Source organism: Hyperolius riggenbachi, chromosome 8 (assembly GCF_040937935.1).
Source record: "Hyperolius riggenbachi isolate aHypRig1 chromosome 8, aHypRig1.pri, whole genome shotgun sequence".
In the NCBI taxonomy this organism is placed as follows: Eukaryota; Metazoa; Chordata; class Amphibia; order Anura; family Hyperoliidae; genus Hyperolius; species Hyperolius riggenbachi.
In genome coordinates this window covers 10,255,735-10,397,502 of record NC_090653.1, presented here as the reverse complement: position 1 = coordinate 10,397,502, position 141,768 = coordinate 10,255,735, and the positions used below count along the sequence as shown (strand labels likewise).

The following is a 141,768-nucleotide window of genomic DNA, read 5'->3' as shown; positions in this document are numbered from 1 at the left end:
CCAAAGCTCATAAACTTGGTCATTAAGTGACTGTATGTCAAAATTAGAAATAGTGGGCAGAGCCAAAAACAACTAACTTTTTACATGGGGAAATGTAAACTGCAGCTTTTCTTACACTGTTAATGGCAGGGTTCTCAAACTTCACACAGCTGATCACTGGGTGACTAGGATTAATATTCGGAAAAGTAGGTGGAGCCTACAAGAGCCAATCAAAATTCACCTATTGATTTTCAAGGGGAATATTGAAACTGCAGCCATTCTCACACTGTTAATAGCAGAGGCCTCAAACCTGCTACAGTCGGTCGTTAAGTGTTTGGGGTTCAAATTCAGTAAAGGGGCGGAGCCAAAAACAGCCAGATTTCTTTGCTGGATAAACTGCTTCCATTAGCACAATTTTGATGCCAGGAACCCAAAAGCTCACAAACTTGGTCATTGAGTAGTGCCTGTGTGTCAAGGTTACAAAAAGTGGGTGGAGTTAAAAACAGATTTTTTTTCTTGGAAATTGTAAACTGCAGCCCTTCTTCACTGTTAATGGCAGGGTTCTCAAACTTAGCATAGCTGGTTACTGGGTGACTGGGATTAATAATCAGAAAAGTGGGTGGAGCCCAAAAATCACATGTCGCTTTTCAAGGAAAATATTAAAATTGCTGCCATTCTTGCACTGTTAATGGCACAAGCCTCAAACCTGGTACAGTCGGTCATTGGGTCATTGAGGTTCAAATTCAGAAAAGGGGACAGAGCCACAAACAGTGAATCAGATTTGTTTCATTTCATGGGAAAATACAAATTATTGATGCCAAGGACCCCAAAAGTCACAAACTTGGGCATTGAGTAGTGACTTTGTGTCCAGGTTACAAAAAGTGGGCGGAGCCAAAAACAAATTTCACTGGGAAAGTGTAAACTGCAGCCCTTCTTACACTGTTTATTTTAGGGTTCCCAATCTTTGCCCAGATGGTCACTGAGTGACTGAGATATTCAGGGAAGTGGGTGGAGCCTATAATAGCCAATCAAAATTCACCTGTTGATTTTCAAGTGGAATATTTAAATTGCTGCCATTTTTACACTGTTAATAGCAGATGCCTCAAACCTGCTACAGTTGGTCATTGGGTGACTGGGGTTCAAGTGCTGGAGAGGGGTGGAGCCACAAACAGCCTATCTGATTTGTTTAATTTCTATGGGAATATACAAATTATTGATGCCAAGGACCCCAAAGCTCACAAACTTGGTCATTGAGTGTTTGTGTATTAGGGTTAGAAAGTGGGCAGAGCCAACACCAGTCAAATACATACCCGGGCAGGGCTGGGTCATCAGTGGGTGGAGACAAATACAAATTTCACTGGGAAAATGTACACTGCAGCCATTCTGTTAATGGCAGGGTTTTTAAACTTTGCACAGTTGGTCACTGGGTGACTGGGATTAATATTCAGAGAAGTGGGTGGAGCCTACAAAAGTGAATCAAACTTCACCTGTTGCTTTTCAAGGGGAATATTTAATTGCTACGATTCTTGAACTGTTAATGGCACAGGCCTCAAACCTGGTACAGTTGGTTATTGGGTGACCGGGGTTCAAATTCAGAAAAAGGGGTGGAGCCACACACACCCAATCAGATTTGTTTCATTTCAATGCAGATTATTGATACCAAAGACCGCAAAGCTCACAAACTCGGTCAGTGAGTAATTGTGTGTTAGGGTTAGAAAATGTAGGCGGAGCCAACACCAGCCAAATACATACCCGGGCAACACCGGGCAATCAGCTAGTTATATCTAAAGAGACAATCCCTGGAAAGGATTTAAATAAAGATGCAGACTACCCCCCCCCCCCCCCCCCCCCCACCACCACCACCACCACCACCTGTTTGCACACTTTTTGGGCAGTTAGGCAGAGCAACTGCCATTCACTAAGTTCTTTTAAAAATAAAGAAAACCCTGAGAATCCATCATAGGAAGTTGGGCTAGTCCAAAACCTGTCAGTTCTGTCAGATTTATTCTACTTACTGTAAGTGACAGTAACAGAGGAGAAAAGTCATTTATGTCTCATTTTACTCTGGAAGAAACGTGCTTCTTATTTTTGTGTGTTTATGTTATTTTAAATTTGTATGATTTTCGCAATAGTGATCCTTTAAAAGAAAAGATGTCAAGTCAAAACCACACCCCCCTCCAGTATTTTATACGTGGAAGATAGTTAGCTAGTTACCCCAACAGATGATTTACCAAACCAATCAATAAGAGTGAGGGCACTTTGTTATTAGATTTATAGTTGCAATCCTATATAATAATCCCTAAGTGTCCCTGTGTCCGTGTGTTTGCGCTACTGCGCATGTGCAGCATGGACAGCCGTTGGGACCACAGGGTCAGGGAGCTGGGCGGACAGGTGCGCACGCATGCGCACTGACTGGCGGCGGTGAAGAGACCTAGAGCTCATTTTTACACGGGCTTAGGTCAGCTAATATATGAACAATGTGAGTTGTATGCACCACTGAGTAACAGGAGAGGGAAAGTCATATGGGTGGATGGAGGGTAAGCTAAAGAGGGTAGGGGCAAACTGTGTATGGCGGAGGGGTGTAAGTGACTAAAGGGTTTTGTGTAAAGGAGGTGAATGGTGTTTACAAAAAACAAAAACATAATAATGCTGAAAACAGCTGACTTTACTGAGCACTTAGCAAATGTCAATTCACAAAAGCTGTTACCGCATGAAAAGCTCAAATTCCTGAGCAGTGAGGTAAATTACCGCCTTATGCGGTGATTATCTCAACATGCCAGTAAATGTCAATTCATAAATATTACAGCAGGCGGCATTCTCTGTGCCATTACCGTCTGCATCAAAGAGGTGATAAGGGTGCGGATAAGAGCAAAGTTAATGGAGACAGATCTCCCAGGCAGCAGCGGTGAGAACTTAACAAACAAGGCTTCCCGGAATACCACAGGCTATGATTTTTAACCTCTTGGGTACCTGTTTTCATATGTTTTTTTACATCAGAAAGCCTGCATGTGTAACATTTCCTGAAGTTCTTCTAAGCTGTGTCAATTAAATAGATTGTTTAGAAAGACTAATAGACAGATTCAAGGCAAGCAGAGGCAGTACAACAAAAAAATGCACATCTAAAGGGAAGTTGGGGATGCCTCTTATATTGTAATGCTGTTTCTGCACGGAGAAATGTAACAACTCAGGCAGCTTCTCATGTTACCGCCAGCCTAGAGCCAGCTTAGTTCGGGAAAATACCGCATTTCTATCGCAACTGTAAACATTTTTATGAATTAGCACACAGGAGTCTAAAATACCGAATGCGGTATTTTCCCGACAAGATTTTTTTTCCTGCACAGACTTTTATGAATTAACCCCTTAGAAGGGGGGAGAGTGGATGAATGCGTATCGGAGGGGAACATCAGAGTGGTGTAAGATTTTACGGAGCAGTGTAAGGGGGAGGTGTGTGTACATTAGTGGCCACTCCCACAGGGTGGGCGCTCTGAAGTGGGAAACTCCCAAAGGATGTGAACAGCTGAGGGAGGAGGATATGACATCATAAGCAGGCGACCTGCAGGTTCCCACTCTCAGATTCAACACTTGCTACTCGATTGGATTATGTACAGGAATAGAGACGATAATGACGCCATATTTTCCAGCGTATTAATCCCTCCCACTTCCTGCCAGGCATTACAATTTACATAAGATTTGCATGCAATTCAGAATATTTATCACCCCATCGGACATCTGTCTCTATATTTGGTGTAACATTTTACAAATGTCTTCTCATCCTACAACAACCAATCAGATTATTTTTTTCATCTCCTAAGATAAAATACACAATGGCTGCTGGGCGGACCGTACAAAAGCCGTATAACAAAGCACACGGCATTACCAACAAGTTCCTCGGTTAGCAGACCGCGATCACCTCGCCGGAGCAAACCAGGACTTTTGGAAAATATCATTTAAGGCCTGGAACCCACTACAATGCGCAAATCGCTATCGATACCGTTATGAGCGTTTTGTAAGCAATTTCATAAACGTTTTATGTCGATTTTTGGCAGCGATTTTAAAAAGTATAAGCGTTTTGCCAGCGATTGTGTAGCGATTTGCGTTTTTAATTCTGATTGGTCCCTTCAGTTTAAAATTTTTTTTTTTACAGTGTGCAGTAATTTATAAACACTAGCAAATCGCTCTGTATAACGATTCATGAGCGATTACGCCAGCATTTATATACTTTACATTGCAGAAACGCTAACGCTCAAAAATGCTGCATGTCCTGCGATAGCGATTTTGCTAACCGCAATCGCTCCAGTGGAATTTGGCCCATCCATTCACATTAGCTGAGCGTTTAGGGAAATCGCTAGCATTTTGAATCGCTCCCTAAACGCTCAAAAAAAAAAAAAAACACTCTAGTGGTTTGTAGCCCTCAGAAGAGTTTTCTACCCAATTGTAAATGGATTTTCCAGCAATATGCAGCAGAGCTCACCTCCTCCAGGCTCATGGCCTTCAGCGAGGCCTCCTCCACCGGCGTCAGCAGCGGGTCTGTGATTGGCTGCTTGTTCTTATTGAGGATGTTGAATACTTCCATCTCGAGCGGTGTGCGCGGCTGATGGGATAGAAGAGTGAGTAAGACACAGAGAGACTTTACTACCGCCATTACTCCATCCCTAACACATGCTGGTGTGGCGTTCAGAAGTCACATCTCGCCAGAAAATGTAGTGATACGTGTTCTCGCAGACCTGTATTCCTGCTCAGTGTGCTGCTACTTACCAAAGCTATGACCCGCCGCCAATCAGCAAACCACGTGTATGAAATAATCACCACCCCTCCCCTTGTTCCCTGTAAAGTTTCCTGTTTACAAAACTGATGAACGCCATTTGCCTTCAATACAGGGGTGATCAGCCCAGTAAATACGGCGAACAAATAATATTCTAATCGTCGAACAAAATATAATCTGACATTTATCATAGCGCAGGAATATCAAACCAATGCCAGGAATCATTTTAAAATTCTGGCTGTATTTCTGATTTTTTTTTTTATGGACTATCAGTTCCCTACATCTTCAGTGAACCGCACATTGTTTTATCTTATGTTAGGTACACACCATACCATTTTCTGTTAGAGTTACTTGCCAGATCGATTATTTCCAACATGTCCGATCTGAATTTCGATCGATTTTTCAATTATTTTTTTTTTGGAATCCTCTTCTTAATCGTTTTTTCTATCGATTTTCTATAAGTTCTATGAAAATCGATTAAAAAACCAAAAACAACTGTCGAAAACACTATTAAAAAACTATCGGAAAAAAGAAAAAAAAATCAATCGAAATTCAGATTGGACATATTGGGGGAAAAAAAAAAAAAAAAAAAAAAAAATCGATCTGGCAGGTAAATCTAACAGAAAATTGTATGGTGTGTATCTATCATAACATACAGCTTATAGAGTCCCATAAGGCCTCTATCACAGAGGAGGCTGAACAGTGTGCTTGCCAGGCACTTCATCCTCCTATATGCCAGCCATTAACACTGACCTTGATTTGGTTGGCTTGTTGACATTCACATCCTTGCACAATCTGTGCCCCGGATATCAGAAGGACTTGTTATAAGGTGCGCGCACAACAGAAGCCAACGACGGGTCCGTCAGACCCTCCCGCTGGGCGGACTTTCAGCAGACAGTAGTGCGTGTGTACTCACTGTCGGCGGACTGATAAAGTATGCGCCTATAACTACTGCATCACACCCTCCACAATCTTATGTTAGGTACACACCATACAATTTTCTGTTAGATTTACCTGCCAGATAGATAATTTCCAACATGTTGGAAATGATCTATCTAACCATCTATCTGCTGAGCAATTAGGCATTGTTCTACTCAGCAGGAGATAACCAGAAGACAATGCACCAGAGAAAATGACCAGTCTCTACAGAAAATAATGCAGAAAATCTAACTGAAAAAACGACCCAAAAAATAACTTGGTCACTCCCAACTTGAGTCCACCTCAAAACCTTTGGAGACAGAGCCTTCTGTCATGCTGCCCCTTACACTTTGGAACTCCCTGTCACACCCAATCAGGACAGCTCCATCCCTGGAAGCATTTAAGACCAAACTGAAGACACCTTTTATTCTGGCATTCATGAACATCTGACTATCTCCTCTGTAACTGTGTAACACAGTCCAGCCTGCAATCCTGTATTAATCTGAGACACAGCTATGTGCTTTGAGTCCTATGGGAGAAAAGCACTTTACAAATGTAATTGTATTATATGTTTTGGCATCACAGAGAAACAGTAAAGATGGAAATCAGCAGAAATATTACTTTTATTTTTTCCATATCACATTTCTTCTACATCTGACAATGAACAAAAAAACAAAAGGATAGGAAGGCTAAATAAGTCATTTCTTATTGGATGATTTTTTTTTATTTTATTCAGCTAATATGGCGTTTCATCACAAGAGAGCCTGAGGTGGGCTCATAAAATAAAAAAAAAAAACGTAGGCTACCTGATCCAGAGGGCTGAGCGGATCAGGTAGCCTCCAAAACCGCCGCTCCCGTGACCCGCACTGCGCCACTTTCATGACCTCTGGGTCACGACGCTGGATGGAGAGATTCTCTCCCAGAGTGCAGGGAGGCGGGGGAGTAGCAGGAGGCGTGGCCAGGGAGAGAGAGCTGCCCAATGGCAGCTCAGGAAACCCTGCAGGAATGCCCCTGGCGGGCGTTTTGAACAGGGAATCCCTCTCCCCTGTGTTTACCTCAGAGTTTGCGACAAATACTGTCACTGATCTCGGGGGAATACATCGCCGCGGTGGGGGGTGTGTGTGGGGGGGGGGGGGGACAGAGCGATGACATGTCCCACTAACCGCCTCAGGTTCTCTTTAATGCCGCTGACTGGCAGTGCGTATAACACCAAGCGTGTCATCGGTCATCACACGGTGAGGTCACCCGACAGCATCATGAGATGGAGATACTCACCATCCAGCCGGACACCTTGTCTTCAATGCGATTGGTTTTCAGAGGCTCGTCGGCGAGAGGGAAGACCAGCCGCTCGGCCCGGCGGTTCTCTCGCACGATCTGATCCCATTTGGCCACCTCCTCCGAGGCGTTCTGGTACGAAATCACCCTCTGGATCTGTGGAAGACAAAAATCCCACACGTTAGAACGCTAAAGAGAGCCTCCGAGGATCACAAGCTAGAGAAGTACGAGATGACAGTTCAGCACGGATCAGTGTGTTAAGCCTATTAAATATCTTCAATTTTGATTGGCCAATAATTGGCCAATTTTACCCCGTCCATGTAGTATGAGAGCGTACCTACACAATCTGCTCATAGTATTCAATATATGTTGCCTCTCATACGACATGGAGGTGGTACAATCGGTCACTCAAAATTGGATGTGTGTATGCACCAGGGCTGTGGAGTTGGAGTCGAGGAGTCAGAGCAATTTTGGGTACCCGGAGTCGGAGTCACTGATTTTATAAACTGAGGAGTCGGATGATTTGTGTACAAAGTCCACAGCCCTGGCAAGTATTAGACAAAGAAGTCGAGGAGTCAGAGTCTGAGCCATTTTGGATACCCGGAGTCAGAGTTGATTTCATAAACTGAGGAGTCGGATGATTTGTGTGTAAAATCCACAGCCCTGTAAGTATTAGACTAAGGAGTCAGGAGTTGAGGAGTCGCAGCCATTTTGGGTACCCGGAGTCGGAGTTAGTGGTTTCATAAACTGAGGAGTCGGAGTCGGAAGATTTTTGTACCGACTCCACAGCCCTGATATGCACCCTCACTAAAGGTGGCCTTACACAATTACATTTTTTAGAGTTTTTTTTTCGACCAGAGAAATGTGAAATATTCCTTCTTGATCGAATAATCAGGAAAAACTGGACAAATATACTATATACACTTATTCACTAGACAACAAATGATCACATAAATAACAGACAAAAAATGATTACATAAAACTTTGTTTTTATACTTTTCTATCTGATTTTTCCTACACATCCCACCAGACATTTAAAGAGAACCAGAGACGAAGCACCCTCTTGTATTTTACTTTAGAAATCAGTGGGAACATGACAGTAAACATCTAATCTGCTCTTTGTTTCATTGTTCTCTGTTTAATCTGACTGTTTTCACCTCTGATAAGAATCCCCGACTGAGCACTCAGTCTAGCTTTGCTACCGAAAGTTTATAGCGGAGTCTGTCTTCTCTGATGTCTTTTCAAGCCCAAGCCTGCCCCCTTGTGGCTCTGTTATAATGACTCAGCTATAATTATTCCCAGCAACGCCAGATTGAATGCTCAGTCCGGGATTCTTATCACAGCTGAGAACAGACACTTTTAGCAGTGAGGATGAAACAGAGAGCAGGGTAGGTGTTTTCTCTAATATTCCCACTGATATATATGGTAAAATACACAAGGGTGCTTCGTCTCTGGTTCACTTTAAGGAAAAAACAAACAAATAGAAAAATTGTTCATTTTTTTCTTGTTTGAAAAAAAGTTTTTGTTTTATTTCTTATACAATTTAACCTCCCTGGCGGTATGATTATTTCTGGACTTTAGGGTCTTTTCTGAACGTTTCAGACCCTAAAATCGTGTCGCCAGAATGCCAGCTGCAGCCCCTGCTCTCACTCACCTCCCTGGCTCCAGCGCTGCAATTTTACCTTCGTCCTCCAGGTGACGCTGTAACTGTGTAGTGAGATCACTGACGGCGATCTTGCCAGAATGAGTCAGAGCCTCCGTGGAGAGGAAGTAGAATGGCTGCCTGCGTCTGGGTCCCCCAGGGAGTGCGTGAAAACACCCGATGCGCTCCATTGCTCTGCACTGAGCTCCCGGCAGCTAGCCCGAGTGTAGCTCGGTGTTACCACAAGGGAGGTTAAAGAAAAAGAAATGGGAAAATATATTGATTTGATTGTACCATGTATGGCTAATTTAAAGAGACACTGAAGCGAAAAAAATATATATGATATAATGAATTGGTTGTGTACTATGAATAATTACTAGAAGATTAGCAGCAAAGAAAATATTCTCATATTTTTATTTTCAGGTATATAGTGTTTTTTCTAACATTGCATCATTCTATAATATGTGCAGATTACACAACACTCAGCATTCAAAATGATTCTTTCAGAGCAGTCTGTGAACTAATGACCTCTCCTCTGCCAGAGGAAAAGTAAATAGTTAACTAACAGTTGAGATAATAAATGTCAGAAAACAGCCCTCTCCATGACTTTTGAAAGTCGCAGAGATAATGGCTTTTTTGCATAGAGATAACAACTGGAGTTTCTTAACTCTTCCTGTACTGGAAACAATTAGACTGATGTATCTGATCTTAATGTTTTATTTCTTAGCTGTACTACACATATAAATCATAATATCATAGTTTTTTTTTCGCTTCAGTGTCTCTTTAAGGGAGATGGAGATTGAGTGATAGTAAATGGTACCTTATACCTGTTTATATCTCTGTTTATACCTCAGATATGAGTTTTTAGCCTCTAGCGTGGGACTTCAACAATATTTGAGAATCAATCCATGAACTTTACAACACTTTCTCTAATGCCTGGTACACATGGTGCAATTTCCCATCCGATTGACGGTCAAATCAATTTTTTCCGGCAGGTCCAATCTGTTCTCCGGTCATTTTTTAGGATTGATTTTCTGATCACTTCTATACAAAATTGATCATGAAAATGATCGGAGAGCAGATCGCACCTGTCAAAAACAATAGTTTCAACCGCCAATCGGACGGAAAATTGCATCGTGTGTACTACGCATAAAGCTAACGGATTTAAAGATGTGCACAGAAGCTGGATATTTGTGGTGCAGCTTCCAGGACGATAGTATTTTCTTCAAACATAATATCCTTATATGTCGGACAGGAGCTGGTTGTCAAAGTTAACTAAAGATGGTCAGTGGGATGCTGATAATTTTGAGTTGGAACAAATGTCATGTTAATTTAGTGCAACTTGATGGCATCAAAATCATAAGCTATTGCATTTGCTAAGAGATGGTCAATAAAATGCAAAAAGTCCCAGCGATTCTAATTGGTCCAAGTTGCATTTCTTTACCTACAGAATTTGCATAACCCCGCCTCATCAATTATTTGCATCTCAGCGACCATCCCTGGAGTGCAGCCGCTGTACAGTCTGTGTAATAACAAAGGGAAGTCAGAGAATCACATGACTGGCGGACCTTCTGTGTCTCCTCCTTGTTCAGTGGAAGCGCCACACTCTTCGTGTCCTTCAGCTTGTTCAGGTGCTTCTTCACCGTGGACAGACCTGTGGTCTTCTTAATGGGCTCAATGAGGTCTGAGAGGCTGATCTTCTCTCCGGACCCTGAAAAAAAAGAGAAAAATAGATGAGGCCCGAGCTCTGACTCGCTAAGGAATGGTGAGGGCCGAGGTCTGACTCACTAAAGGAAGGTGAAGCCCAAGGCCTGACACGCTAAGGAAAGGTGAGATTGAGGCCTGACTCACTAAAGGAAGGTGAAGCCCAAGGTCTGACTCGCTAAGGAATGGTAAGGCCTGAGGTCTGACTCGCTAAAGGAACGGTGAGACTGAGGTCTGACTCACTAAAGGAAGGTGAAGCCCAAGGCCTGACACGCTAAGGAAAGGTGAGATTGAGGCCTGACTCACTAAAGGAAGGTGAAGCCCAAGGTCTGACTCGCTAAGGAATGGTAAGGCCTGAGGTCTGACTCGCTAAAGGAACGGTGAGACTGAGGTCTGACTCACTAAAGGAAGGTGAAGCCCAAGGCCTGACACGCTAAGGAAAGTGAGATTGAGGTCTTACACACTAAGGAACAGTGAGACTGAGGTCTGACTCGCTAAGGAACGGTGAGACTGAGGTCTGACTCGCTATAGGATGGTGAGACTGAGGTCTGACTTGCTAAGGAAGGTGAGACTGAGGTCTGACTCGCTAAGGAACGGTGAGACTGAGGTCTGACTCGCTATTGGACGGTGAGACTGAGGTCTGACCCGCTATAGGATGGTGAGACTGAGGTCTGACCCGCTAAGGAACGGTGAGACTGAGGTCTGACTCGCTATTGGACGGTGAGACTGAGGTCCGACTCGCTAAAAGACGGTGAGACTGAGGTCTGACTCGCTAAGGAAGGTGAGACTGAGGTCTGACTCGCTAAGGAAGGTGAGACTGAGGCCTGACTCGCTAAAGGAAGGTGAGACTGAGGCCTGACCCGCTAAGGAACGGTGAGACTGAGGTCTGACTCGCTATTGGACGGTGAGACTGAGGTCCGACTCGCTAAAAGACGGTGAGACTGAGGTCTGACTCGCTAAGGAAGGTGAGACTGAGGTCTGACTCGCTAAGGAAGGTGAGACTGAGGCCTGACTCGCTAAAGGAAGGTGAGACTGAGGCCTGACTCGCTAAAGGAAGGGGAGACTGAGGTCTGACTCGCTAAGGAACGGTGAGACTGAGGTCTGACTCGCTATTGGACGGTGAGACTGAGGTCTGACCCGCTATAGGATGGTGAGACTGAGGTCTGACCCGCTAAGGAACGGTGAGACTGAGGTCTGACTCGCTATTGGACGGTGAGACTGAGGTCCGACTCGCTAAAAGACGGTGAGACTGAGGTCTGACTCGCTAAGGAAGGTGAGACTGAGGTCTGACTCGCTAAGGAAGGTGAGACTGAGGTCTGACTCGCTAAGGAAGGTGAGACTGAGGTCTGACTCGCTAAGGAAGGTGAGACTGAGGCCTGACTCGCTAAAGGAAGGTGAGACTGAGGCCTGACTCGCTAAGGAACGGTGAGACTGAGCTCTGACTCGCTAAGGAACGGTGAGACTGAGGCTTGACTCACTAAGGAACGGTTAGACTGAGGTCTGACTCGCTAAGGAACGGTGAGACTGAGGCTTGACTCGCTAAGGAACGGTGAGACTGAGCTCTGACTCGCTAAGGAACGGTGAGACTGAGGCTTGACTCACTAAGGAACGGTTAGACTGAGGTCTGACTCGCTAAGGAACGGTGAGACTGAGGCTTGACTCACTAAGGAACGGTTAGACTGAGGTCTGACTCGCTAAGGAAGGTGAGACTGAGCTCTGACTCGCTATAGGACGGTGAGATTTGGGAACAATAACAATGGGTACATTCTGATGCTCGCTTTGCACTGTCCTCTTGTAGTCTTGCATGTATAGTGAGGCTCCAAGGTGATTGGCTCACCATCTCCACACAACGCTGCATAATACACGGACGCCATTTAGCCAACATAAATTCTGAGAAATAACAGGAAATACCTTCTGAGCTAATGCCAAATTCAGACACCTGCAGACTGGCCTCTGTGCGCTCTGCCAGCTTCCGCCTGTAGGGGGAGACAGAGAGTACAATGTAACACTGAAGGGGAACACTGACATTACCTTAGAAAACAAGATTATTAAAGAGGAGCTGTCAGACATACTATCTCAGGAAAAAAGAAAACATATAAGTAGAGGAGTACTTGCTCTACTTACATAACATGTATTGCACTGTCCACGTTATGATTCCTGTGAATGTTATAAAGTAAAAGTAGGGAATCCTATTCTAGACAGTTTCCATATTTACTGTGACTATTTTGAAGCCAGTCGTGATGTAATTTCCTCCCTTACTCTCCTCTGCCTGATTTGCCCGCCCTTCACTATAGAAAGTGCATTGTCTCAGCCTGAGAAATTTTGGCCAATCAGAGAGGAACAGAGGTGTAGGTGGGGAAAACAGGAGGGAAAGAGGCCTCAGCCAATCAGGCTGCATTAGTTAAGTTTGAGGGGAAGTAGAGAAGCAAAAAAAGACAACCCAGCAACTTCTCTTTTGTGTACCAAATAAGAGTCATGTAAACTGGGGAATGATCATTTATCAACAAGAAAAGACAACTTTACTTACGGTAACGTCTTTTCCAGTAGTCAGAAGGACAGCACCCCTGGATGAGACCTGTCTCCCTCCCCACCGTGGACAGGAACTGCAAGATAAAAGATTTGCATAACAGATAGGCAGCAGTATAAGTAAGAGTAACCTACCCTAAAGCCTCAGTTAATACAATAGATGACACGGACCATAGCCCATTACTTACATGATAGTTACTCCACCCAAGAAAGGGCGGGTTGCAGGGGTGCTGTCCTTCTGACTACTGGAAAAGACGTTACCGTAAGTAAAGTTGTCTTTCCCAGAACGTCATTGGACAGCACCCCTGGATGAGACGATATACAAGATATTAGTCTTAGGGAGGGACCACTGCCTGCAACACCTTCCTTCCAAAAGAAAGGTCTGTTCCCGCCGATACATTCAGGCGATAGTGTTTTACAAAGGTATTCTGATTCGACCAGGTAGCAGCTCTGCAGATCTGATCTATAGAAGCCCCTGCCCTCTCTGCCCAGGAAGTTGATATTCCTCTTGTGGAATGTGCTCTGATGGGACATTTCAACTGTTTCCCCTGCGTCTGATATGCTGAAGCAATTGTCTGCTTTATCCATCGTGCCAATGTTGCCTTTGAAGCCTTGTTTCCTCTGAATTTTCCGGCAAATAGAGTAAACATAGTCTCTGTTTTCCTCCAGTGAGCTGTTCTATTCAGGTAATGTAACAGGCATCTCCTGACATCGAGACAATGCAATTTCTTCTCCTTATCATTGGTAGGATTCTCACAGAAGGAAGGTAAGAAAATTTCCTGATTCCTGTGGAAAGAAGAGACTACCTTTGGTAGAAAAGCCGCATCAGGGCGAAGCGTAATTCTATCTTCCGAGATGATACAGTAAGGTTCTTTAATTGATAATGACTGAAGCTCACTTATTCTTCTAGCTGACGTAATTGCCAATAGGAAGGCTGTCTTTAAAGTGAGGAATTTGTCTGAAATTTCCGTTAAAGGTTCAAAAGGGGACTCACATAACCCCTGTAATACAGTATTTAAGTCCCAAGCAGGAACTCTTCTTCTTATTATAGGTTTTAGTCTTTTTAAGGCTTGAAAAAAACGTATCACTAAATCTTCCTGAGCAAGACGTTTTTCTAGATAAACACTGATGGCGGACACCTGAACCTTAAGTGTACTTATACTTAGGCCTTTCTTATATCCGCATTGCAGGAATTCCAAAACTGATGTAAGCGAATCCCTGTCACAAGATCTTTCTAAACACCACTCACTAAATACCCTCCAGGCTTTTTGATATATTGTACGCGTAACTTTCTTCCTACTCTGTATCAAAGTCTCTGATAGGCCATCTGAGAACCCTTTTGCTTTCAGCATGCCCCATTCAAGTTCCAAGCTGAAAGGTGTAGTCTTGCCAGATCCGGATGCTGGACTGGACCCTGCGATATTAGGTGTGGAAGAAGAGGAAAAACAATTGGATCTGAAACTGCTAATTTTTTCAGATATGTGAACCATGGCCTCTTCGGCCAAAGTGGAGCTATTAGGATTACTCGGGCCTGATCCTGGACAATCTTCTTTATCACTCTTGATAAAAGTGGTATTGGCGGAAAGGCATACATCCTTGCAATCCCCCAATCCACCGTAAAGGCGTCCAACTTCCATGGGAGATCCTTTGGAAACAGAGCACAGAACTGATGACACTTTGCATTTCCCCTTCTTGCAAAAAGGTCTACTTCGGGATATCCCCACTGTAATGCCACCTGGTGGAATATCTCCTGATCCAGAGACCACTCGTTCGGATCCAGTTTTTCTCTGCTTAGGTAATCTGCCACCTGGTTCGATGTACCCTTCAAGTGTATTGCTGTTAGAGATCTGAGATTCTTTTCTGCCCAAAAAAGGATTCTCGCTGTCGTTTCCCATAAGCTTTGACTCCTCGTGCCTCCCTGCCTGTTTAAGAAGGCTACCACACTCCTGTTGTCTGTCTCTATTTTGACATGGCAGTCTGTGATCTGATGGTTGAAATGACACAATGCTTGCCATACTGCTTCCAGTTCTCTGCTGTTTGAAGATTGTGACCTCTCTGCAACACTCCATTTCCCCTGAGCTGGTTGAGAGTTGAAGTGGGCTCCCCAACCCCACAAGCTGGCATCGGTTGTAATTGTTAACTTGTTGTGGATAATTCCACAGACGACCTGGGGAAAGGTGTACTGCTTTCTGCCACCACAGAAGAGAGGCCTTTATATTCTGTGGAATGATGAGCTTTTTGTCTAGAGACGCTAGAGACCTGTTCCCTGACCTTAGAATCCACGACTGGAGAAATCTTGAGTGGAACTGGCCCCATTGTACTGCCGGGAGGGAGGAAGTCAGAATGCCTAGCACTGCCATAGCTTTCCTTAAAGATATGCTCCTTGATTTCTGAAAAGACAAAACATTATTAAAAATAGTATTGATCTTCCTATCAGGTAAAAACAATCTTTCTTCTCTGGTGTAAATACAGAAACCCAGGAATTCTAGTCGCTGAGAAGGGTTTAGGGAAGATTTATTCCAATTAATTATCCACCCTAGGTCCTGGAGAAGGCATATAGTTTTAGAAAGCTGAGAACTAACAGAGCTGGCGGAAGCACCCCATAATAGGAAATCGTCTAGGTAACCAACAATATTAACCCCCTCTAACCTAAGAAGGGCTAAAATTTCAGCTGTAACCTTAGTAAATAACCATGGAGCTGAAGATAATCCAAAAGGTAAGGCAATAAATTGAAAGTGTCTTACCTTCCCTTCCATCCACACGGCAAACCTCAGATACTGTTGAGAAGAGAGGTGGATTGGTAGATGTAGGTAAGCATCCTTTAGGTCTATGGTTGCTAAATAATCGTTGCTCTGTAAGAGATGAATCACAGATCGAATGTTGTCCATTCTGAACTTTCTGTATTTTACAATTAGATTCAGAGTCTTTAGATTTAGAATAAATCGATAATCCCCCTGAGGTTTTTTTACCAGAAAGACTGGGGAGTAAAACCCCTGTTCCCTTTGAACTCTTGGAACCTCTCGTATTACTCTTTTTTGAAGGAGTGACCTCACTTCTGCTTGGAGTGCAATTCTTATGGATTGATTTCTTGGGCAAGGAGTTAGGACAAAGTTGTGAGGGGGGGGGTTGAGTGAATTCTATCCTGTAACCTTCTAGCACGATATTTAGTAGCCACTGGTTCTGAAGAAGTTGTTGCCATTTTTCGAAAAAATGTGACACTCTCCCCCCCACCGGAATGATGGCGTCATTGTTTGGCCGTCTTTTTGGCACTAGTGGTGCCAAAACGCGGTTTTTGTTGTCTATAAGGGGCCCATCTCTTATTTCTGGAAGACTTGTTTTCCGGCTCATTTTTTGAGGGGGCCCGAAATGGCCGTCTATTCTGAAATGGCCGCTTCCTAGGAAAATTTTTCTTACTGTCTGCTGTACGATCTAGAGTGTCATCCAATCTAGACCCAAACAAAAGCTTTCCTTCACAAGGGATACCACAAAGTTTAGATTTGGACGAGATATCTCCGTTCCAGGTCTTAACCCATACACCTCTTCTAGCAGAGTTAACTAACGCTGTGGTCCTAGCAGTCAGCTTTACGGTATCATCCGACGCATCAACCATATAATTAGATGCATTCATAATTTTTGGGAAGTCCCCGAGCATTTCTTCTCTAGAGGCTCCATTAGCGATTTTAAATTGTAAGTCTGAAAGCCATGTTTTTAAGGATCTACTAACTGCTGTAGATGCTATTGCTGGTTTGAAGGTTAATGAGGAAGATTCCCAGGCTCGCCTCAAAACGTTATCCATCTTTTTATCTATCGGGTCTTTAAGATTCCCGAAATCCTCAAACAATAAGTCAGATCTTCTAGACACCCTAGAAAAAGATGGATCCAGCTTTGGCGGAGGACCCCAGCATTCCTGGTCTTCAGGAGAAAAGGGATAACGCCTGGATAAGGACTTAGGCCGAAAGGCCCGCTTCTCAGGATTATCCCATTCCTTCTTAATCATAGTTTTTAAAGTAGAATGGACCGGAATATAATGTGACTGGGGGTCTGCCAAACCTTCATACATCTGATCCAGGGGAGTTAATGGTTTCTGTTCAGATTTTATGCCCATAATTTCATGCATGGAGGACAAAAGGTCCTTCATTAAGTCAGGGGAAAAGGCAAACTTCTGAGGCCTATCTGTACCCTCTATTCCTTCCCCTTCAGGTATCTCCTCTAATTCAGAAATTTCTCCTTCTGAAAGTTCTGAACCTTCTGCATCACTATCTCTATTACCGCTTGCCCCTGCCGGCTCTGTATGCGGAGTTGGGACTAGAGGAGGTGCAGCATTGATATTGGGCACAATAGGAAGCATACTGCTGGGGCCAGGCATATCCGCAGAGCTAGGAGCTGTGGTTTGAGCCGAAATAGCAGAATCCTTAATTTCCTTAATGGCAGTAGACATTTCTGCCCTCATCCAGCCCATCAGATCCTTAAATATAACCGGGGATTCAGCCTTTACTAGCTTATTAGTACAGTCCTGACAAAGCTTCTTTGAAGATGAGGATGACAAACCACTAAAACAAATGGCACATTTCTTCCCAGATTTGCTAGACCCACTGGATCCATGACTAGATTGCCCAGTAGCTGCTTTATCCGTTTTGTCATGTTTTTCAGGCTATAAAAAACAAATAGACAAATACTTCCATTAGTATCCCCTCTATATATATATATATATATATATATATATATATATATATATGTATATGTCCAGCATGATAACATAAGTACTTGCCAGAGAGGGGTCTTGGGCAGGCCTGGCAGACTGCGCAGGAGCTGACCCAGCTGCGTCCTCCATGCTCACAAACAAACAGAGTGAGAAAGGGATCTTTTAGCATATATAACCCTGAGGGTTCTGACATCACCTGAGGGGCGGACCTGCTGCTTTACATGATTAATGATCCTTAGCGCTCAGCTGCGGCACCTGCCGACAACAAACATTGCCCCCAATAAAATACCTGAGTGAATCAGCTGCAGCTGATTCACCATCACCGCCGCAGCCCCTGCCGCGTCTTCTGAGTCACGCTGGACGCACTTGCGTGACTACTTCCGGGTTGACCCGGAACTTCCTCCTTCGCGCGCATGCGCGTATATGTCTGCTGCCTCCGTCGGAGAAGCCTCCCACACGCTGCAGGACTCTGGCTGTTTCACTGCACAGCTTGTTTCCTAGAGTCCTGCTAGCCGCTGCCCCCGAACGCCTGCCGTGGATAGCACCCTGGAGACCTCTCCCTCCGCATCCCGTCCGGGACAGGAAACTGAACTGAGGCTTTAGGGTAGGTTACTCTTACTTATACTGCTGCCTATCTGTTATGCAAATCTTTTATCTTGCAGTTCCTGTCCACGGTGGGGAGGGAGACAGGTCTCATCCAGGGGTGCTGTCCAATGACGTTCTGGGAAAGTAATAGTGATTTAACTTTTGGATTGCCTGGTTAGCATCCTTATTACTTGTTTACCAGATAAAAATAAAGAATTGATTTTTGATTTTATGCCCGACAGTTACACTTTAAAGGAACGTATTGTAAAAGAGAACAGAGGTGCCAAACGAATAAAATCAATACTTAAAATATTTAAAAATTCCTTAGGAGGCAGTGGTGGACTTACCTCCTACAAGCAGACACAATAGGCTGTGTATTCAAAACAAGGAATGTTTATGGGTACACTCTAGGGGTTATTCGCAACGCGTTTCGCAGGCTAAAACCCACTTCATCAGGCAAATAAAAGATAGGAGTACACGACAGCAGTATGTCCGGGTAACACCTGGCGCCTCTGTTCTCTTTTACAATACATTTAATATCCAGCCTTGGTGGAGGGGGATACCCCTTTCTTTCTTCACGTCTACAGAGGGCGACTTCTTAATCCTGAGTGAGGACAGGCTAATCTCCTCACCTGCCTATACAGTGGTTGCCTGGAGGTAACCCTGGTTTGTGAGAATCACCCTATACTTGTTTCATTTAATCAGTTGCCTTGACTTACTACACTATATTGGGCTCTCAGTTCTCTTTTTACATACACTTTAAAGGAAACCAAAGATGGCCCCTCACAAAGATTTTTTTTTACTTACCCGGGGTTTCCTCCAGTCCCATAAGCATGTGCGAGTCCCTCACCGTCCTCCCGTGGTCTGTGGTTCAGCCCCGGGAACGGGTTAGTTGCGTCCCCCGGGGTCTTCTGTGCTTGCGCAGGAGGTCAATGCATGGGCTGTAGACCCAAACTGGATCCGACTGAGCCAGTTACCACAGCTGATTGCAGCTAAACGGCAGACCGCGGGAGAAAGGCGAAACATGCTTATGGGGCTGGGGGAAGCCGCAGGTAAGTAAAAAAAAAAAAAAATTATCTTTGTGAGGGGCCGTCTCTGGTACACTTTACAACAAACTTCACTGATCAAAAGAACACATCCGTGGCAACAGGAAAGGAGGTTTCTCATCTCTCCACAAAAGTGGAGTGACCATCAGGTACTTGGTCTCCTCCCTGGACTGAGGCCCTTTTCCCCGGATCTCTCAGTTTAGATGGCCGGCCAGCTCAAGGAAGAGCCCTGGTGGTTTAGAACGTCTTCCATTTTCAGATGATGGAGGCCACTCTGCTTATTGGGACATTAAAAGCAGCAGAAATTTTTCTGTAAGATTCCCCAGATTTGTGTCTTGAAACAATCCTGTCTCGGAGGTCTACAGACAATTCCTTTGACTTCATGCCTGGTTTGTGCTCCGACATGAACTGTCATCTGTGGGACCTTATACAGGCGTGTGCCTTTCCAAATCAAGTCTAATCAATTGAATTTACCACATGTGGACTTCAATTAAGCTGCAGAAACATCTCAAGGATAGTCAGGAAAACAGGAAGCACCTGAGCTCAACTTTGAGCTTCATGGCAAAGGTTGTGAATACTTATGTACATGTGCTTTCATTTTTCATTTTAATAATTTGCCAAAATCTCAAGTAAACTTTTTTCCTATTGTCATTATGGGGTGTTGTGTGTAGAATTCTGAGGAAAAAAATCAATTTAATCAGTTTTGGAATACGGCTGTAACATAACAACGTGGAAAAAGTCAACTGCTATGAATTACTTCCCGGATGCATTGCATATACATACAATATGCGCACGCATGAACTCAACATACACATTCCATACATGCGCACTACACACACTCATGTATACTGGCATACTCATACACACAAGGCATACACAAGACACACACACACATACACACTGTACACATACACACACACACACCACACACACACCACACACCAAACTCCTCAACATGCACAGATACACGCACACAGCTACATAAACACAACACACATTCATGCATACAGGCACAAGACATACACTCACCTAAAGGATTATTAGGAACACCTGTTCAATTTCTCATTAATGCAGTTATCTAATCAGCCAATCACATGGCAGTTGCTTCAATGCATTTAGGGGTGTGGTCCTGGTCAAGACAATCTCCTGAACTCCAAACTGAATGTAAGAATGGGAAAGAAAGGCGATTTAAACAATTTTGAGCGTTGCATGGTTGTTGGTGCAAGATGGGTTGGTCTGAGTATTTCACAATTTGCTCAGTTACTGGGATTTTCACGCACAACCATTTCTAGGGTTTACAAAGAATGGGGTGAAAAGGGAAAAATATCCAGTATGTTGCAGTCCTGTGTGCGAAAATGCCTTGTTGATGTTAGAGGTCAGATTAGAATGGGCCGACTGGTTCAAGCTGATAGACGAGCAACGTTGACTGAAATAACCACTCGTTACAACCGAGGTATGCAGCAAAGCATTTGTGAAGCCACAACACACACAACCTTGAGGCGGATGGGCTACAACAGCAGAAGACCCCACCGGGTACCACTCATCTGCACTACAAATAGGAAAAAAGGCTACAATTTGCACAAGCTCACCAAAATTGGACAGTTGAAGACTGGAAAAATGTTGCCTGGTCTGAGGAGTCTCGATAGAGTCAGAATTTGGCATAAACAGAATGAGAACATGGATCCATCATGTCTTGTTACCACTGTGCAGGCTGGTGTTGGTGTAATGGTGTGGGGGATGTTTTCTTGGCACACTTTAGGTCCCTTAGTGCCAATTGGGCATCATTTAAATGCCACGGACTACCTGAGCATTGTTTCTGACCATGTCTATCCCTTCATGACCACCATGGGCCCATCCTCTGATGGCTACTTCCAGCAGGATAATGCACCATGTCACAAAGCTCAAATCATTTCACATTGGTTTCTTGAACATGACAATGAGTTCACTGTACTAAAATGGCCCCCACAGTCACCAGATCTCACCCCAATAGAGCATCTTTGGGATGTGATGGAACGGGAGCTTCATGCCCTGGATGTGCATCCCACAAATCTCCATCAACTGCAAGATGCTATCCTATCAATATGGGCCAACATTACTAAAGAATGCTTTCAGCACCTTGTTGAATCAATGCCACGTAGAATTAAGGCAGTTCTGAAGGCGAAAGGGGGTCAAACACCGTGTTAGCATGGTGTTCCTAATAATCCTTTAGGTGAGTGTATGTATGTATGTGTATATATATATATATATATATATATATATATATATATATATATATATATATATATATATATATATATATATATATATATATATATATATATATACACACACACACACACACACACACACACACACACACACACACACACACACACACACACACACCACAACAACAACAAATTCCTCAACTTGCGTGCACACAGATACAGATACACACGCGCACGCACGCACGCGCACACACACACACACACAGCCATGCACACAGATACAGCTATATACACACAAACCACAGCCATGCATAAAAATACTAACACATATCACGGACTACACACGGACCTTTTCTTGCCGTCCAGGGCAGAGATGGCTTCCAGCAGCTTCTGATGTTTACGCTCCGAGTCGCTCTCCTCCTGCCGAGACACAGAAATGTGAATACACAACATTAAACTTAATCAAGAAGAGCAATATTTAAAACATAACTTTTAATTGTTTCAGATAAAAACTACGTAAACACCAATAATGTTGTGATTAAACGTTCAGTGTGTTGGAGGTAAAGTCTAATAGGTTGGTCCTACTTGTCAAAATCTATGATTCCTCCTAAACTCACACTGCTAATGTAAACTAAACACCCACACACACCATACACTACACACCCAACATGTTTCATCCCCTCAAAACCGGGGCTGAAGACAGAGCCAACAGGCTGTCATTATGTGACGTGTGTTTATTATGTAAATTTGCACTCTAGAACTTTTGTACCCCTGACAAAGCCCACATTTGCGGGGTGAAACATGGGAAGAGGGTTTAGTTTACATCAGCAGTTTTTGTATTTATGCAAAGTATAGAAGGATGGCAGCTGCCATTCTCAGATCATAATAAATAATTTTCTGCTGGAAGGCAGCCTCACCTCATCCTCGCTGGCACTCACAGCGTACTCCGCGGTGTATAGCTCCTCCTCCATGGCGTTCTCTGCTGCCGGACCGCTGCTGAAGAATACAACAATAGTGAGAAAGATCTTCTGGCAACCACCAAACCCGACAACCCCCAGATATAAACCTCACCTGCTAACATTCCCCATCCATCCTGCACCCCCATATATCACACCTTGGAAAATGTCAGATATTATCCAATAATGCCGGTTTCCTGTCCCCCCTCCTCCAGTGCCGCTGGCAACCACCAAACCTGACACCCCCCAGATATAACGTTCCCCAGCCATCCTGCACCCCCAAATATCACACCTTGGAAAATGTTAGATATTATCCAATAATGCTGGTTTCCTGTCCCCCTCCCCCCTCCTCCAGTGCCGCCGGCAACCACTAAACCCAACACCCCCAGATATAACGTTCCCCAGCCATCCTGCACCCCCAAATATCACAGCTGGGAACATGTCGGATATTATCCAGTGATGCCGGTTTCCGGTGTCCCCCCCCCCTCCAGCAGTGCCACCGGCAACCACCAAACCTGACACCCCCCAGACATAACGTTCCCCAGCCATCCTGCACCCCCAAATATCACACCTGGGGAATTGTCAGATATTATCCAGTGATGCCGGTTTCCTGTCCCCCCCCCACCCCTCCAGCAGTGCCACCGGCAACCACCAAACCTGACACCCCCCAGATATAACGTTCCGCAGCCATCCTGCAACCCAAAATATCACACCTGGGGAATTGTCAGATATTATCCAGTGATGCCGATTTCCTGTCTCTCCCCCCCCCCCCCCCCCCCCCAGTGCCGCCAGCAACCACCAAACCTTGACAACCCCCAGATGTAACGTTCCCCAGCCATCCTGCAGCCCCAAACATCACAGCTGAAGACATGTCTGATATTATCCAGTGATGCTGGCCCTCTGACACCCCCCCAGTGCCTCTCCCCGGACTGGGCCATCACAGGATCCACCAGTGGGACTCACTCTGTGGTCGCACAATAAAATACCTCCACAGCCCATGTGAAGAGCCCCCACCAGTGAGAGCAGGAATGGGGGGTGCAGCTACACACTCCCCCCATCCAGCTCTCTCCACTAAGGTACATGTAAGAGAAGGGGCACTGCTGGGGCAATTGTAATGGGTTAGGGAACCAGACATATACAGGAGGGGAACATTACAGCTGGGGGACCATAGTGTAACTATGCTGGGGGGCCCTATCCTCTCCCTCTAGAGGGAGCCATGCCAGGCTGACATGAGACAGCCCTATCCCCACCACTAACCAGCCACGTGACCCCTGCAGGCCATGCTGCGCCTTGTAGTCCCCCAGTACTCACTCTCCGCTCCTGGCTGGACTCATATCTTCCCCACACGTGGGACACAGCAGCCGCACAGCGTCACTTCCGCCCTCTGCCAGCACTTCCGCCAGTACTCTGTCCTGTGCAGTACCAGCAGCTGGCCGCACGGGGGCGCGCATATACAACGAGAGAGACAGTGCGCCGGAGAATGCTTTTAATCAGAGCGCAGAGCGGCGGAGCGCGGTACCTCCGAGTCACGACACGGGGGCGCGCATATACAATGAGAGACACAGCGCCAGAGAATGCCGTGATCACTGATCAGAAGTCAGGACACTGAGCGGCGGAATGCAGTACCTCCGAAACACCACGCGGGGGCGGCGGGGCGCGCATATACAACCTCACGTTGTGACTGGGAGGTACTGCGCTCCGCCCGTTCAGAGTGTCCTGACTTCTGATTATGGCATTCTCTGGCGCTGTCTCTCACAGACAGCGCCAGAGAATGCCATAATCAGAAGTCAGGACACTCTGAACGGGCGGAGCGCAGTACCTCCCAGTCACCACACGGGGGCGCGCAAACGCCGAGACAGACAGCGCCAGAGAATGCCGTGATCAGAACTTTGAGCTGAGGAGCGCAGTACTTCCCAGTCACCACACGGGGGCGCGCGCAGCATGTGACAGCACAGGCGGTAAAAGTGTTATTATTGTTTATATTATTGTTATTAATAATAATATTAAGAATTTCAGAAATACTGATCATTGTGGTGGGAAAAGAAATAGTGAAATAACCATAAAAATAATAATGTTGATAGTAAGAATATAAAACAACACAACAATAAAGTAATTGCAGAAATAACAATCATCGGATAAAGTAATGTACATTGATGATGATAACTTTACAAATAATACTGATGAGGTGGGGATCTTGCCAATGTTTTATTACTTTGAATTTACTACTTTTAAATGTCTTCATGGGGTTTTTTTGTTGTTGTTGTTGTATGTTTTTTTTTTTGTTTTTGTTTTTTTTTTGTTTTTTGTACATGTGGCAGAGTACTAGGGTCTATCAAGTTTTAAAATTTAAAGTGAACCTAAACAGAAGGATATGGATTTTCCCTTTTAAAATAATACCAGTTGCCTGGCTGTCCTGCTGATCCTGTGTCTCTAATACTTTAAACTATACCAGTTGCCTGGCAGTCCTGCTGATCTCTTTGGCTGCAGTAGTGGCTGAATCACACACCTAAAACAAGCATGCAGCTAATTCAGTCTGACTTCAGTCAGAGCACCTGATCTGCATGCTTGTTCAGGGGGAACAAGCATACAGATCAGGTGCTCTGACTGAAGTCAGACTGAATTAGCTGCATGCTTGTTTCAGGTGTGTGATTCAGCCACTACTGCAGCCAAAGAGATCAGCAGGACTGCCAGGCAACTGGTATAGTTTATAAGGAAACATACATATCTCTCTCAGTTAAGGTTCCCTTTAAATATTTAAATATTGGATGGTGAAAGTAAAAAGGTATATGGAGACTGCCATATTTTTTCCCCTTTTAAAGTGACACTGAGACAAAGTAAAATAAAAGATTTATAGATACCTGGGGCTTCCCCCGCCCCCTCCGCACAGATCACTCCCCCACCGTCTTCCTCCGCCTTCCCGGTCTCCCGTTAGCGGCCCTGTAAGTCTAGCCAGCGTACGTGTGGCCCAGCCGCGTGTGTCCCGGCATGCTTCCATGGCTTGGAGCGCTCTGCTCTGCTACTGTGCAGGCGCAGAACACTCCCAGCCGCGGCAGCCGCACTTGTGCATGGGCCCGACTGACCCTGACTTGCCAAACTTACGGAGCTGCTAACGGGAGACCGTGAAGGTGGAGGAAGACAGCGTAAGAGTGATCTGTGTGGAGGGGGCGGGGGAAGCCCCAGGTATGCATAAATCTTTTATTTTACCTTGTCTCTGGGTCACTTTAAGCAATACCAGTTTCCTGACTATCCTGTTGATCCTCTGCCTCTAATACTTTCACCCATAGCCCTGGAACAAGCATGCAGCAGATCAGATGTATCTGACATTATTGTCAGATCAGGCAAGATTAGCCGCATGCTTGTTTCTGGTGATATTCAGACACTACTGCAGCCAAATAGCTCAGCAGGACAGCCAGGCAATGTGAATTGTTTAACAGGAAATAAGTATGGCATCCTCCACATCCCTCTCACTTCATTTGTGCTTTAAGATACCTCTGATACCACAGACTTGCCTTATCTTCATACCCCATATTGTTCCACCAAAGGGTCTCTCTAAAGAGCCAATTAAGTTTCTTCTGCCCAGTGCCCATGCTCCAGGCTGTGCAGAGTTGCAGTATGCGATGCAGTGCAAAGCTATAGGCCATTGATCTGCAAATGCTTTAGCTCCGCCCCCGATTGTTTTAAATTTTCTATCCTGTCTAATCGATTCTTTCAATCATTTTTTGTTTAAAATGGATCAAAAATCGATCAATCTAACATTTTGGGGAATCGATTCCCAGCAGGTAAATCGAATTGGCAAATAATCTAATGAGAAAATTGATGAGTGTATGGCCAGCTTTATGGACTAGATAAATTAAAGAGCAAAGAAAGCACAGATCGTTATGATTACTAATCTTCTGTGGATATGTTAGTCACTTCTACCACTAGCTTTAGTGAGCCCTAAATTATTTAATTGACTAACTGATGACCCGGCGTTGCCTGGGTATGTATTTGGTTGGCGTCAGCTCCGCCCATTTTTTTTTTTTTACCCTAACACACACAAACATTCAATGACCAAGTTTGTGAGCTTTGGCATAAATAATTTGTATATTCCCCTAGAAATTAAATAAATCAGATTGGCTGTTTGTGGCTCCACCCCTCTCCAGCATTTGAACCCCAGTCACCCAATGACCAACTGTAGCAGGTTTGAGGCATCTGCTATTACCAGTGTAAAAATGGCAGCAATTTAAATATTCCCCTTGGAAATCAACAGGTGAATTTTGATTGGCTATTATAGGCTCCACCCACTTCCCTAAATATTAATCCCAGTCACTCAGTGACCATCAGGGCAAAGATTGGGAACCCTGAAATAAACAGTGTAAGAAGGGCTGCAGTTGATATTTTCCGAGTGAAATTTGTTTTTGGCTCTGCCCACTTTTTGTAACCTGGACACACAGTCACTCATTGACCAAGTTTGTGAGCTTTCAGGTTCCTGGCATCAAAGTTGTGTGAAGAATGGAATGCAAAGAAATCTGATAGGCTGTGTGTGGCTCCACCCCCTTTTCTGAATTTGAACCCCAGTGACCCAATGACCAACTGTACCAGGTTTGAGGCCTCTGCCATTAACAGTGCAAGAATGGCAGCAATTTTAATATTCCCCTTGAAAATCAACAGGTTGATTTTTAGGCTTCACCCACTTTTCTGAATAGTAATCCCAGTCACCCAGTAACCAGCTATGCAAAGTTTGAGAACCCTGCAGAGGGACAGAGGGAAATCTGTTTTTGACTCCACCCACTTTTTGTAACCTTGACACACAGTCACTCAATGACCAAGTTTGTGAGCTTTTGGGTTTCTGGCATCAAAATTGTGTGAATGGAAGCAATTTATCCAGCAAAGAAATCTGTTTGGCTGATTGTGGCTCCGCCCCTTAGTGAATTTGAACCCCAGTCACTTAATGACCAACTGTAGCAGGTTTGAGGCCTCTGCCATTAACAGTGTAAGAATGGCAGCAGATTCAATATTCCCCTTGAAAATAAATAGGTGAATTTTGATTGGCTGTTGTAGGCTCCACCTACTTTTCTGAATATTAATCCCAGTCACCCAGTGACCAACTGTGTCAAGTTTGAGAATCCTGCCATTAACAGTGTAAAGGTGGCCATTTTATTGTATCGTGTGTGGCCACCTTAACCCATTCGCGTTCCATCGTTTTCACTTGAGCATTGTTCACCTTCCATTGATTAGCCTATAACTTTATCAATATTTATCACAATGAACTGATCTATATCTTGTTTTTTCCGCCACCAATTAGGCTTTCTTTGGGGGGTACATTTTGCTAAGAGCCACTTTACTGTAAATGCATTTTAACAGGAAGAATAAGAAAAAACGGAAAAAATTCATTATTTCTCAGTTTTCAGCCATTATAGTTTTAAAATAATACATGCCTCCATAATTAAAACTCATGTATTGTATTTGCCCATATGTCCCGGTTATTACACCATTAAAATTATGTCCCTATCACAATGTATGGCGACAATATTTTATTTGGAAATAAAGGTGCATTTTTTCCGTTTTGCATCTATCACTATTTACAAGTTTAAAATAAAAAAAATATATAGAAATATTTCATCTTTACATTGATATTTAAAAAGTTTAGACCCTTAGGTAAATATTTACATGGTTTTTTTTTATTGTAATGTTTCTTGTTTTTTTATATTAACCCCCCTGGCGGTATGAAAAATTCCGCCAGGGGGCAGCGCAGCAGTTTTTTTTTTTTTTTTTTTAAATCATGTAGCGAGCCGAGGGCTCGCTACATGATAGCCGCTGCTCAGCGGCATCCCCCCGCCCGCTTCGATCGCCCTCGGCGATCTCCGATCAGGAAATCCCGTTCAAAGAACGGGATTTCCTGGAGGGCTTCCCCCGTCGCCATGGCGACGGGGCGGGATGACGTCACACGTTGGGTTGTCATTGGGAGTCCCGAACCACCCCTCGGCGCTGCCTGGCACTGATTGGCCGCGCAGGGGTCTGGGGGGGGGGCCGAGCGCCGCATCAGATAGCGGTGATCGGGCGGGGGCCGGTGGAAATCAGAGTGCTGGCGCAGCTAGCAAAGTGCTAGCTGCGTCCAGCAAAAAAAAATTATGAAAATCGGCCCAGCAGGGCCTGAGCGGCACCTTCCGGCGGCTTACCCCGTGTCCAGCACGGGGTTACCGCTAAGGAGGTTAAACATTTTATTTGGGTAGTTTAGGGAGGGTGGGATGTAAACAAGAGATTTATAATGTAAATGTATGTTTGAATTTTATTTTTTTTACTTTTAGATGTAGTTTTACTTTTTGGCCACAAGATGGCGGCCATGAGTTTGTTTACATGACGTCACTCTAAGCGTAACATACGCTTAGAGAGATGCATGGGGGAGGCAACAGCCAGAAAAAGCGCAGCTTCCGAGAGAAGCTGCCGCTTTTTGAGCAGGGGAGAGGAATCAGTGATCGGGCACCATAGCCCGATTCACTGATTGCCTGGGTAACGAACCGCGGGCCGGGATCGCGCGTGCACAAGCGTGATCGGCCACGGAGGCGTGCGGTAGTGCGTATGGTTCCTGGACATAGTTTCTACGTCCAGGAACTAAAATGGCTGCTGTTTATATTTTCCCATGTAAAAAGTTAGTTGTTTTTGGCTGTTTCTAACCTTGACACACGGTCACTCAATGACCAAGTTTATGAGCTTTGGGATCCTTGGCATCAATAAGTTGCATTTTTCCATTGAAATTAGACAAATCTGATTGGCTATTTGTAGCCCGCCCCCTTTTCAGAATTTAAACCCCAGTCTCCCAGTGATTGACTGCACCAGATTTGAGGCTTCTGCCATTAACAGTGTAAGAATGGCAGCAATGTATATGATTCCTCTTGAAAATCAATAGGTGAATATTAATTGACTGTTGTAGGCTCCACCCACTTTCCTGAATATTAATCCCAGTCACCCAGTGACCAACTGTGTCAAGTTTGAGAACCCTGCCTATGACAGAATGGCTGAAATCAATCTAACAAATCTGATTGGCTGTTTGTGGCTCCACCCCTTTAGTGAATTTGGACCCCAGTCACCCAAAGACTGACTGTATCAGGTTCGAGGCCTCTGCCATTAACAGTGTAAGAATGTCAGCAATGTAAATATACCCCTTGAAAAATCAATAGGTGAATTTGGATTGGCTGTTGTTGGCTCCACCCACTTCCAACTGTGAAAGTTTGGGAACCCTGCCATTAACAGTATCAAGCTGGCCACTAACGGTCCAATTTCTAGCGAAAAATCGTTCGAGCGATCAGAAATTCTGATCGGATTGGTTGTAAATAACCTCCATTGGTGGACACAATCAATTATGAACGAAAATTTGGATTTTCTTGGTGGTCGTGATAGATAGGAAGCAATGATTGGTTAGTTGATGGTGTAGTGAACGATTTTTCGTCCGATCAGAATTTCTGATCGCTCGAACGATTTTTCGCTAAAAATTGGACCGTTAGTGGCCAGCTTAAGAATGGTTGCAGTTTATATTTTCCCATGTAAAAAATGAAGTTGTTGGCACCACCCACTTTTTCTGACCTTGACACACAGTCACTCAATTATCAAGTTTATGAAATTTGGGGTCCTTGGTATCAATAATTTGTATATTCCCACTGCAATTAATCAAATCTGATTGGCTGTTTGTGGCTCCACCCCCTTTCTGAATTTGAACCCCAGTCTCCCAGTGACCAACTGTACCAGGTTTGAGGCACCTGCTATTAACAGTGTAAGAATGGCAGCAATTTTGATTTGCTGTTGTAGGCCCCACCTATTTTCCTGAATATTAATCCCAGTCACCCAGTGACAAACTGTGCAAAGTTTGAGAACCCTGCCATTAACAGTATAAGAAGGGCTGCAGTTTATATTTGACCATTGAAATTTGTTTTTGGCTCCGCCCACTTTTTGTAACCATGACACACAGTCACTCAATGACCAAGTTTGTGAGCTTTCAGGTTCCTGGCATCAAAAATGTGTGAATGGAAGAAGTTTATCCAGCAAAGAAATCTGATTGGCTGTTTGTGGCCCTTAAGTGAATTTGGACCCCAGTCACCCATTGACCGAATGCAGCAAGTTTGAATCCCAGTCACCCAGTGACCAAGTGTGCCAAGTTTGAAAACCCTGCGATTAACAGTGTAAGAATGGCTGCAGTTTACATTTTCCCATTAAAAATGAAAGGCTGAAATTTGATTGGCTGTTTTATGCTCCGTCCACCTTCCCTGGATTTGTAACCTCGGTCACCAAGTGACCACCTGTGTCAAGTGTGGGGACTCTGGCTTGATTACTGTGAGAATGGCAGCCTTTTCCATTTTTTCCATTGACATGAATGGGTGAAATCTGATTTGCTGATTGTAGCTCCGCCCAGGTGTGCAGGGGGGACGTGGGACCCCCAGAACATATCATCCCAGGTAGTAAGGGATCTGTGTACCAAGTTTCGTTCAAATCGGTCAAGCTGTTTTCGAGTGATCGCAGCACATACACACGCACGCACGCACACACACACACACATATACATATAGATTATTGCTCAATTAACCTTGAATCCTGGATTAATTGTTACTATATAGCACTGACATCTTCTGCAGCACTTTACAAAGTACATAGTCATGTCACTGACCGACCTCAGAGGAGCTCACAATCTAATCCTACTATAGTCATGGTATGTTTGGGGATGTGGAAGGGAACCAGAATGACTGGACCACTTGCATTTTAAAGGGGTTTGGAAGTTTACCTATGATTTCTAGGTTTGGAAAGGTGATAACTTGATCCAGTCCGGAGATATTTTCTTCTTTCAGAATCTTCTTTTCAGTGTACTGAGGGGTAGAGAGGCTTAAATGGCTAAAACTGATGGATGTGTGTTTACATCCAGACTCCATGCAACATACAGACTCCAAGCAGATAGTGTCGCCCCGAACTGCTACAGACACAGTATTTCTCTTGCCTGGTCATTGTCCTGTTCAGCGACTGGTATTAGTGTTGAATATAAGTCAGTTGCTGGCACAGAGGTATTCTGGACTTTACACTTTATGATTCTTGCAAATACCTCGAGCCACTTATTTATTTTGTCTTTGTAACTGCTTTGTTTATTTGTTTTGTTTTTGATTTTTCTATATTCTAGTTAAGCGTCCCTCAGTTTCAAAATACCGCGTCAAAAATTGTGTAATCATTTTTTGTCTTATAATCCACGTTTTAACCTTTGGAGAAAATTTTGTGAACATTAAATGAATTTTTACTAAATAAAATAAAGTCAGAGGGGAAAGTATAAGAGTCCCATGTAAGTATACAGCATTTATTCGTGCGCCTAAAACAGGCGCTAAAGCTCCGCCAGACAGGTAGAGGTCTGTATACGGTGACAAGCAGCAGGTATGTCTTGGCTGGAGGTGTGTGTGCCACATGTGCAAGTCAGAGGAGGGTGCAAATCTGGGAATGGAATAAAATTCCAACCATGCTCAGAGTGTGGGAAACTTTCCTCTAAAACACTAGAATTGTTCAGAGTGTGGGAAACTTTCCTCTAAAAAACTAGAATTGGTCAGAGTGTGGGAAACCTTCCTCTAAAAAACTAGAATTGTTCAAGAGTGCGGGAAACTTTCCTCCAAAAGACTAGAACTGTTCAGTGCATGGAAAACTTTCCTCCAAATCACTATAATTGTTCAGCCCATGGAAAACTTTCCTCTAAAACACTAGAACTGTTCAGAGTGTGGGAAACTTTTCTCCAAAACACTAGAATTGTTCAGAGTATGGGAAACTTTTCTCCAAAACACTAGAATTGTTCAGAGAGTGGGAAACTCTCCTCCAAAAAACTAGAATTTTATAGGCAACCTAGGAATATGATGACCCAGAACTACCTAGAAGGTGGAAAGGTCTAAAAGAGATCAAAAGCTTTCTATAAAAAAGCAAAACTAAATGTAATTTTGCTTTCTTAAAGGGGAACTGAAGAGAGAGGTATATGAAGGCTGCCATGTTTATTTCCTTTTAAGCAATACCAGTTGCCTTGCAGCCCTGCTGATCCTCTGCCTCTAATACTATTAGCCATAGCCCCTGAACAAGCATGCAGCAGATCAGGTGTTTCAGACTTTAAAGTCAGATCTGACAAGACTAGCTGCATGCTTGTTTCTGGTGTTATTCAAATACTACTGCAGAGAAATGGACCAGCAGGGCTGCCAGGCAACTGGTACTGATTAAAAGGAAATAAATATGGCAGCCTCCGTATACCTCTCTCTTCAGTTCCCCTTTAAAACAGAATACCTTCATCAGAGAAATTGTTCAGGCACGTGTTTCTTTTTTGTTTGGACTGTGATAAACGTTTCATAGGTGGCCAGCGGGCCCAAAACAGGAGAAAGAAGGTGCATTTCCCACTCTCTGACAATAAAGAATAATACTTGCCTGGATCCTTTCTTTGGTGCTTACGACGGTACTCTACCTCAGTGGAGCATTTCCCACACTCTGCATATGTGCTTCTTCCCCCTTGTGACACAGCTTATGGAGGACATTTTCTCGGCACAAGAATACGTTCAGCATTGTCACAAGGTGAATTTCAATACAATCACACCCCTGTAACCCCCCCCCCCCCCACCACCACCACCACAAAGATAAGCTGATATTTACTTGCAGTTTCAGTGATTCAGTGAAAGATTCAGTGAAAATTCAGCTTTGCACAGTATTAGTGAACGTGTCACATTAACTCATTGTCCAGCAATGACAGAATTGCTTCATCCTTTGCTACAGTCTGATATGACTCACTTGAAAGTTAAGGTGGCAATACACAATTCATCCAAATCAACTCATTTTTCATTTTAATTAAATAAAATATTAATTCATATTATAGAAAAAGCAAATGTATTTTTTTTCAATCAAGAAAATTCAATTACATTTCCTGAATATTTTGATCACTTGATCTGATCCCTTTATATAAAATAAATGTATTAAGGTGGCCACACACCATACAATTTTTTAAATATCTGTTCAATTTAAGAATTGCAATAAATTTTTCTGACGGATTGTAACATTTCAAAAATATGACCAATGCACCACACACGTATGTTCAATTTTTTCCCAATTATGATAAAAATGATTGGAAACTCTGAGAAAGTTGCTAGGGTGTGTATATTAATAAATTGACAATCTAACACACACCATACAATCTTTAGAGAAATTGAAGAAAAATATCTGGCATTCCGGATAGATAAAAATCGAAAAAAAACGGAAAATCCAATCAGATTTTTCAGTCGAATGAAAAAAAAGCTTTCGATGTTTTCGGGAGATCCGATCTTTTTATCGAATTGCCGTAAAATCGGATCATTTTATTGTATCGTGTGTGGCCACCTTTAGGCTACTTGCACACCAAGACGTTGCGTTAGGTGCTACGTTAAGGTCGCATAACGTGCACCTAAAGCAAGGCCTGGTGCTCTTCGATGTGGACGTCGGAGTGAGCCGCCTTGTGCAGCTCACTCTGGCGTCCGTGATGCCGTGATGCCGTGATGCGTACTCTTGGACACATGCGGCATCACGTGGTCCCGCTGGCCAATCGCCGCACAGAGCGGCCGCTCCAGGAAGTAAACACTGCACGTCACTGAGTGCAGTGAATATTAATTAGCCATGTGCCCGGCCGCTCTCCACTCCTCCCCAACATGACTGAGCATGAGCAAACAGTCTAACGTGGCTTAAGCCGCTGTAACGCCGTAGCATGCTGCACTTTCGGGAGAACGTGCAGCGTTACATGTAACGCAACATGGGCAGTGTGAACAGCCCATTGCAGTTACATTGCTGTGCGTTGGGGGAGCGTTACAGGCTGCACTAACATGCGCCTGTAACGTCCCTGTATGTAAGCAGCCTTAGTGTATAGTGGATTGGATTGCTTTTTCAAGAAATAAGAAAATCGTTTGAATTTAAAGGACAACTGTAGTGAGAAAAATATGAAGGCTGCGATACTTATTTCCTATTAAACAATACTAGTTGCCTGGCAGTCCTGCTGATCTATTTGGCTGCAGTAATGTCTGAATCACACCATAAACATGCATGAAGGTAATCTTGTCAGATCTGACAATAATGTCAGAAACACCTGATCTGCTGCATGCTTGTTCAGGGGCTATGGCTAAAAGTATTAGAGGCAGAGGATCAGCCGGACAGCCAGGCAACTGGTATTGTTTATAAGGAAATAAATATGGCAGCCTCCCTATCCCTCTCTTTACAGTTATCCTTTAAAGATGAAAAAGTGCCCATACATGGTACAATTGTAATATTTGTTACAGCATGGTCAGCATGGTGGTTAGCGCTCTCGCCTTGCAGCGCTGGGTCCCTGGTTCAAATCCCAGCCAGGTCAACATCTGCAAGTCATTTGTATGTTCTCCCTGTGTCTGTGTGGGTTTCCTCCGGGTACTCCAGTTTCCTCCCACATCCCCAAAACATATAGTTAAGTTAATTGGCTTCCTCCCTACTACGAGACATATGACTATGGTAGGTATTAGATTGTGAGCCCCTCCGAGGGACAGTTAAAGTGAACCTCCAGACTGTAAATCTGCTCAGCAGCACTGGAAAGGCTTGGTGTTTCTTTAACAGTTTCACAGCATCAGAACTTTGGTTTTCTTACCAAAGGCATTTTTAGCTGCACAGAAGAAAACTGCCCGGGCATTTTTCCCCTGATGCTGTGCAAAGCATGATGGGATTTCTAATGTTGTTGTTCTCATTCTGCTGTTTTGGTGCAATTTTTTTTTAATTTGAGATTTGAAGCCTAGCGCACGCAGCTGGGAGGGGTGATCAGCACACAGGACAGTTGGAACTCCTTTCAACCAAAAAGATGGCTGCCCCCATAAGAATCACAAACATTTGCCTGTTCTTTTAAAACTAGTGGGTAAGAGATTATATTACCTATCTATTTTAATTAACATAACTAATGAAACTTAATGACAGCATGTTTGTTTAGGCTGAATTTCCCCTTTAAGAGATAGGACAATGTGCGTTGTGCAGTGCTGCGGAGGATGTTGGCACTTTTTAAATACTACATAATAATAATAATAATACAGCCATAAACCATTTTCCTAGCAGAAAACTGGGCTTCTGAGTGTAGATAAAAAAGGTCAAATGTTCATACATTTTAGTCTCTGAGACATGGAAAGACTGCCATTGAGTAGACACAAAACAATAAATGTACTTTTCATATTTAGGAGTAGGAGGATAAATACAATTATCTCATCAATTTAATTTCACTTAATGTTCACTTTAATAACAGGCCGTTTTTAGTAAATTGCGCCTGGATTTGGTGGATCGCGTTTGCTCCTGCCTGCTCCTCGGAGTGGGGTAATCCCAGTGAATGCAGCCTGGTATTTCTGGACCGCAGATCGTCATTCCGTGCGTATTTCCCCCTCTCGCGCAGTTTCCACGCTGGAAAGCTGATGGGATCACCGTACAACCGTCCAGCGCTCATCCCACAAAGCGATTTACCTCCCAGACTAAAAGCTTTTTCTTGTTGGCAACGGCTTACTAAATGGGGAAAAAATCCTAAGTCCATTATTGGAAATCAATATCTATAATCAAAAGTAGCTTTATTCGCCTAATGAAATAAATGGCGGAGATCAATTAGGGAGATATTGTAGAGCTGTTCAGAAATGGATCCGGACAGCGGAGAGTCGGGAGTAACTTGCCTCCCGACATTGCTGCGTTATTGAATCTGACACAGTGAGATAGACACAGAAGTGCTAAATGGTGATATTAATAATGATGTAAGCACTGTTCCCTGACCAATCACATCTGAGAGTGTCACACGTCACTGACTGCAATAAATCCACAGACATTCCCCTAGTCCTGGGCAGCAATCAGCAGCCTCATCTGTGTCAGGGGTCCAGGGTAAAATATATCACTTCCCATGTACCTGGTAAGGAACCCCGCCCCCAGCCCCCACCCACCAGTCATTTTCTGCAGCAGGTCTGTCCAGAGCTGCAGGATGCGATCATCTCAGAAAACTCTATCTTCAGATAGCACAGGACACCTTCACAGGTCTTATGGAGTCCAGGCCTTACCACTAGGGGGAGATGTGCTATATTATAGGCTGATAGTGTATTCTATGCATTATATACAGTGCTGCCAATAATTATTCATACCCCTAGCAAATTTTGACTTCAAGTTACTTTTATTCAACCAGCAAGTACATTTTTGACAGAGTATGACATACGTGTCTCCCAAAAGAAAATAAGACGATGTACAAGAAGCATTATTGAGGGGGAAAAAACATTTCTCAGCTTTTATTTACATTTGCGCAAAAAGTGTCCGGTCCGAAATTATTCATACCCTTCTCAATAACCAATAGAAAAGCCTTTATTAGCTATTACAGCAATCAAACGCTTCCTATATTTGCAGACCAGCTTTTTGCATGTCTCCATGGGTATTTTTGCCCATTCATCTTTAGCAATGAGCTCCAAATCTTTCAAGTTGGCTTCATGCCATCACCCTGATCTTTAGAAAAAGTAAAGGCCACTGCACCAATGGTAAAAAATGATGTGCTGATATCACCTCTGGAGCCACAAGTATCATGCAAAATACTCCATACGATCCGCACCATCAAAAATAGTATCTTTATTTATAGCTTTAAAAGCAATTAAAATCCATATATGGGTTCGTACAAAATGGATTATCCATTTTGTACGAACCCATATATGGATTTTAATTGCTTTTAAAGCTAGAAATAAAGATACTATTTTTGATGGTGCGGATCGTATGGAGTATCACCCTGATCTTTAGCTCCCTCCAAAAAATTCTCAACTGGATTCAAGTCAGGACTCTGGCTGGGCCACTCCAAAACGTTAGTGTTGTTGTCTGCTAACCATTTCTTCAGCACTTTTGCTCTGTGTTTTGGGTCATTGTCATACTGAAATGTCCACTGGTGCCCAAGGCCAAGTTTCTCTGCAGACTGCCTGATGTTGTCCTTGAGAATCCTCATCTATTGCTCTTTTTTCATGGTGCCATTTACTGTGATTAGGTTCCCTGGTCCATTGGCTGAAAAACACCCCCAAAGCATTTGGTTCCCACCACCATGTTTGACAGCGGGGATGGTGTTCTTTGGGTTGAAGGCTTCTCCTTTTTTTTACACCAAGTGAAGGAAACGTCATTGTGACCAAATAATTCAATGTTTGTTTCATCTGACCATAACACCGAAGACCAGAAGTCTTCATCTTTGTCCAAATAAGCATTTGCAAAGGCCAAGCAAGCTTTTATGTGCCTTATGCGTCCTCCTTGGTTTTCATCCGTGGAACCCCACAGTGTGCACTGTCCTTTGTCTGCCTTGGGACATTGCCACCAGCAGAGCCCAGATTCACCAGGATGGCCTTGGTGGTGATCCTTGGATTCTTTTTCACCTCTCTCACTATCTTCCTGGCCAGCACAGGTGTCACTTTTGGCTTCCGACCACATCCTCTGATATTTTCCACAGTGCAAAATATCTGATCATTTTTAATAAAACTTTGCACTGTAGCCACTGGAACTTGAAAACATTTAGAAATGGCCTTTTAGCTCTTTCCTGACTTGTGAACAGCCACAATGCCCAGCCGCAGGTCCTCACTGAGCTCCTCTGTCTTAGCCATAACTGTCCACAAACCAAAAGCATTGAGCTGCTGTTTTTCACCTGTTGAGTTGATTAAAACAGCTGTTCCCAATTAGGGTAATTATGATGCTTTAGAACAGCTTGGACTTTTTGGAATGGTATAGAACTGTGGATTTTCCCACAGACTGTGACAGTTTGTGAAGGGTGTGAATAATTATGGACTGGACACTTTTTGCTCAAATGTAAATGAAAGCTGAGAAATGTTTATTTTTTCCACAATAATGCCTCTTGTACATCTTCTTATTTTCTTTTGGGAGACACCTATGTCATTTCCCATCAAAAAAATACTTGCTGGTTGAATAAAAGTAACTTTAAGTCAAAATTTGCCAGGGGTATGAATAATTATGGGCAGCACCGTATATGGTCAAATACCACAACACACCTTCACAGGTCTTGTGGACTTGGAGTCCAGTCCTGACCACCAGGGGGAGATGTGCTATATTATAGGCTGGTAGTGTATTATATGTATTATAGGTGTCTAGGATTGAGGGTCAGACGCAGGTGACCTCAACAATATTAGGCAGAAGGTTTATGGTATAAACAGTACTTCAATTCTCCGGCCCTTTCGTGGGGTGAAAATAATGTGATACGCTGATAGTGATTTGGATTTTAATGTGGAGAATAAAACAAGACAATCTAAATATCAGATCACCACTTTCTTTTACCCTCTTGAGGACCACAGTGTTAAACCCCCCTAAGACTAGGCCATGTTTTGTAAAATAGGCCACTGCAGCTTTAAGGCCAACCCGCAGGACTGCACAACTCACTGCACAAGTGATCCCCCCCTCCCCCTTTTCTCCCCACCAATAGAGCTTTCTGCTGGTGGGGTCTGATCGCTTCCCCAGTGTTCATTTATTTTAAATAAATATGTCATTTTTTTTATTTTCCTCCACAGCCCGCCCTTCCTCCCCCATCAGCCATTCCCCGTGATCAGCTGTCATGGGCTTCAAGCTTATGACCGCCAATGACCCCTAAGCCTCTGGAGGGGACAGCCGTGTCAGAGACTGAAGGAGGAGCTCCGCTCCACCTACCAAGCAGGAGATGCACACACAGCCTGCGCACGATCTTCTGCAACACGAAGCCCCAGGACTTTACGCCGATCAGCGTTAGGCGGTCCTGGGACTGCTGCCTAGGCCACGCCCATCGGTGTGACGCGGTCGGCAAGCAGTTAAATTGGGCCCTGAGGGTCTGCAATGAGGTACATCACTGGGGCTCTGCAGGGCCTGGAGACAGGGGTCCTGATAGCACACTGAACTTTACTCCTGTTATATCTCTTCTCTCCTTTCTCCGGTTTATGTAACAAGAATAAGATAAGGAAAGTTATGTTAGCTGTTGTCATTTTCCCCTCTCTTTGGTCTGAGAAGTCCGCAGTTCACACAAGATAAGGCAAATCTAAGAAGCAATAATTCACCAGTTACATTTAGCACAGCAGAGCTGCAGGGACTGGAGATTACACAAATGTTATGCAAAGTCACGGTGATGTACATTTCTCCAGTGACTCGCTGAGCGTCTCTGATTGGCTGCCAGTGCTGCTTGCAAATGTTCTGCCAAAGTAATTTTCACATTGAAAAAGCTATTTTCAATCTTGAGAAAATATTCATGAAAATACATTGGGGTTGTTTCACAAAAGGGTGCTAACACAGCACGCCTAAAAGATTTGGATGTGCAAACTAGGGTGCTAAGTAGTTTGCACGGCTAAAGCTGTTACTGATTGCGCGTTAAGTTGGTGCGCCCGAAACGTCGCACTGTTCGCGTGTAAAATAGCTTATCAGGCTATTTTGCATGCGGACGGTGCGATGTTTTGCGTACACTGCGCAGCGCTAACCTTTGCGCGCGCAACCGCTTGCACGCATATCAGCGCATGAAGAGCCTGTTTTCGTGTCCTAAGTGCCTTTTCACTGGCGTGCTAACACTTAGCACCTTTTAGTGAATCGAGGCCATGGCATTTTTGCAATATGGTAAAAAAAAAAACAAATTTTCCTTTCTCATGCAAATATTCATGCAAAAACCCCAGCATCAAAATCGTTTATTTTAGAATTAAAATTTGTAAATTTCTTCGACAGTTTTGCACGAAAGTTAAATTTTACATTATTTTTGTGAAAATTATAGTGAAAAGAATATCTGCATTTTCGCTCATCGTCAGGGCCGGCCCGCCCATGAGGCGGGGTGAAACTTTTGCCTCAGGCGGCACTTCTGGGGGGGCGGCACCCGCCCGTCCGTGGGTGTGAGGGGCTGCCCGAGCTGGAGGGGATAGCGGGCAGGAAGGGGGTATTGGGCCTAGCGGCGGGGAGGGGGGCCGGACCCCCCCCTCCCTCGCCTGGGTCCCCCCTCCTTCACTCCCCTCCAGCTTTAAAAAGTTGCGTGGCTGGCTGCTGGCTGGCTGGCTGCAGCTGTAAGAGGCAACGGGCGGGGATCACTCACCTCTTCCTCGTTCCAACGTGCGCTCCACTGACGTCACTTCCTGCGGCGTAACAGGAAGTGACGTCAGTGGAGCGCAGGCTAGGCTGGAACGAGGAAGAGGTGAGTGATCCCCGCCCGTTGAGATCCGGGGCACTTTTGGGCAATCCAGATGGAAAATGGGTGTGGCCATGCACCAGAATGTGGGTGTGGCCATGGGTGGCGCCAAAATTTACATTAATTTAACAGCGGTCCAAAAATGTTGGATGAAGCCCGCTCTCCATTAACCTCCCTGGCGGTTTATTAAAATCCGCCAGGGGGCAGCAAATACGTTTTTTAAAAAAAAAAAAATTTCTTTTTCATGTAGCGAGACAATGTCTCGCTACATGATAGCCGCTGCCGAGCGGCATCCCCCCAGCCCCTCCGATCGCCTTCGGCGATCAGAGATCAAGAGATCCCGTTCAAAGAACGGGATCTCTTGGAGGGCTTCCCCCGTCGCCATGGCGACGGGGCGGGATGACGTCACCGACGTCATCGACGTCGTGACGTCAAAGGGGAATCCGATCCACCCCACGGCGCTGCCTGGCACTGATTGGCCAGGCAGCGCACGGGGTCTGGGGGGGGGGGGCGGCTGCGGCGACGCGTATAGCGGCGGATCGGCGGGTAGCGGCGGCGATCGGAGGTTACACGCAGCTAGCAAAGTGCTAGCTGCGTGTAACAAAAAAAAAAATTATGCAAATCGGCCCAGCGGGGCCTGAGCGGTGCCTCCCGGCGGCATAGCCCGAACTCAGTTCGGGCTTACCGCCAGGGAGGTTAATAAAAAAAGCAGCATATCACATAAGTAGGCTATGGAACAGAGGCGCCAGCAGGATAAAATATGATAAAAACTTTAAAAAATGCTTGGGAGGCGGTGGTGGACTGACCTCCAGAAAGCAGGCACGATACAACTGTCTGACAAATTTTAACACATTTATTATAAATACCCCAGAAAATGCGACGCGTTTCACAGGCAAAAGCCCGCTTCCTCAGGCAATAGAAGGGGATCACAAACAGTAGCTCGATAGATGCGGATTTAGTGCCTTTAGCACCGACAGAGTCACAAGTTACAAGTCCATAAACTCCATCAGATTAGCACCATCTAAAATAGGTTTTATTCAGCAATCTTCAGATAAAATGTTACATCAGATAAAAATCCCCATGTGGGTATGCCTTATCTAAGGCATACCCACATGGGTATTTTTATCTGATGTAACATTTTATCTGAAGATTGCTGAATAAAACCTATTTTAGATGGTGCTAATCTGATGGAGTTTATGGACTTGTAACTTGTGACTCCAAAGGCGATTAGAGCACATCGACCAACCATTGGTGCTGTTACAATTACGTTTACGAATTTAGCGCCGACAGAGGCACTAAATAAGCATCTATCGAGCTACTGTTTGTGATCCCCTTCTATTGCCTGAGGAAGCGGGCTTTTGCCTGCGAAACGCGTCGCATTTTCTGGGGTATTTATAATAAATGTGTTGTCCTCCAGCCTAGTCACCTCCTCTCACTCTCGCATCCAAGACTTCTCACGGGCGGTCCCTCTCCTTTGGAACTCTCTCCCTCAGCCGGTTCGTCATGCCACGAGTCTGGAAACCTTCAAACGTACTCTGAAAACACACCTGTTCAGAAAAGCCTATAATTTGCTATAGGCAGCACTGAAGGCACACTGGCTCACCCACTAATCCTGGTGTTTCCTTCCCCTTTGTTTCCTCCCCACTACCCTCTAGATTGTAAGCTCGCAAGGGCAGGGACCTCCTCCTAGTGTTTCTCATACTGCTGTAATTTTAACATATGTATATGTACCAACTACATATCAACTATGTATGTATCTGTATTTATTCTATTCAATGTCATGACTGTACAGTGTCTTGTATTTCTTAAGTATATTTGTTCCCCATTATTTGTTTGTACTATGTACAGCGCTACGGAAGATGTTGGCGCTATATAAATAAAAAATAATAATAATAATAATAATAATAATAAAAATGTGTCAGACAGTTGTATCGTGCCTGCTTTCTGGAGGTCAGTCCACCACCGCCTCCCAAGCATTTTTTAAAGTTTTTATCGTATTTTATCCTGCTGGCGCCTCTGTTCCATAGCCTACATTCTGTGTCCACCGACCCCTACCGTTCTTGTACTACAGAGAGCGACTTCTTAGCCCTGAGTGAGGACAGGTCTAATCTCCTCACCTGTCTATACAGTGGTTGCCTGAAGCGGCAACCCATGTTTGTGAGTATATTTTATCTCACTTTTCATTATTTCACGCAAGTCAGTACATACTACTCTACATTGGGCTCTCGTTGTCCCTTCCTTATATCACATAAGTAGGCAGTGTACCTTAAATATAACTAGGCAGAGTTACCTGGCTTCTGTGCTGGCTGCTCTGGCTTTCTGCTGAGTGTGCTGGCCTGCTGTCAGGTTATCTGGCAGTCCCTCCATAGCATTCCCTGACCTTCTAGTTAAAACCCCATTCAGGCAGCATAACTCCCAGAATGCCCCTATGGAATAACCACAGCTCTCTGTATGCCCCCATAAAGGCATCATAGTGCACAGCATGGCAGCACAGCACCCAGCATGCCCACATAGACACCACAGCGCCCAGCATACTCCTGATTAATGCACCACAGCTCCCAGCATGCCCGCCATTAAGGCAACACAGCTGACTCTGCCAGAGGGACATCCGGGACACCCCAGAATAGATCCGGGGCACGTGCCACTGATCTTTGGGGCTAGCAACGCCCCTGACTACCTGGCTTGTGGAGCGGAGAGTGCAAGCAACATGTCAGCGGAGCAATGATCGGGGATTCTTCCTGTGTGGCAACTGCTGTCTCTTATGTCTATGATGCCATCTAGTGGGGCCTTGAGACAGAGCTGTATCATCCTTGGGGCACATCTGACTACTGTGGAGGGGGCTATACCGGGAGGGGGGGGGGTTTGGCTTATACGCGAGTCAATTACTTTTTCCTGGTTTCTGAGGAAAAAGTGGGTACCTTGGCTTATATGTGGGCCGGCTTATATCTGAGTATATACAGTAATTTTGCAATGCCACTTAATTTCACAAAAATGTAACTACCGTATTTTTCAGACTATAAGACGCTCCGGACCAAAAGCCGCACCTGGGTTTAAAGGACAAAATCCACTTTTTTCATTACTTTATTTTCACTGGAGTTCCTCTTTAAACTAAGATAACACGTGCATCTCATTGCCAACCCCTTGTAATGATTGCTCCTCACTTCCTGTAAATATAATTCCACTAGACTTGGCAGGAAGTGTGGGGAGACCACCACAGGGACACCCCTGAACTGACCAATCAGTGTCCTTTATACTTAGGCTGTTGATTGGTTGATTGGTTAGGAGAGCGAAAATGTCTGCCCCCCTCCCCCCCTTTGCAGAGCCCCAGAGTACGGCAGAGTACGGATTGTCTCGCTGCCCGGTCAAGTGGGCCGAATTACTGCTCTCCCTGCTGCCACTGAAATCCTGGGTGGGGTTAAATACGACCCCCTCCCCCGGGTCATAGCAACTCAGAGAGAGATGTGATTTGTGGTTCGGCTGTCACTGGCACCCAAAGGAAAATAAAAATATACAATTTAAAAGACAGTATAGTATAAATGATAACGTGTGATTGTAGGTAAAGCAATAAAGCTCACCCAGCAGCAATAGGACCACCTTTCCACTATTAATTTAACCTCTGGGCCCATTCACACTTAAAATCGCAAAAGGACACTCTCGCAATTCAGAGCGATCGCCATCAACGCTTTTATAAGCCATGTATCGCGATCGCTCCTGAATCGCGGCAAAATGCTGCAGGTAACACGTTCTGCGATTGCCGCTAATTGCGAAACACCCGCGATCTGTGGCAATTGCCGCAGTGAGATCACTGCCATAAGGTTATTATTGAGCTAGCGCTTTAAAAAGCGAAAGCACTTCGGCGATTAGCGGGAAGCTTAAGTGAGAACCAGCCCTTTCAGTCCAGACAATTAAAGTGAGCCTAAAGTGTTTAAAAAAAAAAAAAAAAAAGATACTCACCTAACGAAAGGAAGGCTCTAGAGAGCCTTCCTGGTACTTTCCTGGTCCCCGCGTTCCAGCGCTGTCTCCCCTGTTAGCAGTTTTGGACCGATGGGTCGGAGACTGCCCTCTTCTGCTGCGAGAGGCTTCAGAAGTCTTACGGGAGCCGGAGTGCTCCTGAAGACGGGCGGCTCCATAGTGCGCATGTGCAAGTGCCCTCTCTCACGCAGACACACTATGGAGCTGCCCGTCTTTGGGAACATTTGCACTCCTGTAAGACTTCTGAAGCGGCAGCAGGAGATTTGAACGGGGGAGACAGTGCTGGAATAAGGGGACTAGGAGAGGAACGGGAAAACTCTATAGAACCCAGAGCCTTCCTTCTCTTTAGGTACCTACGTTTCTGTTTTTTTTTTTTATTTTAAAGAAAACCTGTAACCAAAAAAATCTCCCCTGGAGGGTACTCACCTCAGGTGGAGGATGCCTCCGGATCCTATCGAGGCTTCCCCCGTCCTCCTGTGTCCCACGGCGGTCTCGCTGTGCCCCTCCGAACAGCGGGGATGTAAATATTTACCTTCCCGGCTCCAGCGCAGGCGCAGTATCGGCTCTCCGCTCGGAGATAGATGGAAATAGCCGATCACTGTTGGCCCGCTCTACAAAGTCTCCTGCAGCTGTGTAGTAGAGCAGACCCAACAGAGATCGGCCATTTCCGCCTATCTCCAAGGTGGAGAGCTGTAACTGCGCCCCCGCTGGAGCCAGGGAAGGTAAATAAATCAGCGCTTATCATCGCTTGTCAGACTTGTCTAGCCTGGATTGCCAAAGAATTCGGGGGAGTCAGCGCTGGACTGCCTGCAGCTACAGGTGAGAGGAAAGCCTCATTGGGACCCTGAGGCTTCCCCCTCCCGAGGTGAGTACCCCCCAGGGGAACTTATTTTTGTTACAGGTTCTCTTTAAAGGAATACTGTAGGGGGTCCAGTATGGTCTGGGCCTGCGCAGTACGCTCCTGGTGACATCAGCGGGATCGAGGACACGGCAACGCAGGCGCAGTGTTTTTCAGACTTCAAAGTCTGAAATTCCAGAAGTGAACCCGAGGCGGGGCCGGAGCATCGGTGAGTGGCTGCGTGGGCACAGGATGTCTGTGGGGGACCATTAGAAGCCCCAGGTAACTTCAACTCATTTTCCCCCGACCCCCTACAGTATCCCTTTAAAGCGGGATTGTCACCATAAGGGCTGGTTCAGACGGACGTTTGGAGGCGTCGCGTTCGTTGGCGTTGCGTTCGTGATGCGTTCAGGCTTTCAGCAGCGTTCGCATTGCGTTCGGATGCGGTCGCGTTTTTTCTTCCCCTAGAGGGACATTACCCGTCGCGGTTAACCGCCCCTGGAAGCAACATGTAGCTTCCAGGGGCTCCTTGAACGCCAGTGAAAATCGGGACCCGAACGCCGCGTTTGTGCAAACGCGCGTAAAAGCTTGGTACAAACGCTCCCATTCACTTGAATGGGAGCGTTTAACGCCAAGCCCCGAACGCTGGCAGTAAACGCTCTGCAAACGTCCGTCTGAACCAGCCCTAAAAATCAAATTTTAACAGCAATGCGTCTGGGTGTAATAAGTGATAAAGATCCTAATCCTGCATTCAAAACTTTCAAAACTTTTTTCTGCTGTTATGGTTTGGAGTTATCACATACCTTAGGAGCACTAGCCCTTTAATTGTCATTGCCAAACAGTTGCATGCTGGGGGATCTTTTTATCTATAATATATTCCTCCTCTTTCCTTTATGTCCCTCTCCTTCTAATGACATAACACAGTGCACTTCCTAGTATAGACCTCAGTGGGAGTGTCTGAAGACTCTGGGAGGAGGGCGGGTAACGAATACACAATTAGCAAGAGGAGAAAAAAAGAGTGAGGGAGGAAATGATGTCAGGATTAGCTTCATTCAAAGGTAACCAACCAAGATGGAAACTGTCTAGAATAGGATTCTCTGCTTTTCCTTTATAAAATTCACAGGAATTATATGTGGACAGTGCAATACATCTGTTATGTAAGCAGAAGTAGTATTATTTATCTACTTATACCGTATATACTCGCATACAAGCCGAATTTTTGACCCCCAAAAAGGGGGTCAAAAGTTGGGGGGTCGGCTTGTATGCGAGTCTTCCCTGGTGGTCCGTGGTCCGCGGCCCCCGCTACCCCCTCCTGCCGCCGCTGCTATTACCTGCAGCGGCTTCCTCTTCCCCGGCGCTTCCTCTTCCCCGCTCTGCGCTCTCATGCGCGTATGAAGTGATTACAGCAGCGCGCCCGGCGCTGCTGCTGTGACGATGCAGGGGGCAGGAAAGAGCGGTTCCCCTGGTAACGGCTATACAGATCCCCGCTACAGGGAGCCGCGCTCTTTCCTGCCCCCTGCATCGTCACAGCAGCAGTGCCGAGCGCGCTGCTGTAATCACTTCATACGGGCATGAGAGCGCAGAGCGGGGAAGAGGAAGCGCCGGGGAAGAGGAAGCCGCTGCCTAAACAGGTAATAGCAGCGGCGGGAGGGGGGCGAGCAGGGCACTATACTGGCCACTACCTACCTAAACTGGGCACTTTACTAGCTAAACTGGGCACTTTACTAGCTATACTGGGGCACTACCTACCTATACTGGGGCACTATACTAGCTATACTAGGAATTATACTAGCTAAACTGGGCACTTTACTAGCTAAACTGGGCACTTTACTAGCTATACTGGGGCACTACCTACCTATACTGGGGCACTATACTAGCTAAACTGGGCACTTTACTAGCTAAACTGGGCACTTTACTAGCTAAACTGGGCACTTTACTAGCTATACTGGGGCACTACCTACCTATACTGGGGCACTACCTACCTATACTGGGGCACTATACTAGCTAAACTGGGCACTTTACTAGCTAAACTGGGCACTTTACTAGCTAAACTGGGCACTTTACTAGCTAAACTGGGCACTATACTAGCTATACTCAGTGGCGTAGCTAAGGAGCTGTGGGCCCCGAGGCAAGTTTTACAATGGGGCCCCCCAAGCACTCTATACATAACAATTTATACGGCGCACCAAAATCTGCCAATGGCAACTACAGTGTCAGAGGTGCAAGAAGGGGATGGGGAACAGTTTGTTAATGATTATTGATTACCACTATTCAAAGTATCTACAGAAGTCATTATTATGAGCATAGGACCAATAGAGAGCTAATTCCGTAGTTAAGGGAGGGCCCTTCGGGGCCCCTCTGGCCCAAGGGCCCCGATGCGGTCGCTACCTCTGCACCCCCTATTGCTACGCCCCTGGCTATACTGGGGCACTATACTGGCTATACTGGGGCACTACCTACCTATACTGGGCACTATACTGGCTAAACTGGGCACTACCTACCTATACTGGGGCACTACCTACCTATACTGGGGCACTATACTAGCTATACTGGGAACTATACTAGCTAAACTGGGCACTTTACTAGCTAAACTGGGCACTATACTAGCTATACTGGGGCACTATACTTGCTATACTGGGCACTATACTAGCTATACTGGGGCACTACCTACCTATACTGGGCACTATACTGGCTAAACTGGGCACTATACTAGCTATACTGGGGCACTACCTACCCTTACTGGGCACTATACTAGCTATACTGGGACACACTGGGGGGATCACGCGGCCAGCATTTCCTACCCCCGGCTTATATGGGGGTCAATCATTTTTCCCTGGTTTTTCATGGGAAAGTTGGGGGGTTGGCTTATATGCGGGTCGGCTTATATGCGAGTATATACGGTATATGTTTTTTTTTATTACTAGGTTAGCATTGGTATCACTTGTTCTTTAAAAACACTCCAGGTTTGCTTTAAGAATTCACTTATTACTAATCAATAAAAGAGATCTATCTGAAACATCTAAAATTGTTGAAGAATGACTGGACTCATCCATATTTATTTAGTTTCTTAATATATTTATTTATTTAGGATGCGTTCTCTGACGCAACTAAACACGAAGATCTCAGCCTTGATCTCCCATCTCCACCCTTCTTGTTAAGCTCCTTTCTCGATTCCCTTATTAGCTAACCAGCTTGGCCTTCGCTAGCAGCCTCCCTTTGGCTTCCGGTAACCAAGGTTACGTCCAATTCACCTTAAAGCAAACCTGACCTGAAAATTAAAAGTCGAAATCAACATACACACCTCATACTTACCTCCCACATTGTCTGCTCATCAGTCTCTTTCTCCTCTCCCTGCTTGTACACTGTGATCGATGTAATTCTCCATCCTCCATTTTAAAAATAATGATGACCCCCTGGTTAGCACGTTAACCATTAATTTCGATTGAGCCGGAGGGAAACATGGATATTACCTTGCACATCAGTTGTCCTTTCAGTTATAACCGACAGCAACTGATATATACTGTATCTGACAGCAACTGATCTAGTGGAAAAGGGCCCTTAGGCTTTCAGCTTCCGGAGAGACAAGTCTGACTAGATCTAGTCAGAACTCGGAACTGGAAGGATCATTGTAAGAAGAAAATGGTGAGCTTCTGAGAGGAACTGACGGTGAGGTAAGTATGCAATATTCATTTGCAGCTACGTCATGTGTTTATTTTAAATAATTTTACTCAGTTCAGGTTCCCTTCAAAGGGCCAGTTCATAAAGCCTCTTTAACCCCTTGTCACCCATGCAGGCTGGTTTAGCTGGAAATCGGAACCCGGACCATGTGGGGTTCCACAACCTGAGCTATACCAGCCCATATTGTCCATGGTATGGGGGAGGGGCTCTGGAAGAGAGGGGTGGCCAAGCCTCCTCCAAAGCTCTTGTCTAATCCATGGTGCCCTGTATAAAATAAGTATACAGAACTTGGAACTCAATATATTAACGTGTACTGCAGCAAAATGTCATTAAAAAATCTTTGTATTTTTTTTTTTAAATTAATCTTCTCAAAAACTACAAGGCTTTTCTGAAAAATGTTTTTTGCCTTCTTCCCACGGTTCCATCTAACCATTCTGGTTTGTGCAAATTTTGTTCCCCGCAATGTATGCAAAAAAATCGTTTACGATTGCTGTGTTCATAATTTTGTGTACCATGCAAAATGCAACAATGGATCACACAAAATCAATCGAATTTTCGGAATTATCATTACGGTCTACAAAACTTTGTATGATTCCTTACAGTGGCTGAGCAGATGCAGTCATTAGAACAATTATGCAGAGAGCAGAAAGTTTTTTTATTTCTCCGCACCTTCGGGATTCGATTAGATTCAATTCGATTTGCCATTCTTTTGCAATAGCAAATCGAATTGAATCGAATCCCGATCGGACATGTCGGATTTATCGGATTGCAAATAAAATTGTAATCGAATCGCACAAACAATCGTATCGTGTTGATGAGGCTTTAGAACAGGGAAAATAAACATCTCCCCCTACGGGGCCCCCTGCAGCCTCTAGGCCCCCCTGCGGCTGTATCTCTTGCAGGGTCTATAGTTATGCCCCTGGATGGAAATGAGGGAAAAACATTCACAAAAAAAACACTGGAATTTAGCTGGTATTTTCATTTTTTTTCTAATAGACTTTATTTTTAAAGAGGAACTCCAGTGAAAATAATGTAATTAAAAAAGTGCTTCATTTTTACAATAATTATGTATAAATGATTTAGTCAGTGTGACCATTGTCAAATCTTTCCTCTCCCTGATTTACATTCCCACATTTATCACATGGTGACATTTTTACTGCTGGTAGGTGATGTCACTGGAAGGAGATGCTGCTTTTTTGGCAGTTGGAAACAGCTGTTATTTCCCACGATGCAACAAGGCACTCAGTGTAATGTCAGGACCTGATGGAGCAAGGGATGAGTACTAAGCTTGTTGAGAATAGGTTCTAGGCTGGCCTTGGAGGCCCCACCTATGACACTCCCCCCAAGCCCCGCGTACTCTAAGGCCGCCTCTTCTCTGATCTCCTTCCAGCTCTCAGCAGATTGTCAGCTCCTCAGCCCAGCTCTGATCTCCCCTCCTCTGCCAGCCCTCTTCTCCCAGCACTCAGCAGATTTTCAGCTCCTCAGCCCAGCTCTGATCTCCCCTCCGCTGCCAGCCTTCTCCTCCCAGCACTCAGCAGATTGTCAGCTCCTCAGCCCAGCTCTGATCTCCCCTCCTCTGCCGGCCCTCTTCTCCCAGCACTCAGCAGATTGTCAGCTCCTCAGCCCAGCTCTGATCTCCCCTCCTCTGCCGGCCCTCTCCTCCCAGCACTCAGCAGATTGTCAGCTCCTCGGCCCAGCTCTGATCTCCCCTCCTCTGCCAGCCCTCTCCTCCCAGCGCTCAGAAGATTGTCAGCTCCTCAGCCCAGCTCTGATCTCCCCTCCTCTGCCAGCCCTCTCCTCCCAGCGCTCAGCAGATTGTCAGCTCCTCAGCCCAGCTCTGATCTTCCCTCCTCTGCCAGCCCTCTCCTCCCAGCACTCAGCAGATTGTCCGCTCCTCAGCCCAGCTCTGATCTCCCCTCCTCTGCCAGCCTTCTCCTCCCAGCACTCAGCAGATTGTCAGCTCCTCAGCCCAGCTCTGATCTCCCCTCCTCTGCCGGCCCTCTCCTCCCAGCACTCAGCAGATTGTCAGCTCCTCAGCCCAGCTCTGATCTCCCCTCCTCTGCCAGCCCTCTCCTCCCAGCACTCAGCAGATTGTCAGCTCCTCAGCCCAGCTCTGATCTCCCCTCCTCTGCCAGCCCTCTCCTCCCAGCGCTCAGCAGATTGTCACTTGTCAGCTCCTCAGCCCAGCTCTGATCTCCCCTCCTCTGCCAGTCTTCTCCTCCCAGCGCTCAGCAGATTGTCAGCTCCTCAGCCCAGCTCTGATCTCCCCTCCTCTGCCAGCCCCTCCTCCCAGCACTCAGCAGATTGTCAGCTCCTCAGCCCAGCTCTGATCTCCCCTCCTCTGCCAGCCCTCTCCTCCCAGCACTCAGCAGATTGTCAGCTCCTCAGCCCAGCTCTGATCTCCCCTCCTCTGCCAGCCCCTCCTCCCAGCACTCAGCAGATTGTCAGCTCCTCGGCCCAGCTCTGATCTCCCCTCCTCTGCCAGCCCTCTCCTCCCAGCACTCAGCAGATTGTCAGCTGCTCAGCCCAGCTCTGATCTCCCCCCCTCTGCCAGCCTTCTCCTCCCAGCGCTCAGCAGATTGTCAGCTCCTCAGCCCAGCTCTGATCTCCCCTCCTCTGCCACCCCTCTCCTCCCAGCGCTCAGCAGATTGTCAGCTCCTCAGCCCAGCTCTGATCTCCCCTCCTCTGCCAGCCCCCTCCTCCCAGCACTCAGCAGATTGTCAGCTCCTCAGCCCAGCTCTGATCTCCCCTCCTCTGCCAGCCCTCTCCTCCCAGCGCTCAGCAGATTGTCAGCTCCTCAGCCCAGCTCTGATCTCCCCTCCTTTGCCAGTCTTCTCCTCCCAGCGCTCAGCAGATTGTCAGCTCCTCAGCCCAGCTCTGATCTCCCCTCCTCTGCCGGCCTTCTCCTCCCAGCGCTCAGCAGATTGTCAGCTCCTCAGCCCAGCTCTGATCTCCCCTCCTCTGCCAGCCCTCTCCTCCCAGCGCTCAGCAGATTGTCAGCTCCTCAGCCCAGCTCTGATCTTTCCTCCTCTGCCAGCCTTCTCCTCCCAGCGCTCAGCAGATTGTCAGCTCCTCAGCCCAGCTCTGATCTTTCCTCCTCTGCCAGCCTTCTCCTCACAGCGCTCAGCAGATTGTCAGCTCCTCAGCCCAGCTCTGATCTCACCTCCTCTGCTGCCAGCCTTCTCCTCCCAGCACTCAGCAGATTGTCAGCTCCTCAGCCCAGCTCTGATCTTTCCTCCTCTGCCAGCCTTTTCCTCCCAGCGCTCAGCAGATTGTCAGCTCCTCAGCCCAGCTCTGATCTTTCCTCCTCTGCCAGCCTTCTCCTCCCAGCGCTCAGCAGATTGTTAGCTCCTCAGCCCAGCTCTGATCTCCCCTCCTCTGCCAGCCTTCTCCTCCCAGCGCTCAGCAGATTGCCAGCTCCTCAGCCCAGCTCTGATCTCACCTCCTCTGCCAGCCTTCTCCTCCCAGCGCTCAGCAGATTGTCAGCTCCTCAGCCCAGCTCTGATCTTTCCTCCAGTGGCGTAGCTAAGGAGCTGTGGGCCCCGATGCAAGTTTTACAATGGGGCCCCCCAAGCACTCTATACATACCAATTGATACGGCGCACCAAAACCTGCCAATGGCAACTACAGTGTCAGAGGTGCAAGAAGGAGATGGGGAACAGTGTGTTAATGATTACTACTGTTCAAAGTATCTGTAGAAGTGATTATTATGAGCACAGGACCAATAGAGAGCTAATACTGCAGTTGAGGGAGGGCCACTCGGGGCCCCTCTGGCCCAAGGGCCCCGATGCGGTCGCTACCTCTGCACCCCCTATTGCTACGCCCCTGCTTTCCTCCTCTGCCAGCCTTTTCCTCCCAGCGCTCAGCAGCAGTGGCGTAGCTAAGGGGCTGTGGGCCCCGATGCAAGTTTTATAATGGGGCCCCCTTAGCACTCTATACATAACAATTGATACGGCGCACCAAAACCTGCCAATAGCAACTACAGCATTAGAGGTGAAAGAAGTGGATGGGGAGCAGCTTGTTAATGATTACCACTATTCAAAGTATCTATAGAAGTGATTATTATGAGCACAGGACCAATAGAGAGCTAATACTGCAGTTGAGGGAGGGCCCTTCGGGGCCCCTCTGGCCCAAGGGCCCCGATGCGGCCGCTACCGCTGCAACCCCTATTGCTACGCCCCTGCTCAGCAGATTGTCAGCTCCTCAGCCCAGCTCTGATCTTTCCTCCTCTGCCAGCCTTCTCCTCCCAGCGCTCAGCAGATTGTCAGCTCCTCAGCCCAGCTCTGATCTCCCCTCCTCTGCCAGCCTTCTCCTCCCAGCGCTCTGCAGATTGTCAGCTCCTCAGCCCAGCTCTGATCTCCCCTCCTCTGCCAGCCTTCTCCTCCCAGCGCTCAGCAGATTGTCAGTTCCTCAGCCCAGCTCTGATCTCACCTCCTCTGCCAGCCTTCTCCTCCCAGCGCTCAGCAGATTGTCAGCTCCTCAGCCCAGCTCTGATCTCCCCTCCTCTGCCAGCCTTCTCCTCCCAGCGCTCAGCAGATTGTCAGCTCCTCAGCTCAGCTCTGATCTCCCCTCCTCTGCCAGCCCCCTCCTCCCAGCGCTCAGCAGATTGTCAGCTCCTCAGCCCAGCTCTGATCTCCCCTCCTCTGCCAGCCCCCTCCTCCCAGCGCTCAGCAGATTGTCAGCTCCTCAGCCCAGCTCTGATCTCCCCTCCTCTGCCAGCCCCCTCCTCCCAGCGCTCAGCAGATTGTCAGCTCCTCAGGCCAGCTCTGATCTCCCCTCCTCTGCCAGCGCTCAGCAGATTGTCAGCTCCTCAGCCCAGCTCTGATCTCCTCTCCTCTGCCAGCCCTCTCCTCCCAGCACTCAGCAGATTGTCAGCTCCTCAGCCCAGCTCTGATCTCCTCTCCTCTGCCAGCCCTCCCAGCACTCAGCAGAGTGTCAGCTCCTCAGCCCAGCTCTGATCTCTCTCTAGGACCTGGGAGCGGAGCTGGGCAGGACTGGCACAATTCTCCACCAATCAGGAAGGGGGAGGGCGGGTTGGACGATCCAATCGATGGGAGGTCGCTCTCAGGGCTTTGACGTCAGAGGGGGGCAGGGATTGAAGCAGCAGAGATTGCCGGGGACGAGGATGGGCAGGACGACGGTCGGGATGTGAAGGGGAGATCGGCCGAGGCTCGGGATTGCCAGGTATGTCTATCACCTGCTACAATGTATCCTCTTGGGGCGCGCAGCCGCTACAATGTATCAGTATGGGGCGCGCGGCAGTGTAAGATCTCGGGGGCGCGCGGCCGGGTGACAATGGGCGGCGTGCGCACTGTGATCTTCCTCTAGTGGAGAGGATCGGGTGGGATCTGCGTGGATCGGCTGGCAGGTGAGATCGGATCCGCATGTGTGGGGGGCGGATGCTCTGGCATGGCCACAGTGCGCGATGTGACAAAGGGATCGGGGTGGGACCTCCCCCCATGGATGGCACATGATGGGTCTGCCAGGCCTGCAGATACTCTGGCTGCCCCCAGACATGCGAGGCCGGGGGATGGGTTGACATCTGGGCTGCCAGGCCTGCTGCTGCCCAACATCCTATCTGCAGAGAGGGAGTGGTGGGCTTCCTGCAGCCGGTGTGATGGAGCTGCTCTGCTGGCCAGGGTGATGGCCACATTCTGCTGGGGGTCATGGTTAGATGGGGAGGGTTATGGCTGGATTTTGGTGGTTCTGATGGTGATGCTGGGGGTGGTAATGAATAGATGGTGATGGGGAGGGTTATGTTGGATTTTGGTGGTTCTGATGGTGATGCTGGGGGTGGTAATGGTTAGATGGTGATGGGGAGGGTTATGTTGGATTTTGGTGGTTCTGATGGTGATGCTGGGGGTGATAATGGTTACATTCTGTTGTTACTGGTGATGGTAATCATTAGATTTTGCCGGTGAGGGTTATGGTTGGATTTGGTGGCTCTGATGGGGGTGATATTGGTTAGATTCTGCTGATCCCGGGGAGGGATATGGTTGGATTTTGGTAGTTCAGATGGTGGTGCTGGGGGTGGTAATGGTTAGATGTTGTTGGGGAGGATTATGGTTGGATCTTGGTGGTTTTGATGGTGGTAATGGTTAGATGGTGATGGGGAGTATTATGTTGGATCTTGATGGTTTTGATGGTGGTGCTGGGGGTGTTGATGGTTACATTCTGCTGGTGCTGGAGAGGGAATTGGTTAGATTTTGGTGGTTCTGATGGTACTGTTGCTGGAAAGGGGTATGGTTGGATTATGGTGGTTCTAGGGAGGGTTATGGATAGAACCTTCTGGCTCTGGGCAGGGTCATGAGTCGATGTTGCTGGTTCTGGTGGTACTGAATCATGAGGATGGCATTCGGGTGATCTGACCATTAGGTTCTATTGGAGATGATGTTGAGATCATTATCCCTGAGCTTTATTGGTGATGACCAGGTCCTGATAGTTGTACTGGTGATGAAGATATGCTCCTATGGTTGTACTGAGTGAAATTATACTGGGATGGTAATGGTGAATTTCTTTTGGTGTTGAGGTTCGGTTGGTGTTTCTAGGCATGTGGACAGTAAGTTGGTGTTGACAATGTGGTTCTGCGTTTCTTATGCTGTTGGTGCTGTTGTTCTGCGGGCAGTGCTGGGATTGCTTATGGGTGAGAATCTGCTGGTGATACTGGGAATGATGATTAGGGGGTTCAAATGATACTGGGATAGGTACGGATATGATTTTTAGAGGTGCTGAAGAGTGGTGTAGAGATCTTGAGGTGCTAACGGTGGTAATGTGGATAGTAAAGTCACAATGGTGGAGATGGGGACAGTGAGATGCTGCTCATATGTTACTGGAGTAGTAATGAAAGGATATAGGTCAGTGATGGCTAACTCCAGCTGTGGTGGAACTACAAGTCCCATGAGGCATTGCAATATTCTGACAGCTCTTGCAATATTCTGGCGTGATGGGATTTGTAGTTTTGTCACAGATGGAGTGCAAAGGTAAGCCATCACTGATATAGGTGATGCAGATAGCTCAAGATCACCTAGGTACAAACAGAGAGCCCGGGAGACAAATGGTGCAGTACAGTTAGGTATAGGATCACATGTATTAGGTAGTGAGATATACTTACAAAGGGGGGTTGCAGGGTGTACGAGAGGAAGACTTGGGCGCAGGATACAGCCGGTATATGGCTGATCCTGCTGCTGCACAAGTCCCGGCCGTGTTAAATACTGTTCCCCCTCCAGGCCGCCATGGATAGTGGGGGAATGAAATAATTCAGCTACCAGGAATAGCTGGAAGCCGAATTATTGTGTTTTAAAAGTAACTTCAGCTCTTTCTTCTGACGGCACAGAAGTTGCTCCCTGTGCGCCCAAGTCTCCTGCGCTGGATTCACTGTGTTTGGGTTGCAGAGCCCTGTATCTTTTAGTTTGTAGAAAACTATAAAAATATTACCTCCTATGGAGATCTCTAAAGGTGACCACACACCATACATTTTTTTTTTTTTTAAATATCTGTTCAATTCAAGAATAGCAATCAATTTTTCTGACTGACTAACAATTCAAAAATCTGACCAATGTACCACACACTTATGTTCGATTTTTTTTTTTTTCCCCCCCAATCATGAATAAATAATTGAAAGCTCAGAAAAAATGAGCCACACACCATACAATTCTTGATGAAGTTGGTCTTAAGCTGGCCACTAACGGTCCAATTTCTAGCGAAAAATCGTTCGAGCGATCAGAAATTCTGATCGGACGAAAAATCGTTCACTACACCATCAACTAACGAATCATTGCTTCCCATCTATCACAACCACCAGGAAAATCCAAATTTTTGTTCGTCGAAAATTCATTCAGGCGACATTTTTTTCACTCGTTCATAATCGATTGTGTCCACCAATGGAGGTTATTTACAACCAATCCGATCAGAATTTCTGATCGCTCGAACCATTTTTCGCTAGAAATTGGACCGTTAGTGGCCAGCTTAAAATTTCCAACATATCCAATCTCCAAAAAGCGAAAAAAAAAAAACGGGAAATCCAATCGAAAGAAAAGCTCTCGATTTTTCGGGACAACCTATTATAATTATCAAAATTGGTTAAAAATTTGATCTTTTAATTGTATGGTGTGCAGCCACCTTAAGACTAAACAGACTGGGTTGGGGGCGCCCGTTAAAACAATTATACGCTATATATGAGAAGAAAAGTAATAGAGGTATATTGCTAACCTCCCTCGATGACCAGACACCAGGTCGACTGGGAAAAATGTTTATTTAAGCACAAATTCAGACAGACAATGCATTTCACATGTCTCTGCCTGCTTCCTCGGGTCAGTTCAACGAAAAACTGTGCCTTAGGTATCACTGACTGTGAGCGTGAGTGCCTCTAGAGCCTCATAGAGGAGCTGACAGTCAGTGATACCTAAGGCACAGTTTTCGCTGAACTGACCTGAGGAAGCAGGCAAACACCCGTGAAACGCATTGTCTGTTTTTTTCCAGTTGACCTGGTGTCTTGTCATCGAGGGAGGTTAGCAATATACCTCTATACTTTTCTTCTTTTATATAACGTAGAATTATTTTTAACGGTCGCCTCCAACCCAGTGTGTGGAGTAGTAATGAGGTTCTGTTGGTACTGGAATTGGTAATGGTGACATTCTGGTGGTGCTGGGTAAGGATCTGGTGATGAGGTTTTGTGGGTGGTACCGGTGATGACCTGGTGGTGGCGCTGCTGAATGTGAGGCTAGTGAGTTGGTGACATTCTGGTGGTGGTTGAATGGTGATGGTATTCTGGTGGTGGTTGAATGGTGATGGTATTCTGGTGGTGGTTGAATGGTGATGGTATTCTGGTGGTGGTTGAATGGTGATGGTATTCTGATGGTGGTTGAATGGTGATGGTATTCTGGTGGTGGTTGAATGGTGATGGTATTCTGGTGGTGGTTGAATGGTGATGGTATTCTGATGGTGGTTGAATGGTGATGGTATTCTGATGGTGGTTGAATGGTGATGGTATTCTGGTGGTGGTTGAATGGTGATGGTATTCTGGTGGTGGTTGAATGGTGATGGTATTCTGGTGGTGGTTGAATGGTGATGGTATTCTGGTGGTGGTTGAATGGTGATGGTATTCTGATGGTGGTTGAATGGTGATGGTATTCTGATGGTGGTTGAATGGTGATGGTATTCTGATGGTGGTTGAATGGTGATGGTATTCTGATGGTGGTTGAATGGTGATGGTATTCTGATGGTGGTTGAATGGTGATGGTATTCTGATGGTGGACGGAGTCATGAGATGTGTATTCCCATCGATCTCTGGTCAATCTCTCGATACTCTGCATTATGTCCTACCTGGTTAATGTCGGCTGATTTTGGTGAGCTCAGAACTGTCTCCAGCTGCTGGAAATGTCCTCATGGTGGTTTATATGGCCTTGGAAATGTCCCTGGCTTCATAACTCAACCAGCGTGTAGCCTGAATTCCTTCTTTACCAGAATATCTTAGAAGTGGTGTCACCGCATTCCTATATGAGGTCATTTAAGATGGCTCGATAAGTGACACTATCTTTGTTATGCAGATTGCACTGTCTATAGTGCCAGTGAATCAGTCATAATCTCAGGTCTACAGAGACTTCCTGCTATTGGCTGAGCTGTATAATGTTGAATAGACACATTGTTAATATCATGTGATGCTGGGATTTGCAGGATCAGGAACGTGTGGTCACATGACCTCAACTTCTGGAGCAGGTTTGAAGTAGATCTACAGATTTCTGTTGAAGTTCATTAGAAAATATCTAGTTATTTCTGAGCCTTATAGCCCCAGTCCTGCTTTAAGGTACATCTGATCTGAGAGGGATATGAAGGCTGCCATATTTATTTCCTGTTAAACAATACACGTTGCCTGGCTGTTCTGCTAAATCTCTGCCTCTAATACATTTAGCCACACCCCCTGAACAATCATGCAGATAAGAGCTTTCTGACTGAAATGTGACTTGATTTGCTGCATGCTTGTTTCAGGGGTGGGATTCAGACACAACTGCAGCCAAAGAGATCAGCAGAACAGCCAGGTAACCGGTATTGCTTAAAAGGAAATAAATATGGCAGCCTCCATACAACTCAGTTTGGGTGTGCTTTAAGTCAGAATAGCATAAAGGTAACAGATTCATTGTGATTGGTTGTTAGGGGTTTCTGTATTTGTGCTTTTTAGAAGTTAGTCTGTAGATATGGCAACTTGCCTGGTCTGGGCCTCCTACTATGATATGATGAGCCTGATTTGGCTAATATTCCAAATTCTGCAATTTATTTGCGGAGGGTATCTGCAGGTTCCAGATAAGAGTTGACTCCTGCAAACAGAGTTTGAAAAACAGATTGTTGGGTCTTGTAGATCTCTCTGTCTGTGGAGAATGTTTTTTTTTTCTTTTTCTTTTTTTTTTTTTTTTAATTACCCCACATGTATGGACTGTATGTCAGCTCTAATATCTTCATCCCTGTGTGGAGGCTGTTTACATGTGTATGTGATTTGTAGGTCAGTTCTGATTTCCATTATTCAAACTTCTGTTCTTGTGAAGCCCATTCTACCTGAGCATAGACTGGTATGCATAGAGCAGTGATCAGACATGACTACAGATCACAGAGCATAGACAGTGATTAGGCATGACTACAGATCAGAGCATAGACAGTGATATGCGAAGAGCAGTGATCAGACATGACTACAGATCACAGAGCAATCAGACATGGCTACAGATCACAGAGCATAGACAGTGGTATGTGGAGAGCAGTGATCAGACATGACTACAGATCACAGAACATAGACAGTGATTAGGCATGACTACAGATCAGAGCATAGACCGTGATATGCGAAGAGCAGTGATCAGACATGACTACAGATCACAGAGCAATCAGGCATGGCTACAGATCACAGAGCATAGACAGTGATATGTGGAGAGCAGTGATCAGGCATGACTACAGATCATAGAGCATAGACAGCGATCTGTGGAGAGCAGTGATCAGACATAGCTACAGATCACAGAGCATAGACAGTGGTATGTGGAGAGCAGTGATCAGAGAAGACTGCAGATTACAGAGCATAGACAGTGGTATGAGGAAAGCAGTGATCAGGCATGACTACAGATCACAGAACATAGACGGTGGTATGTGGAGAGCAGTGATCAGGCATGACTACAGATCACAGAACATAGACGGTGGTATGTGGAGAGCAGTGATCAGGAATGACTACAGATCACAGAACATAGACGGTGGTATGTGGAGAGCAGTGATCAGAGAAGACTGCAGAGCATAGACGGCGATCTGTGGAGAGCAGTGATCAGACATGACTACAGATCACAGAGCATAGACAGTGATATGCGGAGAGCAGTGATCAGACATAGCTACAGATCACAGACCATAGACAGTGATATGTGGAGAGCAGTGATCAGACATAGCTACAGATCACAGAGCATAGACAGTGATATGTGGAGAGCAGTGATCAGACATGACTGCAGATCACAGAGCATAGACAGTGATATGTGGAGAGCAGTGATCAGGCATGGCTACAGATCACAGTGCATAGACAGTGATATGTGGAGAGCAGTGATCAGGCATGGCTACAGATCACAGAGCATAGACAGTGATATGTGGAGAGCAGTGATCAGGCATGGCTACAGATCACAGAGCATAGACAGTGATATGCGTAGAGCAGTGATCAGACATGACTGCAGATCACAGAGCATAGACAGCGATCTGTGGAGAGCAGTGATCAGACATGACTGCAGATCACAGAGCATAGACAGTGATATGTGGAGAGCAGTGATCAGGCATGGCTACAGAGCATAGACAGTGATATGTAGAGAGCAGTGATCAGACATGACTACAGATCACAGAGCATAGACAGTGATATGTGGAGAGCAGTGATCAGGCATGCCTATAGATCACAGAGCATAGAAAGTGGTATGTGGAGAGCAGTGATCAGACATGACTACAGATCACAGAGCATAGACAGTGATATGCGTAGAGCAGTGATCAGACATGACTACAGATCACAGAGCATAGACTGGTATGCGTAGAGCAGTGATCAGACATGACTACAGGTCACAGAGCATAGACAGTGATATGTGGAGAGCAGTGATCAGACATGACTACAGATCACAGAGCATAGACAGCGATCTGTGGAGAGCAGTGATCAGGCATGGCTATAGATCACAGAGCATAGACAGTGATATGTGGAGAGCAGTGATCAGACATGACTACAGATCACAAAGCATAGACAGTGATATGTGGAGAGCAGTGATCAGGCATGGCTATAGATTACAGAGCATAGACAGTGATATGTGGAGAGCAGTGATCAGGCATGGCTACAGATCACAGAGCATAGACAGTGATATGTGGAGAGCAGTGATCAGACATGACTACAGATCACAGAGCATAGACAGTGATATGTAGAGAGCAGTGATCAGACATGACTACAGGTCACAGAGCATGGAAAGTGGTATGTGGAGAGCAGTGATCAGAGAAGACTACAGATCACAGAGCATAGACAGCGATCTGTGGAGAGCGGTGATCAGACATGACTACAGAACACACAGAGCATAGACTGTGATATGTGGACAGCAGTGATCAGACATGACTACAGATCACAGAGCATAGACAGTGGTATGCGTAGAGCAGTGATCAGACATGACTACAGATCACAGAGCATAGACTGGTATGCGTAGAGCAGTGATCAGACATGACTACAGATCACAGAGCATAGACGGTGGTATGTGGAGAGCAGTGATCAGGCATGACTACAGATCACAGATGATCACAGAGCATAGACAGTGGTATGTGGAGAGCAGTGATCAGAGAAGACTGCAGATCACAGAGCATAGACAGTGACTACAGCACAGAGCAATGATCAGACCATCTACAAGTCATGTGAGTAAAGCTGTCACACAGGGATGCAGAGATATCACAGCTGGTGTACACAGTATACAGTATAGACAGGAACAGGAAGGACAGCACAGAGCAAGGATCATACCTTATCTACAAGTCATGTGAGTAGAACTGTCACACAGGGATGCAGAGATATCAGAGCTGGTGTACAGTATACAGTATAGACAGGAACAGGAAGGGCAGCACAGAGCAATGATTAGACCGGATCTACAACTCATGTGAGTAAAGCTGTCACACAGGGATGCAGAGATATCACAGCTGCTGTACAGTGTGCATAGTATAGACAGGAACAGGAAGTCCAGCACAGAGCAAGGATCATACCTTATCTACAAGTCATGTGAGTAGAACTGTCACACAGGGATGCAGAGATATCAGAGCTGGTGTACAGTGTACACGGTATAGACAGGAACAGGAAGAGCAGCACAGAGCAATGATCAGACCTGCTCTACAAGTCATGTGAGTAAAGCTGTCACACAGGGATGCAGAGATATCACAGCTGGTGTACACAGTATACAGTATAAACAGGAATAGGAGGGACAGCACAGAGCAATGATCAGACCTGATCTACAAGTCATGTGAGTAGAACTGTCACATAGGGATGCAGAGATATCAGAGCTAGTGTACAGTGTGTACAGTATAGACAGGAACAGGAAGGGCAGCACAGAGCAATGATCAGACCTGATCTACAAGCCATGTGAGTAAAGCTGTCACACAGGAATGCAGAGATATCACAGATGGTGTACAGTGTGCACAGTATACGGTATAGACAGGAACAGGAAGGACAGCACAGAGCAATGATCAGACCTGATCTACAAGCCATGTGAGTAAAGCTGTCACACGGGGATGCAGAGATATCACAGCTGGTGTACACAGTATACAGTATAGACAGGAACAGGAAGTCCAGCACAGAGCAAGGATCATACCTTATCTACAAGTCATGTGAGTAGAACTGTCACACAGGGATGCAGAGATATCAGAGCTGGTGTACAGTATACAGTACAGACAGGAACAGGAAGGGCAGCACAGAGCAATGATTAGTCCTGATCTACAAGTCATGTGAGTAAAGCTGTCACACAGGGATGCAGAGATATCACAGCTGGTGTACACAGTATACAGTATAGACAGGAACAGGAAGGACAGCACAGAGCAATGATCAGACCTGATCTACAAGTCATGTGAGTAAAGCTGTCACACGGGGATGCAGAGATATCACAGCTGGTGTACAGTATAGACAGGAACAGGAAGGGCAGCACAGAGCAATGATCAGACCTGATCTACAAGCCATGTGAGTAAAGCTGTCACACAGGGATGCAGAGATATCAGAGCTAGTGTACAGTGTATACAGTATAGACAGGAACAGGAAGGGCAGCACAGAGCAATGATCAGACCTGATCTACAAGCCATGTGAGTAAAGCTGTCACACAGGAATGCAGAGATATCACAGATGGTGTACAGTGTGCACAGTATACGGTATAGACAGGAACAGGAAGGACAGCACAGAGCAATGATTAGACCTGATCTACAAGTCATGTGAGTAAAGTCATGCTGATTTCATGCATCTGTATACAGTTTGGTAATGGATTAAGCAAACGCAGTGTTCAGTTTCTCCATCATTTACATTATCTTGCCAACTCTCTGCAATTACCATAAACCCAAATCAGTGCTGCATGACTCTCTGTACAAATATTCAAAGAGGACCTGTGCAAAAAAAGCCACAAAAGTTAGAGGACTTGGGTAGTAACTTTAAATCACTGTAATGTAAAGGGGCCCATACAGCGATCGATCGATTCCATGGAATCGGTCGATCAGAAATCGATTCTATCTAATCTATTGAACAATCGATTTGTGGCCGATTTCAATTGATTTTGATCTTTCTGACAGGATGGAAAATCTAGGTCAATGTGCTGCTGGCAGCAGATGGATGGCCCATACAGTTGCATTGGATCAAATGGTCCAATAATGCATTTAGATCCATTTCCAATAGCTTTCCAATAGATTTCATTCTGAAATCTATTGAAAATCTGCTCCTAGTGTGTGGCACACATCAGATTCCTGTCAGATTCGACTTGACAGGCATCTAACAGAAATCTATCTGATGGTTGAATCTGCTGCAAATCTATACGTGTATGTCCACCTTAACCTCCCTGACGTTCAATTTCCCCAGGATTTATGTGCAAAAAGTGATCTAATTTATTTTCATAACCTTTTTTTATTGCTGTAAATTGCCAAAATATGTCAGACAAGGTTCTAGTATACAGTGCAGGAGAGTATTATCGACAAGAGCGCTGTGACTGTGTTTCAGAAGCTCTGGCCACCCCCACCTGCATGGCTGAGGCCCGCCCCCACCTGCATGGCTGAGGCCCGCCCCCACCTGCATGGCTGATGCCCGCCCCCACCTGCATGGCTGATGCCCGCCCCCACCTGCATGGCTGATGCCCGCCCCCACCTGCATGGCTGAGGCCCGCCCCCAGCTCTGCAGCCACCTTTTAGGCCACAGCTATGAGGACAGTTGGCATAAGACTCTCCACATACTCCCAGGAGTGGTTCAATCCACAGAGCAGGAGTCCCTGTTGTTTTCAGCACCAGAACTGATTTTTCTGCCTGCAAATGCCGACACTCCCACCTGCCATTTTCTGTTAGGAACACCTTGGATTGGCCGTGTGTTATCTATATATATAAAATCGTGTGTGTGTGTGTGTGTGTGTGTGTGTGTGTGTGTGTGTGTGTGTGTGTGTATACAGTGTGTGTGTGTGTGTGTGTACAGTGTGTGTGTGTGTGTACAGTGTGTTTGTACAGTGTGTGTGTGTGTGTGTGTGTGTGTGTGTGTGTGTGTGTGTGTGTGTGTGTGTGTGTGTGTGTGTGTGTGTGTGTGTGTGTGTGTGTGTGTGTGTATGGTGTGTGTGTGTGTGTGTGTGTGTGTGTGTGTGTGTGTGTGTGTGTGTGTGTGTGTGTGTGTGTATGTGCCGCGATCACGCGAAAACGGCTTGACCGATTTGAATGAAACTTGGTACACAGACCCCTTACTACCTGGGATGATATGTTCTGGGGGTCTCGCGGCCCCCTGCACAGCTGGGCGGAGCTACAAACAGCAAATCAGATTCCACCCATTCAAGTCAATGGAAAAAATGTAAAAGGCTGCCATTCTCACAGTAATCAAGCCAGAGTCCCCACACATGGCACAGTTGGTCACTTGGTGACCGAGGTTACAAATCCAGGAAAAGTGGGTGGATCATAAAACAGCCAATCAAATTTCAGCCGTTCATTTTAAATGGGAAAATGTAAACTGCAGCCATTCTTAGACTGTTAATCACAGAGTTCTCAAACTTGCCACACTTGGTCACTGGGTTATTGCGATTAAGATTCAAGAAAATGGGTGGAGCCTACAACAGCCAATCAAAATTCACCTATTGATTTTCAAGGGGAATATTTAAACTGCTGCTATTCTTACACTTTTAATTGCAGAGGCTTCAAACTTGCTACAGCCGGTCATTGGGTGACTGGGGTCCAAATTCACTAAAGGGGCGGGGCCACATACAGCCAATCAGATTTCCTTGGTGGATAAACTGCTTCCATTCACACATTTTTGATGCCAGGAACCTGACAGTCACTCAATGACCAAGTTTGTGAGCTGTGTGTTGAGGTTACAAAAAGTGGGCGGAGCCAAAACAACTTTACTGGGAAAATATAAACTGCAGCCATTCTTACACCGTTAATGGCAGGGTTCTCAAACTTTGCACAGTTGGTCATTGGGTGACAGATTAAGATTTTGGAAGGTGGGTGGAGCCTACAACAGCCAATAAAAATTCCCCATTTGATTTTCAAAGGGAATATTTCATCTGCTACCATTCTCTTATACTGTTAATAGCAGATGCCTCAAACCTGGTACAGTTGGTCACTGGGTGACTGGGGCCCAAATTCAGGAAGGGGGCAGAGCCACAAACAGCCAGATCTGTTTATTTTTCAATGGGAATATACAAAGTATTGATACCAAGGACCCCAAAGCTGATAAACTTGATAATTGAGTGACTGTATGTCAAGGTTAGAAAAAGTGGGCGGTGCCAACAACTTCATTTTTTACATTGCAGGGTTCTCATACTTTACACAATTGGCCACTGGGTGACTGGGATGAACATTCAGAAATGTTGGTGGAGCCTACAACAGCCAATCAAAATGTACCTATTGATTTTCAAGGGGAATATTCACATTGCTACCATTCTTACACTGTTAGTGGCAGAGGCCTCAAACCTGATACAGTCAGTCATTGGGTGACTGGGGTCCAAATTCACTAAAGGGGTGGAGCCACAAACAGCCAATCAGATTTGTTAGATTGATTTCAGCCATTCTGTTATTGGCAGGGTTCTCAAACGTGACACAGTTGGCCACTGGGTGGCTGGGACTAATGTTCAGAAAAGTGGGTGGAGCCTACAGCAGCCAATCAAAATTCACCTTTTGATTTTCAAGGGGAATATTTACATTGCTGCCATTCATACACTCTTAATGGCAGAGGCCTAATATCTGCTACAGTCAGTCACTGGGAGACTGGGGTTTAAATTCTGAAGGGAGCGGGCCAAAAACAGCCAATCAGATTTGTTTAATTTCAAAGGTAAAATGCAACTTATTGCCAAAGACCCCAAAGCTCATAAACTTGGTCATTAAGTGACTGTATGTCAAGATTAGAAATAGTGGGCGGAGCCAAAAACAACTAACTTTTTACATGGGGAAATGTAAACTGCAGCTTTTCTTACACTGTTAATGGCAGGGTCCTCAAACTTCACACAGTTGGTCACTGGGTGACTAGGATTAATATTTGGAAAAGTAGGTGGAGTCTACAAGAGCCAATCAAAATTCACCTATTGATTTTCAAGGGGAATATAGAAACTGCAGCCATTCTCACACTGTTAATAGCAGAGGCCTCAAACCTGCTACAGTCGGTTGTTAAGTGTTTGGGGTTCAAATTCAGTAAAGGGGCGGAGCCAAAAAGAACCAGATTTCTTTGCTGGATAAACTGCTTCCATTAGCACAATTTTGATGCCAGGAACCCAAAAGCTCACAAACTTGGTCATTGAGTAGTGACTGTGTCAAGGTTACAAAAAGTGAGTGGAGTTAAAAACAGATTTTTCTGGGAAATTGTAAACTGCAGCCCTTCTTTACTGTTAATGGCAGGGTTCTCAAACTTAGCATAGCTGGTTACTGGGTGACTGGGATTAATATTCAGAAAAGTGGGTGGAGCCTAAAAATGCCAATCAAAAATCACATGTCACTTTTCAAGGAAAATATTAAAATTGCTGCAATTCTTGCACTGTTAATGGCACAAGCCTAAAATCTGGTACAGTTGGTCATTGGGTCACTGAGGTTCAAATTCAGAAAAGGGGACAGAGCCACAAACAGTGAATCAGATTTGTTTCATTTCATGGGAAAGTACAAATTATCGATGCCAAGGACCCCAAAGCTCACAAAATTGGTCATTGAGTGACTGTGTGTCTAAGTTACAAATAGTGGGCGGAACCAAAACCAAATTTCACTGGGAAAATATAAACTGCAGCCATTCTTACACTGTTAGTGGCAGGGTTCTCAAACTTTGCCCAGATGGTCACTGGGTGACTGAGATTAATATTCAGGGAAGTGGGTGGAGCCTATAATAGCCAATCAAAATTCACCTGTTGATTTTCAAGTGGAATATTTAAATTGCTGCGATTTTTACGCTGTTAATAGCAGATGCCTCAAACCTGCTACAGTTGGTCATTTGGTGACTGGGGTTTGAATGCTGGAGAGGGGCGGAGCCACAAACAGCCTATCTGATTTGTTTCATTTCTATGGGAATATGCAAATTATTGATGACAAGGACCCCAAAGCTCACAAACTTGGTCATTGAGTGTTTGTGCGTTAGGGTTAGAAAGTGGCCGTAGCCAACACCAGTCAAATACATACCCGGGCAACACCGGGTCATCAGTGGGTGGAGACAAATACACATTTCACTGGGAAAATGTAAACTGCAGCCATTCTTACACTGTTAATGGCAGGGTTTTTAAACTTTGCACAGTTGGTTACTGGGATTAATATTCAGAAAAGTGGGTGGAGCCTACAAAAGTGAATCAAACTTCATCTGTTGCTTTTCAAGGGGAATAGTTAATTGCTACCATTCTTGAACTGTTAATGGCACAGGCCTCAAACCTGGTACAGTTGGTTATTGTGTGACTGGGGTTCAAATTCAGAAAAGGGGTGGAGCCACACACAGCCAATCAGATTTGTTTCATTTCAATGCAGATTATTGATACCAAAGACCGCAAAGCTCACAAACTTGGTCAGTGAGTAATTATGTGTTAGGGTTAGAAAAAGTAGGCGGAGCCAACACCAGCCAAATACATACCCGGGCAACGCCGGGCAATCAGCTAGTATGTGCATAAAAATAAATAAAACTGAATTAACTAATTGATGAATTGATCAATATCTATAGAGCCAAAATGAATTTTCCTCTCAGCAGATAGATAGAATCCCCCTTTATGGCGTTTCCGATGTCGCTGAGCAGATTGGTGGAATCTCCCTTTATGGCATTTCCGATGTCGCTGAGCAGATTGGTGTAATCCCCCTTTATGGCGTTTCCGATGTCGCTGAGCAGATTGGTGGAATCCCCCTTTATGGCGTTTCCGATGTCGCTGAGCAGATTGGTAGAATACCCCTTTATGGCGTTTCCGATGTCGCTGAGCAGATTGGTAGAATTCCCCTTTATGGCGTTTCCGATGTCGCTGAGGGCGATGAGGATCTGACCTTTGTGTGACTTGCGTTCTGTAGCACTTTGTACGGCAGCACGGGAAGCTGCCATATATAAATCATTAACAATAATAAGACTTTGCCCCATAAATATTACATGGAGCGGTGATCTTTCTTGTATGTGCATTCCTCTGTGTCACACGTGTGGTGGGCGGGTCCATTGCTACACAGCTGTTATATCTTGTGTGTGCGCTCCTCCGTGTCATACGTGTGGTGGGCGGGTCCCTTGTCACACGGTTGGATTATCTTGTATGTGCGCTCCTCCGTGTCATACATGTGGTGGGCGGGTCCCTTGTCATGTGTGGTGGGCAGGTCCTTTGTCACACAGCTGGTTGATCTTCTATGTATGCTCCTCTGTGTCATACGTGTGATGGGCGGGTCCCTTGTCACATGGCTTGTTTATCTTGTATGCGCTCCTCTAGGTCATATGTGTGGTGGGCGGGTCCCTTGTCATGTATGGAGGGCGGGTCCTTTGTCATACAGCTGGTTTATCTTCTATGTATGCTCCTCTGTGTCATACGTGTGGTGGGCGGGCCCCTTGTCACACGGCTGGTTTATGTTATATTTGCACTCCTCCATGTCACGTGTGGCGGGTCCCTTTTCACACGGGACGTTTATCTGGTGTAGCTGGGTGTGATGTGTGTTTAGCTTGATATATGTAATGTATACACAGTGCGGGGCCTGTGGAGAACCTGCGCTGCATGGGGGACAGATAAATGGAACTAATGTAATTCATACTATTTCTTATTTTATTTATTGTTGATTTCTCAGGCAGGGAACACGCTTAACAGTTTTCGTACGCGTTTTCTGCACATAAAAACTGAGAACTCATGTTAATGAATGGCCTAGTTCACTGCGCCTGAAAAAATGTGTTTTGCACGTGCAGAAAAAAAAACTGACATTCTGCATGAGGACTCTGCACATTTTGTCAGTTTTCTGTATGAATCCCGTCAGCTGCTGTGAAAACACACACGTTTTTCTGCAAAGAAACACACTTGGTGTGCAAAAAACTTACGCAGAAAAACACGCACAGAAAACTTGAAAGACAAGTGTGTCACTGCTCAGTGCACATGCACTAATTTGCGGACAGGAATATGGCTGCTAACTTCGCTGGACCGATGGCCTGGAGGGGGACAGGTTTGCTTCAAAGTACCACTATTACAGAAAAATTTAAAATTTAACATACATGTAAACGTATACAAATAAGAGGTATGTTTCTTCCAAAGCCATAGATTGCTTTTCTGCTGTCACTTACAGTAGGTAGTGGAGATCTGACAGAATCGACAAGTTTTAGGTTAGCCCATCTCCTCATGAAGGATTCTCAGCATGGCCTTTATTCTTTATAAAGACACTCCCTGAAAAGGATTTATGCAAAGATGCTTGCCAGCCTCCCTGTACACTGCATACTTTTGTAACAGTTGAATGGAACAACTACCATTCACTAAGTGCTTTTGAAACAAAAAACCCCTGAGAACTCCACATGAGGAGATGGGCTAGACCAAAACCTGTTGATTCTGTCAGATTTCTACTACCTACTGTAAGTGACAGGAACATAGGAGAAAAGTCATTTTTGGCTCCTTTTACTCTGGAAGAATTGTACTTCTTATTTGTATTTGTTTACATGTATTTTGTCATAGTGGTCCTTTAAGAGAAACACAGCTGAACAGTTCGCACCTCTGGTGGCCAGTGGAGATAATCGTTTCAGATGAGCATTGCAGCTGTGGCTTAGGCCAATCAAATACTGCTTCTCAGCTGTATGCTGTTGTAGGCATGGCTGTGGAGTCGGTACAAAAATCACCCGACTTCTCAGTTTATCAAACCACCGACTCCAACTCAGACTCCAGGTACCAAAAATTGCCCCAACTCTGACTCCTCGACTCCAACTCCACAGCCCTGATTGCAGGGTCGTCAGGAGTGCACAGACTGCACTGGCTCATGATTTAGTCCATGCGTTGCGACTATGGTAGGATTAGAGTGTGAGCTCCTCTGAGGACCGTCAGTGACATGTACTATGTACTCTGTAATGTGCTGCAGAAGATGTCAGTGCTATATAAATACATAATAATAATATGGTAGGACATTACACTATGGCTATGGTAGGATTAGATTGTGAGCTCCTCTGAGGACAGTCAGTGACGTTACTATGTACTCTGTAATGTGCTGCAGGAGATGTCAGTGCTATATAAATACATAATAATAATAATAATAATAATAATAATAATATGGTAGGACATTAGATTATGACTATGGTAGGATTAGATTGTGAGCTCTTCTGAGGACAGTCAGTGACATGACTATGTACACTGTAAAGTGCTACAGAAGATGTCAGTGTTATATAAATTCAGAATAATAATATGGTAGGACATTACACTATGACTATGGTAGGATTAGACTGTGAGCTCCTCTGAGGACAGTCAGTGACATGACTATGTACTCTGTACAGTGCTGCAGGAGATGTCAGTGCTATATAAATACATAATAATAATATGGTAGGACATTAGGCTATGACTATGGTAGGATTAGATTGTGAGCTCCTCTGGGGACAGTTAGTGACATGACTATGTACTCTGTAATGTGCTGCAGGAGATGTCAGTGCTATATAAATACATAATAATAATATGGTAGGACATTAGACTATTACTATGGTAGGATTAGATTGTGAGCTCCTCTGGGGACAGTCAGTGACATGACTATGTACTCTGTAATGTGCTGCAGAAGATGTCAGTGCTATATAAATACATAATAATAATAATATGGTAGGATATTAGACTATGACTATGGTAGGACTAAATTGTGAGCTCCTCTGAGGACAGTCAGTGACATGACTATGTACTCTGTACAGTGCTGTATAAATCCTGGCATTATTATAAATGCATAGTAATGATATCCCAGTGTACATGGTTGTAGTCAGTGCAGGCTGGGCTGGGGGTGGCGGTTTTGGCGTGTGTACAGCAATGCTGCGCTACGAGTTTGGCCCCCATCTGTGTGTCACAGACGTTTATTCGCTGTCATCCCAAGTCTCCTGTTTATGGCGAGGAACTGAAGGAATGTGATACAACAGCATTCTTTATTGCATTATTAGAATCTCTCCATAACATGTCTGAGGAGAGGACAGAGCAGGAAGTTATTAGGCCCTGTAAAATATATATAATCATTGTTTACGTGTTAATCCCGATTGTGTAAGATGAATGATCTGGAGGCAGAGAAAGGCTAGTGACATGAAAGCACACCTGAAGTGACAGGGATATGGAGGCTGCTATATTCATTTCCGTTTAAACAATGCACATTACCTGGCTGCGTCTGCCTCTAATACTTTTAGCCATAGCCCCTGAACAAGCATGCCGATTAGGTGAAGTGTGACTGGATTAGCTGCTGGTTTCGGGCGTGCGATGCTGCAGTGAAAGGGACCAGCAGGACAGCCAGGCCAAGTTCTAGTAGTAAACAGGATGAGAAGTGAACATTTTAAGCTCTGTGCTGTAATGGTTTCCATTCCTAGCAGCTCTAGCTGGGTTCTGCATTAAAGCACAACTGTAATGAGAAAAATATGGAGGCTGCCATATTTATTTCCTTTTAAACAATGCCAGTTGCCTGGCTAGCCTGCTGAACACTCTGCCTTTAATACTCTTGGCCATAGCCCCTGAACAAGCATGCAGCAGATCAGGTGTCTGACAGTGTTATGCTTCATACACACTTGAGATAAAAGTCTTTGGAAAATGAAAAATCACAGACCAATTTTACCCCCTTCCATGTAGTATGAGAGCCATACTCTACACAGTCTATTCTATGGAGCTGCACTCCCCATCAGACAGAGATCTTACCCCCTTCCATGTAGTATGAGAGCCACACCTACACAGTCTATTCTATGGAGCTGCACTCCACATCAGACAGAAATCTTACCCCCTTCCATGTAGTATGAGAGCCACACCTACACAGTCTATTCTATGGAGCTGATCTCCCCATCAGACAGAAATCTCACCCCCTTCCATGTAGTATGAGAGCCATACTCTACACAGTCTATTCTATGGAGCTGCACTCCCCATCAGACAGAAATCTTACCCCCTTCCATGTAGTATGAGAGCCACACCTACACAGTCTATTCTATGGCTGCACTCCCCATCAGACAGAAATCTTACCCCCTTCCATGTAGTATGAGAGCCACACCTACACAGTCTATTCTATGGAGCTGCACTCCCCATCAGACAGAAATCTTACCCCCTTCCATGTAGTATGAGAGCCACACCTACACAGTCTATTCTATGGAGCTGCACTCCCCATCAGACAGAAATCTTACCCCCTTCCATGTAGTATGAGAGCCACACCTACACAGTCTATTCTATGGAGCTGCACTCCCCATCAGACAGAAATCTTACCCCCTTCCATGTAGTATGAGAGCCACACCTACACAGTCTATTCTATGGAGCCGCACTCCCCATCAGACAGAAATCTTACCCCCTTCCATGTAGTATGAGAGCCACACCTACACAGTCTATTCTATGGAGCTGAACTCCCCATCAGGCAGAAATCTTACCCCCTTCCATGTAGTATGAGAGCCACACCTACACAGTCTATTCTATGGAGCTGCACTCCCCATCAGACAAATCTTACCCCCTTCCATGTAGTATGAGAGCCATACCTACACAGTCTATTCTATGGAGCTGCACTCCCCATCAGACAGAAATCTTACCCCCTTCCATGTAGTATGAGAGCCACACCTACACAGTCTATTCTATGGAGCTGCACTCCCCATCAGACAGAAATCTTACCCCCTTCCATGTAGTATGAGAGCCATACTCTACACAGTCTATTCTATGGAGCTGCACTCCCCATCAGACAGAAATCTTACCCCCTTCCATGTAGTATGAGAGCCACACCTACACAGTCTATTCTATGGAGCTGCACTCCTCATCAGATAGAAATCTTACCCCCTTCCATGTAGTATGAGAGCCATACCTACACAGTCTATTCTATGGAGCTGCACTCCCCATCAGACAGAGATCTTACCCCCTTCCATGTAGTATGAGAGCCACACCTACACAGTCTATTCTATGGAGCTGCACTCCCCATCAGACAGAAATCTTACCCCCTTCCATGTAGTATGAGAGCCACACCTACACAGTCTATTCTATGGAGCTGCACTCCCCATCAGACAGAAATCTTACCCCCTTCCATGTAGTATGAGAGCCACACCTACACAGTCTATTCTATGGAGCTGCACTCCCCATCAGACAGAAATCTTACCCCCTTCCATGTAGTATGAGAGCCACACCTACACAGTCTATTCTATGGAGCTGCACTCCCCATCAGACAGAAATCTTACCCCCTTCCATGTAGTATGAGAGCCACACCTACACAGTCTATTCTATGGAGCTGCACTCCCCATCAGACAGAAATCTTACCCCCTTCCATGTAGTATGAGAGCCACACCTACACAGTCTATTCTATGGAGCCGCACTCCCCATCAGACAGAAATCTTACCCCCTTCCATGTAGTATGAGAGCCACACCTACACAGTCTATTCTATGGAGCTGAACTCCCCATCAGGCAGAAATCTTACCCCCTTCCATGTAGTATGAGAGCCACACCTACACAGTCTATTCTATGGAGCTGCACTCCCCATCAGACAAATCTTACCCCCTTCCATGTAGTATGAGAGCCATACCTACACAGTCTATTCTATGGAGCTGCACTCCCCATCAGACAGAAATCTTACCCCCTTCCATGTAGTATGAGAGCCACACCTACACAGTCTATTCTATGGAGCTGCACTCCCCATCAGACAGAAATCTTACCCCCTTCCATGTAGTATGAGAGCCATACTCTACACAGTCTATTCTATGGAGCTGCACTCCCCATCAGACAGAAATCTTACCCCCTTCCATGTAGTATGAGAGCCACACCTACACAGTCTATTCTATGGAGCTGCACTCCTCATCAGATAGAAATCTTACCCCCTTCCATGTAGTATGAGAGCCATACCTACACAGTCTATTCTATGGAGCTGCACTCCCCATCAGACAGAGATCTTACCCCCTTCCATGTAGTATGAGAGCCACACCTACACAGTCTATTCTATGGAGCTGCACTCCCCATCAGACAGAAATCTTACCCCCTTCCATGTAGTATGAGAGCCACACCTACACAGTCTATTCTATGGAGCTGCACTCCCCATCAGATAGAAATCTTACCCCCTTCCATGTAGTATGAGAGCCACACCTACACAGTCTATTCTATGGAGCTGCACTCCCCATCAGACAGAAATCTTACTCCCTTCCATGTAGTATGAGAGCCACACCTTCACAGTCTATTCTATGGAGCTGCACTCCCCATCAGATAGAAATCTTACCCCCTTCCATGTAGTATGAGAGCCACACCTACAGTCTATTCTATGGAGCTGCACTCCCCATCAGACAGAAATCTTACCCCCTTCCATGTAGTATGAGAGCCACACCTACACAGTCTATTCTATGGAGCTGAACTCCCCATCAGACAGAAATCTTACCCCCTTCCATGTAGTATGAGAGCCACACCTTCACAGTCTATTCTATGGAGCTGCACTCCCCATCAGATAGAAATCTTACCCCCTTCCATGTAGTATGAGAGCCACACCTACACAGTCTATTCAATGGAGCTGCACTCCCCATCAGATAGAAATCTTTGCAAGATGCTGCACACAAAGATGCTGTAGACATTCAAAAGATCATTATCTGCAAAAGATCTGTTCCTGCAAAAGATCCATTCCTGCAAAATACATTCATAGGGCTGGTGCACACCGAGCGGCTTTTTCATCGTTTCTGCAGCCGCTTGCGGCTGCGGATACGCGCTTCAATGTATCTCAATGGGGTGGTTCACACCAGAGCGGGAGGCGTTTTGCAGAAACGCATACTCCCGGGGTAAGGCATTTTTTGGATTGTGGATGCACTTTTGCCTCAATGTAAAGTATAGGAAAAACGCAAACCAGTTCAGAGCTGTTTTGCAGGCGTTTTTGTTACAGAAGCTGTTCAGTAACAGCTTTACTGTAACAATATCTGAAATCTACTACACCAAAAACGCTTCACAAAACCGCAAAATGCTAGCTGAAACGCTACAGAAAAATAACAAAAAGCGTTTCAAAATCTGCTAGCATTTTGCGGATCTGCTAGCGGTTTTTGGTGTGCACCAGGCCATAGTCTGAGATCTGCAGATCCTCATACACACCTTGTTTAACAGACTTCATCTGCATATCTGGCAATCGTCTGCAGATCTGAAAATCCATCCTGGTGGATCTGATCTGCAGATGATCTGCAGATGATTGTCTGTTAAACAAGGTGTGTATGAGGATCTGAAGATATCATAGACTTTGAATGCATTTTGCAGGAACGGATCTTTGGCAGGAACGGATCTTTTGCAGATACTGATCTGTTGCATGTGTACAGCATCTTTGTGTGCAGCATCTTGCAACGATTTTATCTGATGGGGAGCGCAGCTCCATAGAATAGACTGTGTAGAGTATGGCTCTCATACTACATGGAAGGGGGTAAAATTGGTCTGTGATCTTGCCTTTTCCAAAGACTTTTATCTCAAGTGTGTATGAACCATAAGATCTGACAAGATTAGCTGCGTGCTTGTTTCTGGTGCGAGTCAGACACTACTGCAGCCAAATAGACCAGCAGGGCTGCCAGGCAACTAGTATTGTTTAAAAAGAAATAAAAATGGCAGCCTCCATATCCCCCTTCTTACAGTAGTCCTTTAAAGCAGAGTTCCCCAACCCTATCCTCATCGCCCACCAATAGCGCTGCGTAATATGTTGCCGCTTTATAAATACAATAAATAATAATAACAGTACATTTTTTGCAGAAAACTACAAACAAGCACTGGTGGGGTAATTAGTGTCTCAGCAGAGCTGATTTCTTACCTGTGTGGATTTCCACAAAACGTGTACTTGAGGACAGAACATAAACTGAGAAGCATTTAAAGTAATACCAGTTGCCCGACTCTCCTGCTGATCCTGTGTCTCTAATACTTTTAGCCACACCTCCTCAACAAGCATGCAGATCAGGTGCTCTGACTGAAGTCAGACTGGATTAGCTACGTGCTTGTTTCAGGTGTGTGATTCAGACACCATTACAGTCAAAGAGATCAGCAGGACTGCCAGGCAGCTGGTATTGTTTAAAAGGGAACATCCATATCCCTCTCAGTTAAGGTTCCCTTTAAAGAGAGTCTGAAGCGAGAATAAATCTCGCTTCAGAGCTCATAAATAGCAGGGGCATGTGTGCCCCTGCTAAAACGCCACTATCGCGCGGCTTAACGGGGGTCCCTGATCCCCCAAATCCCCTCGGTGCAGCGGGGGAGCGCTTCCGCATTGGAGCAGGGCTAACCGCCGCAGCCCTGCCCCATACGCGTCTATCAGACGCGTATCTCCGCCTCTCCCCCGCCCCTCTCAGTCTTCCTTCTCTTCGAGGGGCGGGGGAGAGGCGGCGATGCACGTCTGCTAGACGCGCTGAGAGGCAGGGCTGCAGCCGTTAGCCCTGCCTCCAGGAAGAGCACAATTTACGACCAAGTTGGTTGTTGATTTTGCAGGAAGGGTTTGGGAGTGAAGGGACCCCCGTTTAGCCGCGGGATAGCGGCATTTTAGCAGGGGCACACATGCCCCTGCTAACTATGAGCTCTGAAGCGAGATTTATTCTCGCTTCAGAGTCTCTTTAACCACTTCACATCCAGACCTTGTTTCCCCCTTACGGACCAGCACAGTTTTGACAGGTTAGCTGTGTCCCTATTTAATCAACAATAACGTTCCTACTTTTGACATATGAATGAAATATATATTGTTTTTTTTTTCAAGACAAACTAGACTTTCATTGTGTGGCATTTTTTTTCCCTCGAACAATTTTGTTTTCTCTGCATTTTAATGGGGTAAAAAGGAAAAAACACACTAACCGTTTTACCAATTCCAGTTTAAAAATAAAAAGTGCTACTGTAGATAAAAAACATATAATTTTTTTTTTTTTTTTTACTTACCGTTTATCACAAAACTTAGAATGTGTTCCTGTCACAATTTATAGTAAAGATATTGGATTCTGAAATACTACAGAGTGTATTTTTCATTATGAACTGAGATACAAGTATTTTAAATAGTAAAAATCAATCTGATTCGCTCAAGGAACATCTATTCCCGTTCACCAATGAGTTCTGCATCAGATAGTGCCAGAAATGTGCACAGGAGCAAGCCCAATCCTGCACAGCACTGCTTCTGCTACAAGATGTGTATATATACTGACTCGTGGCTCAGATGAAGACACAGAGGACGTAGATATACTATATATTTACTGCAGTGGTGGATAAAATGATTAAGCATGGCTTCCACCTGAGAGAAGAAGCTCTTCCTGTGCTTGGAGGTTTTTGTTGCGACTGACCGGTATCTGACCCCTGAAGGCATGTGTCTGTTGTTGCAGAACAGCTTGTGTTCTCTCCTAGTTTGGCTTTAAAAATGTGAGCTCTTTGGTCCAGTATATAAATGATGTTCATACTCCTTCACTTCATATGCAAGTACTATTGGACAGATTTGAATATAATTTGCCATTGTTTCCCCCCTGATAAGCAGATGTATTGTATCCAGAGAGAGAGGTCTACACAAACACAATTTCTGCCATCCACAGGGGTCAGGACTCAATCCTTCAGGCAATAGTTTGTTGCTGCATTCTGTACAGACATGTTGTTAGTCTACAGCCGTGCGACACATTCTGTTGCTGTGGAAGGTCAATGGCAATTTGAGTAGCAGAACAATAGCCTTGACCTGCACTGGGACAAAATCGGGGCTGCTGTATACACACTAAATTCTGACTGAATGTGACCAGTCAGTGGACCATCTAGATCAAGGTGGGATTCTAATAATTCAATCTTGCGTTCCAATTCAATTCAAACAGCTCTCAGCTTAAAATTAAGTCATTCAAAATTGTCAGGAAGTGCATTTGATTGGTTCAAATTTAATCTGCCTACAATTTACATTGACATGGCATGCAAGCTGGAATTATTAGAATCTTACAGGCTAGCTTCCTCAGACTTGTGTTCTCATATAATTGGCTGTCGATTTGGGTCAAGTCTTTGCAGAGTCTGGCCTTTAGGGCTCGTTTCCACTAGTGCGGCGTGCGTCTCGCAGACGCACGCCGGCACTGAGCGGGTGGGCGGGATCGCAGGCGAATCTCCATGATCCTTGTCATGCACGGCTATGGGATTCGCAGCCTCCGCCGCGAATTCTGTGGGGGGTTCCGGCCGAATCGCTCCCGCAAGCGATTCGGCCGTGGCGCCGCTATCCCCTATGGCAGAGTTTCCCCGTGCGATTCATGTGCGGGGAAACTCTGCGGAATCGCTGCGGAAACCGCGATAGTGGAAACGGGCCCTTAGCCTGTGCCTTGTGGCACAACTTGACCATTCTATCCCCAGACAATAGCAGAACTAACACTATCTACAATACTCGTTTCCATTTGTTGGTCACCACCAGCTCCTCCAGAGTCCAGGCTTCTGTGCTGTCATAGTAGCTCAGTGGACCTGGTCTGAGTCAATATAGAGTCTGGCCTTTAAGGGACACTTAAAGGGAACCAGAGAGGAAGCACCCTTGTGTATTTTACCATGTATATCAGTAAGAACATTAGAGAAAACACTTACCATGCTCTCTGTTTCGTCCTCACTGCTAAAAGTGTCTGTTAACAGCAGTCACAAGAATCCCAGACTGAGCAATTAAATCTGGCTTTGCTGGGAATGATTATTGCTGAGTCATTATAGCAAAGCCACAAGGGGGCAGGCTTGGGCTTGAAATAACACCACAGAAGACAGACTTAGCTATAATCTTTCTGTAGCAAAGCTAGACGGAGCAGCCTGACTTCTCAGTCGGGGATTCTTATCAGACGTGATAACAGTCAGATTACACAGAGAACAATGAAACAAAGGGCAGATTAGGTGTTTACTGTCATGTTCCCACTGATTTATAAGGTAAAATACAAGAGGGTGCTTCATCTCTGGTTCTCTTTAAGTCAAAAAAAAAAAAATGAGTTTTACTCACCTGGGGCTTCCAATAGCCCCCTGCAGCTGTCCGGTGCCCTCGCCATCTCCCTCCGATCCTCCTGGCCCCGCCGGCAGCCACTTCCTGTTTCGGTGACAGGAGCTGACAGGCTGGAGACGCGAGTGATTCTTCGCGTTCCTGGCCACAATAGCGCCATCTATGCTGCTATAGCATATATCATATACCATATAGCAGCATAGAGGGTGCTAATGTGTCTGGGGACGCGAAGAATCACTCGCGTCCCCAGCCTGTCAGCTCCTGTCACCGAAACAGGAAGTGGCTGCCGGCGGGGCCAGGAGGATCGGAGAGAGACGGCGAGGGCACCGGACAGCTGCAGGGGGCTATTGGAAGCCCTAGGTGAGTAAAACTCATTTTTTTTGTTTGACTTAAGTGTCCCTTTAATCCTGCACCTTGTGGCACAACTTGTTCACAGTAATCCTGTTAAATCACAAGTTAATGACCATTCTGTCCTCAGACAGCCTTGAGCACAACACGTTCCCTGAGTTGTAATTTCCATTCTCTTCATGCAAAAGTGACTTGAATTGTGTAACACAAAGGCTTCCGTTTGTTGTTTTGCGGCTCTTTGAAGTTTGGCGTTTTGCGATGAGTGTTTTACCTGTACGCTGATTCTGCAAGGTGTGTGCCGTTATTTGTGTGTAAACCTTAAATCTGGGCAACGTTTTGTTTACACCAATCGTCTTCTGAGCACTGGCCATTCACCATCATTGTCCTTTGTCAGTGCTCGGTGACATGTTGGATGTCTGTAAAGAAACCCTGCTAATAATTACCGCCGCGCCCCATCTCTGTACAGTATTGTCCAATTCATGGTCACATCATATTCATGCTCTATTTTAGTATTTAGTTTCAAGAGGTATTTTAATCCAGGATTTAAATTCATTCCAATCAGTATTTGATACCCACGAGAAACCCTTTCCCACGAGAAGTCTACATTTTCTTAAATCGATCGGTTGAGGGGGGGGGGGGGGGTCTGTATGGCTGATATTGTTGTGGAATCCCTCCCACAGTGTGATGTCATGACCATGGTCCTGACCGTTTACTTTCTGTGAACCTGGTTGCATTGTGGGAAATAACAGCTTTTTTTTTTCACCTGCCAAGCAAGCTATATCCCCCTCTGTGCATAGTAAATTAACATTCTGGCTGGACTAAAGTTGTTGCCGCCTCTGATAAATTTCAGAATTTAATATGTGGGAGGGGAGGAGACACAAACTACTGCAGGGAGATCTCACCATTGTGGGAGGGGAGGAGACACAAACTACTGCAGGGAGATCTCAGCATTGTGGGAGGGGAGGAGACACAAACTACTGCAGGGAGATTTCACCATTGTGGGAGGGGAAGAGACACAAACTACTGCAGGGAGATCTCAGCATTGTGGGAGGGGAGGAGACACAAACTACTGCAGGGAGATCTCAGCATTGTGGGAGGGGAGGAGACACACACTACTGCAGGGAGATCTCACCATTGTGGGGGGGGAGGATACACAAACTACTGCAGGGAGATCTCAGCATTGTGGGAGGGGAGGAGACACAAACCACTGCAGAGAGATCTCACCATTGTGGAAGGGCAGGAGACACAAACTACTGCAGGGAGATTTCACCATTGTGGGAGGGGAAGAGACACAAACTACTGCAGGGAGATCTCAGCATTGTGGGAGGGGAGGAGACACAAACTACTGCAGGGAGATCTCAGCATTGTGGGAGGGGAGGAGACACACACTACTGCAGAGAGATCTCACCATTGTGGAAGGGCAGGAGACACAAACTACTGCAGGGAGATCTCACCATTGTGGGAGGGGAGGAGACACAAACCACTGCAGGGAGATCTCACCATTGTGGGAGGGGAGGAGACAGACTACTGCAGGGAGATCTCAGCATTGTGGGAGGGGCAGAGACGCAAACTACTGCAGGGAGATCTCACCAATGTGGCAGGGAAGGGGACATAAATCACTGCAGGGAGATTACACCATTGTGGCAGGGGGGAGACAAAAAATACGGCAGGGAGATTACACCATTGTGGGAGGGGAGAAAATACAAACTACTACAGGGAGATTTCACCACTGTGGCGGGAAAGGGGACATAAATCACTGCAGGGAGATCTCACCATTGTGGGAGGGAAGGGGACAAAAATTACTGCAGGGAGATCTCGCCACTGTGGGAGGGGAGGAGACACAACTACTGCAGGGAGATCTCACCATTATAGGAGGGGAGGAGACACAACTACTGCAGGGAGATCTCACCACTGTGGCAGGGAAGGGGACGTAAATCTCTGCAGGGAGATCTCACCATTGTGGGAGGGAAGGGGACATAAATCACTGCAGGGAGATCTCACCATTGTGGGCGGGGAGGAGACATAAATCACTGCAGGGAGATCTCAGCGTTGTGGGAGGAAAGGGGACATAAATCACTGCAGGGAGATCTCAGCGTTGTGGGAGGGAAGGAGACACAAACTACATTGAAGTTTCTGACCTATATGCATTGATCACAGCAGTCCTTACCATGGGTGCGGTCGCCCTTTAGTGAGCAGTAAATACAGGGCATGAACAGGTTAGATTTTTCCGTCTAAAATCAATTACACGCCTTGAAACACAAGTGCAGATAGTGCACAGAATTTCCATGGAGTAGATAAATATTTAGTCAGGGTGACCTAATGTTATTGTATCGCGTGTCAATAAAGCTGGCTATGTTCTGTACTGAAGCGCGGCTAGCCGTGAAATATTATACGGCTGGAGAGCGTCATTTCATTGTCGGATTAACCAAAGTACACAGTCCGCCCAGCAGGGAACAAAATGGCTGCCTGCCACACTGAGACTTGTAGTCCTCCAACTGAATATGTGGCATTGGGTTGTTTCCTATCATGTTCCCACGCTTTTATCGTATTTCTGATGGCTGGATGAGGTATACGGAGGCTGCTATATTTATTTCCTGTTGAACAATACCAGTTGCCTGGCAGCCCTGTGGACCTATTTGACTGCAGTAGTTTCTGCATCACACCAGAAACAAGCATGCAGCTAATCTTGTCAGATCTGACAATATCTGAGACACCTGATCTGCTTGTTCAGGGGCTATGGCTAAATGTATCAGGGCTGCCAGGCAACTGAATTTGTTTAAAAGGAAATAAATATGGCAGCCTGCGGATCCCTCTCACCTCAGGTGTCCTTTAAACATTGGAGAAAGTGTTGGCAGTTACTGCAGTGTGCCATTCTCTCACTCATTTAGTGCAGGTGTAGAAAACAAGTAACCGTTATTGTTGCTCCATGCAAGAAATGCAAGAAGAGGAAACTACCTGGGCTGTGTGTACTGCAAACAAAGTACAGATGCCAGGCCTTTAATAAAATAGCAAATAGCAATCAGTGAAGTGAAACTATTGTCAAAATACACCCCCCCCCCTGTCAACAAGCAATTTGTGAGATAGTTACTGACGGATTATGAGATGCTGCTGAGGTTGGGGGGCAGGGCAAAGTTACGGTGCTCTCCACGGGGGAAGGGGGGGGGGGCAGGATCATTAGGGAGCCTTGTCCAATGACTCCTTACTGTTTTACAGTATGTGCTGCCAAACCTGAGACTAATGGTACACAAGCACTTATACCAGGGCTGTGGAGTCGGAGCAATTTTGGGCACCCAGAGTCAGAGTTGGAGTCGTTGATTTCATAAACTGAGGAGTCGGATGATTTTTGTACCAAATCCACAGCCCTGGTAAGTATTAGACTAAGGAGTTAAAGCCATTTTGGTTACCCGCAGTTGGAGTTGGGAGTCCGACGTTTCATAAACTGAGGAGTCGGAGTTGTACTGCCCTGGTTTATACTTGCACGGGGCGCGTGTGGATGTAATAAAGGCAGGGAAATTGGGGTGCCGGGTGAACCTCAAAAACCTCTCACCTTGCTGTGGCATATTTCCTGGTGATGTTATTTACTATTCCCCCTCTGAAGCCGACGTCATGGGGGAAGATCTCATTTGGCTTCCAGCAGTTGCTGGTGGCCAAATTACTGTTTTGTTTTTTTTTTCGTAATGTGGGCTTCGGGATTTGGCCGGGCCAAAATAACTCGCTGACCGACGCTGTATAGCCGTAACTAACATTATGACCTTAGATGGCAGCTGCGTGGGGATTTTTTTTTTTTTTTTTTACCTGTCTCGACCTGGGGCTTCCCCAGTGCCCGGTCCCGTCAGTCCCTCCGCTGTCCGCACTGGTAGTTGGGGACTACTACGCAGGTGTGGTGCTGGCTGCATACCTCCATGGTCGCGACCCCGTGATTGGGAGTGTTCTGTGCCTGTTTAGTTAGTTAAGGCTTGTAACTGCGCAATCGCAGAGTACTCCAAGCTATGGGAACGGCAGAATGGAGGGGACTGGACAGACACAAGGGGGGGGGGGGGCTAACAAACTACAGAGGGCTGGAGGAATCCCCAGGTAAGTATGAATCCTTGTGCTCTAATTCTCAGGTTTCCTTCAAGAGAGCGTCTTTAGCTGCAGAAGCCTCATCTGACACACAGGCAACGTTTGGGCTGTTTACTGGGGATCTTAAATGGTAAAAATGCTTCCATCCCTGGGTCTCTGTTAATTCAGCAGTATTTTGCGTCACAATTAAGAATAAAAGCTGTATTCTCTCCCACCCCCTCTGTAATTCTCTGAGCAGCAGCAGCAGCCTGTGTTCTGCTGGAAGTTATAGTGTGTGAGATGTATTTTCAGCCTTTTCCCTGTGCCGGTTCGGAGCTTTGTTATGTCAGTCACTTTGATCCTGGGCTGCGGAGACTGTGGCAGAGATCAGCTTTTCATGTTTGGGGGACCGGCCCCCCCATCCCTGACCCCCCAGCTGCTGGGGTTAGGTGAGATCTATTCTGGGCTCCTAATACAAGGTTTGCACAGAGGAGGGGAGGGGGGGGGGGGGGGTGCAGAGGTTCAGCTGCTGCTGGGAGGGGAGGGTTTCCAGCTGTGATTTATAGACACAGAAAAATGTAGCTTGGTTAAAGTAATACTCCGCTTTCATTACAACGATGACCTGTTTCATTGCTGCAGAAGACATTATGTGACTTATTACATTATTGCATTTCCATTTCCTTCTCTGAAGGGGCCTCTATGCTCACACCATAGTTTTTATTCCAAACTATAGATTGTTTAATGCGTCCTCTTAATGGCATGTGGCTTGCTAGCTCCCTAGTAACTCCCTATTCTTGTTGGAGCGACTAACTGCACAAAGCAGGAGGCATTGCGACTCTGGAGGGAACATCAGTAAATTGGTGCCAGCAGGTCTGTCTGAAGTGGCTGATTTTAACACTGCCCAAAAATCTGAAATAACGTGTGTACATTTTTTGGAGGCGGCACAACTAACAAAGGTAGAGGGGAAAAAAAATCAAAGTATTATTAAAGTACATTCGGATGCTCTTTAGGAAGCTTTCTTACTCCACGTATTTTTATGTTTTTGTTATTTTTGCGATTCTTTGTTTTGCGATTTTTCAAATCCAATTTCTTATGTTATGTTGGTTTTTACATTTAATTTACATGAGAATGTATCCAATTGACTTCAAAACCAGAAGCAAATGTTCATGTAGCAAATGCAATTTTTCTGTGTTTCCATTGACTTAAAGCAGTAGGATCAGCCATACTATGCCAGGGGAAAAAAAACACATATATAAGTAGATAAATACTTGACCTACTTACATAACACATGTATTATACTGTCCACGTTTTGATTTCAGTGAATGTTATATAGTAAATGACGAGAATTCTGTTCCTGGTGGGGGCCATGTCTTTTGCCCACAGTTAAGGCTAACTCGTGATGTCATTTCTGCCCTTTACTTTTTTTCTTGTCTCCTCCAATCACTGAGTCACCTCAGCCTTGCTTGTAAACACAAGTGAGTAGGGGGTCAGGTTTCAGATAAGCAGCTGTCAGGGAAATAAAGGGAAGAGGAGGAATAGATTATAGATAAAAAAAAACCCCAGCATGCAATTCTTTGGCACGACTACTAAAGGGCCAGTGCTCCTTAAGTATGTGATAAGTCCAAATCCTCACAGCAGAAAAAGTTTTGAAAGTGTTGAATGCAGGATTAGCATCTTTATCACTTAAAGCCAATGGGTACCGCTAATAAAAAAAAAAAAAAAGTCAGATACTTACCTAAGGAGAGGGAAGGCTCGGTCCTAATGAGCCTTCCCTCTCCTCTCCCGGTGCCCTCGGTGTTGCGCTGGCTCCCTCGTTCGCGTCCGCCGCCGCAGGGACTTCGGAGGTCTTCGGGAGCACTCGGGCTTCTGAAGACGGGCCGCTCCATACTACGTACACGCGAGCGCGTCATAGAGAGCCCTCGCGCATGCGTAGTATGGAGCGGCCGCATCCCCGGGAGCCCGAGTGCTCCAGAAGGCTTCCGAAAGCTCCCTTCGGCATGCGGTAGTGGCAGTATTTGACCGAACTGGTCGAATACTGCCACGGGGGATCCTGCGTGGGACCGGGCACCAGGAGAGGAGAGGGAGGGCTCATTAGGACCGAGCCTTCCCTCTCCTTAGGTGAGTATCTGACTTTTTTTCTTTTTTGATACGGTAAACATTCACTTTAATACACTCAGACCAGTTGCTGTTGAAATTTGATTTTTATGGTGACGATACCGGTTTAAATTATATGTAAATCATGTCTGTTGGAAGGGGGGGGGGGGGCTGTATTGCGGCGGCGATCAGGTAGGACACGCAGCAAGCACTTCTTTAAAAAGAAAAATTATACAAATCGGCCCAGCGGGGCCTGAGCGGTGACCTCCGGCGTCTCTGGACGAGCCTAGCTCGTCCAGAACGCTAGGGAGGTTAAGGGTAATGCCAATTACCTTATCTGTATGTTTTTAGGATGTGGGAGGAAACCAGAGTGCACGGAGGAAACCCACACAAACACTGGGAGAACATACACACTCTGTGCAGGTAGTGCCCTGGCTGGGATATACACCAGGGACCCAGCGCTGCAAGGCGAGAGCGCTAACCACTGCACCACTGTGTTGCCCGTGTATGCCTTCATCATTCTCTCATGGTGGGTATATTTCTGTCAGCTCTTCTGTCATTAGAACTCTCCTGGAATTTTATGGTATTCTGCAAGCGAGAGGGGGTTGGAAAATCTGACGGAATCCTCTGGTCTGTGGTGAGCGCTGAGCGTCCAGCGAAATCCGTTTTATCAGGATTTATACTGCGCTAAAAGTTTCCGAAGATCCATATCCGCCTCATCTGGACTTAGTTCACAATGGAACAACTTTTTAAATGTGTTTTGACATTCTTTATTTTTTTATTAGATAGAGAGAGACAGACAGTGACCGTTTTTTTAATTACCTTTTTTCTCCTAGGAGATACTTCTTCGGATTCTCTTTAAAAATCAATATAAATAAAATCAAAATAAATCTTTTTAGCACTCTGTAATTTAAAGTGAACCAGAGATGAAGCACCCTCGTGTATTTTACCATATATATCAGTGGGAACATTAGAGAAAACACCTACCCTGCTCTCTGTTTCATCCTTCACTGCTTAGCCTGCTTGTTATCAGCCCCGATAAAATCCCCGACTGAGCATTCAGTCTGGCTTTGCTCAGGAATCATTATAGCTGAGTCTGTCTTCTCTGATGTCTTTTCAAGCCCAAGCCTGCCTTCTTCTGGCTCTGCTTTCCTGTTCTGTATACTGGCAGCATCACAGAGAGCTGTGATGAGATGGGAGGAGCTGCTAATATAAGGGTATATTGAAAAACACTTTTTTATCTATATTTCTTAATTATAAGAGATTTTTAGAAATGGTGATTTCATTTCGCACACAGCCCACTAAATAATATGCTTTTCTGAGGTACTGTGTTTTGCATGGGGATTTAGTAAAAAACCCCTCAAAAACCGGCACAGCAGCGTGGCAAAAATACCAGGTATAGTATTTATTTTGTCAAATCTATCGGGGGGTATGTTTATTTTGTGCCAAAGCGTTCATCTCTGGTTTCCTTTAAAAAGTACCAGAAAGTATGGTAGGTGGAACAGCAGGGGCGTTGCTAGATTCCTGGGAGATCCGGGGCACCAAGAGGGAATGATTGTCCAAAAAATGGGCGTGATCATGTCACGGGGAAGTGGGCGTGGTCATGCTGTAGAAAGTGGGCGTGGTCATAGATGGGGCCAAATGTACATGAACATAGCAGTAGTGTAACAAATATATTCAAATAGGCAGTATTTCACATAAATAAGCCCCTCCCCTGGCTTCTGTCTTGTCTTCGGCTGGCTGGCCTGTGTGCTGTATTCTGCTGGCGGTTATGCTGGGTTTACTGGTGGGGATGCTGTGGCATATATATTTACATAGTTATATTATTTACTTGTTATCCTTTTTTATTGTCCTCCATAGTAAGCTGCCTGATGGAGAGCAGCAGTAAGTGGTGTGTTAGTTTCTTGCTGTCAGGCCTTCATATCACATGTCAGATTCCATATTAATCTGATAGCTGTGTGTGCACAGTGCGCTGCCTGTACAGTAATGACCTCCGCAGCAGCAGCGACCTTTGGCATCCCGCGACGGCCGATTACCGTACACAGCGTCTCCAGAACACGAATCTGCGGCCGGTGTTGGGGGGCGTCTATCAGCTGGAGGGGGCTTTCTCATTTAATTTTTTTCCTTAGGATTTGTGCCGCGCCTGTTGACCTATTTTCTGTAGTGTAGAGACAGGCTGTGGATTGGCAGCGAGTGGAGGGATATAAATATAGCTCTGCTAGCGTGACAGGCCTCTCCCTGATGTGCAGCAGAGGGGTCACATCATAATACTGACTTTATTCCGCCATTTAAAGGGAAACCACTCTTTTGCTGCAATAAAAGTATAATACATTTACAAAAATAATTTAAAAAAATGAACCTCTTTAATTTAATTTTTCTAAAGTAGTTCCCTGTATTATATGTCCCCCATTTTTTTTCCCCATTTTACCTGGTCTGGACAACTGAAGTGAGAAGTATAAGGAGGCTGCCATATTTGTTTCCTTTTAAACTATACCGGTTGCCTGGTAGTCTTGCTGATCTGTTTGACTGCAGTAATGTCTGAATCACACCAGAAACAAACATGCAGCTAATCCAGTCAGATCTGCCAATAATGTCAGAAACGCCTGATCTGCTGCATGCTTGTTCAGGGGCTATGGCTGAAAGTATTAGGCCCCGTTCACACCGCATGAGTTTGTGTGCGGATTTGATGAACGCGTGCTGTGTGCGTTTTTGAAGGCACCCAAAAAAAACATTGTTGTGTATGTATCACGTTCACGGCAGAGGATCAGCAGGGCTGCCAGGCAACTGGTATTTCTTAAAAGGAAATGAATATAGCAGCCGCCATATCTCTCTCACTTCAGGTGTCCTTTAAAAAGCCACATTTATCAGACACAGGTGAAGAAAAAAAAAGTCAATCGATAACACTGAGGTGAATATAGAGACCCCCTTATATGACTGGAAAGTCTATTGGAAGCCAGGATTGGGTCGGACGGGGGAGGGAGGATACTTCTTATCCATCATTGCCTCAAAAATGTTTTATTACAATATGCTAATTTCCTGATAATAGTTGTTTTAGTCTGCCTACTTGCAGTTTATTATTTTTTAGGGTTTTTTTTTTGTAGTTGCCAGAAATGCACTTAAAATTCCAAAATGTATAATACAGCACTGATCTAAATTGCGTTGGATTTACTTTTTGTTTTATTTCATTTTAATGATATTTCCACCTCCGATATACTCGTTACTGTATCACGTTGTGCGTTGCATGCATTATTGATGAGGACAAAATAATGTATTCCCTCCTGACTATCCTTTCTGGCTGTAGGCAGGGAACACACTGGGCTATGTATGCTTGTCCCCGCCTTCCCGGTTCTCCACCGTTCTGCGCTTGCGATTGTTTTCCCTGCACGCGATTTTCCATGTGTGTTCTTTGGTTTTTTTTTTTTTATTGGGGGGGGGGGGGGCTGCAGAATTCATTATAATTGTACAGGGAAAAAAGCAGAAAGCTCTCAGATTTTAAAATTGCTGGGAGAAACCGTGAATGTGCGATCCCCGGGTGGGCCTTTGACTATAATGGCCAGCGCATCAGTGTGTGTTGTAGCAAAATGTGCAAAAATCTACAAGTGTGTGTAAAAAAAAAAACCAAAACAAAAAAAAAAAACCCGAATCTGATCAGAGAGGGATCGTATGGCTGCCTTTACTGCAGATTGTGAATCGATTTCAGCCTGAAACCGATCACAATCTGTGGAGCCGCCGCTGCCGCCTGTCCCCCCCCCCCCCTCCCCGCATACATTACCTGAAGCTGGCTCCCGGGCATCTTCTCCGCATCTTCTCCACGCTGCACCCGCTCCATCCCGGCACTTCCTGTGTCACTCCGTGACCAGGAAGTTCAAATAGAGCGCCCTCTATTTGAACTTCCTGGTCACTGCAGTGACAGGAAGCGCCGGGATGGAGCGGGTGCAGCGTGGAGAAGATGCGGAGAAGACGCCCGGGAGCCAGCATCAGGTAATGTATACCGGATCGGCCGCTGCTAGCGACGCGCTCCCTACCCGCGGGAGATCGAAGGTAATTTCCCGCACGGCGTGATCGACGGACCGATCCGATTTCGGGAGGAAATTGAATCGGTGGGTGCGTTTAGCGCGAACGATTGGCAGCAGATTCGATCCCAGGATCGAATCTGCTGTCGAAACGGCCGCGAATCGGGCCAGTGTATGGCCACCTTAAAAGATAAGCAACAGCATAGTAATGTTTAAAGAAAAACCTTTATTTGTTACAGCTTACAGAACTCCTGCAATAAATCTGGACTGTGTCCACTTCCTGTTTTTATGGAAGCATAGAAAGGGTTAACCTATTAGCTGAGTCTGCCGATAACTGCTGAATTTCTGTGCTGACACAGCTGAGAGATCAAATTATACTTGCGATTACTTAAAGATGAGGGGGAATTAGATAGGCTTTTTTTTCGCATAAAACACACGGTGCATTTCTGTCTGTTTTCCTTGTGTTCTGTGCAAAGAATTCAGGTCCATTTTAAAGTTAATGGAAATATTGAATTCAGTACAAAAAGATGATTTTAATTATTATTTTTTTTTAAGTTACCCTGTGGCTAAGTTCACGCTATGGGCTTGAGTCACAAAGCGGTGCTAACTGTTAGCACGCCTGTGTAAACCCCCTTAGCACGTCTAAATGAGCTTTTCGCGCGCAAAACTGTATGTGCGTTAAACTTTACGTGCGCAGGGCGCTCCACGCGAAGTGGCCATTAAAGCCTATTGGACTTTGCGTGCGTATAAAACTTAGCGCGCGATCTGATTGAGAAATCCGGTGCTAACCTACTTAGCACCCTGGTTAGCACGTCAAAAGACTTTAGACGTGCTAAGTAGGTTAGCACTGCTTTGTGAATCAAGCCTTTTGTGCGTTGCAAAATGCCGGTGCTACAATGCAGGATAACACAACACATAATACAGACATTCTTGTCAGGTCATTAAAATTAAAAGGGACCTAAAGTAAACTTAAAGAAAAAAAGCCAGTTTTACTTATCTGGGCGTTCTACCAGCCCCCTGCAGCCGTCATGCACCCACGTCATCATTCTGCAATGTTACTGTCACCCGCAGCGTCCCTCTTTCTCCTGGATGCCCAGCCGGTAAGCTGGTGCTTTTTCCAATGACTTTAGGTTCCCTTTAAGGCCTCTTTCAGAAACACATGCACTCACACTCTATTATTAATTAATACTAAAGGCAGCCTCTGCACGGGGGGTACAGAGCTTTGACTCAGCAGCAGTGTGCGGTTATTAATGTTGCAGGAATGGATGATTTGGGAAATTGCTGCCCCCATTCTGGATGTAGAAGGGAATAGTGGAAAGCAAGCGGGGGGAAGGGTGATTATGGCTGCAGAGATGAGATGTAAGCGTGTGTCTCAGCGTGAGGCAGTAAAATGCTTATCGAGCACAGCTTCGTCTGGCAGGAGGCCGACACACCACATTCTGCACACACTGGTCTTCAGCTGCTGATGCACGTCTGTATGACGAGGGACTGCGATGGGTACATTAATTGCCCCCGCCTAGCAGGAGGCCAACGTGCCAGGCGCTGCACACACTGATTCTCAGCTGCTGATGCATGTCTGTATGACAATTGTTCCAACGGATAAGACCGGCACCATCAGGTAAGTATCAGCTCTTTTATTCAATTGACAGCCATTATAGCTACAATGGCTGTCAATTGAATAAAAGAGCTAATACTTGCCTGATGGTGCCGGTCTTATCGGTTGGAACCACTATAGAGCTGGAGTGTGGCCGGCCTGACTGTGGCACATCACATTGGATTAACTAAGAGGAGTGCTCCACTAAAGCTACTATGTCTGTATGACAAGGGACTGCGGTGGGTACATTAATTTCTCTCGCCTGGCAGTAGGCCAGCACGCCATGCGCTGCACACACTGATCCTCAGCTGCTGATACACATCTGTATGACGAGGGGCTGTGATGGGTACATCCCAGCAGGAGACTGGCATGCCACGTGCTGCACACACTGATCCTCAGCTGCTGATACACATCTGTATGATGAGGGCTTGCAATGGGTAATTTAATTGCCCCCGTCTGGCAGGAGGCCGGCACACCATGTGCTGTACACACTGATCCTCAGCTGCTGATGCACATCTGTACAACGAGGGGCTGCGATGGGTACTTTCATTTCCCTGGGCGACTGCTGTGCCATGTGCTGCACACATGGATCCTCAGCTGCTGATGCACATCTGTACGACAAGGGGCTGCGATGGGTACATTAATTGCCTCCGTCTGGCAGGAGGCCAGCACGCCATGCGCTGTACACACTGATCCTCAGCTGCTGATGCACGTCTGTATGACAAGGGCATGCGATGGGTACCTTAAATTTCCCTGCCTGGCAGGAGGCCGGCACGCCACATACTACACACACTGATCCTCTGCTGCTGATACACATCTGTATGACGAGGGCCTGTGATGGGTACATTGATTTTCCCCCAACCGGCAGGAGGCCGGAAAGTGGCGTACCGGTCTCCTACCAATCGGGGGAAATTAATGTACCCATCACAGACCTTCTGAACACACAGATCTTCTGCTGCTGATCTGTACGACCAGGGACTGCGGTGGGTACATTATTTTCCCCCGCCTAGCAGGAGGTCGGCATGCCACGTGCTGCACACACTGATCTTCAGCTGCTGATGCACATCTGTATGACGAGGGCCTGCGATGGGTACATTAATTTCCCCCTGGCGTACGCTGTAATATAAGTTTACCTAGATGCAGGCAATAATGTGAATCTCTGCTTGCGTTTTTAAATAGAAATACTGAGCTATTCCATGCCAACACAAAAGTTTTAAAAGGACTTACAGTAAAAAATAATGTAATTAAAAAGGTGCTTAATTTTTACAATAATTTATATATAAATGATTTAGTCAGTGTTGGGCCATTGTAAAATCTTTCCTCTCTCTGATTTACATTCTGACATTTATCACATGGTGACATTTTTACTGCTGGCAGGTGATGTCACTGGAAGGAGATGCTGCTTGATTTTTTGACAGTTGTAAACAGCTGTTATTTCCCACAATGCAACAAGGCCTTCACAGTGTGATGTCAGAACCATGGTGCTGACATCACACTGTGGGAGGGGTTTCGCCCCAATATCAGCCATACAGAGCCCCCTGATATTCAGTTTGTGAAAAGCTTTCTCATGGGAAAGGGGGTGTCAGCTACTGATTGGGATGAAGTTCAATTCTTGGTTTCGGTTTCTTTAAGGGAATCTTTAACATTTACATTTTTTAATATGCTTACGGTTCTAGATTGACAATGACGTTAAAAAGACAACTGAAGGGAGAAGAATATGGAGGCTGCCATAGTTATTTCATTTTAAACATTAGCAGTTGCCTGGCAGCCCTGCTGGTCTATTTGGCTGCAGTAGTGTCTAAATCACACACCTGGAACAAGCAAATCTTGTCAGATCTGACAATAATGTCAGAAACACCTGATCTGCTGCATGCTTGTTCAGGGTCTATGGCTAATAGTATTAGAGGCAGAGGATCAGCAGGATAGTCAGGCAACTGGTATTGCTTAAAAGCAAACAAATATGGCAGCCTTCATATCTCTATCGCTTCAGTTGTCTTTTAACTTATATTTTAATACAGTAAAAGCCCTTTATAGTGAACTCTAAGGGATGGCGGCAAAGTAGTTTACTATATCAGAAGTTTACTATATTAGAAATTGTCATACTTAAGCACATAAAGTATACCGTAGTACTGTATCTGAATTAAATGAGTAATTTTTTTTATTTTCAATGCGTCAGCAAGCAAGCACATACATTGTCTAAGCTAGATCAACATGCACAGTGCTCAATATGCAGGGATTTGCATGCAATAATCATGCAACAGCTTGCACAGGAAGCATAGGTCTCACGCAGGTACAGCACTGATATTGTGCTCCTCTGTCCACACGTCAGTGCAGCCTGGATGATGCGGTAGTTTTGTAGCCATGCACAAGCAAGTCACAGGCAGTTTCCTCAGTTATCAGGCAGCAGCTTGCACAGGAAGCTTAGGTCTCGCCAGTTAATGCAGGTACGGTACTGATAGTGTGCTCCTCTGTCCACACGTCAGTGCAGCCTGGATGATACAGTAGCTTTGCAGCCATGCACAAGCATATCACAGGCAGTTTCCTCCGTTATCTGGCAGCAGCTTACAACAGCTTGCGGTCTTTAGCATATGTACCAGCCAGTGCTTTTGAGGCAATCCATGCAGGCCCCAAGTAACATGCAGATAGCCTGCCCGACCACAGCTCATGCGTCTTCCACTGATGTATGAGGCATGTGCCCGCCCACTGACGTATGAGGCATGTGCCCGCCCACTGACGTATGAGGCATGTGCCCGCCCATTTTTCACTATAACTGGAAGCATAACACGGCATGGCTAAAAAACAGGTTCACTATAACAACTATACTATAACATAACTTCTATTATATCTGGGTTTGGTACTCCCGGCGCTACTCCCATATACTGTATATGTATAATGGTGCTTGGCCAGGCACTGGACACTTAAGGGGCCCATACACTGGTCGATTTCAGCCATCGATCGATCAATCGATTCTATGGAATCGATTGATTGGAAATCGATTCTACCAAATCTATCATTCGATTTGCGGCCAATTCCGATCGATTTTGACCTAACAGGATGGAAAATCTAGGTCGATCTGCTGCTGGCATCAGATCAATGGCCAATAGAGTTGCATTGGATCTAATGGTCCAATAGTACATTTAGATCGATTTCCAATAGATTTCATCCTGAAATCTATTGGAAATCTGTTCCTAGTGTGTGGCACACATCAGATTCCTGTCAGATTCGACTTGACAGGCATCTGAGAGAAATGTATCTGATGGTCGAATCTGCTGCAAATCTATAAGTGTATGGCCAACTTTAGTTTACTATACCTGAAGTTCTACTATATCAGGGTTTGCTATATCGAGATTATACTCTATATACTGTAGTGGCCAATAAGGAGTTGTTCCTTGTTTGACTTTGACGGGATATCCTTGAAACCAGTTTTTGTATATTGATCTTTATTGTCTGTTCTTTCCAGGTGGCTCTTTTCATCTAATATGTTGCCGTGCTCAGCGTGGTCCGTGGGGAGGAGCCTGGGATAGCGTCACACCAGGAAATCGCAGTACAGAACGCTAGGACCGCCAAAACCATCCGGCGGAACCATGTCTGTGATGATGGTGAGGAAGAAGGTGACGCGGAAATGGGAGAAATTGCCCGGCAAGAACACGTTCTGCTGCGATGGCCGCGTCATGATGGCCAGACAGAAGGGGATCTTCTACCTGACGCTCATCCTCATCCTGGGAACATGCTCACTCTTCTTTGCTTTCGAGTAAGTCCGTCACGCTTTTCTCCTTTTTTAGGTGTTTGCTCCTCCAATGATACAAGCCTCCGCCGTTTCTGGCCTCAATCTGGAGCCTTTTATCTGCAGTCAGTGGAGCAGATTTATTGTACCGGTTACAAAGCACATTTGATGATAAATATCAAGCAGATGTCCCAACCAAGGCACGATTGGTGACTCTGAATAACTTTTCTGCTTCGCCACCTGTTTTGTGCTGATTTTAATAAAACGACCCCCTTTTTCGGAAGCAGGAAATGTGGGCACCTGCGGCTAATAGACTATAGGCGCTAATGCAAAATATCGGCTGATAGCAGAAATTTAGGCACCTGATAAATAGTGGGTGCTGGGCCCATCCAACTGAAATTTTTTGTTTTGTAAATAATAGTTTTGAATTTTATTTTGAGAATGATCATATTGTAAATTTTCATTTTAAAATTTGTTTTAGATATGTATTTTTTTATATTTATTTGCGGTGGAGGAAGGGGAGTTTTAAGGTTAGGCGTCATGAAGGGGGGGTTTAGGGTTAGGTGGCAGGAAGGGGGTCAGTGTTCTCCCCAGAGTTTTTTTCCAGCTGGGTGGCATGAAATATTAGCCGGGTGGTGTGAAAAAGTAGCCGGGTGGGGCGAGAGGAGAATGCAGGGCCGGTGCTTCGGTGAGCAACTCTGCTTACAGAATAGGAGGGGGTGAGCCGATGACAGCCGGGTGCTCACCAAAACTAAAAAAGAGCCTGGGAAGAACACTGGGGGTTTTTAGGGTTAGGCGTCAGGAAGGAGGGGGGGGGGGGTTAGTGTTAGGCTTTCAGGAAGGGGGGATCTTATTGTTAGGTGTCAGGGGGGATTTAGGGTTAGGCGTCAGGAAGGGGGGATTTAGGGTTAGGCGTAAGGAAGGGGGGATCTTAGGGTTAGGCGTCAGGAAGGGGGGTTTTAGGGTTAGGCGTCAGGAAGGGGGGGTTAGGTTTAGGCATCAGGAAGGAAGGGTTTAAGGGTTAGGCATCGGAGGGGGGAGGGCTCTGTGTGAGAGTAGGGTTAGGTTTAGTTGTAGTAAAATATCAGTAATATTTACCAGTGTTTTACTATCGTCGTTACGACTGTAAATATTTTTTTCGTTTTCATTCTTATAGATTATCTGTTGCAATTTTGGCTTCACCCTGCACCCTCTTAACCTCCCTGGCGGTACGTAGTTTCAGATGCTGCGTCCGCGGGAGGTTTTTTTAAAATTTGATTTAAATGCTTAAGCTAGCACTTTGCTAGCTAACTATGGCCCCCAAGTCCCCCGGCACCGCTCTGATTCCCCCCCCCCCCCCCTCGATCGCCGCCGGCAATATTAACCGGCACCCCTCTGATTATCCCCCCCCCCGATCGCCGCCGGCAATATTTACCCGGCCGCGATCCCGCGAGAGCCGCAGCTTCACCATTTAGCTTCAGTCGTATCGGACATGACGTCTGACGTCATGCGCAGTCCCGATCCTCCCCATAGCGAAGCCTGGAGCTGATTGGGAGGCTGCCCAATCGCGGGATCCCTGGGGGTACGTATAATGGCGGCAATCGGGGGGCATGATTAGCTAGCAAAGTGCTAGCTTAAGCATATAAATCAAATTTTATTTACAAAAATCCTCTGGGGGCCATGTGATCCTCTCCGGCTGCTAGCCGAAACGTAGGTCGGGCTTACCGCCAGGGAGGTTAATATCGTTATTTTCACATTTATTATTTGAACTCGGGTAAAGATGAGGAAACAAAAAACATTGTTATAGACTGTTTTTAAATTTTGGCTTCACCCCGCGGCCTTTTTTCCTTGCGCCCTTATATAATGTATGCCCTGTTTCTCCCATGGCTTACATGGTCCACCTCCATTATGGTGTTAGTGGGCAGCCAATCTAGCCTCTTCTGCAACTAAAAATATTGCATTTTCCATCTGATTCAATCATCAGGCAGTGGTAACTCGTTGTTTGATTAGGAACCTGAGAGCTGTATTGATGCCAGATTTTCACACGAGACGGTCACGAACTATCGTCTTGAACAAGGAAAAATTGATATCTCTATGTAGCTTTAATCTCTCCCAAGTTCTGAACATGCGGTCAGAATTTTTTATATGTACTGCTATTTTTTTTACAAACAAATTGTACTGCACTGTCTTAGTTTTCTGGACAGTTTCACAAAGTGTAAAGTTGTATTTCCTTTGCGTTTTGAACTTTATTTTACAGCTTTTAGTACAGGGTGGAGCCATAGTACCCAGCTTTCAAAGTCTTGTGGATTTCCTACAGATAGAAAAGAATAAAAGTAGAACCCCCCACACACACACAGATCCACACTCAACTATTATTCTTGATGACTGTGCATCCATTGTTAGTACGACCGTTCAGGGTATGCGATCTGTACAGTGCTGTCTTCCGATATAGCTGAGAAGCATGTATAACTCAATGGAGAAGGGCGTCACATGACTGGGCAGGGCGTCACATGACTGGGCAGGGCGTCACATGACTGGGCAGGGTGTCACATGACTGGGCAGCTTTTGGCTGGCAGAGTAAGATCACAGTGTGCTCATTCACCACTCCTTCATTAGTGTCATTTTTATTTTTTTCAATGCGGTATGTTGGACCACTAAACCACATCGGGAGGTAGCTGAACACACACTAAATTCTTAGAGAAAGAGATGGTACTAAATTAACTTCTTGTCGGAAGATTGGTGTGTTTGCGGAGCTCAGCACGGAAGTGGGCATCGGGACTAGGGGTTGTCACTAGTGTTTAATCAAATAGCCTTGTGTTTGATTCACTGGCCATTCAATCGAACAGGGTGATATTGTTTAATTTGGCGAAGACCCCTTATGCAAATGTATTTCTTTTTTTTTCCAAATTTGACTGTAGTCAAGGGCACTGACTTTATGGTTAACTAGCTGGTTGCCCGGCGTTGCCCGGGTATGTATTTGGCTGGTGTTGGCTCTGCATACTTTTTCTAACCCTAACACACAATTACTCACTGACCAAGTTTGTGAGCTTTGCGGTCTTTGGTATCAATAATCTGCATTGAAATGAAAAAATCAGATTGGCTGTTTGTGGCTCCACCCCTTTTCTGAATTTGAACCCCAGTCACCCAATAACCAACTGTACCAGGTTTCAGGCCTGTGCCATTATCAGTTCAAGAATGGTAGCAATTAAATATTCCCCTTGAAAAGCAATAGGTGGAGCCTACTTTTGTAGGCTCCACCCACTTTTCTGAATATTAATCCCAGTCACCCAGTGACCAACTGTGCAAAGTTTAAAAACCCTGCCATTAACAATGTAAGAATGGCTGCAGTTTACATTTTCCCAGTGAAATTTGTATTTGTCTCCACCCACTGATGACCCGGCGTTGCCCGGGTATGTATTTGACTGGTGTGGGCTCCGCCCACTTTCTAGCCCTAACGCACAAACACTCAATGACTAAGTTTGTGAGATTTGGGGTCCTTGGCATCAATAATTTGTATATTCCCATAGAAATTAAACAAATCAGATAGGCTCCGCCCCTCTCCAGCATTTGAACCCCAGTCATCCAATGACCAACTGTAGCAGGTTTGAGGCATCTGCTATTAACAGTGTAAAAATGGCAGCAATTTAAATACTCCACTTGAAAATCAACAGGTGAATTTTGATTGGCTATTATAGGCTCCACCCACTTCCCTGAATATTAATCTCAGTCACTCAGTGACCATCTGGGCAAAGTTTGTGAACCCTGCCATAAACAGTGTAAGAAGGGCTGCAGTTTACACTTTCCCAGTGAAATTTGTTTTTGGCTCCGCCCACTTTTTGTAACCTAGACACACAGTCACTCAATGACCAATTTTGTGAGCTTTGGGGTCCTTGGCATCAATAATTTGTATTTTCCCATGAAATGAAACAAATCTGATTCACCGTTTGTGGCTCTGTCCCCTTTTCTGAATTTGAACCCCAGTGACCAACTGTACCAGGTTTGAGGCTTGTGCCATAAGTGCAAGAATGGCAGCAATTTTAATATCCTCCTTGAAAAGTGACACGTGATTTTTGATTGCCATTTTTAGGCTCCTCCCACCTTTCTGAATATTAATCCCAGTCACCCAGTAACCAGCTATGCTAAGTTTAAGAACCCCGCCATTAACAGTGGAGAAGGGCTGCAGTTTACAATTTCCCAGAAAAATCTGTTTTTAACTCCACCCACTTTTTGTTACCTGGACACACAGTCACTACTCAATGACCAAGTTTGTGAGCTTTTGGGTTCGTGGCATCAAAATTGTGCTAATGGAAGCAGTTTATCCAGCAAAGAAATCTGGCTGTTTTTGGCTCCGCACCTTTACTGAATTTAAACATTTTTGCATTTTACCATTGAAATTAAACAAATCTAATTGGCTGTTTTTGGCCTGATCCCTTCAGAATTTAAACCCCAGTCTCCCAGTGACTGACTTTAGCAGATTTTAGGCCTCTGCCATTAAGAGTGTATGAATGGCAGCAATGTAAATATTCCCCTTGAAAATCAAAAGGTGAATTTTGATTGGCTGCTGTAGGCTCCACCCACTTTTCTGAATATTAGTCCCAGTCACCCAGTGGCCAACTGTGTCACGTTTGAGAACCCTGCCAATAACAGAATGGCTGAAATCAATCTAACAAATCTGATTGGCTGTTTGTGGCTCCACCCCTTTAGTGAATTTGGACCCCAGTTACCCAGTGACTGACTGTATCAGGTTTGAGGCCCCTGCCACTAACAGTGTGAGAATGGTAGCAATGGGAATATTCCCCTTGAAAATCAATAGGTACATTTTGATTGGCTGTTGTAGGCTCCACCCACATTTCTGAATATTCATCCCAGTCACCCAGTGGCCAATTGTGTAAAGTTTGGGAAACCTGCCATGTAAAAATGAAGTTGTTGGCACCGCCCACTTTTTCTAACCTTGACATACAGTCACTCAGTTATCAAGTTTATCGGCTTTGGGGTCCTTGGTATCAATACTTTGTATATTCCCATTGAAAAATAAACAAATCTTGCTGTTTGTGGCTCCGCCCTCTTCCTGAATTTGGACCCCAGTCACCCAGCGACCAACTGTACCAGGTTTGAGGAATCTGCTTTTCACAGTATAAGAGAATGGTAGCAGATGAAATATTCCCTTTGAAAATCAAAAGGTGAATTTTTATTGGCTGTTGTAGGCTCCACCCACCTTCCAAAATCTTAATCTCAGTCACCCAGTGACCAACTGTGCAAAGTTTGAGAACCCTGCCATTAACGGTGTAAAAATGGCTGCAGTTTAGATTTTCCCAATAAAAGTTTTTTGGCTCCGCCCACTTTTTTGCAACCTTGACACACAGTCACTCAATGACCAAGTTTGTGAGCTTTCAGGTTCCTGGCATAAAAAATATGTGAATGGAAGCAGTTTATTCACCAAGGAAATCTGATTGGCTGTATGTGGCCCCGCCCCTTTAGTTAATTTGGACCCCAGTCACCCAATGACCGACTGTAGCAGGTTTGAAGCCTCTGCCATTAACAGTGTAAGAATAGCAGCAGTTTAAATATTCCCCTTGAAAATCAATAGGTGAATTTTGATTGGCTGTTGTAGGCTCCACCCACTTTCCTGAATCTTAATCTCATTCACTGAGTGACCAAGTGTGGCAAGTTTGAGAACCCTGCGATTAACAGTCTAAGAATGGCTGCAGTTTACATTTTCCCATTTAAATGCATGGCTGAAATTTGATTGGCAGTTTTATGCTCCGCCCACTTTTCCTGGATTTGTAACCTCGGACACCAAGTGACCAACTGTGCCATGTGTGGGGACTCTGGCTTGATTACTGTGAGAATGGCAGCCTTTTACATTTTTTCCATTGACTTGAATGGGTGAACACACGCACGCACGCACGCGCGCTTTTATATATATGAAAATTCCCATTAGTCTGTTAAAGGAGGCCAGCTGGCACTTTGAAAGATGCTTAGCCAGGGCTTACTACACTTTAGTATAGCAAGTGCCAGCAGTGGCCAGAGATCTTCTATCAAGGTCCATAAGATATTGGAGTGTGTCCATCATGCCCCTTCCCCCATGTTCCCACATACCTAGCATTTGGTGATTCTGGTATGTATGAGAGATTTGCTATTAATGGCGAAAGTTACTGCCATTGACCTCAATGCAGTTTTGCCAAAATTGCACAGTTGGATCCTGTTTTTTTTTTTTTAGGGGGGGAGGGGGACAGCTAGGTCTGAATTCAAACAGCCACTTTCAGGTGATATATAACAGGTAAAGCTGGCCATACACTAGGCCGATTCCCGCCAGATCGACAGCATATTCGATCACTGGGATCGAATCTGCTGTTGCATCATTCCCACAACACGCCGAATTTCGATCCATTTCGTCCGACCGCTCCGTGCGGAAAATTACAGTCGATCGCCCGCTGGTAGGGAGCGCGTCGCTACCGGCGTTCGAGTACCAGACGACCGACGCAATAGAGCCCGCATACACTACCTGCTCCGCCGGCACGACTGCCCCCGGTCATCGCTGCTCCGTCTCCGCGCTGGTCTGGTCTCCAGGTCCGGCATGCTTCACTTCTTCTAGCCCGGCAGGAAGTTTAAACAGTAGAGGGCGCTCTACTGTTTAAACTTCCTGCCGGGCAGGAAGAAGTAAAGCATGCTGGACCTGGAGACCAGAGCGGAGAAGACAGCGGAGACCTGGGGACTGGAGTCGCGCCGGCGGAGCAGTAATGTATGCGGGCGGGGGGGAGCGGCGGCAGCACCACCACCACCACAGATTGTGAACGGTTTCAGGCTGAAATCGGTTCACAATCTGTTTGCAGTAAAGGTAGCCATACGATCCCTCTCTGATCAGATTCGATCAGAGAGGGATCTATCTGTTGCTCGAATCTGATGGCAAATCGACCAGTGTATGGCTTTCTAAAAAAATTTTTTTCCCCATATTCACTTCAGACACTTTAAAGGGAACCTTCAGGGATCGCTCACACTAGGGGGCGTTTTCTGCCTTGCAGGCGATTTTTAAAACCACCCACAAAACACTTGTGCAATGACTCTATGAGGAGGTTCATATGAGCGCGGTTCGTGCGCTGTGCGTTCAGCAAAGCGCCGCCTGGACCACTTTTGGGGCATTTTTGCTATAATGGAAGGTATAGGAAGAGCGCTAAACGCTCTCAAAACCGCTTTATGCGGCGATTGTGTTTGCGTTTTTGAGAATAAATACATTGTATTTATTATTTTCCGGGTCAAAGAGTTCACTTCATGACTTGCATCAGGGAGGGAATATCAAAACCGGTCTGGCAAAGCGCTTAGAAAAGCGCTTTTACCGGAAACGCAGCGCGCAGTGGAGGCCGGGAGGGGGAAAAAACAGTGCACAAAAACCGCAAAACGCTTGCATTTTCGTTTTTAGGTGTGAATGAGGCCAAACTGAGAAGGATATGGATTTATCTTTTTAAAACAATACCAGTTGCCTGACTCTCCTGCTGATCCTGTGTCTCTAATACTTTTAGCCACAGCCCCTGAACAAGCATGCAGATCAGGTGCTCTGACTGAAGTCAGACTGGATTAGCTGCATGCTTGTTTCAGGTGTGTGATTCAGACACTACTGATGCCACACAGATCAGCAGCGCTGCCAGGCAACTAGTATTGTTTAAAAGGAAACATCCATATCCCATATCCCTCTCAGTTTAGGATCCCTTTAAGATGATCCTATTTTTTCTTATTTTATTTTTATTTTTCAAACACGAATCTATGAAAACTGTGATTGTGTTGGTGCACAGTGAGTCCTGTTCAATGTCCGAAGCCGAAAACCCTCTGTTCTCCTCCCAAATCTGCTGATCAGATCTGTGTGCTATGGAAACTATTTTTACTCCATGAAAAACAATTTTACAGGCGGTGTGACTCTGCCTCTAAGCGGATAGACTTGCCTATAAATGTCCTGTTTACTCTTTCATTAGAGTCGTGTGTTTCCCGCCGCCGCCGCCGCCCGTGTGACCTGTTATTAGGCCCGCAACGCATCATTAAAAGCCAATGTAATGATCGAGAATTTCCCCGACCAGCCAGACATATGACTCCGATCACCAGATTCAGTCTTTACAATATTCTGTTTCCAGATTTTTGTAAGAACTGAATTCATGCATACTTTGTATTGTTTCCTGGCAGCAAAACGGTGCCTATCAGCAGTGTTCTCCTCACACTCGTTTAGCCGGGTGCTCCCCCCAGCTAGTTTTGGTGAGCACCCGGCTGTCCTCAGCTCGCCTCCTCCTCTGTTGTGCAGTAAAGCGCCAGCCTTCCATTCTCTCATCTTTCCCCACCCGGCTATTTTTTCATGCCACCCGACGGGAAAACATTTCTGGGGAGAACACTGTATCCGTGTTCTGTCTGGAAATTAGAAGGCTGCCATTCTCACAGCAATAAAGCCACAGTCCCCAAACTTGGCACAATTGGTTACTTGGTGACTGAGGTTAAAAATTCAGGAAAGGTGGGCGGAGCATAAAACAGCCAATCACATTTCGGCAATTAATTTTAAGTTTGAAAATGTAAACTGCAGCCATGCTTACACTGTTCATCGCAGGGTTCTCAAACTTGGCACACTGGGTGACTGGGATTAATATTCAGAAAAGTTGGTGGAGCCTACAACAGCCAGTCAAAATTCACCTATTGGTTTTCTAGGGAAATTTAAATTTCTGCAATTCTTACACTGTTAATGGCACAAGCCTCAAACATGGTACAGTCAATCAATGGGTGACTGGGGTTCAAGTAAAAAAAAAAGGGGCAGAGCCACATACAGCCAATCAGATTGTTTGATAAAATGTGAAAAATGTTTGTTATTAGTTTTTGTCATTGGTTGAGAGAAATTAGCCCCTCCCTTTTCTGCTATTATTATTATTTTTTTTTTAAGCTATTTGAGGGATCTGCACATCCCTCAGGGGAATGTAACTACATGTGAACTGCTGCCATGCTTGGCCAGTTTTTCAGCCTTCCATGTATTCATTTATTTATATCTCATCAAATCCTCAGCAAATGTATTGAAAATTTTGGGATCATTGTCCTGTGTAGAGATCCACTTTGGGGTAATACCTCACATCTTGAGGAAGATGTTACTTTCTTGGTCAGAGCAGATTTTTTTTAAAGCTTTTTATTTTTTAATTTTCTATGCATTTTACTTATAGACGGGAAAATGGAGCATGAAAATACACCAATAACTATGACTGTGAGCAGGCTGTTTCAGCGATGATATGCGGCACACGCACCTTCAAATATCTCATGCCGTAACCATTTTATAGGTGCCCCTTTGCTTTTGCCCCAGACAGTGGCCCCTTACACTGTTTGGATCAGGTTTAAAACAATGTACAATGAATTCATGATTTCTACACTTGAGTATTAGTGATCGGTACCTGGACATCATGTGGTGAATTTGCTGGTTTTGCTAGAAATGTCCTTGGGAAGTATTCTTGGCTAATCTTTTTGGTTTTTGGATGATGTACGCTGGCATGATTGGCACCCAGTTGTTGGTCAGTGTTTTTAAATCCCTTTACAAACGCTCGGGCATGTGAAATCTTCTTTTTGGGGGCCTCCGAGACCTCTTCCCATCTAGGCGGGGTGACGCCACACACGTCAGCAAGGAGCAAGGCACGCTCAATGTCTGTCCTATTCTTTTTGCATTTCATTCTAATTTTAGTTATTTGAGAGAAGTGATAAATGTTGAGTTATACTTTTTTCCCCACACATGCATGCTTTGCATTCCATTTTGTTAAACCGTGCACTACAAAATGTAAATAGTGTATGGTATTTGTTATCATTTCACCATTTTTCTATAAATATTGTTGAAATGAAGATCAAATATTTGTTAAGTGAAATATGTTAGGATAAAAAAAAATGGGGTGGATGAAATTTTACATGGATCTTTTTTTTCTGCCCTACTATGGACTATTTTTTATTAATGGGAACACATCAAATACTACAGTACAAATTCATGTGTATTAGTTTTTTGGAGTTGCAAGTTTTTTTAAGCATAAAGTATTTTTGTTGTTGCGTGATTAAGACATTTCTAACGTAAAAGAAGCTAACTGATAACATTGCTGGTTGCAAGACGAATGATTGGATTTGTCTTGTAATTAAAGAGACTCTGCAGTCTCCCAAAATTGCACTTTTTATTTTAAAATTCTCTTAAGCAGTATAACCCAAGCTAAAACGCCACATCCCACCGGCAGAATGAGGGTCTTCTACCCCCCAAATACCCAGGCCTGAAATCGGAGAGCGCTCCCTGATAGAGGAAGAGCTTTGGGCTGCAGCTCTGCCTCCATGCGCGTCAATCCCCGCTGATCGCCCCGCCCCTCTGTCTTTCACTGAGAGGGGCGGGGGAGAGGCGGAGATACGCGTGGATTGACGCTAATGGAGGCAGAGCTACAGTTCAAAGCTCTGCCTCCCCGGGCAGCAAAATCCAGGACTTTGAAAGCCTAGGATTTTTGCCCCGGTATTTTGGGGGTTAAAATCGGCGATCTGCCGTGGGGATGCGGCATTTTAGCTTGGATTATACTACTTAAGAGAATTGTTAAATAAAAAGTGCAATTTTGGGAGACATTAGAGTCTCTTTAAAGCAGATCCAAACTCTTGCGTAGCACAAAATGAAAAGTTTTCATTTCACGTATACAGTAAATTCTGTAGAAACCCAATGCACTGAGCTGTTTGTTTGTTTAGCTACATCAGAGTGTAATTATCTGTAGGAGTGCCTTATCAGTACATGTGCCTCACAGCTCTGTACAGGACAAGACAGATGCTTTCTGCGTTCCCTGAAATCCAGGTCGTCTTTAGGATTTACTTCCGTATTGCTGTAAATTGTAAATAAGATTTTGTTTTCCCTAAAGGTTATCATGCTGTGCCTAATCTTTTAGAGCGTAGAGGAAGTTCTGAGTTTCGATCCACTTAAGTATGTACTGTGCAAACAAAGCAGAGCAAGTCCCCTGCTTTCCCTTCCCTGGATACAGCACAAGCTATTCTGCATTGTTTACACACCTTAGTACAGCTTAAGTCATTCTGATACTTTTGGTATGGCAATCTTATCCATTAGCTGCTGCATGAGGTAGCAGTTTGAGCATTAACCCTTCCAGTAACTTAGAAACCATTTAAATCTTCTTTTGCTGTTAGTTTTTTTTGCTGTGTTTAATGCTTTTAGTTTGGACCACAGATGAGATTTGAGTTTTCTACCACTTAAAATGATGTGAGTTTATTTTTATGATACAGCAGTAGAACAAGAATCTGTTTTAGTTAAATGTAATTTTCGAGCAATTTTAGTTAAAAAAAAACTTGATGGATAAAAAGGGTCAATGCGAGCCTAATAATTTTTAGTTGATGCAGAGTTTGCTCATTACATGCAAATGTATGCATCTTGGATTTTGGCCAATCTATTGCAGTAGGTGATGACTTTGGTTCAGTTTATGCATATAATTGCATAAACACACATTGCATCAAATACACTTTATCAGCAGCTCATTGTCCAACTGTACTGAAGAATTAAACTGTTTTTTGTAATAAGCACGTTGCTGTGAGTCTAGCAGGGAAAGCCAGCCTTGTCGTCTTGGCTTGCTGTGCTAGGAGTGGGTGTATCCCTCCTGTGTGAATCAGTCTGCAGATGTGTAAATGCAGCTTGTTTACGCTCCCTCTCTTTTCTTTGGTCACAGGTGTCGCTATTTGGCGGTGCAGCTCTCTCCAGCCATTCCAGTGTTTGCAGCCGTGCTCTTCCTGTTCTCTATGGCCACTCTGCTGCGGACGAGTTTTAGCGACCCCGGGGTGATCCCGCGGGCGCTGCCGGATGAAGCGGCGTTTATTGAAATGGAGATTGGTGAGTATTGATCACAATGGATCAAGCTGCTGCCTGTCTGATACGCACGTTTTTAAAAAGGAAATTGTTGTAAATGTGTCATCAAACAATGAAGCAGCATTTTTCCTGCTCTGTGTGTCGGTAACTGCGGCACCAGGACGGGATCGGCAGCTGACTTGCCTCTCAGTCAGGATTGAGGAACTGGTCATTAGCGGGCATTGGGGGAAAGGCTGCAGGATCGGCACAGCAGGATGTGAGAGGGGGAAGCTGTGCTGCTGCAGGTCTGAGTTTTCTCATTGATACTTATTGGACTGGGTGTAAGGGCAGTGGGCTAATCCAAGCCTGGTGCAGTCATCTAGGCAAATTAGGCATGTGCTTCTAAGTGAGCCATGCCAGATGTGACTGAAGGTAAGGTAGAAAGGGAAGAGGACCTGTCACATTAGGCTTACAATATAAGAGGTGAGGGAGCACAGGATACAGTAGGAGGGAAGAGGACCTGTCCCATTATCAGGCTTACAATCTAAGAGGTGAGGGAGCACAGGATACAGTAGGAGGGAAGAGGACCTGTCTCATCAGGCTTACAATGTAAGAGGTGAGGGAGCACAGGATACAGGAGGAGGGAAGAGGACCTGTCCCATTATCAGGCTTACAATCTAAGAGGTGAGGGAACACAGGATACAGTAGGAGGGAAGAGGACCTGTCCCATCAGGCTTACAATCTAAGAGGTGAGGGAGCACAGGATACAGTAGGAGGGGAAGAGGACCTGTCCCATCAGGCTTACACTCTAAGAGGTGTGGGGACACAGGATACAGTAGGAGGGAAGAGGACCTGTCCCATCAGGCTTACAATCTAAGAGGTGAGGGGACACAGGCTACAGTAGGAGGGAAGAGGACTAGAGGGATGGAGAGGGGACCGAGAGGGCTGTTTGGGATCCAGAGCCTTTCCAGGTGAGTATTCCATCAGTAATAGGTGAATATACTGTATATTGTTTATTGTAAAGCTCGCTCCAGGGTCAGGTTAAGAAATCCAGGCCAGGGTTGAGCGTCCGTAATTCAGGCCTCGTCTCCTGTCAGCGTTCAGCCCGGCCACACGCCGCTGTTCAGAGCCTCACCTACATCTGAGCACAATGAGTCGCCACTGCCAGATTACATTTTATATTTAGCACAGAAGGGCGTCGAATGAACAAGTTCAACCGGAAAGGAATGTATCTAAATATACATCATGTATCTGCATTCCGAGGAGAGGAAGACAATGGAAGCTGTAATCTGCGGCCTCGCTGACTCGGAAATTACCCCTCTGTGTCGGAAACAAAGAATCGGGGCAGTTATTAGCCGGGTGGGGAGCGAGTAGTCGGGGCAGTTATTGAGGGGGGGGGGAGGTAGTTGGGGGCAGTTAATGGGGGAGGGGGTAGTTGAGGGGCTGTTCTGCTCTCTGCCCTCTGCCTCCTGTTCCCATATCTCCTGCATTATCCCCGGAGTTCCCCCTCCCACTCCTGGTATGCAGAGCTGGACTCCTCCCATGTTTAGCAGCGCAGCGTCAGACTATTAACTGGCTGTGACGAGTGATTCAGTGATGGGAAGGGAGATATCACAATGAGGTCACCCTCCTGCTTTAGTGTCACCATCAGTGTGAGTCCGGCCTCTGGTGGTGTCACCGTCCCCCGGGATCACATACTGAGTGTGCGTCTCTGAATCATGCACCTAGTGTTACACTAAATGATGTCCCCCGTGTCCTCTTACTAGAAGCATCATTCTTCACACCACACTGAGAGTTCAAGTAGACTTAAAGTGGAGCTGAACTCTTGCACAGGACAGAAGGAAAACAGAGAGAGATGTACCCTGTATGTATTTAGAGAGTTTATCCTGTCTAATTACCCCTCATTTGTGACTAATCACCAGTTTTGATTTGATCTCTCAGCTGTGTCAGCTGGCTGCCTCGGCAGAGCAGCTAATTTGTAAACACAGGATGTTAACCCTGTGTCTGCGTCCATGAAAGCAGGAAGCGGACACACTGCAGATTTGTTGCAGGATTTGTATTTGTTATATGGAGGCTGCCATATCTATTTCCCTTTAAAGCGGACCCAAACCAAACATTTTTTTAATTCAAAATAATTAGTTGCAGCACTCTGACACATACAAAGATAAGTAAACACTCCTGCAAGCCTATGAGCATTTCAGTGCATGCTTTTCACCCTCCTCTTTCCATAATTAGGGTTATATAAGTGGCAGCCATTAGCAATTCCTCCTACGCTGGACACCACCTACTCCACCAGTCTGCCGGATTCTGTCCCGGCAATATGAAAGGAAGGGAGGGGTTCCTCCAATAAATGTAAAATATTTTATATTTGTCATCATGCAGCTGGAAAAAGGCTGCTATTTATTATTATAATTTAGAAAAAAGATTTTATTTCTGAAATCTTGTATTTTTCATTTGGGTCCATTTTAACCACTTCAGGACCACAGTCTTTTCGCCCCTTAAGGACCAGAGCCTTTTTCTCCATTCAGACCACTGCAGCTTTCACGGTTTAATGCTCGGTCATACAACCTACCACCTAAATGAATTTTACCTCCTTTTCTTGTCACTAATACAGCTTTCTTTTGATGCTATTTGATTGCTCCTGCGAGTTTTACTTTTTATTATATTCATCAAAAAAGACATGAATTTTGGCAAAAAAATGATTTTTTTAACTTTCTGTGCTGACATTTTTCAAATAAAGTAAAATTTCTGTATACATGCAGCGCGAAAAATGTGGACAAACATGTCTTTGATAAAAAAAAAACCCATTCAGTGTATATTTATTGGTTTGGGTAAAAGTTATAGCGTTTACAAACTATGGTGCAAAAAGTGAATTTTCCCATTTTCAAGCATCTCTGACTTTTCTGCGCACCTGTCAGGTTTCATGAGGGGCTAGAATTCCAGGATAGTATAAATACCCCCCAAATGACCCCATTTTGGAAAGAAGACATCCCAAAGTATTCACTGAGAGGCATAGTGAGTTCATAGAAGATATTTTTTGTCACAAGTAAGCGGAAAATGACACTTTGTGACAAAAAAAAAAAAAAAAGTTTCCATTTCTTCTAACTTGCAACAAAAAAAAAATGAAATCTACCACGGACTCACCATGCCCCTCTCTGAATACCTTGAAGGGTCTACTTTCCAAAATGGGGTCATTTGTGGGGTGTGTTTACTGTCCTGACATTTTGGGGGGTGCTAAATTGTAAGCACCCCTGTAAAGCTTAAAGGTGCTCATTGGACTTTGGGCCCCTTAGCGCAGTTAGGCTGCAAAAAAGTGCCACACATGTGGTATTGCCGTACTCAGGAGAAGTAGTATAATGTGTTTTAGGGTGTATTTTTACACATACCCATGCTGGGTGGGAGAAATATCTCTGTAAATGACAATTTGTTAATTTTTTTTACACACAATTGTCCATTTACAGAGATCTTTCTCCCACTCAGCATGGGTATGTGTAAAAATACACCCCAAAACACATTATACTACTTCTCCTGAGTATGGCGATACCACATGTGTGGCACTTTTTTGCACCCTAACTGCGCTAAAGGGCCCAAAGTCCAATGAGTATCTTTAGGATTTCACAGGTCATTTTGCGGAATTTGATTTCCAGACTACTCCTCACGGTTTAGGGCCCCTAAAATGCCAGGGCAGTATAGGAACCCCACAAATGACCCCATTTTAGAAAGAAGACACCCCAAGGTATTCCGTTAGGAGTATGGTGAGTTCATAGAAGATTTTATTTTTTGTCACAAGTTAGTGGAAAATGACACTTTGTGAAAAAAACAATAAAAATCAATTTTCCGCTAACTTTTGACAAAAAATAAAATCTTCTATGAACTTACCATACTCCTAACGGAATACCTTGGGGTGTCTTCTTTCAAAAATGGGGTCATTAGTGGGGTTCCTATACTGCCCTGGCATTTTAGGGGCCCTAAACCGTGAGGAGTAGTCTGGAAATCAAATTCCGCAAAATGACCTGTGAAATCCTAAAGATACTCATTGGACTTTGGGCCCTTTAGCGCAGTTAGGGTGCAAAAAAGTGCCACACATGTGGTATCGCCGTACTCGGGAGAAGTAGTACAATGTGTTTTGGGGTGTATTTTTACACATACCCATGCTGGGTGGGAGAAATAACTCTGTAAATGGACAATTGTGTGTAAAAAAATCAAAAGATTGTCATTTACAGAGATATTTCTCCCACCCAGCATGGGTATGTGTAAAAATACACCCCAAAACACATTATACTACTTCTCCCGAGTACGGCAATACCACATGTGTGGCACTTTTTTGCACCCTAACTGCGCTAAAGGGCCCAAAGTCCAATGAGTATCTTTAGGATTTCACAGGTCATTTTGCGGAATTTGATTTCCAGACTACTCCTCACGGTTTAGGGCCCCTAAAATGCCAGGGCAGTATAGGAACCCCACAAATGACCCCATTTTAGAAGGAAGACACCCCAAGGTATTCCGTTAGGAGTATGGTGAGTTCATAGAAGATTTTATTTTTTGTCACAAGTTAGTGGAAAATGACACTTTGTGAAAAAAACAATAAAAATCTATTTTCCGCTAACTTTTGACAAAAAATAAAATCTTCTATGAACTTACCATACTCCTAACGGAATACCTTGGGGTGTCTTCTTTCTAAAATGGGGTCATTAGTGGGGTTCCTATACTGCCCTGGCATTTTAGGGGCCCTAAACCGTGAGGAGTAGTCTGGAAATCAAATTCCGCAAAATGACCTGTGAAATCCTAAAGATACTCATTGGACTTTGGGCCCTTTAGCGCAGTTAGGGTGCAAAAAAGTGCCACACATGTGGTATCGCCGTACTCGGGAGAAGTAGTACAATGTGTTTTGGGGTGTATTTTTACACCTACCCATGCTGGGTGGGAGAAATAACTCTGTAAATGGACAATTGTGTGTAAAAAAATCAAAAGATTGTCATTTACAGAGATATTTCTCCCACCCAGCATGGGTATGTGTAAAAATACACCCCAAAACACATTATACTACTTCTCCCGAGTACGGCAATACCACATGTGTGGCACTTTTTTGCACCCTAACTGCGCTAAAGGGCCCAAAGTCCAATAAGTATCTTTAGGATTTCACAGGTCATTTTGCGGAATTTGATTTCCAGACTACTCCTCACGGTTTAGGGCCCCTAAAATGCCAGGGCAGTATAGGAACCCCACAAATGACCCCATTTTAGAAAGAAGACACCCCAAGGTATTCCGTTAGGAGTATGGTGAGTTCATAGAAGATTTTATTTTTTGTCACAAGTTAGTGGAAAATGACACTTTGTGAAAAAAACAATAAAAATCAATTTTCCGCTAACTTTTGACAAAAAATAAAATCTTCTATGAACTTACCATACTCCTTATGGAATACCTTGGGGTGTCTTCTTTCTAAAATGGGGTCATTTGTGGGGTTCCTATACTGCCCTGGCATTTTAGGGGCCCTAAACCGTGAGGAGTAGTCTGGAAATCAAATTCCGCAAAATGACCTGTGAAATCCTAAAGATACTCATTGGACTTTGGGCCCTTTAGCGCAGTTAGGGTGCAAAAAAGTGCCACACATGTGGTATCGCCGTACTCGGGAGAAGTAGTACAATGTGTTTTTGGGTGTATTTTTACACATACCCATGCTGGGTGGGAGAAATAACTCTGTAAATGGACAATTGTGTGTAAAAAAATCAAAAGATTGTCATTTACAGAGATATTTCTCCCACCCAGCATGGGTATGTGTAAAAATACACCCCAAAACACATTATACTACTTCTCCCGAGTACGGCAATACCACATGTGTGGCACTTTTTTGCACCCTAACTGCGCTAAAGGGCCCAAAGTCCAATGAGTATCTTTAGGATTTCACAGGTCATTTTGCGGAATTTGATTTCCAGACTACTCCTCACGGTTTAGGGCCCCTAAAATGCCAGGGCAGTATAGGAACCCCACAAATGACCCCATTTTAGAAAGAAGACACCCCAAGGTATTCCGTTAGGAGTATGGTGAGTTCATAGAAGATTTTATTTTTTGTCACAAGTTAGTGGAAAATGACACTTTGTGAAAAAAACAATAAAAATCAATTTTCCGCTAACTTTTGACAAAAAATAAAATCTTCTATGAACTTACCATACTCCTAACGGAATACCTTGGGGTGTCTTCTTTCTAAAATGGGGTCATTTGTGGGGTTCCTATACTGCCCTGGCATTTTAGGGGCCCTAAACCGTGAGGAGTAGTCTGGAAATCAAATTCCGCAAAATGACCTGTGAAATCCTAAAGATACTCATTGGACTTTGGGCCCTTTAGCGCAGTTAGGGTGCAAAAAAGTGCCACACATGTGGTATCGCCGTACTCGGGAGAAGTAGTACAATGTGTTTTGGGGTGTATTTTTACACATACCCATGCTGGGTGGGAGAAATAACTCTGTAAATGGACAATTGTGTGTAAAAAAATCAAAAAAGATTGTCATTTACAGAGGTATTTCTCCCACCCAGCATGGGTATGTGTAAAAATACACCCCAAAACACATTGTACTACTTCTCCCGAGTACGGCGATACCACATGTGTGGCACTTTTTTGCACCCTAACTGCGCTAAGGGGCCCAGAGTCCAATGAGTACCTTTAGGCTTTACAGGGGTGCTCAAAATTTAGCACCCCGCCCACTTGCCAGGACAGTTAACAAACCCCACAAATGACCCCATTTTGGAAAGAATACATGCTAAGGTATTCCATGAGGGCCATGGTGAGTTCATAGAAAATTTTATTTTTTGTCACAAGTTAGCGGAAAATGACATTTTGTGAAAAAAAAAAAAAAAAAAACACAAAACCACAATTTCTGCTAACTTGTGACAAAAAATAAAACATTCTATGAACTCACCATGCACCTCACGGAATACTTTGGGGTGTCCTCTTTCCAAAATGGCATCATTCGTGGGGTCTGTCCTGGCATTTTAGGATCTCTGCAATCATTACATGTATGGCCAGTATTAGGAGTTTCTGCTATACTCCTTATATTGGGCATAAGGGTAATGCACTGTGGGCTGAAAGGAAAAATGAACGTCAAACAATCAATCAATGTGGATGAAAAAATATCTGCCAAAAAATTTTGAAAAAAAAAAAAAGAGGAGGAAGGCGTCTGCCAGGACATAGGAGCTGCCGCCCCAAAAATCCAAACCCACCAGCTCGTATGCCCTGGCAAACCTGATTTATCCATTCACACCGATCGATGTGGATGAACAAATCATTGCCAGAGTTCTTTTTTGATACAAAGTGTTTGCCAAAGCATATGAATCCCCAACACCACTCCTCGGCCCATATGCCTCGGCAAACGTATCTTTTTGACTGCGGAGGAGAAATCTCGTCCTGCAGCGCTGCATGCACCGACTTGTGTGTAAGCTGACAGACGCGCAATGTTCTGTCAGGATGCACCATCAGTGCTGCAGCTGGTTAGTCATTCGCTCGGTCCACCTGGAAGGTTATTGGATGGAAAAAGAGAAAAAAAACCCCAAAAAACAAGCAAGCAGCAAAGCAATTACTTCATTAACATTAATAACCTTTGAACTTTTTTAATAAAAAACTTAACATTGCAAACCAAACATTAACTTCTTTGCTTACCTGTTTTTTGTTTTTTTTTAACTTACCTCCCGAGGACAAACCTCTCCTCCCCCATGGAACAATGTGCGAAGTGCAAATTGCACAGAGTTGTGGCGAAATACATTACGCAATTTGTCCCAAGTGAAAGGAGAGGTTTCTGGCAGCCCTGTGTATTAGGGTCTCTGGAAACCCGATGTTTGGTTTCACACTGCATATTGACATATCCGGTGGGTCGAGCCCGCCGCACCGTATCGTCCAAAACAGACCTTCAGGCAATACCACAAGAGTAGCATTCGGCCTAGTAATGAACTGCGTCGCCATAGACTAACATGACTTCCGCGCCGATCGATATTGCCACAGAAGCCACGCAGTAACGTAGGCCTGCACTAGCGTTAAGTCAAGCACTTCCGGCGTAGGGGGGGACCGCAAAGTGTGACTTTTGCTAGGCATTTTGCCCTAACGCATCGCAGCAGTGTGAAATAGCACTGAGAGACCCTTGTGTGCCTACCGCTGTGTGTGGAGTTCCCTACTCTCTAATAGTGTACCTGCTCGTGGTACCTCTCAAAACACTCCCCTAGGCATAGGCCAGGCTGGTCAGGACAGGTGGGACAATAAACAGTGGTGTCACGCCTTATTCCAGCCCTGCTGCAGACACGACAGCGTTTTCTTCGGATTCGTTGACCTGGGGTAGTCGGAATTGGATAGGCGTAATGCCTTCCATGCAGCCGGCTAGTTGCATCTTGGGGTTGGGCCACGGCACCTCCTGGATACAGGAGTTCCATCACGATCTGTTTATTAAATTGAATAAACGAGCCAGTTCTCCCAGCCTTACTGTAGAGAACAAAGCTGTTGTAAATTGCCAATTGAATGAGGTAAAAAGACACTTTTTTTTATACCAGCGTCTTGTTTTTCGGGCAACTAAATAGGGCGCTAACCTCTGGTCATTGAAGTCCACCCCTCCAATGTTAGTATTATACTCGTGGACGACAAGGGGTTTTTCAATGACCTTAGTTCGCCGTTGAATTTCAACTGTCGTGTCTGCGTGAATGGTGGACAGGAAGTAAACCTCCCTCTTGTCCTTCCATTTCACCGCGAGCAGGTCGTCAGCACACAAGGCGGCCCTCTGCCCCCGTTGAAGTCTGGTGGTAATGAGCCGTTGGGGGAAGCCCCGGCGACTAGGCCGCACGGTGCCACAGCATCGGATTTTTTCTATTTTTAAGTGCTGAAAGAGGGCCACACTTGTGTAATAATTGTCCACAAAAAGATGGTACCCCTTCTGGAACATGGGTGACACCAAGTCCCACACAACCTTTCCACTGCTCCCCAGGTAGTCAGGGCATCCGACCGGCTCCAATTTTGAGTCTTTTCCCTCATAGACCCTAAAATAAGATGTATAGCCTGTGGCCCTTTCACAGAGCTTATACAGTTTCACCCCATACCGGGCGCGCTTGTTTGGGATGTACTGTTTGATGCGAAGGCGCCCGGTAAAGCGTATGAGGGACTCGTCTACGCAGATGTCCTGGTCAGGGGTATAAGCATCTGCAAATCTGGATGACAGGTGGTCTATGAGGGGTCGAATTTTGTGGAGCCGGTCAAAAGCAGGGTGGTCACTTCGATGACAGGTTTCGTTGTCATTGAAGTGCAGGAAGAGCAGGATGTTCTCAAATCGTGTCCTGGACATGGCAGCAGAGTACAGGGGAACATGATGTGCTGGGTCCGTAGACCAATAAGACCGCAACACATTCTGCTTTACTAGTCCCGTGTGAAGGAGAAGGCCCAAAAAAATTTTCATTTCGGAAACTTGGACTGGTTTCCACCGAAAAGGCTGGGCAAGGTACTTTTCCGGATTGGCGGTTATATATTGTGTGGCCTTACGGTTGGTCTCTGCCACAATTAAGTCCAAGAGATCCTGGGTGAAGAACAGATAGAAAAAGTCTAGGGCCGATCCTAGATTATCTGTCTCCACCTGGACTCCAGACTGGGCGGTGAAAGGGGGAAGTACGGGTGCGGCGGAATCAGGGGATTGCCAATTTGGGTTTGCCAGCACCTCTGGTAAATTAGGGGTAGTACGGGCCCGTCTTCTTGGTGGCTGCGACTGGGATCTTACTGCACGTGCCACCGAACCAGTTTCAACTTCCATGCTGGTGCTCGCCACTTCACCAGGGTCTACGGAAGTACTGGTGCTAGGTCCAGGAGATGTTGTGCTGCTGGTGCCTGCCCCACCATGAAATCTCAGACCAGCACGAACACCACTCTGCTGCCCTTGAGGCTGATCCTGCGCCACCTGCAGTCCAACAACATGGGGTGTGGTACGCCTGGCTTTAGCCGGGACCTCAACCTCGTCATCACTATCGGTCAGTGAGCCACTGCTCAATTCAGGTTCAAACTCTGACCCGGAAGATTCGTCGAATGAGGCGTCCCAATCGTCCTCATCCGACTGGGCCATGTACCTGAGAACCTCATCATCGGAATACCCCTTTCTTGCCATGGTGGGCTGCTAAATTTAGGGGGTATTCCTCTGAGACTACGCAGAAAAAAGAGCACCTACCTAGCAAAAGGGAGTATTTGAGAGGTAGAAAGCTGTGCTCACTGAGTTTTGATAAAAAAAATAAATCAAAACTGAGGTTTACAGTGCCACAGCTATTGTACAGTGTTTTTTGCAGTGATCAGAAAAAAAATTCTGTCACTGCGGTGGGGCGGGCTGAACGCAAGTGCAGGCGAACGATCAGGCCTGATCGGGCAAACACTGCGTTTTTTTTTGTGGATCCTAGTGACCCTAATAGATCTGACTGCGATCAGTAATGATCACTTACAGATACTATATAGTACCAATGTTGATTAGCGACAGTGATGACGCTAATTAGTGACTGTGGTGCAGTGGGCTGAGCACTAACTGACACTTACAAAGGGGCCTAAAAAAGTGACAGTTTTCACTGTTTTTAGATCACTTGGATAGTGACAGGGGGGTGGTGGCGAGTGGGGAATCGGAGGCAATCAGAAACAATCACAGGACAATCAAAGGCAATCACAGGGCAATCGCAGGCCAATCACAGGGCACTCAATTCCCGGGACAATCAAAGTCAATCACAGGGCAATCAAACCAATCACGACACAATCAAAGCCGATCACAGGCCAATCAAAGCAAATCACAGGCCAATCACAGGCCAATCACAGGGCAATCAAACCAATCACGACACAATCAAAGCCGATCACAGGCCAATCACAGGGCAATCAAAGCCGATCACGGGACAATCAAAGCCGATCACGGGACAATCAAAGCCGATCACGGGACAATCAAAGACGATCACAGGCCAATCAAAGGGCAATGACGGGACAATCAAAAAAAATCACGGGACAATCAAATACAATTACAGCACAATAAAATTGAATGTCAGCACAATGAAATTGAATGTCAGCACAATGAAATTGAATGTCAGCACAATCAAATACAATTGCAGCACAATCAAATACAATGCACTGGGAAGGTGATTGGGGGGGGGGGCTGAGGGCGATCTAAGGGTGTGGGGGGTTGATTAGGTGCCCGCACGGGGCAGACTGGGTCCTGATCTGGTGGGTGGCAGACACAGGGGGTGACGATAGGAGATCAGTGAGGGATTACAGGGGAGAATAGATGTAAACAATGCACTGGGGAGGTTATCAGGAGGGGGGGGGTCTGAGGGCAATCTGAGGGTCTGGGTGGGTGATCAGGTGCCCCCAAGGGACAGTTTAGGGTCTGCGCTGATGGGTGGTGGTGACAAGGGGTGATAGACAGGTGATAGATGGGTGATAGACAGGTGATCAGTGGGTAAGACAGCTATATAGCTGTATACAGCATACAGGGGGGTGGTCTGGGAGAGGGTCTGGGGGGGATCTGAGGGTAGGGGGGGTGATCAGGGGACCCTAGGAGGCAGTTAGGGACCTAACCTAGGGGATAGCGTCCCTAGATAGTGACAGGGAGTGATTGATGGGTTTTTAGGTGGGTGGTGGGGTGCAGATGCTGGTGTGCTGGGGTGGTCAGGGGGGGTTCTGAGGGCTGGGGTGGGCGATCGGGTGGTCTGTGTGGGGCAAAGAGTGTTTGTGTGCACTTAGCTGCAAGGCTGCCGTCCTCTCTGATGGTCGCACGACGAGTGACCATCAGCGGAGGAGGCAGCCAGTATAATACACTTTGTTACAATAACAAAGTGTATTATACTCCTCTGATTGGCCGGATCGCCGCATTTGAAACCCGCCGGCGCTGCTAATTGGCCGGCGGGTTTCCGTGCAGAGTGGGCGGAGCCTATTGCCGGCGGCGATCGCGTCATTGATGACGCGATCGCCGCACAGCCACCGCTGATGCCGCCCCCGCCGATGGGCGTATTGCGGTCGTTTGGGCCCGGTCTTTGCCGCCGCCCATCGGCTGGGGGCGGTCCTCAAGTGGTTAAGCAATACCAGTTGCCTAGCTGTCCTGCTGATCCTCTGCCTCTAATACTTTTAGCCATAGCCCCTGAACAAGCATGCAGGAGATCAGGTGTTTCTCACATTGTCAGATCTTACAAGATTAGCTGCATGCTTGGTTCTGGTTTTAAGACTCTACTGCAGCCAAATAGATCAGCAAGGCTGCCAGGCAACTGGTATTGTTTAACAGGAAATAAATATTGCAGCCTCCATATACCTCCTCACCTCAGGTTCATTTCAAGCAGTCCGTCTCCTGAACTCAAATCCCTTCCCCAGTAAAAACTCCCCGCCTCCCTCACCCACCTCTGTGGAATCCTTGCATTACTGAGCCTATGCCTTCATTTCTATATGTGTGTTTTCAATGTTCAATATTCACTGTCACTTTTCATTATGACCAATGCCATATGTACCCCAAACCACTCTGGATGTGTTAACTGGCATACTTGGCGAACAAAGTTGATTCTGCTAAAAACTCATTTGCCTACCCTTTATTGGCAATATAAAAAATCATAAAGTCATAAAGCATCCAAAGCACAACACAGGCCTATAAAATTGAAAAATAGTATTTAGAAAGAAAAAAGAAAAGTTGTAACACTGATGTATATTCCCTATGTATATTTTTACAAAATTGGAATTTAACTTTAAGATGTTTTGTCAATGACTGTTTAAACTGTCAACAAGCTGAGCATGGCTGACACATTCCTTAGCCTTGCTGTCACTTTCTAACATAAACATTATTGCCCCAGAAAAGCTGAGTAAGAAAGTACCTGCTGAGAGTCACAAAAAGCGTGTCAGATGCAGGGAATGTCCGTTTCAGAGTTTGCAGAAGAGCAAGATGGCCGCACCCCTGCCACAGCGAGCTAGAGGTCAGTTCCTGTGCAACAGAGGGCAAGATGGCCAACCCTGTGTCCTAGAGGGCAAGATGGCCGCACCCCTGCCACGGCGAGCTAGAGGTCAGTCCCTGTGCAACAGAGGGCAAGATGGCCACCCCTGTGTCCTAGAGGGCAAGATGGCCGCACCCCTGCCACGGCGAGCTAGAGGTCAGTCCCTGTGCAACAGAGGGCAAGATGGCCACCCCTGTGTCCTAGAGGGCAAGATGGCCGCACCCCTGCCACGGCGAGCTAGAGGTCAGTCCCTGTGCAACAGAGGGCAAGATGGCCACCCCTGTGTCCTAGAGGGCAAGATGGCTTCCCCGACGTCAGAGGACAAGATTCCCCCCCCCCCCCCCCCCCCCGGTCACAGAGGGCAAGATGTCCCCGCCCCTTCCCCATCACAGAGGGCATGACTGCCGCCTCTGTCACAGAGCGAAGATGCCTCCACTTTCCCATCAGAGGGCAAGATGGCCGCACCGCCCCCATGTCATAGAGAGCAAGATGGCCGCCCCCATGTCACAGAGGGAAGATTGACACCCCCGTCACGGAGGACAAGAAAAAAAGTAGTTTGCAGGTGTCACTGACACACCAGAGTGTATTACCCATAATGCATTTCTTCAGCAGGACGGCACAAATCTTTCCTTTATGCTCTGTCAAGCCAGGCGTATGTATAGCGACTGTCAGGCTTCATGTAGGCTTTGTGGGCCTTATACAGAGTCAGGTTCTGGTCTTCTTTGTACCAGGTACTGGCGTTCTGCCTGCACTCTCCTGATAGCAGTCCTGTTTTAGCTGATTTATCGCTCTAGCGTGCTGACAGCTGTTGTCTTTGTCAGGAAAGCAATGGAGTGGATATGACTGTTTCATGACTTGCTAATAACTCTGGCTTGTATAATTTTTATGTACATGGGATTGTTTTACCAACTGGTCTCAGTGGCGCCCCATGTGGTTGTGGTGTGGTCGTTGTCTGAGGATTATCTGAATATGTGTTTTTGTCTTTCAGAGGCAGCCAATGGGAACGTGCCACAGGGCCAGCGAGCTCCGCCTCGTATTAAAAACGTCCAAATCAACAATCAGATCGTCAAGCTGAAGTATTGCTACACGTGCAAAATCTTCCGCCCGCCTCGGGCGTCACACTGCAGTATATGTGACAACTGTGTAGGTGAGTATGCTGTGTGTGATCTGTGTACTGTTATTGTTACACTGTGTCTTGTGTATGGTGTCAGTGAGGGGTCGTCACACTGCAGTATATGTGACAACTGTGTAGGGGAGTATGTAGTGTGTGATCTGTACTGTTATTGTTACACTGTGTCCTGTGTATGGTGTCAGTGAGGGGGCGTCACACTGCAGTATATGTGACAACTGTGTAGGGGAGTATGTAGTGTGTGATCTGTACTGTTATTGCTACATTGTGTCCTGTGTACTGTTATTGTTACATTGTGTCCTGTGTATGGTGTCAGTGAGGGCGTCACACTGCAGTATATGTGACAACTGTGTAGGGGAATATGCTGTGTGTGATCTGTCTACTGTTAATGTTGCATTGGGCAATGTATAGGTGAGTATAGAGATGATGTGAAAATGGGAACTAGAAATACAACTGATAGAACAGTGTTCTCCCCAGAGCCTTTTGGCTAGACGGCTGAGGGAGGTTTGTGGGCCTTCCAGGGCAACTGTAACCTGCACGGGGGGGGGGGGGGGTTATTAAGGGTCACTGGCTGAGTGGGCCTGGGGTGATTTTGTAACTTACAGTACCACCCGAGCCCCGCTCAGCCACAGCGCCCCTGCTCCGTGCAGGTTACAATGGCACTGGCAGGCCCACAAACCTCCTTAGCCAGAGAGCCTCCCCCCACTTTAGTGTGACCCTCCGTTTTCCACTAGCTGCGTTCCGCTTCAGAAAGCCGATCGCAGCCGTTTTGCTGATCGCAATGAGCCCTGTGATGACAAGTAAATCTAGGTGCTCATTTCCCACTAGTCTGTGTTAATTTTTCCCAATTGCAATTGTCGGGCAATCATGCTTCCTTTCCGGCAACTATACGGCGCAGTCAGGGGTAGTGGAAATTGTAGGTTTGCACGATCGCAGTTCCTAGTGGAAAAGGGCCTTTACTTCCCCACCCGGCTACTTTTTCATGCCACCCGGCTGGAAAAAAATTCTGGGGAGAACCCTGTAGAATATAGGTAAAATTGTAGCTATTCCACTATAGGGCAGTGGGAATTTTACAGCTTATTTAACTATCGCTAAACCTAACTATTCTACCGATGCCTGACCAACCTCACCCCTCACACACACGGTGCCTAAACAACCCCCATTCTCACGATCCCTAAAACTTGATACCAGGACATCCAGTTAATGACTAACATTGCATGGATGGGTTACAGGTCTTTGGCTCTAGCTGTGATACATTGGCTTCAATCCACTAAACATGGCATGCACATTACAGCATATGGGGGGAAGTCGATGAATCTTATGGCCCGAATAATACAATTCGGATCGGCACCTGGTGTCCCCCACAAGTATCTGCTGCCACCGGACTTCCTAATCACCACAGCCCACTGTGTTTAACTGGAGCCGATGGTCTTGAGGACGGGACCACGACTCCATCATTTGAGCCATCCAGTGCACTCGCTGGGTGAACGAACACATGCCAATGGGCTTCTAGTCCTTGCTTAAAGAGAATCTGTATTGTTAAAATCGCACAAAAGTAAACATACCAGTGCGTTAGGGGACATCTCCTATTACCCTCTATCACAATTTTGCGGCTCCCTGCCGCATTAAAAGTGGTTAAAAACAGTTTTAAAAAGTTTGTTTATAAACAAACAAAATGGCCACCAAAACAGGAAGTAGGTTGATGTACAGTATGTCCACATAGAAAATACATCCATACACAAGCAGGCTGTATACAGCAATTCTTTTGAATCTCAAGAGATCATTTGTGTGTTTCTTTCCCCCTGTTCTCATGCACTGAAGTTTCAGGCTGCTCGTTTCTTCCTGCAAACAGCTTTGCCCTTGTCTGTAATTCTTCAGTATGTGAAAGCCCAGCCAGCTCAGAGGACGATTTATCCAGCTTGTAAAAGATAAGAGAGAAGAGAGAAGCTGCCCTAATCTAAATAATACACAGGCAGTGTGCATAGAGGGGCCTGGAAGGGGGAGTTCATAGCAGAACCACAACACTGAAGAACTTGGCAGCCTTCCAGACACTGGCCGACAAGTCTGACAGGGGAAAGATACATTGATTTATTACAGAGACTGTGATAGTACAAAGTGCTGCAGTAAGCCAGAACACATTAGAATAGCTTTTGGAACTTGTAGGATGATAAAAAACAGGATGCAATTTTTGTTACGGAGTCTCTTTAAAGGGGAACTGAAGTAAGAGGTATACGGAGGCTGCCATATTTCCTTTTAATCAATACCAGTTGCCTGGCAGCCCTGCTGGTCTATTTCTCTGCAGTAGTATCTGAATAACACCAGAAACAAGCATGCAGCTAGTAATGTCAGATCTGACTTTAAAGTCTGAAACACCTGATCTGCTGCATGCTTGTTCAGGGGCTATGGCTAATAGTATTAGAGGCAGAGGATCAGCAGGGCTGCCAGGCAACTGGTATTGCTTAAAAGGAAATAAACATGGCAGCCTCCATATACCTCTCTCTTCAGTTCCCCTTTAAACATTGAATGACTGACGCCCACTGACATCTGATAGGTCACTGCTACTCAGCGAGTGCAGTGATTGGCACCAGTGACAAGAGGCATGGTCCAGCCCGTGAGACTATCGGCTCCAGTTAACAAATGCAGGCAGGAGTGATTTTTCTCTTCCTCATCGATTCCTCTTCAGCCATGATAAAATAAACACCATTGTCATCCTCATCATTTCCACCGATATGGAGATAGGCTACAAACAAGATGATGACTAACTGAACCTCACTGTCGGCATCAAAAATGGCTTCTAGCAGTTGATCGCCAGTTTAGACCGGGGTAGTGAGTAGCAAGTCAGAAGAGGTTGATGGTGATGCGGAGCGGCGGTGTGTTGCAGCAAGATGGATACTACATTCTGCTGTGTAGCAGAGTGAAGGTACAGGGAACGCCATCTTGTCTCCGGTAGTTTCCTCTCTATGACACACTAATATGGGAACAAAGATGGCGTGCATTGCGTTCTGAATGCATGGCCATATGCATTGCCTAATGTCAATGAGGCCTTAAAGTTAATCCGAGGTGAACTTTTACTCATTGCATAATTGTGTTCCTTTCCTATTGTTTATAGGGCATTCCTCAAGCCAAATACTTTTTTGTTTTAATACTCTTAATTCCCTATAAACTAAATAAACCACGCCCACAGGTTTTCAGAGAGCCTTGGCAGTAGCAAGGGCTCATGGGAGCTCAGTCTGGGCAGGAGGAGGAGGAGGTGTTACTAGCCATTGATTTCAGAGGCAGAGGGGAGGAGGGAGGAGGAGGGGGGATTAGGGACAGGCTGAGTGCTCAAGGTACAGATAAGCCTGTCTCTGTGTGATGTTTACAAACAACATGGCTGCTCTCATTGTATCACAGGAAGAAATAATCATTTTCTATTAAAGCTGTTTGCAGCTAGATTTGCTGTGTAAACTATCTAAACTTTAGATAAGATATATAGACAAGTTACTTGTTATAGTTAGTTTTTCATCTCGGATCTGCTTTAAAGGAAATAAATATGGTAGCCCCCATATCCCTCTCACTTCTATAAATGGGCCAATCACAAGCACTTCCTGTTTCCCTATTAGGATTGGCCTAATCGCCAACTGCATACAATTTGCATTACATTTACATGCAAGTTGTAATTCTATGCATCTCATTGGCTGGCTCTATCATGGAGTTCTGTTTCTGTAAACTGGTTTCTTGATTTGTGATTTTTCTCGTTTTTTTTTTCAGAGCGATTTGACCATCACTGCCCGTGGGTGGGGAACTGTGTGGGAAAGAGGAACTATCGCTATTTCTACCTCTTCATCCTGTCCCTCTCCCTCCTGACAATCTACATCTTCGCCTTCAACATCGTCTACGTCGTGTTGAGTGAGTTCCACCGCTTTAGTCACTGCCTCTTGTACTGTGTAGTGATAGGGGGCATCTCCAGGGGGCGTGGCCATTGTTGCCTTACCCATAATCCCCATCAGTGTCTGTGTCAAAGGAAACCTAAAGCTAGACTTTCTTGTACTGCACATGTGCAAGACGCTCCCGACAGCAGGAGCGTGATCGAGGACGTGTGTGGCCATCGACGAAATCTAAACTGAGACGCTGCGGGGGACCGGAGGGTCGGTGTGTCCCGGTGCAGGCACAGGGTGGCTGCAGGGGGCCGCTGGAGGCCCCAGGTAAGTTAGACTTTTGTTTTATTGCTTTAGGTTTCCTTTAAAGCAGAACTAAACTCAGAACGTCCTCTCTGCGCTAAAAGATTAGCCAAAGCATCATAACTTTTATGGAAAAAAAAATATTATGTTTCACTTTTACAGGGAGCACTGAAAGGGTTAAGTCTCAGTGTATACTGTATGTAGAGCTGCCGTCTATTTACAGCTGCTGATGAGATCTAATTGGATGTCTTGATCTGACTAAACAAACACAGAATACAGAGCAGTGAATTTCTTCAGCAACTATATATGGAATAAAGACTTTTTATTGTGTGCTGTGCAGGAGTTCTGGTCCGGTTTAACCACTTACGTAATCCTATCTGGATGACTGTATTCGTCCAGATAAGAGCCGCTCTGGTCTAGTGTTTCTGCGGCTGGTGCACATGCTGCTCGTTCCCGGCAGCATTTATGTGGCAGTGATTGGGGAAGGGGAACTAATGTTCCCTGATCCAATTGCAGTGCCTGGAATGAATGGACATGACCCCGATAACTACAAACACTTTCTGGTGACCAGGGATAGTGTTTGTAGCGCCATCTAGTGGTAAAAATGTAAACACTTTTTTGCACCAAGATTATATGCACAAAAATTGTAATCAAAGCTTTATTAAACAATTAAAGACCAAAGATAAAATCAAATAAAAAAAATCCACCAACGGGTGAATCATGCGGGGAGCAGATCAAAATCTGGCCAGTAAGATAAGATCAATTAAACGTGATAACTACAAAAAGTATGTTAGAGTAATAAAATATTTAGCAAAAAACCCACAAATATATATAATGTATACCGTATATACTCGCATGTAAGCCGACCCGTGTATAAGCCGAGGTACCCACTTTTCCCTCAGAACCCAGGAAAAAGTCATTGGCTCACGTATAAGCCCCCTCTCCAGTATAGCACCCTCCACAGTAGCCAGATGTGCCCCCAGTACAAGTCAGCCCCCCTCCCCATAGCCAGATGTGCTCCAGGATAATACAGCTGTGTCTCAAGAAGCCACTAGATGGCGTCATAGGTATGAGACACAGCGATTGCCACACAGGAAGAATCATTACACTGACAGTTGACATGCTGCTTGCACGCTCTGCTCCACAAGCCGGGGGACACAGGTAGTCTTGAGCAGCACACTCTGCACCCCATGTTGCAGGGGATGGAGGGCACAGACACAGCAGGGAGCAAGCTGGTAAGAGCAGGATCACTAGTGCTCAATCCTAACGCTCCTCTACAATTACCAAAACCTGCTGCACCATCCGTTCTGCTCCACTGACTCGCATATAAGCCGAGGGGGTAACTTTTCAGCACATTTTTTTAAGCTGAAAAATTAGGCTTATACACGAGTATATACAGTGATCCTAATCCAATGAAAGAAAATCTTCAATTAGACACCCATGTAACACTACCAATGAACTGAAGGCGTGTAAAAAAATGAATAAGAATATAAATGATTGAATTGCAGGACCAGGGGTGAAATAATCACCAAAAGAAAGCGTAAAATTGGATAATTAATACTGGAAAAATCCTCACAAATTGGTACATGTGCAGTGAGTGTATAAGAGTAATAGTAATCCACTTTAGACAGTGCATTCAAAAAAACAATAGTGCAGTGGGACAAAACTGACCTAATAAAAGGAGTGAACAGAAAAAAGCACATTTGTTAACATCCTTTTTCACACTTCTTTTCAGACTCGTTAAAAGTCGGCTTCCTGAACACGCTGAAAGAGAGTCCGGGAACATATCCTTTTATTATACAATGTTAAGCAACTTATCTGAAATCTCACGTTTCCTTGCCCGCTATATCCAGCCTTTCGTCATTCCTACACCCCCCTCTAGTGGCTGGAGGTGAGGAGGAGCCTGCTATTCACTCCTGCAGCTGTGCTGCTTCCTGCCTTTACTTCTTAGCATGCTTACTGGACTAGTAGTAATTACCGGGAGGCGGGTAAAATTCTGCCTCTCCTCTGCATTTCGGGTAAGAGGGCGGTAGAAGTTTTGCTCAATGACATTTTTCAGCTGCTGCTGTGTTACGGTCGATAGAAGCGTAGGGATGAATGTGAGCTGTCCGCAGGAAGTTGTTGTTCTGTAAAGTTGGGGAACTTCCTCACTTATCCTTGCCATTTTTAACTGCGTTTTTTCGTTTTTCCAATTTCGCGTTTTGTGTTGTCGTTGATTTTTTTTTTTTTTGTGGTGTTTTTTGTGAGGGTTTTTTCGCATTGCGAGTTTTCATGCATACCAATTAAATTAATTTACAGGAAAATGAACTTTAAATTTGCATGCAGATTTTCACATGCCTAGTGTAGTGTTTTTGCGTTTCCATTGACTTTCATTACATGCAGTTTGCGGAAAAAATGCAGCACTGCCAGCCGTTTTAAAAATGGTAAAATATTGGTTTCAAAAATTCACACAAAACTCCATTTCAGTGTGATGCCATTGAAATATTATTATTATTATTATTATTATATTATAATTTATATATGGCCAACATCTTCCATAACAAATAGTTGGAATAACAGGCACATAAGGACTTCAGAACTCTGCACAATCAGGACATCCAGCTATACAAATACATACATCGTTCATGTGTGTTTTGAGACCTACCCAATACTGGTACATGTTTATATGATAAATTACAGCAGAATAAGAAACACTAGGAGGAGGTCCCTGCCCTTCCAAGCTTACAGTCTAGAAGGTAGTCTGTTGGAGACATTAGGGGTGGAGACACAGGGGTTAGCAGATGAGGCAGTGAACCTCCAATGCCACCTATAGCAAATTATAGGCTTGTCTGAACAGATGTGTTTTGAGAGTACATTTGAAGGTTTCCAGGCTCAGAGAAAGACAGATTGGCCGTGGGAGAGAGTTCCAAAGGAGAAGGGACACTCGTGAGAAGTCCTGGATGCGAGATTGAGAGGAGGGGACTGAGCTAGAGGACAAGAGGGTCTCCTGGGCAGAGCGAAGGTTCCGGGTGGGATGGTATCCCGAGATTACTGAGGAAATGTAAGGAGGTGACATCATACTGCATGTAGAGCTTTGGATGATGGGATAAGGAAATATGATAGCTGTGCGACCACCATGAGGTCACAATATCACATGACGCAAATTCTGTTAAAGAGTACCTATAGTGAAAATAATGTAATGAATAAAATAGCTTTTTTGTTCAGAATATTCATTTATAGATTATTTAGTCATTTGTTTGCCCATTGTAACAGCTTTCCTGTCCCTGATTTACATTCTGACATTTATCACAGGTTTTGACATCTTCAGTCCTGCCAGGTGATCTGTACGGAATGTCAGTTATTGAGAGTTCTATGCACACAGGGAGATACTTGTTGCTTGGCAGTTGGAAACATCCATGATTTCTCACAATGCAATAAGGTTCACAGACCGGAAACTGTCAGGACCATGGTCATGACATCACACAGTGGGAGGGGTTTCACCACAATATCAGCCATACAGACCCCCCTGATGGTCTATGCCAGAAAATGTAAAGTTTTCTCCTGGGAAAGGGGGTATCGGCTACTGATTTGGGATGAAGTTTAATCCTGGGTTACAGTTCCTCTTTCAGTGTGAAAGGGCCTATGAATATACTTTGCATCAGACACGCCTCCTGCTCCCCCCAGTCACTCCGTTCCCTGATGCCTGTCCAAGTCCTCGAGAAGATGGAATGAGCAGATTACTGTTTATTTTTGAAATGCCGTCTGGCCGCGGCTCGCGTTCCCATCAGTGGAATGTTGTTGTTTTCAGGAGATGACGTCATTGGACAGAACACATGGAACACACCAGATCTCCGCCTCGGTTCTGAGCCTTGTAGCTGAGCAGATGATCTATAGATTGTTAGCTGCCCGGCTGGGGTTATGATAGAATTCTGGAGGCCTTCTGTACAGTCCAGGAACCAGCTGGACGCTGTTAGGTGCCCGTGCGTATTATTATTGATTTATAAAACGCCAATATATTCGGTGGCGCTGATAACCAGAGATCTTGAAGTACCAGCTTAAATTTTTAGGGTCAGTTGACACCACGCCAGAGTGACAGCATATCACTATAATCTGGATACACTGAAACACTAACCTATATATTGCTGTATACTGGTAATTAGCCCTACCCTCCATGTGAGGTCACAGTCTAGGCTGATTAGCTATGTCGAATTCGCCTCCTAGAACATTCTAAGAGACCTGGTATTCTTTTCATTCTGCAGAGATCACCTGACAGGACTAAAGATGTTGCCACCTGTCGTAAATTTCAGAAAGTAAATCGGGGCAAAGAAAGATTTTACAATGGGCAAAACAATTTATAAATGAATATTTAAAAAAAAAAAAAAATTCATTGTTACTTTCACTACAGCTCCACTTTTAGCTCAATTTCTAAATCCCGGATGCTGCGCGCTTTTAGTAATCAACACCCTGCCTCCATTTGTAGCTTTAGCGCTGCGCAGCTCAATACCTTGCTTATCACTCTGAATTCCTGCAAGTTTCTGCCTTTGGAAATTAACCAATAAAATTGCAGCAGCTGCAGGCGGGCCAGCAGATATTTTGCTGAGATTAATCCATTTTATTATGTAGAGAAGATCGATAAAGTAAACCCGGCGTGAGACTTGTATGGAGTCTGCCATATTCATTTGCACTGAAACCGTACCAGTTGCCGGTAATATTACAACAGAAGCACCAGAACCAGGGCTATGGAGTCGTTACAAAAATCATCCGACGGCTCAGTTTATGAAACCTCCGACTCTAGGTTCCTAAAAATTGCTCTGACTCCCCAGCTTTGACCAGAACAGGACAAAATACACTAAAACGGTGTAAAAAGGGAGAGGAGGGATAGTAGGAGGCGCTTAGTGTTAAGGTAGCCATACACTGGTCGATTTGCCATTAGATCGACCAACTGACAGATCCCTATCTAATCGAATCTGATCAGAGAGGGATCGTATGGCTGCCTTTACTGCAAACAGATTGTGAATAATCGGTTTCAGGCTGAAACCGATCACAATCTGTTGAGCTGCTCCTGCCGCCTGTGTCCCCCAACCCCCGTGTACATTACCTGAGGCTGGCTCCGGGTCCTCTTCTCCGCATCCCAGCATCCTGCACCGCATCCCTGCGTACACTGTATCACTCCGTGACCAGGAGGTTCAAATAGAGCGCCCTCTATCTGAACTTCCTGGTCACTGGAGTGACACAGGAAGTTGATGTACGCTGGGATAGAAGCAGGAACACAGCGGTGCAGCGCGGAGAAGATGCCCGGGAGCCAGCGTCAGGTAATGTATACCTGATCGGATCGGCCGCCACTAGCAACGCACTCCCTACCCGCGGGCGATCGACGGTAATTTCCCGCACGGCGCGATCGACGGACCGATCAGATTTCGGGAGGAAATCGGATCAGCGGGTGTGTTTAGCGCGAACGATTGGCAGCAGATTCGATCCAAGTGATCGAATCTGCTGTCGAAACGGGCGCAAATCGGGCCAGTGTATGGCCAGCTTTACACTGATCCGCAGCTGTTGTATACTCCATTTTTTACTGCCTGATGAAGCAGGGTTACGTCTGTGAAACGCGTTGCACAATTTCTTGGAGTGTATAAATAAAACTTTTCACTGTTGAAATCGACAGTTTGTTTGTCTGCTTGAGGAGGTAAGTCCACCACTCCCTTCTCTTTATTTATGGTTTAAAAAATTTTAGTGGATTTTATTCTTTTGGCGCCTCTGTTCCCTTTTATACAGTGTAAAAAGGGAAGGAGTGGTGGACTTGCCTTCACATAGATGACTCAATTTTTTTTAGATTCAAGTAACACTGTGCAACGCATTTCGCAGGTTGTTACTCCTCCTACTGTCTGATGAAGCCGGTCATACCTGCGTACGTTGCGTTGTGGCGCCTACAATAAAGAAACTGTTTACTTGAATCTGACAAAATCATCTTTTGAAATCATCTTCACTATCTTTCTTTTCAAACTGTTGTTAGTGTATTTTATCCTGTTCTGGAACGCGATATTTATAGATGCTGTTTGGGGCAGGGGTAGGGAACCTATGGCTCGGGAGACAGATGTGGCTCTTTTGATGGCTGCATCTGGCTCACAGACAAATCAGTAGGGGGCTGATTCACTAAAGGTAGCCACTAACGCTCCAATTTCTAGCGAAAAATCGTTTGAGCGATCAGAAATTCTGATCGGAAGTGAACTATTGTAATACGTCGGTCACTACACCATCAACAAACCAATCTTTGCTTCCTATTTATCACAACCAACAAGAAAATCCAAATTTTGGTTCGACGAAAATTCATTCAGGTGACATTTTTTTTCACTCGTTCATAATCGATTGTGTCCACCCATGGAGGTTATTTCCAACCAATCCGATCAGAATTTCTGATCGCTCGAACGATTTTTCGCTAGAAATTGGACCGTTAGTGGCCAGCTTAAGGTACGCTGCTCAAGCAGCTCAGCTTAGTGTGGCAGCACAAGTAAAATTTTCAAAGAAGCAACAATACTGCTGTATCATGCACTGCTAACTTACTCACACTGCCCCCAAAACGAATGGCTTCTCGAATTGTCCCACTCTGGACCCTGTCAGGTCCAATGACTTTGTAGGACGGGATCCCCACACTTTGATTGGCCCAATAGGCTGCCTGTCACTTGACAGGCATTCTATTGGGCCAAAGTGCAGGGATCTCATCCTAAAAAGTGAATCAACCCCCAAGTCAGCTAGCTTATTGTGCAAGCTGTTAGTCGGTATTTCTCCTGTCTGGCTCTCGGGGAAATTGCTGATGTTGCTGAAACCCAAGAGAAGCTGAAGACGTGTCGGACGCTTCCGCTGCCCGGCGGATCAACTGTATACACATCACCGTGGCAACAGGGGCAGCCCTCTGCTGCACATGCGCACTGTGCCAGTTTGAAACATATTGTATGGCTCTCACGGAATTACATTTTAAAATATTTGGCGTTTATGGCTCTCTCAGCCAAAAAGGTTACTGACCCCTGGTTTAACCCTCCTGGCGGTTTATTAAAAATCCGCCAGGGGGCAGCAGTCTTTTTTTTTTTTTCATGTAGCGAGACAGTCTCGCTACATGATAGCCGCTGCTCAGCGGCATCACCCCAGCCCCTCAAAGAACGGGATCTCCTGGAGGGCTTCCCCCATCGCCATGGCGACGGGCGGCATGACGTCATCGACGTCGTGACGTCATTGGGAGTTCCGATCTACCCCTCAGCGCTGCCTGGCACTGATTGGCCAGGCAACGCACGGGGTCTGGGGGGGCTCACGGCGTGGGAAGCGCCGCGTAATCGGCACAGAGCGGTGGCGATCAGGGGGCACACGCAGCTAGCAAAGTGCTAGCTGCGTGCTGCAAAAAAAAAAAATTATCAAAATCGGCCCAGCAGGGCCTGAGAAATCCCCCTGCGCGGCATAGCCGCCAGGAAGGTTAAAGCCACTCATAGTCGCTATGTACTGTTTATAGCGGCTAATATAACATTGCTGCGTTAGGATGTGGGGGTCTTTAGTGTTAGATGTGTGTGGGGGGGCCTTAAAGAGGAACTGTCGCAAAAATAGTAAAATTTACAACGCATATAAATAAGAAGTACATTTCTTTCTGAGTAAAATGAATCATACATTACTTTTCTCCTATGTTGCTGTCACTTACAGTAGGTAGTAGAAATCTGACATTACCGACAGGTTTTGGGTTAGTCCATCTCTTCATGGGGGATTCTCAGCATGGCCTTTATTCTTTATAAAGACATTCCCTGAAAAAGATTTACATAAAGAACCTGGCCAGCCTCCCTGCTCGCTGCACACTATTTTGGCAGTTGGACGGAGCAACTGCCATTCACTAAGTGCTTTTATAAATAAAGAAAACCCTGAGAAACCCCCGTATGAGTAGATGGGCTAGTCTAAAATCTGTTGGTAATGTTAGATTTCTACTACTTACTATAAGTGACAGCAACATAGGAGAAAAGTAATTTATGGCTCATTTTACTCTGGAAGAAACGTACTTCTTATTTGTATAGGTTTACATGTATTTTAAATTTTGAGATTTTCGCAACAGAGGTCCTTTAAGGGTTAAGGTTAGGGACCAACAGTTCTGTGTGAGAGTAGGGCTTGGCTAGGTCATAGGGTTAGGGTTTGGGGTGAGAAATATCGGTAGAGATTGTTCAGGAGTGATCTTTTACCATCTGAATTAGGCAGCAGAATATCTGTAATTTTACCGATATTCTATTAGCGGCTATCTCGGTTGCCCTTTTTATCGGGCATCTTTTCTTGTATGCGTCCTGCTGATCTCTTTGGCTGCAGTAGTGTCTGAATCACACACCTGAAACAAGCATGCAGCTAATCCAAGTCACACTTCAGTCAGAGCACCTGATCTGCTGCATGCTTGTTCAGGGGCTATGGCTAAGACTATTAGAGGCAGAGGATCAGCAGGACAGCCAGGTAATGTGCATTGATTAAAAGGAAATAAATATGGCAGCCTCCATATCACTTCAGGTGTCCTTTAAGGGGATGCGTCAGTCTCACAATCTGCCAGGAAAATGTCAACTATTGCTTTCTTTTAGCTTGTGTATGTTTGTTTTCTGCATTTCCTTAACTCCCCCGCACTGTGCTGGAGGTCTTCATCTGCTTCTTCACGCTCTGGTCTGTGGTGGGCCTAACTGGATTCCATACATTCCTGGTCTCGCTGAACCAGACCACCAATGAAGACGTGAGTACCTGGCAGACGCTTATTCTCAGACATGACTCGTGGAGGGAACGCGCTGCGGTTCTTATTAATATTCTTATGTTAGCAGAGTTTTACCCGTCAGGACTGCCGTAAGCGTCATCCTGCAGTAAGAACGCTGCTAAATGGAATTATGGATTATTACTACATTATTATTATTATTATTATTATTATTCTAGTTGATTTACTCTTTATTGTCCCCTAACATGGAATTTGTGATTTGAAGAAGTCTAGAGCTCTGGCCACACCCACCTGTGTAGCTGGGACCCGCCCCCATTTCAGGCAGTCACGCAGTGATAGGTAGTCGCTGAGCTGGGGGAGGGCCACAACAACAGAGGTGGGCATGGCCAGAGCTATAGACTTCTCCAGGAAGGTTTTGGTTGAAAAAAGGTTTTTCTAACGGGCGTGGGGTCTTTTCCCAGTGAATAGGTGAGTTATTCACCCGTTCGATTCAGTGCAAGGATACAGATCAATAATAAAGTATATCAGCCACTTCTCCAGTATGTAGAAAAATGTCATTTATTACACACCTTAATCCAGTGATGGCTAACCTTGGCACTCCAGCTGTGGCGAAACTACAAGTCCCATGAGGCATTGCAATACTCTGACAGCTCTAAGCATAACTCGGGGAGGCAGAGGCGTGATGGGATTTGTAGTTTTGTCACAGCTGGAGTGCCAAGGTTAGCCATCACTGCCTTAATCATTCAAGTTCCTGAACCACGACAAGTTCCTTTCTCAAGCAAAATAAAGTGACAAGCAATAGATTATCGGTCCAGGGAGGGGAGAACACTTGTTCTATGGTCATGTGTATCCCCCAGCTGGCTGTCCTGTTTAGGGCCACCCCAGTCACCTGCTCTGTATGCCTCCCCATTCCTCCCAGCTTAGAAGTGCAGCACATGACAAGTCAAGGCTTTCCGGAAACGCTCAGTATGCTGGGAAATGTCATAAGAATGTTGTCTGGCATTCAGAAGGACACATGCCTGTACACTTCAACCAAATTGGTTGAAGTGTTTTTTTTTTTGTTTTGTTTTTTAATATATGTAAAAATAGTTATGCAGAAAATGTTAAAAAATATTTTTATGTTTTGTTTCTCGATGCAGAAACCATTTTATTTTTTACAAATTTTTTTTTTTAATATATATCTGTATGCGTTGGAAAAATCTGATAAAAATCTGAAGAAAAATATGAAAACTGAATGTTTTGGCTATCCTTTTCGTGACAGATTCAGAGAAATTGATAACATGTATGGTATATTGGTTACCGTCTTTTACATTATTTGGTTATCTTGTATGGCCACTAGGGATAATCAATGAGATGCAAATATTTCCGAGTTCATGCAGATTTATGTAAATTTTTAAAAATGGACCAAACAGTTTAAACCTGGATGGGACTTGATTGGTTCGTTTTCATGCTGCATATATTTGCATAAAAATGTACATAATCCTGCATGAACTCGGAAATATTTGCATCTCATTGATCATGCTGTATGGCCACCTCCACCCTGACCTATTACAGTTGCTTTTCCTGTTCAGAAGAACTACATTTGTTGTCATCTTTTTCTTGCAGATTAAAGGTTCCTGGACTGGTAAAAACCGCGTGCAGAACCCCTACAGTCATGGCAACCTTGTGAAGAACTGTTGCGAGGTGCTGTGCGGACCGGTCCAGCCCAGGTGAGGCCTTTCAAAATTCTGCAGCTTCTATTGAGAAATAAACTGAATGCTTTGCACTGTAACAGGAAGTATTACAGAGACCGTCACGCTAAACAATAGGAGTCCTAATTCAAAATGGCCGCCCTTAGCCCAGGCTTAATGTAAGGCTCCTTTCACGCTGCCAGTAAAAACGCTCCATCTACCGCAACAGAACGGATCTGTTTGGTCCGTTGCGACAAGCAGAATGCAATTTTGGGACCTGTATGACTTTTCTGGATCGGCTGAACGAAGAAGTGAATGGTGACCGAGGCCAACGGAGCCAATGCTTGGCGGGGTTCGCGCTCACTATGCTGCTCACTGCATAGATTTTTTTAAAATACCTGCCGTTGCCCATTTGGCTCCTCCACTGCTACTGCCGCCTTCCTTTCAAGTTTCCGGAACGCGGTTTATCAATCCGAGAGTCGCATCAGGCAACAATTGTTTAGCAATAGACCAATGGGCATTGTCCCTCCCCAAGGAGTTTTCTCATTGGTTCACCGAGTAGTAGACCAATGATAATCCTTTCCAGTATACATGGACGTTTCCCATTGGTCTTGAGTATGACATTTTTTGATATAGTAAACTTCTGATACAGTAAACCACTTTTCCTGGTCCTTGGAGTTTACTATAAAGGGATTCTACTGCATTGCCGTGACCCGGTGCCCAAGTTACTGGGAGCATCTTTTAAATATAGGCACCTTTACTCCTTATGTCCCCGAGGAAGTTGTGTGAACGCCTGCATGTTGGTGATCTGTAGGTTTATTGTAACACTCTGTTGTCTCCTTGCAGTGTTCTGGACCGGAGGGGGATATTGCCGGAAGCTGCTATTCTTCCGGGACAATCTGGACAAGAGAACAGCAACCCGCAGAAGCAGGACTCTGTGAGTATCCCGCCGCAACTGTACCTTCTGCAGAAATTCCCAAAACTTTGAGTCTCTCAAGTCAGTCTTGTGGTTACATTGGCTTCAGAGATAAGATGCCAAATAAACCAAACTTTATCACCGTCACAGTCCAAACAAAGCCAAACCAAAATTTGGGGATGCACTTAAAATAGACTTTTACTTTACGTGGAATTATACTCCCAAATTTAAAAGTTCAGTAACTACAGTTACAAAGAACAACATTTGGAAAGAATTCCCTGTGTGAAAAAAACACCTTTATTTTCCCTGCAGAGAACAGTACAGGCTTGCTTATCTCTTGTCATTGGCAAAGGCAAATGTAATCATTGCTGGCTGAAGCTCTCTGAGTTATGTGTCTTCACTTTTCCCTCCGCTGTGCCATAACATCGCCCTGATAAAAGCTAAGCTTCAGCAAAAAAGAAGGGGGGTAGAGTGAAGACACATGCCTCAGAACGCTTCAGCCGGCAAAGATTTCATTTGTGGATGACCAGAAATGAGCAAGTCTGTATTGCTCTCTTCAGTGAAAATTAATGATTTAACACACAGAATGCTTTCAAATGTTGTTTTATGTAACCAAGTGTAGTTACTAAAATTTTAGTTTTGGGAGTATATTCCCACTTTCTAAGTGTCCACGTAAACCCAGAATTTAAAGTACACCTGAAGTGAGAGGGATATGGAGGCTGCCATTTTTATTTCCTGTTGAACAATACCAGTTGCCTGGCAGCCCTGTTGATCTCTTTGGCTACAGTAGTGTCTGCATCACACACCTGAAACAAGTACTGTAATCAGGACACAAAAAATGTTGTGTGTGTGTTTTTTTACCTTCACTTTGTGAATGAATACCGGCATCTCGCTGATGCTGCCTTTATTCACTACTGGCACTTTGATTGGCTTTTAGAACACATGCTCCCATTCACCGATCTTTGACTGGTGGGATGGTCGATGAGAATGCACATGGGACAATCAGGAGCAGCGGTTAGAAAAACGAGATGCACATATCTATGCCCCTTACTTGCAAGTGAAGTTTACAGGAGTGTAGATCTGTGAGTTTCACTTACCTGGGGCTTCGACCAGCCCCCTGCAGCCGTCCCGTGCCTGCGGCGTGCCAAACCGATTCTCCATTTCCCTGCCACAGCTTAGTTTCGTTTCGGCCGACTGATCAGTCAGCGGCCCACAGCGCCTGCGCGGCCCTAGCCACGTGCATCCTCATAAGCGTTCACATCGGCGTAGTAAAAGAGAACCCTTACTGCACCTGCGTAAGATGCGTACGCCGACGAGAACACGTAAAAGGATGCGGGTGGCCAGGGCCGTGGACCGCTGACTGATCAGTCGGCCAAAACAAAACTAAGCCGTGGCAGGAAAATGGAGGATCGGTTTGGCACACCGCGGGCACAGGATGGCCGTGGGGGGGCTGGCCGAAGCCCCAGGTAAGTGAAACTCTTGTATTTATTTTCAGTTAAAGGGATACTGTAGGGGGGTCGGGGGAAATGAGCTGAACTTACCTGGGGCTTCTAATGGTCCCCCGCAGACATCCTATGCCCGCGCAGCCGCTCACCGATGCTCCGGCCCCGCCTCCGGTTCACTTCTGGAATTTCTGACTTTAAAGTCAGAAAACCACTGCGCCTGCGTTGCCGTGTCCTCGATCCCGCTGATGTCATCAAGAGCGCACAGCGCAGGCCCAGTATGGTCTGTGTCTGCGCAGTTCACTCCTGGTGACATCAGCGGGAGCGAGGACACGGCAACGCAGGCGCAGTGGTTTTCTGACTTTAAAGTCAGAAATTCCAGAAGTGAACCGGAGGCGGGGCCGGAGCATTGGGGAGTGGCTGCGCCAACACAGGATGTCTGCGGGGGACCATTAGAAGCCCCGGGTAAGTTCAGCTCATTTTCCCCCGACCCCCTACAGTATCCCTTTAAGGTTCAAGTGTGTATGATAAACATTCTGTATATTTTGTACATGAACACAATTTTGTTTGTATCTCTAAAAACGCTATCACTCAGGTAGTTCGCACAGTATGGGATTGTCTGTATATATGACACTAAAAAATAAAGTCAAACTCCAGCTTTTGAAATGCATCACCAAAACAAAGCCCGAACTAGTCGAAAAAGCAATTTTCCGTTTGCAGTATTCATTATATTGCACCTCTTGCTTCTTTCCTGCAGGTGTCAGCAATCCCACTAATGCCAACTGAACCGTCTGAGAAGGCCGTGGCCAACGGACACACAGAGACGAACGCTATGGAAATGACTGTACAGGAACCGGACCCGGAAGATCAACCAGACGCTGAAAAATAGAGGCGTCAGGCAGGAGTTCTCTGTGGAACGAAATCAAATCGTGCAACGTGTTTTGCGGAATGACGGCGAGGTGACAGGAGGCCCCAAAAACGCCATTTTTCTTTAGTATTTGCTTGTGTTAATTATGGAGGTGATGTCTTGTGAGATGAAGATTATTCCCTTTATCAGTATGGAAAAAAAAGTGCTCAAAGGAACAGACTTCAGGTGCTAGCCCAAAATGCCAATGACTTAACCACAGGGAGGCGCTACAAAGCAGGGGGTCGGCCACGCCGGCCTGTAGAACAGCGCCTTGTCTGTGTCTTTTGTTTGGGAGCTGGTTCTTCGGACTGTATCTACACTCATGTTATTATGCATTTCCCCGATCGACGGCAATAAGTGGACAATCTCTCTCTATCCACCCGAAAACCGCTTGTGCTGCAGACGGATGGAACTGGCCAGTCAGTCGGGGCAACTGTGTGTCATGTAACTGACACCTTAATCAAAAATATGCATTGACTTTTATTTAAATTGCCATGCCTAAAAGAAGTGGCTAGAAGGACAAAAAATCTAGCCAAAAGCTCTTCTTTTCTTTTTCTAGGTTGTGTTTTTTTTTTGTTTTTTTTCCCCCACAGATTTATGTGTTCTGCCAAAAATGTGGATTTGTCTTATTCATATCAATCTTTGGCCAAAATATCAGTTAACTGTACTACGTAGATCTCCAAAGCTTCAAATCACGTAGGTCGCCTAACCCTCTTCCCTCCCAATCCCCTCACTTCCTTTCCAGATTTTGAAACTGCATAAAAATTCTCGTGCCTGGTTTTAATCTCAGCCGTATTCACCGTGTTCACCGCCATGCTGTAGGCGTTGTGGTCTTGCCAATATCTGTAGATAGTTATCGGGCCAGTAAGAGTCCTGGAAATTTTTTGTTTTTCTTTCAAGTTGTTGGATCGCCCTCTGAAGTTCAGAACGTTTTTATTGCTGCTGGATTTGTACATTCCTATTTTAAGACTATGTAGGGTATTAAAATATATTTTTTTTTATAATTTATTAATTGTTCATAAAGTGTTTGACTATTTAATTTTTTCTTTTTTTTGTATGATCACTCAGTAGTTGTAGACTATGGCCACTGATGTCAAACGGTATTGCTTGCACATCGTTTTTTTTCCTTTCTTTAATTGATAAGTAAAATATATGAATTCTGGTTTCGGACAGAATTAAATTTCTATCAATAATCTCCATGTTAGAAGATTTTTTTTCCTTACATTCCTCTTTCGTAACTGTGTGTGTCATTTTTTTCCCCTAGAACTTAATTTATGTGGGCAATTAAAATTGGATAAATAAATAAAATTCTACTATGGCCCTGTAGATGTTGGATGAATTTTTTTGATTGGCTTCCCATCGTTAATTCTGTCAAAATTGTTTGACTATGTATTAATTGAATTGTTGAAATAATCATTCTATAAAAATTACTAAAAGAATGTTAATGTGAATTTGATTACTAAAACATCACCGTTTGTGAAAGTTCTTTGGATATAAAATGTTTTTGCATCCAGAATGGACTTAAATTCCATTTTTATTCCTTGTAGACCGCCAAAAAGTTTCATTTCGTGCTAAACACATTTACCTGACATAACTTTTTGTGAAAGTAAAATGAAACCTCTTAATATTTTTTAAATCATTGCACACATAGTTACAACCCATGTATTTTTGTGAAAGAGGCCCTGTCATTGGTAGAGACCTGTGAGTTTCTCCTTTTTGATAGCGGAATGGGACACCTCGTGTACAGAACTTAGAATATAATTTGATCATTTGTCCTCATTGCATGGCCTTAAACTTTTTTTGTTTTTCCCCTGTACCCTGTGGCAGCCATTATTGGGTAGTATAAATATTCTTCAGAATAGAAATTAGTCACTAGTTTTTTTGATGATATAGATATATTGGATGAACACATAAAACAGGTGCATGGATAATTGTTCTGTTTGAAATATTTGGGTGGTAAAGCACCAATTTTCCAAGCCAGTTTTCGAAAAACAAAAAGTATATTATGATCGCAGAGAGCCTGTTCTTTATGATCCATATTTTGAAATGACATATAAAATGATTACATGCCATGTTATGTATAATCTGTACATTTGACTTCAACAAGGGACTAAGAAGTCCTGCAAGACTTTGTTGCCTGTTGGTTAAAAGTGTTGTCTCTTTGCTTTTATTGTCTCAGGTATTGAGTTCCATAAGTTGACACCAAACCTTTAACGGAGCACTTTTGTTAAAATTCAGGTTCCTCCTTACCGCTTGTTCTAGGGCGAGTTGACTATGAGTCATGAGTGCTGCATTGAAGTGCTTCCCACACCCCCATCCTTGTCCACCACTCATGACAACCCTGAATGGATAAGGGCTTTGTTTGACTATTGATCCTGTGCGTTCATATACTCTCCACTCACTGCAAAAATTGCTACTGGCCGAAATCTCTTAAAGCGATGAAATAAACGTATGACAGCAGTGACAGCTATTTTATTGACTTAATAAATAAAGAAAATAGCCATAAGGAATTGTGTTCTGAGTGCCTCCTTATTTTCATGTTAAAAAACAAACTTAAAGGGATACTGTAGGAGGTCGGGGGAAAATGAGTTGAAGTTACCCGGGGCTTCTAATGGTCCCCCGCAGGCATCCTGTGCCCGCGCAGCCACTCACCGATGCTCCGGCCCCGCCTCCGGTTCACTTCTGGAATTTCAGACTTTAGTCGGAAAAC

General features: G+C 45.4%; 2 protein-coding genes across 3 annotated transcripts in view; one reads left to right on the top strand and one right to left on the bottom strand.

Annotated features, from left to right (window-relative positions):
• Positions 1–23,768, bottom strand: part of UTP14A (UTP14A small subunit processome component) — a 57,144-nt gene extending 33,376 nt beyond the window's left edge. Inside the window, exons 1-7 of one of the 2 annotated variants that reach the window (XM_068249994.1) lie at positions 23,614–23,768; positions 22,264–22,342; positions 21,696–21,766; positions 12,192–12,256; positions 10,145–10,287; positions 6,935–7,090; positions 4,451–4,570 (exon numbers count right to left, since the gene is read on the bottom strand). In XM_068249994.1, coding sequence (XP_068106095.1) covers positions 4,451–4,570; positions 6,935–7,090; positions 10,145–10,287; positions 12,192–12,256; positions 21,696–21,766; positions 22,264–22,342; positions 23,614–23,753 — 774 coding nt within the window. In that variant the 5' untranslated portion in view covers positions 23,754–23,768. The remainder of the gene's footprint in view (positions 1–4,450; positions 4,571–6,934; positions 7,091–10,144; positions 10,288–12,191; positions 12,257–21,695; positions 21,767–22,263; positions 22,343–23,613) is intronic. The other variant, XM_068249996.1, reaches the window with a different exon arrangement.
• A 30,237-nt stretch (positions 23,769–54,005) lies between these two features.
• On the top strand, positions 54,006–141,568 carry ZDHHC9 (zinc finger DHHC-type palmitoyltransferase 9). The gene is made up of 10 exons (XM_068249993.1): positions 54,006–54,095; positions 95,156–95,446; positions 107,086–107,246; positions 121,137–121,295; positions 125,028–125,165; positions 127,173–127,221; positions 134,045–134,147; positions 135,729–135,832; positions 136,640–136,730; positions 138,909–141,568. The coding sequence occupies exons 2-10, from the start codon at positions 95,280–95,282 to the stop codon at positions 139,038–139,040; spliced, it is 1,104 nt and encodes a 367-aa protein (XP_068106094.1). The 5' UTR covers positions 54,006–54,095; positions 95,156–95,279; the 3' UTR covers positions 139,041–141,568.
• Positions 141,569–141,768: the final 200 nt, after the last annotated feature.

Coding starts and splice junctions, on each gene's coding strand:
- ZDHHC9 (XM_068249993.1), top strand. CDS start 95,280: ATGTCTGTGATGATGGTGAGGAAGAAGGTGACGCGGAAATGGGAGAAA. Junction 125,166..127,172: donor CATCGTCTACGTCGTGTTGA/GTGAGTTCCACC, acceptor ACTTCTTTTCAG/ACTCGTTAAAAGTCGGCTTC. Junction 134,148..135,728: donor ACCAGACCACCAATGAAGAC/GTGAGTACCTGG, acceptor TTTTTCTTGCAG/ATTAAAGGTTCCTGGACTGG.